General features: G+C 49.1%; 4 protein-coding genes across 13 annotated transcripts; all 4 read right to left on the reverse strand.

The window, feature by feature from the left end:
* Nucleotides 1-2,406: 2,406 nt before the first annotated feature.
* On the reverse strand, nucleotides 2,407-11,922 carry RRAGC (Ras related GTP binding C). The gene is made up of 7 exons (XM_084816267.1): nucleotides 11,321-11,922; nucleotides 10,776-10,979; nucleotides 10,012-10,211; nucleotides 7,688-7,802; nucleotides 6,134-6,276; nucleotides 4,908-5,056; nucleotides 2,407-3,732 (listed from the first exon to the last, which is right to left on the reverse strand). Exons 1-7 carry the CDS (start codon nucleotides 11,618-11,620, stop codon nucleotides 3,581-3,583), a joined length of 1,263 nt encoding a protein of 420 aa, XP_084672393.1. The 5' UTR covers nucleotides 11,621-11,922; the 3' UTR covers nucleotides 2,407-3,580.
* Nucleotides 11,923-23,996: 12,074 nt separating this feature from the next.
* MYCBP (MYC binding protein) lies at nucleotides 23,997-30,373 on the reverse strand. Of its 2 annotated transcripts, XM_084816269.1 has the most exons (5): nucleotides 30,293-30,373; nucleotides 30,125-30,197; nucleotides 29,958-30,006; nucleotides 29,440-29,569; nucleotides 23,997-24,082 (listed from the first exon to the last, which is right to left on the reverse strand). In XM_084816269.1, exons 1-5 carry the CDS (start codon nucleotides 30,371-30,373, stop codon nucleotides 24,038-24,040), a joined length of 378 nt encoding a protein of 125 aa, XP_084672395.1. In that variant the 3' UTR covers nucleotides 23,997-24,037. The 2 variants fall into 2 exon arrangements, with proteins under 2 accessions (XP_084672395.1, XP_084672394.1); XM_084816268.1 differs by lacking the exons at nucleotides 23,997-24,082; nucleotides 29,440-29,569 and having other exon boundaries at nucleotides 29,708-30,197.
* A 26,067-nt stretch (nucleotides 30,374-56,440) lies between these two features.
* RHBDL2 (rhomboid like 2) lies at nucleotides 56,441-88,302 on the reverse strand. Of its 9 annotated transcripts, none has more exons than XM_084816273.1 (8): nucleotides 88,073-88,302; nucleotides 86,081-86,305; nucleotides 81,677-81,825; nucleotides 71,244-71,356; nucleotides 70,818-70,918; nucleotides 65,826-65,886; nucleotides 60,090-60,151; nucleotides 56,441-58,793 (listed from the first exon to the last, which is right to left on the reverse strand). In XM_084816273.1, the coding sequence occupies exons 2-8, from the start codon at nucleotides 86,285-86,287 to the stop codon at nucleotides 58,611-58,613; spliced, it is 876 nt and encodes a 291-aa protein (XP_084672399.1). In that variant the 5' UTR covers nucleotides 86,288-86,305; nucleotides 88,073-88,302; the 3' UTR covers nucleotides 56,441-58,610. The 9 variants fall into 9 exon arrangements, with proteins under 9 accessions (XP_084672399.1, XP_084672398.1, XP_084672400.1 ...); XM_084816272.1 differs by having other exon boundaries at nucleotides 88,041-88,302; XM_084816274.1 differs by having other exon boundaries at nucleotides 56,447-58,793; nucleotides 88,184-88,302.
* A 34,738-nt stretch (nucleotides 88,303-123,040) lies between these two features.
* Nucleotides 123,041-128,710, reverse strand: LOC146338272 (uncharacterized). The gene is made up of 2 exons (XM_084814432.1): nucleotides 128,594-128,710; nucleotides 123,041-126,058 (listed from the first exon to the last, which is right to left on the reverse strand). Exon 2 carries the CDS (start codon nucleotides 126,054-126,056, stop codon nucleotides 125,652-125,654), a length of 405 nt encoding a protein of 134 aa, XP_084670558.1. The 5' UTR covers nucleotides 126,057-126,058; nucleotides 128,594-128,710; the 3' UTR covers nucleotides 123,041-125,651.
* Nucleotides 128,711-141,542: the final 12,832 nt, after the last annotated feature.

Below are 141,542 nucleotides of genomic sequence, written 5' to 3' on the forward strand. Positions count from 1 at the left end.
TAATAAATTTCTGACTGTTTGACCTAACCTGCCTCGGATATTTCCTTAACAATTTGATGCCGTGACTTGGATCCCAAACACTGAGAACCGAACCAATTTGGACTGCCACTCACTGAACATCCCAGAAACGTACACCAAGGTAGGAGACCGTTTGAAATCTCTAAGTCTGGGGCTGCCCGTGGGACAATTCTGCCTTGGCTGATGAGATACCACCTTCAAAGAGAGTTTAAGCACTCGGTAAGGGGTTGTTGGTTTTGCTTTTGTTTTTTTTTGGTCTTTGGGGGGTTACAGAGGTCCATGGGATATGGCATCAGGTGAATGAGAGTTGCCTTGTGTGAACTGAGGAAAAGAACAGAAAGGGAGTTGCCTGGTATGAACTGAGGTAAAAAAAGAGGAGGGCAAATTATTGTTGCTGGAACCTTGTGGGAGTGGGTTTTCCTCCCTCCCTAAATGGTATGAGCTGGCTGTCAAGGCACTGGATCTCCTGAATAAGGCTTTCCTGAATGGAGATCGCAGTGAGTGAACCGACCTTTTCTTCACTCCCTGCCATGGTATGAGCTCTCTAGACCGCGAGGGACTGATTGTGCCTCCAATTCAGTGGGAGTTAGTCTCTGACCGTACCTTGGAATTTAGCAGTGCGGCTGCCTTTCGTTTCTCGCAACCTGTGGAGACCTCCTGATTGTTTTCCTGTGTGAATTGAGGATGGGGTTGGATTCTTCCAAAGAAATTCCGCAGCCCCCAAAGGGCTGTGGAATGCACATGTACAGAAATTACAAACGTTAAGACTTGCAAGTTTTGGACAAATGGAACTTGATTCATCCAATTTCCCTTGATTGGGACCTTTGATTTGGGCAGAATTGTGAATTTAAAGGGAGCCTTGGAATCCCAAGCTCCAAGGTGGCACAGGGTCAATGGGAATGCATTCTTGGATTGGTATGTTAAGTATCGGGAAACGGGTTAGGTCCCAAGAAAAACTGAAAGACCAGGTCAAATTTTGAAACCTCAGAGAAAAGCCACAGAAATTTAGAGAAGAATTGCTAGCCCAATTAGGATTTTAACAAGTGATCACTGTTTGCATGAACCAACTCATGCAGGTTATTTTGCCCCAAGAAGTGCACACTAGATTAAAAGAACAAGCAAATTGGCCAAATCATCAATTGTAAACAATAGTGAGACTACAGCAGAATATATGGCTCATCTAAAGCCATTTTTTGAAAAACATTCTAGTATTGCTGCCACTTTTTGTAGCCAAGTGTCCCCACCGGCCTGGACAGCCCATGGAAACACTTCACACATCTGAGCCACTTCCCCCTCCTCTTCAGAACTTCTAAGACAGCCAAGAGGTTTGTAACTTCATCAACGCCCGTTTCTATTGACCAGAGGAGACCTTTTGTGTAAACTTGGTTGCACTATCTTTGCTCCCTGACAGTATATTCAGATATTCCTGAGCCACTTCCCTGGGCTTCTGAAGCTGAATCTGCTTCCGCTGCTCCAAAACAAGCAGTTCTAAAACAACTTGGGCTTCCTGATTATTCCTTTCACTCCCTTCTGTTATGAAAGAAAATAAATTCTTGTGCTCTCAGCATGCATGGAAATGTCCTATAAGCCAGTTTCTAAGGTAAGTCTGCCTAGCCAGGAGGTCTTGATGTGTTGCTAGATTATCCTGCTCATTCATCCCATTCACCATTAGTACTGAAGCTGCCATGGAGAAGCTCTCATTAGGAATTGGAGGAAGAGCCTTCACATGAAACGTTAGTTACCTTCCGTTTCCAATGTGTCGGCTTTCCTCCCCACTGAGAGACATGCTGGCACCTCAGGAACTGGGCAGTTGCTGCCTAGAAGAACCACCCTGGGAGGCATGGAGGCAGTGATTTTTATGAGCACCATTCCCTCTGCTGGCCACAGTGGATGGAAGCGGGAAAGACGCTGCTGCCAGACAGGTATGCTGACTCTCCTCTTCCAGTCCGACTTTGGCTGCCAGTGACAGAGGGAGCTGCACACTGTTTGGATCTCCCTCGCCTGCCTCTTTGCTTGTTGCTGTTTTCAAAGTGGGCAAGGGTCTAGAACCCCCCACAGGCCAGAAATGAGAGGCTGCTGTCACTGTTGTTCCCTCTTCACTACCTGCTACATTCCTCCGCTGCACTGCACTTCCAGTGTGCAAAATGGTCAGAGCTTGACTAAAGTGATATACAGGGAAGTTAATGGGCATATGATCAATCACCACCAGTTTTGAATTCTTGCAGGCTGGATGCCAATGCTGGAAAGGATACTCATTACTGCCGAGCACAAACTGCAGCTGCAGCCACTAGATTAATCTACCTCAGATAGTGTCTGAACCTGTGACTCCGCCCTCTGAGGGCACCAAACCCACAGCTAACACATGCACTTAATCCAAGAGAGAAACACTTGCTGAGATATCCATTTTATTAATGTAGTTTAGTGAGAAGCGAAATCCATGAAAGCCCCTTCCCCCTCTGAACAAGACACTCTTTAAGAACAGTCAGCTGTAGACAGCAATAGCAAACTGGTTAAACCTTCAGCACATTCTCATCGACATCTTAACAGGTAAGAGGGCCTGAGGCTTTGGAACACAGGAGTTTTGTCTCCCCACTGCAAGGACTAACAACTCTACAAACCAATGAACACGAGGCCACAAAGGAAGGTTCACACAAGAGATCCAAGCTCTCATCCCATGGAAAATGTGCCAGTACAGGGCAGGCTTTGCACCTTGCTAACCTTGAGGTAAAGGAGCTTCCCTGCCTAGCAGCGAGCTACTGCAAATTCTAGCAATGGAAGTTCAGGCCACTCTGTATTGCCAAAGTCACACACATTTCACAAAAAATACCTCTTTATGCAGTCTCGTGGCTTCAAAAATGAAACATGCAAAAAAAATAAAACAAAACCCGTCCACCAAGGCATTAGTCAGGACTGGGCAAAATTTGAATCATTTACTGCAAAAAGCAGCTTCAAGGACAAGTACAGGAAGTGTTGCCAACTTGTTAATCGGCTTGTCAACAAGCTTGAGAATCCAGGACAAACATGTGCTCAACCAGTCCTCAGCAACAAAGTTGAAGTTACCAATTCTTGAATGCTTAAGATTCAAAAATAAAGGAAAGAAGGACTTGATGGATCTGCTGGGGGGATGGTACAGAACATGGAATTATTTTTCAGGTGTTACCACAAAAGGACTACATGGAATGTTTGAGATTGTGCTAAACTAAGCTACAAGCTATAATATTTCAATTTCTGAACCTCTGCAGAAAGTCTCCCTCCCTGAAACTGGTGAGGTTTGAAAACGTAATGCTGAGCAAGTGTCAATTCAGCTAACTGCTGAATAATCCAGGCCCTGCTTCACACGAAGGGAGACGTCCGAGCAGTGAGCAGCCGCACTCCGAACAAGAAGACCAAAGCAGCTGCTCTCAGTCCTCACGCTCGTAACAGCCATTTCGCTTGTTCCACACCAGCTATGATTCGCCTCCACAAGGCAAAGTCTCTCCTCTTTCAGGATGCATGTGTGCTACCCATCCCCAATACAGAGTCAGGGGGCAGGCAAGCAGTTGGTCATCCAGATCTGGTCCCCCTAGACTGCATTTCTAGGTGTGCCATTATGAGTCACTGCTTTTAGACCAGAGATGTTTGCTTGATGGCTGCAGGATCGGTGAGAGGAAACGCCCACTTCAAAGACCTCATGGATGGCCTTGCGGAAGCAGTGGAAATTGTAATCTATTAAACCTGTGAGGAGCAAATGGAACAGTCACCGATTAAAGGGGAGACGTAAAGCACAGCCCACCTGGGAGCCTAACTTACTTACATTTGCTTTAGCTGAAAACCTTTTAGCCAGAAGTGTGTTCTATGCAGCAACAGGCTCATGCCCCAAAGCTGCATCATGGATTCTGTCTAAGCTATGATGAAAAGTTAACTAAACAAACATGTACACTCGTGTTAGCAAGCATGGGCATGTCCTATGAAGCAGGCTAGTCAGTTAGAAAGCAGCCTCGCTCTTCCTGTGGCTCAGGCTGGCTATCCAGTTTAATCACGAACTGCCTACAGCATCACAAACAAATGTGTGCTCAACAGCCCAGGAGGATAAGGCACAAAACCTTCAATGCTGCAATCGGACATGCTTTCTGTTTCAAAATTCAGAACAAGCAAATATCTCATGACAAGTCAAGATCCAGTTAGGTTTATGCCTAAAATTGGGCTTCTCTAGCAAGAGCAACTGAAACAGGGTCAGGTTAGCAACTGGCACTCTATCTGCAATACTGCTTTAGATGGTGAAGGCACCTAGAGTGATTCTGAAGTGCTGAGTTAGTCCTATGAATCCTCCAGTACATATCCTGGAAAAGCTTCTATAAGTGGGCTGAGCTAAGGCAATATATGAATCAGGAGACAGCCTAGAGTGATCACAAAACACAGTAACACAAAACAGCAAAAAACTCATAATCATTCTCTTAAGAGATTATCTTACCCAATGAACACAAAAGGACCAACCACCTGTGATTAAGTGTCATACACAACAAACTTTTCTGGAACGTTTCAAAAATATGTTTCTCAGCACTTTTTTCGGGTTTGCTGTACTGTGCTTGGATTACTGAAGCCCTTCTCTTCTTTTCCTTTCTTCCCCGGTGAACAGGTTTATACCACAAGTCTAGGTACATTGTACAGCTCCCACACGAGGCAGGCACGTAAAAAAGGTTACAGAAGACTATTAAGAAAAAAGCATTTGGATGAGGAAATTGACTTTCATGCACAGATGTTTGATTATTCTGTTCTTCCAAAAGAGTGATGGGTTAGCTCGGACAGGTAACTCAGATTGCGATTATCAGACTTCTTCAGCCCTATGGAAGCTGAGGCACACTTACTTGGAAAGACCCTTGAATTAAGGGAGACACAATCCTTTTCCTCACCTTTGCGTTCAAAACTTTCTTCTCTAAGGATACACACCAAGGCTAGAAACTTTGTAACTTCTTTTAAATACAGAACAGTTGTGTTATTGAGTTTGATAATTGCCATTGACTCCTTATCATAAGCACTTCCACTCCCATCTTCCTTTAGCCTACAATAGTTTGAGAGAGAAAGGACTGATCAGTGCTCATCTGGGATTTTGAGACAGCGTTCTAGTAGGAATGGAAATCTGGATTGAGTATTAAGACAGAATTAATCTCTTCATGGGTCAAAGGATTGCCAGTTAACTGAGCTAAAGAACAAGTTTTGGGGAAAGCAGCTTAGCTAGTTAAACTACTACTATGCAGGCAACTGAATAGTAGTTGTGTTTTGATAGAAAAGCAGTATTATGAGCACAAAGCTTTGCTAAACCGTGGTAATAAGATTCCTACCCAACTAGACAATTTCAAAGGGATATATTTGCCAACAAGAACCGTTACAGCAGGAATAAGAACATACATGGAAAGAAACAAGAAATAATTAAGACAAAGTTATAAACCCCTTATAAATGAACTCATTTATTACAATTGAAATTCAGCTCCTGAAACAGGTGAACTATTTTTATAAGCCTCTTGACTACATCAGGCAATTTCCATCATTGACTGAGGATAGTCTTGACCAAAGGATGGCAGCCTTACCTTCCAAATCCAATTATGGAAATTTCCGCTTCCCCTCCCTGGTCAGTATTGTTAGTAGCACTGGGACCAAGAGTTGAGCATGTTACTTAGAACAGGTGTTGTCCATCCACCTTGAGAACACAATGATGCTACTGCAAGATGAAACCTGCATTCAGCCTCATTTCTGGCTGCCACTCAGCAACTTCCCCACTCTGCTAACATGATCTGGAATGTGCTCACAGTTCTGTGGTTTTCACTTGCCTTTCTGTTACCTGAGCCCTTCAGGGGCAGCAAGCCTCATCTGACAAGAAGAGATGCTTGGTTTGCATTAAGCAACTTGTCTAGGAGGCACAACTTGCCAGCTTCTGGCCCACACTGCACCAAAGTTACAGGACTCATTAAAGTAAGCAACTCACACGTCACCATCCCAACTCTTTAGCTCAAGGATCCACAAGCTCAAGCAGATTCTGCAATTCCCAGTGATATTCCAGAACAAAGGCTTTTCCTTTGTACCTCAAAGCATTCCTAAACGTCTCTCTTAAATGGTTCTAGAAGCATGACATGGCACTTACCCATATATACAAGAAACATCAATGACTACATCGATCATGTCGCAACATAGCTCATAGGACTGCATGTCAACAGGGGAACTATCTGTTGCAATATAGATCTTGCTGACGACATCGAAGAGAAAAGCTTTCTCAATCCCTGAATTCTTAAAAAAACCCGAAAACACAGATACAGAAATGTAAACTGTCAGATCTCACACAGACGAAACTGTTCCACACCTTGATATCAATGAAATTAAAAGCAGTAAAAAGGACAAAAGTGGAGTTCATTTAACTCTTTTGCAGAAGAAATAGGGGCAAGAAGGAGGTGGCATTCTACCACCACCCTGAAGAGGATGGGCCCATATCAAAGCAGCCAACCCTGCTCAAAGGGGACAGTGCTTCTGCCACTAGAAGGGCTTCAGAAAGTGCCACTTGCACATGAGACACACTATGCCAGCTGCCAAATTCTCAGCTATGTTCCCAGTTTGATTTTGGCACATGGGGGGGGGGGGGGCTGGTCTCTGGCACTTGATTTGTAAGTTAAGTTACTTCAAACCATGTTACAGTAGTTGGATTCCAAACAACGACATGAAGTTTTATGGAGTGACGAGAAGCCAGGCTCTCAGCAGTGGCTCTTGTTTTGGATGCCTTGCCAGAGGAGCCCCCTGAGCCCCACTGCTCGTATGAAATGTCAGCCATCCATCTGAGAAGAAGCTAACTGTGCCAGGCTAGTGTTTGCTTTTATATATTTCATTATGTTTTACTATATAACTTGCAGATCACCTAGTCAAGTATAAAGGCTCTATTTATTGTACAATATTCTTTCAGTAGTTCTACCAGAAAATTAGATAGGTGCTTTTGTTTTTAAAAGATCTGAAGTATAAATGTGAAGCTTGATTTAAATCTTTTTTTATTGTTCAGTTAAAAAGCCTAGATAGAACTCCACCTAGCCTATCTGTAAACCACCACAAGATTCCTTTTGTAGACCAGATCAGCAGGATGTCTACAGCAACCTCCTCCAACCTGGTGCCCTTCCAGATGTTTTGGACTTCAGCTCCCATCAGCCCCAGCCAGCATGGCCAATGCTCAGGAATCCTGCAAGTTGTAGTCCAAACCTCTGGAAGAAACCAGGTTGGGGAAGGCCATCCTCACATTCTCCCCTTGGTGCAGGGTGCCTCATCGCGCTCATATTTCAGGACCTTCTAGCTGAAAGGTATGAAATGGAGACTGAAGGCACTCTGGGAAAAAATGCAGTTTCAGTGCTGGATAGCAGTGCATACAAAGACAGGCTCTTGCCATACGAGAGCCCTTTCTGGTTCTTGGGAGGAGTCACAGTATTTTCCAAGCGCTTGCAGCCCACACAGGTTCATGCATTTGTTTTTGAAGCAAAGCTTTGGAGTTACAAATTCTAAGCAAGTATGCCAGTTACTCAGTGTTCTTACCACGACATCTTCCAAAGGAATTATACCAAACAATTAAAGCTGCACCATCTTCAAAACCAAGACCTTATGCTTACTGACCTTACACAGCATTACTGCAAGATTTAAAATGGACAAAGAATGAATTACTACTCACCGATATAAAGATATTTAGCAGGTTTTCCAACGTTGGCAACTGTGGGATGAGCTTCTGCACCACCTTACTGAAGGCTTCAAATATTGAATGATCATAGATGCTGGTCAAATAAAAACTAAAAAGCAGAACCCAGTGATTAATTGCCTGAGTGGTTCCAACCTTTACTTGCTGCTTTGGCCAAAACTGGAAGCACCACCACTAGAATTACCAGTGACGAGGCCCCCATTGAGCCCCTTGGAATGTATCTATTCAGTTTAAGATGCGTTTACATCTTCACAAAGCCAATCCAGAGGACAAAAAGACCAGAAGTAAAGACAGCGAAAGAATTCTCAAGATAACAATTGGTCTGCTGTGTAGCCAGAGCTGTGCAGCAAATGCAGTTTTTCTTTATGGGGCTATCACTAATTAGTTTGCACAGTTGAGACTTCATGCATACTATGGTTAAACTAATCTGGAAATGTAGGAAATGCACACAAACCTATGCCACATCCCCACTACTCCAAACTTCAAGAACTGTTCAAACTGAACCTCAGAAACAGAATTTGAGTTTTTGCCACACAAAGCAGACAAATATGAATTCTTATCACCAAAACCTGAAGGAACTATATGGAAAACTATGGCATCAGACCAATAAATAGAGACTGCCAAGACATAACAAATCACTCATTAGGTTTGGTAAGTCTTTGCTGTTCCAAGGGAGACTGAGAAAGATGGTTGGCTGGGGCATTCCACTGGCTCTGCTGAGACCGCAGATGAATTGGGATCCTCCCTCCCTCCACCATCACCTAGTCACAGACATTCAACTGCGCTAGAGCGGAGGGAGAGATTGGATGGAAGGGCCACTCCACTGGTTCTGCTGAGACCAACTCTATTTGGCTCCTTCTCTCCCTCAAAATTTGCATGTTTCTATTCAAGCTCATTGTTAATATGGTTCCTTATTACACTACATGCTTTGATCAGCTTATCCAATACCAGAATGTTTGTGTTATCAGCAACAGCTGCTGTGTGAATAGCCACTGTTAATAATGTAATTGTCACTCTCTGTACTTTCCCTCTCACCCCGGTGGAGCTCAAAGAAATACTGCATCCATCTGATACAGTGACTCTAGCCCACAAAAATATATGCCATAAACGTGTTAGTCTTTAAGGTGCCACAAGACTGTTGTTTTTGCTGCAACTGACTAGCATGGCCTCCCCTCTAAAAATGGTTAGGACCTCTGTAACTAAGTATTGCTTGTTTTCTTCTTCCTGCTGCATTCAATTTTTTAATTTCGTGTGGTATTTTTTAGACTGTAAGCCTAAGGACAGGGACTGTCTGGAATTGATCTGGAGTGGATAAGCCACTCTTGCAGCCTTTTTGGATAAAAACAGAATAAAAATGCTTGAAGTAAATATTAACTATAGCCGCAACCCTTTTGTTGATTAATTGATTAGGCCAGGGGTGGGGGACCACCACAGTACAATCCAGCCCACAGCCCCTCGTTGTCCCTCCCTCCACTTCCCCTACCCAGCAGCTTCCCTTGGGAACGTTCATCTCCACCTTGGAACGGCAGCTCCCAATAAAGCACACTTCCCCCACTCTTTTTTTTTTTTTAATTTAAAACATCTCTTGGCCACCTTTTAGGGCGGAAGCCCTCCCAATACCCCTCCCAAGGCAGCTTACAGCAATAAAACACATAAAAACAGTTAAAACGTTTTCACCATTGTGTTGGGAAAGGAGAAGGGCAAAGGAATAGGTGGCTCCTGAAGCTTCCCTCCCCAGACAGGAGACACAACGGGGAGAGGGAATGGCGGGGGCAGGGAGGACAGAGGCACACAGAAACTCTCAAGAGTCTTTGACAGAGTGTGGGCTAACTGGCCCCACACACTGTCAGCATGTTGCCCCCAACACACTGCCCTCTAAGGGAATGCGGGCCTAGGCAGAAACAAAAGTTCCCTCCACCCCTGGGTTGAACTGAACAAGAAGTTTTTAAAAGGTGCCAACTTAATCAGCTACGAATTGTTAATCATTTTTAAATACTCACGAAACTCACAGGTGGTCAGCACCATCTCAGAAGAGGCATCCCCCCTTTATGCTAACAAGAAGGAATGCCTTTAAAAGTACGCATGGCTGTGTTGTAGCAGGCCATCTAAGTTTTTCCTCCCAGATCCACTGCTTTATTGATCTGGAGTTCTGAAGCTTACGATCAAACCCCTTTTCAAAACAATCACATGACAGTCCTGGTATTGAGAATCCTGACTGCTCAGCTTCTCTGGCCTCAAAGAGCAGTCTGAAAAGCAACAGCCACATTAAAGCAAATCACGGCCAAAGGAATGTCGCTTACCTAAGATGAAGTTTTTCTAGGCCAGCATCACCAAGATCATCATTGGCTCGTTGATGAATATCTCTTTGAGTTTCTATTTTATGGTCATCTGACAAGCCATCAACTTTATGAATAAAAACCTCAAAGTTCATTTCTGGATTGATTTTGTAAGCTTTAGAAACTGTAATGTGAAGCCTGGTTAAAGCTTCCATGTAGTCATCCTGTAAAACATATTAATATGCACTCTTCTTAATCATGCATCATTAAGAACACATACAAATAACAGACAGTGTTGCTATGATTCATAGCTACTATTACATAAACAGACATAAGAAATCCAAAGTTAAGAGATCCTATGAACCATACAGAACTATTTTTTGTATTCCAGACAGACCAGACCCCACCTAAAAAGCTCAACCAGAAGTGAGGGCCTACAAGTCCCAGCCTGACCACTCTGGCTGGGACTGATCGGAGTTTTAATCAAAAACATCTGAAGGGTGCTAAATTGGGGAAGGCTGCCCAAAATACCAGGGAAATTGTAATCCAACCTCAGTAAATAATAACCAATCTGATATGGTTACCCCTACACACAATGGCCTTCCAGTCATTAGCTGTATTTCAAAGGCTGCACTGAAAACACAAGCTACCACAACACTCTATTTTGAAGGTAAGTTTGCTGTTTTGATGAGAGAGGGGCGGTCACCAGTCAGTAGGGTCCCTGATACCCCTCTCCAACATTCACAGAAAAACACATCCTCCTCTCCAACTTTATATTTCATAATGACCTGTGCATCAATAACATAGATGAGGGCTCCAGTGCCTCTAAAGATCATCTCATAATCAAACGTGGGATCAAAGAAGTCCATTTGTCCAGGAAAATCCCATATTTGGAAGTTCACAAAGGAGCTGTTAGAAATGTCATCTTTATAGATTTTGTTGGTACTCTCCAAAAACAAGGTTTCATTAGGAGACATTTTGTGGAACACCACCTGTGCGCGACAAGGGAAAAAGAGGCGGGCGTTGCGCGCGCGGCTCACCGCGCCCCCCGCAGCGCCCCCGCCCGCCCCCCGCCGGAGGCCCGGGCGCCCCGGGAGCGCCGCCGGAGGGCAGCCGAGGCCGCGCCCTGCTCCGCCGCGCGCGCCAGAGCGGCCGCCCGGCCGAGCCTCGCTGTCCCGCGGCGGCCGCCCCGGCCGCCGCGCTCCGCGGGGCAGCGCAACGGCTGCTCGGAGGCGAGTTCCGCCGAGCCCGGCCGCAAGGCCCTCGCGGGGCTGCCGGCGCCGCCCCGCAGGGCCCGCCCGAGCGCGGCAGGGCGCGGCGCGGGGGTCCGCACCTTCTGGATGGAGGACTTCCCGCTGCGCCGCAGCCCCATCAGCAGGATGCGCGGCTGCTTGGAGGAGTCGCCGCCGCCCGGGCCGCCGCCGCCCGGGCCCAGCCCGCCGCCCGGGCCGCCGCCGGAGCCCAGCTCGGCCCCGCCGCCGCCGCCCTCCTCCTCCTCGGCCCCGTAGCCGAAGTCCTTGGGGAACGCGTCCGCCGCCCCGAGGCTGCCCCCGCCGGGCCCGGCCCCCGCCGCGGGCCCGGCCCCCGCCGCCTCCTCAGCGGCGCCCCCGGCCCCGAACGGCAGCGCGGCCATGGCGAGCGGCCGCGCGCCCCGGCGGGAGGGGCGGCCGCGGACCGCTTCCGGGCGGCCGCCTCGCTCGCCTCGCCTGGCCCGGGCGGGCGGGCGGGCGGGCGGCCTCCGCTGGGCGTCCGCGGCGGGGCGCCTCCGGGGGTCCGCGCGGCCGCCGGCGAGGTTCCGCGGCCCGTGCTGCCCGCGCGCGGCGCGTGCCCGGGCGGTGGCGCTGCCGTTCAAAACGCCGGGGGGCGGGCACGGCTGTGCGACCGCCCCGCCGCCGACGCGCGAGGCGGCCTCCGCCGGGGGCTGGCCGCGGGAGGGCGCCGCGCCGGAAGGGGCGGGGCGGGGCGGGGCGGCTGCGGTGTCGCGCTTGAGGGCTGCGCGTCTCTTCAACTTTTGTTTATGTTACTGTTGTTATTTATTACATTTCTCTATCGCCCCAGAGTCGAGCTCTCAGGCGGTTTACAGCAGTTAAAACATTAAAATACAATATACAGCGTTTAAAACATTTACATTAAAAATATGGACAATATATTTTTATATTTAGTTATAACATATAACTAAAAGCAACCTTGAACTAAAAACATTTAAAAAATCCAACCATAAAACACAGCTTAAAACAGCACTGCTTAAAAATAGTATACAAAAGTCAGCACAAGGAACAACAGTTCTAAAACGGGAAGGCCTGCTGGAACAATGGAGGCGTTAATGCCTGCTGTAAAATCTTCGACGACGTCAGCAGGGCAGGCGCATTTCAACCAGCAGGTCATCCACAACTGAGGGGCTGCAAAGGAGAAGGCCCTCTTGTGCATGGAATCATAGAACAGTAGGGTTGGAATGGGCTTACAAGACCATCTAGTCCATCCCCCTGCTCAATACAGGAATCCAAGTCAGAGCATCCCTGACAGATGGCTGTCCAGCCTCATCTTGAATGCCTCCAGTGTGGGAGGGCCCACTGCCTCCCTAGGGAATCGGTGCCATTGTCGTGTTGCTCTGACAGTCAGGAAGTATTTTCTGATATTCAGCCGGAAACTGGCTTCCTGTCACTTGAGCCCATTATTCCGTGTCCTGCACTCTGGGATGATCGAGAAGAGATCCTGGCCTTCTTCTCTGTGACAACCTTTCAAGTACTTGAAGAGCGCTACCTTATTTCCCCTCAGTCTTCTCTTCTCAAGGCTAAACATGCCCAGTTCTTTCAGTCTCTCCTCATAGGGCTTTGTTTCCAGTCTCCTGAGCCTCTGTTGCCCTCCTCTGAACCCTCTCCAGCTTATCTGCATCCTCCTTAAAGTGTGGTGCCCAGAACTGGACATAGTACTCCAGGTGAGACCTAACAGTGCTGAATAGAGGGGAACTAGTATTTCATGTGATTTGGAAGCTATACTTCTATGAATGCAGCCCAAAATTGCATTTGCCTCTTTTGCAGCCACATCACATTGTTGACTCATATTCAGCTTGTGATGAATATGATCTTGATCTTGGCAACAATGCCAAGATCCTTTTTCCTTGTAGTACTGTTGAGCCAAGTATCGCCCGTCTTGTAACTGTGCATTTGGTTTCTTTTTCCTAGGTGCAGAACTTGGCATTTATCCCTGTTAAATTTCATTCTGTTGTTTTCTGCCCAGCGCTCCAGGCTATCAAGATCACTTTGAATTTTGTTTGTCCAATTCTGTAGCCAACGGTGGATCCACTGTTTCATCTAGCCCACTTTGAGCTCGTTTGCTCATCAGGATATCATGGGGCATTTTGTCGAAAGCTTTCAAGGTGCTTCCAGATGGATTCCTTTATCATCTGCTCCAGAATTTTCCCAGGGATTGATGTCAGACTGACTGGTCTGTAGTTCCCATGTTCCTCCTTTTTACCCTTTTTGAAGATAGGGACAACATTAGCCCTGCTCCAGTCATCTGCCACTTCACCTGTCTTCCATGATTTCTCAAAGAGAATAGACTGCGGTTCGGAGAGTTCTTCTGCCAGTTCCTTTATTATTTTAGGATGCAGTTCATCTGGCCCCGGGGATTTGAACTCATTCAAAGTAATGAGGTGTTCCTTGACCATATGCCTATTGATCTCAAGCTGCAATCCTGCCTCTTCAGGATACTTTGGCTTTGCCAGGGGGCTCATAGACCCTCTTTTGGGAGAAGACTGAGCCAAAGTAGGAATTGAGCACCTCTGCCTTTTCTTTGTCATCTGTTATCATTTTGCCATCCTTATTTAATAGCTGAACTACCATTTCTTTCCTCTGCCTTTTACTATGCACGTATCTGAAGGAAGCCTTTTTGTTGTTTTTAGCGTCCCTCGCTAACCTCAGCTCGTTCTCAGCTTCAGCCTTCCTGGTGCCATCCTTGAAATTCTGTGCTACCTGCCTGTACTCTTCCTTTGTAGCTTGGCCTTCCTTCCTATGTGTGTGCTTTTTTGTCTTCAGGCCATGTCTAAGCTTTTTGTGAAGCCACATTGGCTTCTTCTGTTGTCTTCTGCCTTTCCATCTTGTTGGAATTGTTTGTAACTGTGCTTTTAGAATTTCCTTTTTAAAGAACTTCCACCCATCCTGGACTCCTTTTCTCGTTAGAGTCACTTGCCATGGGACCTTACTGATCATTGCCATAGCAGAGAGCCCTCAGAGGACCTTAGGTGGCAGACTGGGACATAGGGGAGAAGGCACTCCCTAAGATACCTTGGACCTAGACCATGTAAGGCTTTAAAGGTAAGAACCAGCACTTTATATTTTACCCAGAAACAAATTGGCAGCCAGTGAAAAGATTTTAAAACTGGTGTAGTATGTCCCAGGGACCAACCTGGCTGCCATATTTTGTACCAGTTGGAGTTTCTGAATTAAATATACCGGCAGCACCAAGTGCAGCACATTGCAGAAATCAAGCCTAGCCGTCACCAGCGCATGCACCAGTTACCAGGTCCACATGTTCCAGGAATGGGTGTAGCTGACGTATCGTCCAAAGGTGATAACGGGGACTTCTCACCATCGCTTCCATCTGGGATGCCAAGAGCAGGGTTGGGACAAGAAGCACCCCCAAGCTATGAACTTGCTCCTTCTGGGGGAATGCAACCCCATCCAGAACTGGTTGACATACCTCAATACCTGAATTAGGACGCTTCACGATGAGCACCTCTGTCTTGCCTGGAGTCAGCTTCAGCTTGTTCTCCCTCATCCAGCCCGTTACTGACTTCAGGCAGTCATTCAGAGGAGTCATACCTTCCTCAGATGAAGATGTTAAGGAGAAATAGATTTGGGTGTCATCAGCATACTGATAACACTCTGCCCCAAACCGCCTGACGATCTCTCCCACTGGTTTCATGTAGATATTAAACAGCATCGGGGATAGAATGGAGCTTTGAGGGACTCCACATGATAATAATAATAATTTATTTGATTTATTAGCCACCCATCTGGCCAGCTACCTGGCCACTCTAGGCGGCATACAATACTAATAACAAATTTACATAATCAACTGAACAAAATAATAATAGTTCCTTTTTTGAGGAACAACTATCCCCGAGTGACACCATCTGGAACCGTCCTGAAAGGAATGGAACCACCGCAGAGCAGTGCCCCCAACCCTCAACTCCCTCAGGTGATCCAGAAGGATACCATGGTCGATGGCATTGAATGCCACTGAGAGATCCAAAAGAAACAACAGGGATGCACCCCCCCTATCGATTCCCAAGTGAAGATCATCCACCAAGGTGACCATGCTAGTGTCAACTCCGTATCCCGCTCTGAAGCTGGTTTGAAATGGGTCCAGATAATCGGTTTCATCCAAGACTGCCTTCTCAATTACCTTGCCCCCAAATGGTAAATTGCTTACTGGCCTATAATTACTGAAGTCTAGGGCCTCAAGGGAAGGCTTCTTCAGAAGTGGTCAAACAATTGCTTCTTTTAGACATGATGGAAAATTACCTTCCCTTAGGGAGGCATTAATAATATTCACAAAAGTTGCTTTACCATCTCCCCTCCCTGGACTACAAGCCAGGATGGGCAGGGAGCGAGAGGGCAAGTTGTCTTTTTGACCAAACCAAGCAGCTTGTCCACATCATCAGGAGTCACAAGCTGAAAATGATCCAGTTTAATCGTGCAAGCAGAGTTGCTTGACACCCTACTGTTGATTTCTGTCCCCACGACAGCCAGCGTCCAAGTCACCTCGTATCTGAGAGATTTTATCAGCAAAAAACTCATTAAAGGCGTCACAGCAAACTGCCAAAGGCTCCAAGATCAGATCTAGTGTGTGTGTGAGGGGGAGGGCGGGGTGGGCTGACCCAGCTTCCTGACCACTCTGAACAGCTCAGATGGGCACGGGTTTGCGGACACGATACATGGAAAGCTCTCCTTGCTGCATGTATCACCACCTCATAGATCTTCAAATGATCCCTATGATGTGTCTTGTCAGATTTAAGTTGAGTTTTCAACCATCGGCACTCTAGTGTCCTTGCAGCTTCAGCTCCCTCAATTCTTCTGTAAACCATGGACCTTATTTGGAAGCAGGTAGAAGAGGACATCTAGGAGTGACTGTGTCAATAACCCTGGTCAGATCTTCATTCCACACAGAGACCAGGGATTCGACAGGGTTGGCGGCAGCACCAGCCAAGAAACCCCCCAAGGCATTTTGGAATCACATCAGCCTTTGGGGGCGGGCCATCTTAATTGGTCCCCCAACTCTGCGGAGGCAGGCAGTCATAGAATCAGAGAATAGTAGGGTTGGAAGGGGCCTACAAGGCCATCGAGTCCAACCCCCTGCTCAATGCAGGAATCCAAGTCAGAGCATCCGGGAAAGATGGCCGTCCAGCCTTGTCTTGAACGTCTCCAGTGTGGGAGAGCCCACCACCGCCCTGGGTAATTGGTTCCATTGTTGTAATACTCTAACAGTCAGGAAGTTTTTCCTGATGTTCAGCCGGAATCTGGCTTCCTGTCACTTGAGCCCATGATTCCGTGTCCTGCACTCTGGGATGATCGAGAAGAGATCCTGGCCTTCCTCTCTGTGACAACCTTTCAAGGACTTGAAGAGCGCTATCCTATCTCCCCTCAGTCTTCTCTTCTCAAGGCTAAACATGCCCAGTTCTTTCAGTCTCTCCTCAGAGGGCTTTTTTCCAGTCCCCTGATCATCTTTGTTGCCCTCCTGTGAACCCTCTCCAGTTTGTCAGCATCCTTCTTAAAGTGTGGTACCCAGAACTAGACACAGTACTCCAGATGAGGCCTAACCAGTGCTGAGTAGAGGGGAACTAGTACTTCCCGGGATTTGGAAGCGATGCTTCTATTAATGTAGCCCAAAATAGCATTTGCCTTTTTTGCAGCCACATCACATTGTTCATATTCCGCTTGTGATCGACAACAATTCCAAGATCCTTCTCTCTTGTAGTGTTGTTGAGCCACGTATCCCCCATCTTGTCACTGTGCATTTGGTTTCTTTTTCCTAGGTGCAGAGCTTGGCATTTATCCCTATTAAATGTCATTCTGTTGTTTTCTGCCCAGCGCTCCAGTCTATCCAGATCACTTTGAATTTTGTTTCTGTCTTCCAAAGTATTAGCTATCCCGCCCAATTTTGTGTCATCTGCGATTTGGATCAGCATTCCCTGCACCTCCTCCTCCAAGTCATTAATAAAAATGTGGAAGAGGACTGGGCCCAGGACTGAGCCCTGCGTTACCTCACTCGTTACCTCTCCCCAGCTTGAGAAGGTCCCATTGAGAAGCACTCTTTGAGTCCGATTCTGTAGCCAACTGTGGATCCACCGGATCGTTGTTTCATCTAGCCCACTTTGAGCTAGTTTGCTCATCAGGATATCATGGGGCACTATGTCGAAAGCTTCGCTGAAGTCGAGGTAGATTATGTCTACAGCATTCCCACGGTCTACAAAGGAGGTTACTTGATCAAAAAAATGAGATCAGATTCGTCTGGCAGGATTTGTTCTTGACAAATCCATGTTGGCTTTGAGTAATCACGGCATTGTTTTCAAGGTGCTTGCAGATGGATTGCTTTATCATCTGCTCCAGAATTTTCCCAGGGATTGATGTCAGACTGACTGGTCTGTAGTTCCCAGGTTCCTCCTTTTTACCCTTTTTGAAGATAGGGACAACATTAGCCCTCCTCCAGTCATCTGGCACTTCCCCCGTCCTCCATGATTTCTCAAAGAGAATAGACAGCGGTTCTGAGAGTTCTTCTGCCAGTTCCTTTATCACTCTAGGATGCAGTTCATCTGGCCCTGAAGGTTTGAACTCATTGTCATTAGGTGTTCCTTGACCATATGCCTATCGATCTCAAGCTGCAATCCTGCCCCTTCAGCCTGTACTTCGCCTTTGCTAGCGGGGTCATAGACCCTCTTTCGGGAGAAGACTGAGCCAAAGTAGGAATTGAGCACCTCTGCCTTTTCTTTGTCATCTGTTATTTTGCCATCCTTATTTAATAGCTGAACCACCATTTTTTTCCTCTGCCTTTTACTTTGCACCTAGCTGAAGTAAGCCTTTTTGTTGCTTTAGCATCCCTCGCTAGCCTCAGCTCGTTCTCAGCTTTAGCCTTCCTGACACCATCCCTGCAATTCTGTGGTACCTGCCTGTACTCTTCCTTTGTTACTTGGCCTTCTTTCCACTTCCTATATGTGTCCTTTTTTGTTTTCAGGTCATCTCTAAGCTTTTTGTGAAACCACATTGGCTTCTTCTGTTGTCTTCCGCCTTTTCTTCTTGTTGGAATTGTTTGTGATTGTGCCTTGAGAATTTCCTTTTTTAAAAGCTCCCACCCATCTTGGACTCCTTTTCTCGTTAGCGTCACTTGCCATGGGACCTTCCTGATCATTGTTCTGTGTTTAATAAGATCAACTTTCCTAAAATCCAGGGTACGTGTTTGACTACACTCGGCTTTTGCTTCCCTTAGAACAAAGGTCTCAAGTTCTAGAGAAAAATAAAAGGAGACCTGAAAGGTGAAAATCATGTCATTCCTCCCACCCCACCTAAATCATTTTTTTTAAACAAACCTATCTCTTAAAATAGTTGAACTTGATCATTTTCTGATGCACTCTTTCCACATACCAGACTCTGGAGACCATTTCAGGATTCAATCAAAGAGTACCTCTCGTCTTGTCCAATTAATATCAGCTGTTTCAAGATTATTTGAAGTAAAGATTACTTTTTAAAGGATTTTGTTACTAATAATTTCTACTGCTAACAGTTGTAACGTAAACTGTTAAATGTGCTATACACTGTGTGTGTGTAGATGTAAAGATAGTTTCTTTGGTTGCCTGCTTAATGTTACCTACAGTCTTCTCACTTAAATTTAGTCAAGTGCTCAGTTCTAACCCATTTATATTAAGGGCACAATCCTATGCATGTTTAGACAGAGAAAAGGCTTGCAAACCCCAGCATGCCTCAGCCAGCCTTGCTGGCTGGGGCATGCTGGGAGCTGTAGGCCTTTTCTCTGTCTAAACATGCATAGGATTGCACCCTGAAAAATCTGTAAGCCTCAAATCTGCTCCAGTGCAAGTAGCGGTCACCCCAGAGGGGGTTGCACCTACCTGCACTGCTTCCACTTGCGAATATCTGCTTCCATATGCTGACCTCCCTTGCAAAGTTGGGGACATTGAAATGGATTAGCTTTAAAGAGCTAATTAGCGTTATTTAAAATACAATGGACAACTAAAGCCACGTTTATACATTCCAGATAATCAAGAGGTAAAAATTATTCTGGATTGTATAATTTTACACAGATGGGCGCACCTCTGAATGCTCCCCAGTTGGGGGGAAAATTCCATGTAGAGAATTAGGAGCAGCCCAGCCTTGCTTCTTTTTTTTTTACATTTTTGTTTTAACCTTTTCAACATACATAACAATCAAGCCTTACTTCTTGAAAAAATTAAAAGTAGTAATTCCACCATAGGAAGCTGCCTTATCCCAAGTCAGACCATTATTTCATTTGGCTCAGTATAATCTACATACTGGCTAAAACTCTTCAAGGTTTCAGACAAAAGTATTTTCTGTAGATGTTGGATTGAACCTGGAGCCTTTTGCATGCACAGCACATGTTCTACCACTGACCCACAGCCCTACCCCTTTTCAGTGATGTGAAGGTAGGCCTGGCAAGTAGCTTGGTTCAAGCAAGGTGCCTGATAGGATTGAGAGAATGTGTAGGTACCTGACCATGAGAAGGTAAATTTATTTATTTATTTCTATACAGCCCAGTAGCTGAAGCTCTCTGGGCAGTTCACAAAATTAAACCCCAAAAGCACAAAATTAAACAATATAAAATATAAAAGCAGTAAAGCCACAATATAACAATACAACCAGAGTAAAACCTAGCAGCGATGCAGAGATTAAAAATACAGATTTAAAACACCAAAGCTAAAAGACTAGGAAGCTAAACTGCCTGGGAGAATAAAAAGGTCTTCACCTGGCATGGAAAGGAATACAATGTAGGTAACTTGCTCATTATAAGCAGGAAATTCCTACCCACCAAAGGAGCTCATCCCTGAAGATAAGCAGGCAGCTGAGCTAAATTAGCTCGGCCATGTCTAGTGTTTTTTCCAATTCACAGTCTGTATAAACGCATCCTGGTTTTTGTATTTGGGGAGACTCCATTTTGAGAGTCCTTCCACAGCTGTGTCTGTGCTTTTATACATTCCTCGCTGCCCAACTTAACCTGCTTTGGATACTTCCTTAACAGGGTGTACTCATACTTTCAGGACCCTAGCTGCAGCCTGAAGTGGTACAATACCGCCAGTTGAGTCTGTGGACTTTATAAACTGAGCTACGCTTATTAAATGTAATCCTTTCGTGTGTCACCAGGATTGCCAAACCAAGTTTGCAATTGTAAGCATACTTGCTTGGAGTAATTTAACCCACAGTGAAGCTGTAGCGTCTGTTGTCACCATTTTGCATATCCAGCCCCTGCCTAGGAGTTTTCATGTCATGTGAGCATGGGTTATTTATTTATTTAATTAATTAATTTATTAATCGCCCATCTGACCGGTCACCCAGCCACTCTGGGCGATGTACAAAGTATATAACAGTATAAAACAATAAAATTCTACAATAAAAACATATTTCTAAAAAATACTCTTTGTTATTGTTCAGTCGTTAAGTTGCGTCCGACTCTTCGTGACCCCATGCCTGCCTCAACAACCGCGTTTTTAATGCACAGCAGAAGCTCATTAAAGAGGGGGCATGGCAGAGTTCCCTAGTTCCACAGAATGGGGGCCACCACAGAAAAGGCCGTCTCCCCACCAGTCTAGCTGCCCTGGCTGATGGGACAGAGAGGCCATCCGAGGCTGATCTTGTTAAGCGGCCTGTCTGGTGTTGCTGGAGGTGCTCCTTAAGATAGGCTGCGCCAGAACCATATAGGTTTTTAAAGGTCAAAAGCAACACCTTGAATTTGGCCCAGAAAACACTGGTAACCAGTGCAACTCTTTCAGCACTGGAGGGATGTGATCTTGCCTGCGGCTGCCTTTAATCAGGCAAGCTGCCGCATTCTCTACCAGCCGCATTCTCTACCAGCTGCAGCTTCCGAACCGTCTTCAAGGGTAACCCCACGTAGAGCGCATTACAGTAGTCTAGACGAGAGGCGACCAGGGCATGTACTATGGGAACATAGGGGCGCAGCCGCCGTATCAGATGGAGTTGGTACAGCACTATCTGGCTCACAGCTGACACCCGAGCCTCCATGGACAGCTGGGAGTCCAAAATGACCCCCAGGCTGCGGACCTGGTCTTTCAAGGGTAGCCGTACCCCATTCAACACCAGGTCAACATCCCCCAGCCTCCTCTTGTCTCCTACCAAAAGTACCTTGGTCTTGTCAGGGTTCAGCTTCAGCTTATTCCTCCCCATTCAGCCACTCACTGTCTCCAGACATTTGGACAGGGATTCTACTGCCAACCTTGGAGAAGACTTGAATGAGAGGTAGCGCTGCGTGTCATCTGCATATTGATGACACCACACCCTGAACCTCCTGATGATGGCCCCCAGCGGCTTCACATAGATGTTAAATAGCATCGGGGAGAGGATGGAACCCTGTGGCACCCCACAACTGAGTGGCCATGGGTCTGAAACCTCCTCTCCCAGTGCTACCCTCTGGTACCTGCCAGAGAGGAAGGACTGGAACCACCGCAATACGGTGTCTCCAATGCCCAACCCCTCCAGGCAGTCCAGGAGGATACCGTGGTCAATGGTATCAGAAGTCGCTGAGAGGTCGAGGAGAACAAGGAAGGAGCATTCACCCCTATCCAGAGCCCTCCTCATATCATCCACCAAGGCCGTTAAACAACCCTTGCATAACCCTAGAACAGACTATGGGTTATGTTTAACTTGCTTAGCCCATGCTCGCCAGGTTCTCACAATACAACCCAGATATGCAAAATGGTGGCTGCACATGCTGTGCCCTCACTGTGCCCACAAGCCATGCTGCACGAACCAGGTCAATAAGTAATTGGCTTCCCCCTGCAAGAACGCGAATAGCTGAATCAACATGCGGTGTTCAAGTAATTATCACCACACCAACACCTGTACAGCTTCTCAAATGCACCCTATAAGGTGAAGTGTAAATTACGCAGCTTTTCATTAAAAATGTTTTAGGCCTCCAGGTCCTATGTTCCACTGAAAGTAGAGATGAACAAGTTGCCTTCCCCTATATATCTGCTTTTAGTGTTTTTCTTCTCAACAGGCTATTTTTTTAAGACAAGGATTTCTTGACTTAAATTCATAGGATTGTTAACCTGACTTTGCCACACTGTTTGTTAAAGATCCGTAACTCTTGATACAAGGATAAATTCCATATTCCTAGCAAATAGAATTTATTCTTATATCAAGAGTTATGGATCCTGGGAGCATGGGACATAGCCAAGAGAATTATTATATAGCACTGGAGGGATAAATCCATTCTTGATTTGCAACAGTGGATAGCTGATGTGTGTCAAAGAACGCACAATATTTGAACTGGTTATTTTTCAACAGCAGTAAAAAAAGAGGACTTTCAAGGAATTTTGTCTAGTTTCATTCACCTTCTGAGAATATATTCCTAGAAGTCTCTGTTCCTTAATATGCACCGTGTATCATTATTAGGTTCATCAATTCAATTCTATTGTCACTCATAGAATAGGGTTGGAAGGGTCCTATAAGACCATCCAGTCCAACCCGCTGTTCAATGCAGGAATCCAAGTCAAGGCATTCCTGACAGATGGCTGTCCAGCCTCATCTTGAGTGCCTCCAGTGTGGGAGAGCCCACTATTTGTAATATATTGAATGTATTTGTTTTTTGTTTACAAGTTTAATTAGAAACTAATGAGGGCCATTCACAACACAGTGGTGATAATACAGTAAGCCTTGCACTGGTGAACTGATTAACACATATAGCATTCTTAAAAAACACCCTTTGTCCTTGTTAAAAGCCACAGCAATCAAACCCTCTTGATGAATTGCAGTCCAGCTATTTCATGTTGATATCTTTTTTGGAAGTTCTTTTGTTCAAGAATAGTTACCTCAAGGTCAGTGGTTGAGTGCCCTAGGAGGCTGAAGTGTTCCCCTACTGTGTTTTTAAAAAATATTGTCAGTGTTGGGTTCACTGGAAAACTGGTGTCAATTGAGTAGAAAACAAAAAAAAGTATTAAATTCCTTTCATTTATCAAGCTCCCTAGCCCTTGCACCCATTCTTCTGAAATTGTGCAGGTTTTGTGCCTAAGGAGAATACTATGACATATGTTATTTTCATACAAATTGTCAAAAAAAAACCATGGAGGGAAAAGCTTAACCTCCCCCACATAAAACACACACACAATTTGAACACTCCCCTTCTACACTCCTCCCCCCGTATCTATCCTTCTCAAATTGTGCAAGTTTTTTTTTAAAAGGGCCACCTCTATGCTGAATGTTATTTTCATGACAATTACCCAAAACATAGAGGGATAAGTGCATCTTTTTGGAACTCCCCTACCTGTAAAGGCTGCTCTTGCACAAAACTCCCTGCACTTACTCGTCTGAAACTTGGAGGCATAATCCCCTCAAAAGGGACTATTATGCTTGCAAATTTCATCCAGTTCTGGCAAACAGAAAAAAGTTATAGCCATTTCCAACAATAGTTAATAAGCATGATTTGGATTTCCAACGTGAGATTTGGATCCAAGTCAAATTGGGCAACCTCTTAATCAAGCTGTTTTCCAAATAGTCAAACTGGGGTCTGAATCTAATCTTGTGTTGGTGCTACTAATATTGTCTATACTTTCTGCATTTTGTTTCCCCTGACCTCACTGTTTACAATCCCTACCCCAGCCCATCTCTCTGTGTGTGTGTGTGTGTGTGTGTATGTGTGTGTATATATATATATATATATATATATATATGCTTTGTTGTTTTTGAAAGATAATGGCCACCACATTAACCAAAAAAATAACAGTTTACAAATGTCAGTAACACTAGATGTGTGCTTCAAAGTCTTTTATTCCAGTATTATGAAAAGAAACTTATTCTCCTCGCTTCTCTTCCTGAGGTGGTTCATACAGAGCAAGCTGCAAAGAGAAAAATCCTTGTTAAGTCTCAGGTAACTTAAGAAGTGGACTACTACATTTTTGTCAAATATGTCTGTTGTGCCATGGTAAGTATGCTACAGATTATGAACTGTAATTTATACGTGTTAACACATTAGCAGGCTTCCACCACTGCACTACAGCTCTTCTATCTCCCTGTAGAAACAAGATTAAGCTACTTTTGTAATGCAAACTGCATTTAAAAAGTATAGATCTGAATGGCTTTTGTCTCATTTACTATACTACTGGTGCTATCTGAACAGCATACATTTGTAAATTAACATAAGAAGAGGCCTACTGGCACTCTAGTCAGGCATTCTGGTTTTTCCCGCCTCCCAGCTGAGCAGAGCAGAGCAAGCTGCTCCAGCTGGTCCAGGGACTACAGAAGCAGGCAAGCTCCCAGAGAGCGAGCGAACAGAGCGAGCGAACAGGGGGAGCAAACAGGGGGAGCAAACAGGAGTTGGCCAGGGGAGTTGCAGTGGTTGAAGAGACAAAGGAGACAAAGGAGACAGAGGCTAAGAGGTAAGTGGGTTGCAGGAAGCCCAGGGCGCTGCCCTTTATCCTTCTGACTGGCTGTGAGCTCACCAGGAGCTTCTGAGAGCTCCAACTGAATTGGAGGGGTGTGGCCTGAGTACTCCCAGCAGCTGACTGGGCGGGAAGCTTCAGTCTGTTTCCCGCCTCCCAGCTGAGCAGAGCAGAGCAGAGCAAGCTGCTCCAGCTGGTCCAGGGACTACAGAAGCAGGCAAGCTCCCAGAGAGCGAGCGAACGGGGGGAGCAAACAGGAGTTGGCCAGGGGAGTTCGGCAGGGGAGGTCAAGGGGGAGGCCCCTAACATTTTTTTTTATTTTTTTTTACTAACTTTTTTTCATTTATTTGTCTTGTAACACACACTTCCACACCAGTGGGACTCTGCTTTTAACCTCTACTGAGTAGAGGAGCAGGCACAGGCTAGTCTAGAACAATCACAAAGCTAGACACAAAAAGGGAAAAGAGGCAATGGAAGGACAAGACTCTCCAGTGGTGGTGACCTGCAAGGTGTGTGCAATGTTTGTTTTCTTGCCTGAGAACAACATGGCCTACACCTGCAACAAGTGCAAGTTGATCACGCTGCTGGAGGAAAACGTAAGTGGACTGGAGCGGCGACTGTCAACCCTCCGGGGAATAAGAGAACACGAAGAGTTCTTGGACAGAATGGGGGAACTACAGCAGCAAAGGGCAGACCAGAAGCTTGAAGAGCAACAGCAAGATGAGGCAGTGGGAAATGCTGAGGTGAAAAAAAATGGAGTAGAGGATACTCCTTGGAAAACGGTGACAGTTAGGAGAAGAAGAACTAGACGCCACTCTGCACCAGTGGAAGCGGTGGAGCTGTGGAACCGATTCCAGGTACTTGCGGATGAGACTGGAGGACAGCCTGCAGAGGAAGAATCACAGGGGAACCTGCATGAGAGTGAGCGAGAGGCTAAAGGTCAGTCAAACAGAGGCGATGAAACCCAGGCCTACAAGAAGAAGAAGAGAAGAGTGGTAGTAGTGGGAGACTCCTTGCTGCGTGGGATCGAGACCCAAGTATGTCGCGAAGACCCGTGGACTCGCCAGGTATGTTGTCTCCCGGGAGGACGGATTAGAGACGTGACTGAAAGGTTGCCTGCACTCATAAAGCCCACTGACAGGTATCCCTTTCTTCTCATCCATGTGGGAACAAATGATACCGCCAAGCGGAGCTACGAAGAGATCACGTCAGACTTTGAAGCTTTGGGAAGGAAACTCAAGAACTTTGGGGCCCAGATAGTTTTCTCATCCATCCTTCCAGTAGTTAGAAGAGGGATAGAAAGGGAACGAAAAATACTCCGGGTGAATGACTGGCTACGAAGGTGGTGCCGACGAGAGAGATTTGGATTCTGGGACCACGGGCTATACTTCCTGGAAGATGGGCTGTTGGCTAGGGATGGGTTGCACCTCACAAAGGCTGGGAAGAATGTGTTTGGCCACAGCATGAAGAACTTCATCAGGAGGGCTTTAAACTGAATCCTACGGGGAAGGGAGATGTAATGTTGGGGGTAACAATGGACGTAGGCGCATGCACTGCAATGGAGAGAACAGCTCTGATAGCGCCCAATAATAGTCTTCAGACACAGGTAGGAAGAAAGCCAGACTATGAAGCACATGGTCTTCGATGTCTATATACTAATGCCCAGAGTATGGGAAACAAACAGAACGAACTTGAACTCTTAATACAGGAGGGAAATTATGACTTGATAGGTATAACTGAGACTTGGTGGGATGACTCTCATGACTGGAATACAGCAGTTGAAGGATATAACTTGTTCAAAAAGAACAGGAGGAACAGAAAGGGAGGCGGGGTTGCACTGTATGTGAAAAATACATATCTCTGCACAGAAATACAGGAGGAGGAGCTTGGTAGCCCCATCGAGAGCATCTGGGTTGAAATAAATGGAGCAAAGAATAAAAGGAACCTGGTGGTCGGAGTCTACTACCGGCCACCCAATCAAGGAGAAGCCAAGGATGAAACTTTTGAAAAGCAAATAGCCAATGTTTTAAGGAAGCATGATGTAGTAGTAATGGGGGACTTCAATTTCCCCGATATTTGTTGGGAGACAAATTCTGCAAAACATGGCCCCTCCAGGAAATTCCTGACTTGTGTGGCGGATAACTTCCTCCTACAGAAAGTAGAGGAAGGAACTAGAGGATCGGCTATCCTTGACTTGATCCTAACCAACAGAGATGACTTAGTGGATAAAGTAGCAGTTACAGGAACTCTGGGGGAAAGCGACCATGTTGTACTTGAGTTCTTGGTTCTAAGGGAAGCAAAAGCCGAGTGTACTCAAACGCATACCCTGGATTTTAGGAAAGCTGATTTTAATAAACTCAGAACAATGATCAGTAAGGTCCCATGGCAAGCAATGCTAGCGAGAAAAGGAGTCCAAGATGGGTGGGAACTTTTAAAAAAGGAAATTCTCAAGGCACAATCACAAACAATTCCAACAAGAAGAAAAGGTGGAAGACAACAGAAAAAGCCAATGTGGCTTCACAAAAAGCTTAGGGATGACCTGAAAACAAAAAAGGACACATATAGGAAGTGGAAAGAAGGCCAAGTAACAAAGGAAGAGTACAGGCAGGTAGCACAGAATTGCAGGGATGGCGTCAGGAAGGCTAAAGCGGAGAACGAGGTGAGGTTAGCGAGGGATGCTAAAAACAACAAAAAGGCTTTCTTCAGCTACGTGCATAGTAAAAGGCAGAGGAAAGAAATGGTTGTTCAGCTATTAAATAAGGATGGCAAAATGATAACAGAGGACAAAGAAAAGGCAGAGGTGCTCAATTCCTACTTTGGCTCAGTCTTCTCCCAAAAGAGGGTCTATGACCCCCCTGGCAAAGGCGAAGTACAGGCTGAAGGGGCAGGATTGCAGCTTGAGATCGACAGGCATATGGTCAAGGAACACCTCATTACTTTGAATGAGTTCAAATCTCCAGGGCCAGATGAACTGCATCCTAGAGTCATAAAGGAACTGGCAGAAGAACTCTCAGAACCGCTGTCTATTCTCTTTGAGAAATCATGGAGGACCGGGGAAGTGCCAGATGACTGGAGGAGGGCTAACGTTGTCCCTATCTTCAAAAAGGGTAAAAAGGAGGAACCTGGGAACTACAGACCAGTCAGTCTGACATCAATCCCTGGGAAAATTCTGGAGCAGATCATAAAGCAATCCATCTGGAAGCACCTTGACAACAATGCCGTGATTACTCGAAGCCAACATGGATTTGTCAAAAACAAGTCCTGCCAGACAAATCTGATCTCATTTTTTGATCAAGTCACCTCCCTTGTAGACCGTGGGAATGCTGTAGACATCATATACCTCGACTTCAGCAAAGCTTTTGACAAAGTGCCCCATGATATCCTGATGAGCAAACTAGCTCGAAGTGGGCTAGATGAAACAACGATCCGGTGGATCCACAGTTGGCTACAGAATCGGACTCAAAGAGTGCTTATCAATGGGACCTTCTCAAGCTGGGGAGAGGTAACGAGTGGGGTACCGCAGGGCTCAGTCCTGGGCCCAGTGCTCTTCAATATTTTTATTAATGACTTGGAGGAGGAGGTGCAGGGAATGCTGATCAAATTTGCAGATGACACAAAATTGGGAGGGATAGCTAATACTTTGGAAGACAGAAACAAAATTCAAAGTGATCTGGATAGACTGGAGTGCTGGGCAGAAAACAACAGAATGGCATTTAATAGGGACAAATGCCAAGTTCTGCACCTAGGAAAAAGAAACCAAATGCACAGTTACAAGATGGGGGATACGTGGCTCAACCACACTACGAGCGAGAAGGATCTTGGAATTGTCGTCGATCACAAGCTGAATATGAGCCAACAATGTGATGTGGCTGCAAAAAAGGCAAATGCTATTTTGGGCTGCATTCATAGAAGCATCGCTTCCAAATCCCGGGAAGTACTAGTTCCCCTCTACTCAGCACTGGTTAGGCCTCATCTGGAGTACTGTGTCCAGTTCTGGGCACCACACTTTAAGAAGGATGCAGACAAACTGGAGAGGGTTCAAAGGAGGACAACAAAGATGATCAGGGGACTGGAAACAAAGCCCTATGAAGAGAGACTGAAAGAACTGGGCATGTTTAGCCTTGAGAAGAGAAGACTGAGGGGAGACAGGATAGCACTCTTCAAGTACTTGAAAGGTTGTCACAGGGAGGAAGGCCAGGATGTCTTCTCGATCATCCCAGACTGCAGGACACGGAATCATGGGCTCAAGTTACAGGAAGCCAGATTCCGGCTGAACATCAGGAAAAACTTCCTGACTATTAGAGCAATACAGCAATGGAACCAATTCCCTAGGGAGGTGGTGGGCTCTCCCACACTGGAGGCCTTCAAGACGAGGCTGGACAGCCATTTGTCAGGGATGCTCTGACTTGGATTCCTGCATTGAGCAGGGGGTTGGACTCGATGGCCTTGTAGGCCCCTTCCAACCCTACTACTACTATTCTATGATTCTATGATTCTGTTCACACAGAGGTCAACCGGCTGCCTATGGGAAGCCCAAAGTAGGAACATGAGTGCAAATACACCCTCATGATTGTGTTCCCCAGGAAGTTATACACAGAGGCAAACTGCCTTTGAACTGGAGACAACATATGACCATCATAAGCAGAAACTACTGATGGCCTTATCCTCCATGATGTTAGACACTGCATGCAGATTTTAAGAGATTTTTATAGGAGGCCATACAAATGCCTCCATACCCATTTGGTCAGGAGCTGGACAGATGGGTTTCCCACCTACTTACCCTCTACAAAACACCAAATGCTTTCAGTCTTTACCTTTGCTTTTAGTTTTTTGTTTTCTTCCAGCACAGCTTCATACTTCTCTTTTATTTCTGCAACTTCCAAGCGAAGGGACTCCACTTCTGGGTTTTCTGGAGCAGCAGCTCCCAAGTGATGTTTCAGAAAGCTTGTAACCAGAAGTTAAGATTTTTGTTTGTTTGGGACACACCTCAGGGGATATTTTCCCCATTCCACGTGCACTCCGAGATTGGGATTAAGGCCTACTAAGTCAGTAAACACCAGACGGGGCTAACTAGTCCCACATCAGCCAATGGGCCAGTTCAGTAGGCCTTGGTGCAGTGGGCCTCGGATTGGGGCCATCGCGTTTTGTCCCAAGGGAGAATCGGGAGCTACAACCGGGGGGGCCGGGACGCGGCCAGGGGGCTCGCCTGGCCGGTCCTACGCGCGGCTACTTGGGGGGAAGTCCCGCCGAGCTCCCCGGGGCTTCCTCGCCGAATGGGCTTCCCAGGAGGAGGTGGCGGCGCTGCGGCTCCGGGCTGGCGAGCGAAGGATACTCCAAGGCACAGTTGGGCTTCTCGGGCTCCTCGTACAACGCCACCAAAACTGCAGGGGAGACAGGGAGGGGAAGCAGCGGAGGGGGGCTGCGCCTGGCCGGCCGCGCGCGTCCCACAGCAGAGCGCCCGGCCCGCCCGGCGGCCGAGGCCCGCCCGGCCCAGCTTACCTTTGGTGAGCGTGTCCATCACGCCGGACTTCTCCAGGTAGCGGCGGAACTGCTCCCGCTTGGAGTCGGCGGCCTGCAGAGGACAGGGAGGGAGAAGGCGCCGTCGGTGAGGGGGCGCCGCGCGGCCTGCCGGGCCCGCGCCCGCCCCCGCGCCGGCCGCCGCCGCACCTTGTAGCTCGCCATGGGGGCTGCAGCCTGCGCCGGAAGGCCCGCGCCGCGGCATTTGTCCGCGCCGCGCCGCGTCGCCATGGAGACGGCGGGCGGGGCGTCGCTCGGCGCCGCGCAGCCGCGCCTCTGCAGGCCGCGCTCGCTTCGCGCCGCGGCGCCTCCCGCCGGCTTCGCCGCGGCTGCGTGATGGGGCACGCGCCCTGCCTGGCCTCTTCGGGCGCGATGGCCACTCCAGCACGCTCAGGCCCGGTGAAGGGCTGCCGCGGCCGCCGGAAAGCCAGGGGCGCCGGCTGGCCAGTTGCCCTTGACGCAAAGCAGCCGGCTGTTTGGACAAGGGTCTCTTTGGCGACTGTGAAGTGGATCTGCTTGAAAGCCCGCCGAAGATACGGGCCAATCATAAGCCCAGTTTCCAGGGCAGCTCTAGTAAAAAAGTGGGTCACGGAGGCGCAGAGCAGCGAGCCCCCCGGGGGGGCTCTGTGCAGCTTTCGTTGCTCCGGGTGCAGGAGCCCCGCCTCCCGCCTCCCGCCTCCCGCCGTGTTCGGTCAGTTCAAACTCTGCCGCCTGAAGTTCAACTCTCGCCCGCATCTTTTTCCTTCGCTGCTCTGTTTCCCATGTTTTTAATCTGTGCAAAGCATGTAGACCAAGGAAGGTGATGTACAAAGATCACCTGCAACACCCAGTACCTGATGAGAGAAACAGGGAAGGCCTGATCATAGCAGACGCTTCCGCAACTGGGTTGCTCTGGTTGTAGATAAATTCAGCCTGCTCATTGTTCCAGACATCTTAATCAGCCACACCGAGAACAAGCATCCAGAAGATGAAGAGGACGGTGAGCCAGATCTCACCAACCATTGTGGAGTAGATGTGAACTTCCTCCAAAATTCCACCCAGGAAATTCCAATCTCCCACTGCTGTTCTACAAATTATGAAAGAAAAATAGGAAATGGGTTTGCACATAACACAGAATAAAAGTTGCAGGCTGACTCGGAATGATGCTGTACATTCCATGCTGCATGCCTGATACTTCAAACCCAAAGCAAACTTTAAACAGATTTTAAGAGACTGCAGAGAGGATTGTCCCCAGTCTTGACACCTTGCCTCTCTGTCTGTAGCTCTTCACCTTGCCTCTGTCTGCTTGGGAGCAGTGTGGGTTGGAAGAGGCATGGAGAAGTACTGCTGTGGGGTCAGGGAGGAAAGGGCCTCTTCCCAGAGCAGTGAACTGCAGGCTCCTCATGCTGGCAGAGCATGCCCTTCCTGACCCAGCCTCTAATTTTCCCACCTTGTACAGTGAATGGGGCAAATTCACTCATATGCTGAAAGTAAACCTCCACATTTAGGGATACCATTTTCATCAAGGAAAAGGTAAGACCTGCATTAGAAATGGAAATCTGCAGTGTTGCGGAAGTGTTCCCACTGGAATGGCAGCTGTGAAATCAATGGCTCGCTTTTTCCTCATTCACATATATGAGGGAAAACCAAGCACTGCTGTCAGCGATGCCACTGAGACTGGGCAAGGTAGACCTAGGCGTGGCGGAGAATTCCGCCACCGACTCCATTGAGGCCGGATTCTAAAGAATCCGCCCCCGACGGACCATTCCCCCCTGCCACCCCATGAACTTTGTCCCGGACGGACCACACCTGGCACCAGCTGGGTCTGTTCGCTGAGTCCTTGCGTCTGCTGCCGGTGTAAAATGGTGTAAAAATATATATTTACACCAAAAATGGTGTAAATATGTATGTCTCACTACAAGGCTATATTGCTGTAAATATTTGCAATGCCTATGTCCAGAGTCCAGTTCCAGCACTCTCCGGCGGTACACTGCCAGTGGGTGATTAATCTGTCAAAATTAATCTGACAAAATTTGTCAGGGCGCACAGTGCACCCAGCTTGCGTCCATGTAGCTTTTTCTGCATCCGGTGCCGGAGTTTGCAGAGCAGCTACTTCGGCCAGCGAAGGAGGGTTGGACTCAGCTGGTGGGTGGGACACAAATACAGCAGTGGCCCTGGGCATGGAAAGGGTCACAGCTGTGGCAGCAGAGTCTGACAAAGCATTTCCACGAGTAACTTCTTCATGGTAGGTAGTCTGGTGTGCAGCACATTTTACAACAGCCATAGAAGAAGGTAAGAGGGCATCTATCAGGGCAGTAAAATGGGGGCCATTCTTAATAGGGGAGCCAGAAGAGGTCAGGAAACCCTGGTGTTTCCACAGTTGCCCATAGTTGTGAACAACACCAAAAGCATGCCTTGAATCAGTGTAGATAGTAACAAATTTAGCAGTGGCAAGAATACAGGCACATGTTATGGCAAAAAGCTCAGCAACTTGAGCAGACCAACAATTAGGAATTGGGTTGCTTTCTAAAATTGCTTCAGAGGAACAGACAGCATAGGCAGAAACAAGTTGGCCTAGGTTGTCTCGTTGACAAGAGCCATCCACAAACAAAACCATATCGGGATTTCGCAAAGGTACATCAAAAAGGTCCAAGCGAGGCTTGGTGACAGTTGAGGTCACAAACAAACAGTCATGAGGTTCACCATCAGTGGGAGAGTGTAGAAGAGAAGCAGGGTTTAGGGTGGGGCATCGGGAGAGGGTAATGTGAAGGGCAGATAGGAGGAGACGTTCATGCTTGGTGAGTCTGGCATTAGAGTGGTGCTGAGTTTTAGATTTCAAAAGCAGATCAGCAACTAAGTGAGGAACTGAGACAGTGAGTGGAGAGCTAAGAATAAGATTTTCTGCAGTTTCAACTGAAAGAGCAGCGTCTGCTATAGCCTGAAAGCACGGAGGAAGGGTGGATGCCACTGCATCCAAGGCGGAGGACTACTACTCCAGAGGCCAGTGCTTGTCACCATGCATGTGAGTGAGAACTCCAAGTGCAAGCCATCTCTCTCATGGCCGAAGACTGAAGGGTTTAGAATAGGCCAAGAGCGGGAGCTGAGGAAAGGCCTTGCTTAAGAGTGGTAAATGCAGCTTCAGCTTCAGGACTCCGGGGAGGGGCTCTGGAGTATCAAGTTTAGTGAGGTCTTGCAGAGGCTTGACAATTGCAGCATAGCCCAGTATCCACTGGCGGCAGTAGCCAGCCGTGCCGAGAAAGGTCCTCATCTGTGAAATGCAGACAGGTCGAGGGACTTTGAGGATGGCTTCCACCTGGGACGTAGACAGATGCCTTTGTCCCGCCGAAATGTCATGACCCAAGTATCACACTTGTGGCTGACAGAGCTGGAGTTTCTCTTTTGAGGCTTTATGGCCTTTCTCGGCACGTGCCTTAAGAAGAGTCAGAGAATCATGTTTGCGGGCTGCAAGGTTAGGTGACGCAAGCAAAAAGTTGTCTAAATACTGTATGATGGTGGAGCCATGAGAAAAGACTACAGAATCTTTTTCTTTTTTTTTCAGGATTTGGGAAAAGAGGGAGGGGCTCTCTGTATAACCCATTGGTAAAGAGGTGTAGGTCAGCTGACTTCCTTGGTATGAAACGGTGAAAAGGAATTGAGAGTCAGGATGTATAGGTATGTAAAAAAAGGTAGAACAGAGATCTACAACCATAAAGTAAGCAGCAGAAGGTGGAATGCAAGAAAGAGTGGTGGCTGGGTTTGGAACAAGAGGAAAAGCCAGAATAAAAACTGAATTGATGGTCTTGCACAAAATGCCAACGTGTTTTTTTCCTGGTTTTTGAATGGGTAAAATAGGGGTGTTGCATGGGCTACAGGTAGGGATGAGGACTCCTTGCTGGAGAAGAGAAGAAATGACAGGATGGATGCCTTCTTCCACTTCAGGACTGAGAGGGTATTGAGGTATACGTGGGAGAAGTTTCTCTTTGTTGATTTTTATTTTTACTGGCTCTGCTGGATGCGTCCCACTTCACTGGCATGAACTGACCAAAGGTGAGGAGGCACTTGATGCAGAGTTTCTTGTTGTATTTGAGAAACTGGGACCAAATTAGTTTCTTTGGCTTGAGGCTCTTCACTAAGAAGGGCGAAGACTTCATTTGTATTTCAACTGGAACATCGAGGTACACTCCATCAGCTGAACAGTAGATGGCGCAATTGAGCTTACACAAAAGGTCTTTCCCTTATTCCCAAGCGATCAGCGGGGGGGGGGGGGGGGACGACAAAAAGGCATGTTAGTCAGAAATAGGGCCCAGAGAAATTGACAGCGGTAGAGACACAGGGTGAGGCACAGATTGATTAGCCATTCCTGCAACTTCAGTAGAAAGAGGAACAGAAGGAAAATCACTGGCACGAAGAGTAGAGCGATGCGTTCCCATATCTGCTAAGCACTTTGTAGTCGTACCATCAGTTAAGCAGTTTACAGGGGGACCAGACTGTTCAACAGAAACAGAGGGAGCAATGAAGTCACCATTCCCAGGGCTGTCCTAGCCTTGATAGTTCTCAGGAGTGGAACAGGGCGGACTCTGGACGTGGGGAGGCATGGGAGGAGGGTTGTAAGAGCCAGGCAGATAGGCTGCTGTCGCCAGCTGGCCATGTCGGGAGGGACACTCATTTTTCCAGTGACCAAGCTGGCTGCAAAAATGACAGCAACCTGGCTTTGCCTGACCGGCATATGCCCCTTGTCCCCTGCCTCTCCTACCCCCATCCCCACCTCTGTTTCCACTCTGGCCACAGCCTCTCCCTCGTCCCCTCTGAGGGTTAAAATGCTGGAGTTGAAGGGCCATCAATTTAGTCTTGTCTTGCTCGCTTTTCGACATGGCAGGCAGCACAGCGGTTAGCAACACTAACCACTTCATTAGGTCTCTTAGTTTGCCAGTCAATACAAATTGTGAAGATGATCTTGTATTTTAGGTTGCAGCCCTTGAACAAAAGCAGCCACCACAGCTTCTGGGGCATTATTAAAGGCATCTTGTATTCCAGAACAGTTTTCAAAAACTTCTCTCAGTTTATCCATATAATTGGCTGGAGCCTCCCCTTTATTTTGTTTGCAGCTGTTAATCTTGCTCCAGTCTGCTTGCTTTGGACAAACCTCGTTTATGGCATCTAAAATCCCCCGGCAGGCTCCCTTGAGGTCAGGCGCTTGCGGGGGTTGGGCTGGCCAACTGGCTTTTGCAAGCAGTCTGGTGTGCATCTCATTTGGCACAATTACACGGAGCAGTTGATTAATGTCAGCCCAGTTGGGGTTGTAACAGGTTATAACAGTCTGCAGTTCTTCACGGAGTTTGTTTCTTCCCTAATGCTAGGAAAGTTCTTAGCTAAATTACAGAGGTCAGTAGGAGTCCAAGGGGCATAGACCTCCACAAGACCTTGAGGTCCAGGTACTCATCTCAGAGCTGCAAGATTACTGGCATCAGGAGAATTAATAGGAGTCTTCGGACTTGTGCCAGACCCAATGCCCATTAAGGCTGAGGTGGCTTGGGCCAAAGCCTTCGTCGTGGCGGTAGCTGGAAAGAACCATGGCAAGGGCAGGTGGGGCGGAAGCATGAGCAGGAGGGTGCTAAAGGGATAGTCAAGACGCTCTAAGACACCTTCTTGTGGTGGGTCTGTTTCAGTAGAAACAATTGGGGGTAAAGAGGAGCTGTTGGATTTTAAAGTGGCCAATTGCACTTTCGATTTTTTCTGTGAGTCTTTAAGACTTCATTCCTGGGGCTCATAAATCCTTTTAGAAGCTTCTGCATACCAGTCAAAAAATGCATCCCATTGATCCTGTGCCACCTTGTCTTCCTCAGATCCCAAGGCTTCCCTTAAATGCACAATTTTGTCCATAGGGAAATTGTTTGAACAAGTCATCCCTAGTGAAAAAAATCAATTTATCCAAAACTTGCAAGTCCTAGGTCCGAAATTGTTCCACATGTATGCTTCAGGCGTACCTTTTGGGGCAGCAGAGCCTCTTTCAAAGTTCCCAACCCCATCCTGAATTCACACTGGAAAACAATCAGGAGGTCTCCACAGGGTGTGAGAAACAAAAGGCACTGCCAAATTATTCCAAGGTACAGTTAGAGACCCACTGTCACTGAATTGGAGGCTCGGTCACTCACGGTCGAGGGAGCTCATACCATGGCAGGGAGTGAAGGGAAGGTCAGGTCACTCACTACAGTCTCCGTTTATTCAGGAAAGGCTTATTCAGGAGGTCCAGTGCCTTGACAGCCAGCTCATACCATGGAGGGAGGGAGGGAGGAAAACCCACTCCCACAAGGTTCCAGCAACTATTCTTCCACTGTGCACCCCTGCTCTCGAACTTCATGACAAGCAGAGGCCCAGAGTGGTGGCACAGAGTGTCAGAATTTGCCCTGGTCCTTTTTCCTCAGTTCACACAAGGCAACTCTCATTCACCTGATGCCATATCCCCATGGACTTCTGTGACCAAAATCAAAACAAACCTTACCAAGTGCTTAAATTACTGACTGTCTCTTTAAAGGTGGTATCCCATCAGCCAAGGCAGAATCGTCCCATGGGCAGCCCCACACCGAGTCCCAGACTTAGAGATTTCAGTAGGTCTCTTACCTTGGTATGCACTTCTGGGATGTTCAGTGAGTGGTGGTCCAAATTGGTTTGATTCTCCTCAGCGTTTGGGATCCGAGTCACAGCATGAAATTGTTAAGGAAATATCCAAGACAGGTTAGGTTAAACAGTCAGAAATTTATTAAAGCACCACACAGTTGTGGGAGTCAGCCAAGAGCAGAGTCTGCTCAAAAAAGAAATGGTATCTTTATACATACTGAAACGTGGAGAACAAAGAAAACACTACGCACACTCAGAAACCAATTAGTACTCAGTAACGGTCTTATTAGTACAGCTACATTATCGTCTCTTACTTTTAAGGTCCTAAGCTACTCCTTAAAAAGGAATTTCCTGCCTATAATGTGCAAGTTACAATTACCTTCTCATGGTTAGACACATATATGTTCTTCCAATTCCATCAGGCACCTTGGTTGGTTGCTTGAACCAAACTACTTAAGAGGCCTAGTCAGGCCTACCTTCACAGTACTTTTGCTCAAGTGGCAGAACTTTTTGCCCTTGCTCGGGCCACTGCCGTATTCCTTTCAGCAATAAGCCAGTCTCCCATGACAACTTTTGAAGATGTTGCACAACTCCAAAATCAGTCCCAAATGTTGAAAAAGAAAAGTGAAGACTGGTTGGTTGTTCTCAAGACACTGACCATTTGTGGTGCGCCCTGGATGGCCACCTGGTAGCGCCCCTGGTCCTTCTTCCCCACCTTGTAGTAGCAGATAAGAAGGGTAGAATTGATGGAGTCAATCCCCCAAGGGGTGAAGGTGCCACAATGATTTAGATCAAGCAAGTTGCATAAATGTGAATAATGTGTTTAATGTACTCAGTAACTTCATTTCTGCTGAGAAAATGTCTTGTTACCTGTATTCGTGGCTATTGTTCCTGCCATGTAAGAGTGTGAGCTTTTTACTCCTCTTAGTCATCAAATGCCTGTCCTGTGTGTCTGCTAGACAGATTGTCCTATATGCCATCCGAAAGCTACAACAGCAGCAGCTTCTGCCATGTAAAAATCAAGATACAATGACTGTGTGTGACTGCAAGAGTGAGTGCTGGCTGAGGATCGTCTGTCTGGTCATGTATTCACTACTGTGGTTGAACATGTATTGTAGCTCAAGCTCTACCTTCTGTGTGTACCAGTAAGCGTTACTTCACAAAGAAGAAAATGCAAGCAAAACTGAATGTTTTTTTAGAGAAGCCACATGTGCTAAAATGATGCCGTCAAGATGAGGAATGAGATTTTAAAGTGGTCTAAGCAAGTGTAAATTTGTATTGAAAGTCACTGGTGAGATGTATTTGTACACTGAGGTAACAGTAGATTTGAAATCCTATTGGTTATTGTTATTTTCTTGTGTTATCTTTTAGCATTTTATGAGTGAATTAGCCTGTTATCTGTTCTCGTCTGAGAGAAAGAAGGTGCAGCATTGGCTCAGATAACCAGCCCCGGAGTATGGCGCTCTGTCACTCCCCTGGAATGGAAACCAGAGTGACTGAACCGAGAGTTAAGAGATGTGTAAGCTTTCTTTTAACATACAAATAGATTTCATTCAGATGAAGAAATGTTGTTCTTTTAAATATGCATTTGTAGTGTGTGTACAAAGCTCAGGAAGTTCAACTGCATTTCTAGTGCCCCTACCATCCCCAGACAGCAGGGCTGGTAGACAAAAGAAAAGGAAAAAAAAAAACACGGAATTTTAAATAACAAATTAGCCAAAATCTGTGCTGAAACTGGACTTAAATGACCTGATGCTCTACTGTGGCCCTGCTGAGCATGCGTGCCGCTTCACACGGACAGACTAGACTCAGTCTCCATGACATCCTTAGGGGAAGACCCATGAGACTCTAATCTTCAGCACCTATTAAAGAACATCTTACTAACTTGCATTTAAGTGATGACACTGTGTTGAACTATTGCCAAGTATTAATGAAGGGTGGGAAGGCTTTCCATTCACCAGTTAAAAAGCGCTTCCAGACATGACACTGTATCGCAAGAACAACATGTAGCCTAGAGACTGAGTCTACATCAAAGTCCATCAGAAGAAGTCTTCCCTTGAGCCTCATTGGAAAAGACCCCATCAGGTGCTGTTGACCACCCGCACCACGTGAAGCTGCAAAGACAGCGTACCTGGATCCCCGCATCCCACTGCAATAAAGTGTTGCCCCTTGAAGACAATGTGCACCAGAACCAGACAGTGCTGGATGTGCCCCAACACAGAGTTTATCAGCTCTTTGAGTCATTTTGGACCTGAAAGGGAAGAGCATCTCTGGTTGCCGTCGTGGTACTGGCTTGTCGCCCTTTTTCCTGCTATTGTGTGAAATCTTCTTAGGTTTTTGGCACTTTGGCCTCCTCTGGATTACAAAATCGCTACGTCTAAAAAACCAGTAGCGAGCTAAACACTTGCTGGCAAGGTGAGCAAATGCCTAGCAGCGAGGCTAGCACCTGTTAGTGAAGAAAGGGTTGTTTCGGTATCCACCAGAGGCACATTCTCATGATGTGGCCCACCTGCATCCAGCTCCTGTTTGACATATTTTCTTGCATGAAAGCAAAGAACACTTTCCTGAAAGTAATGAACCAGATTCAAGTGGACTTAAATGTATCCAGCTGCTAGATCTGCAGCCATGTGCCAGTCCATGCCCATAGAAACACAGAATCATAGAATAGCAGGGCTGGAAGGGGCCTACAAGGCCGTCGAGTCCAAGCCCCTGCTCAATGCAGGAATCCAAGTCAGAGCATCCCTGACAGGTGGCTGTCCAGCCTCGTCTTGAATGCCTCCAGGGTGGGAGAGCCCACCACCTCCAGAGGGAATCGGTTCCATTGTCCTATTGCTCTAACAGTCAGGAAGTTTTTCCTGATGTTCAGCCGGAATCTGGCTTCCTGACACTTGAGCCCATTATTCCGTGTTCTGCACTCTGGGATGATCGAGAAGAGATCCTGGCCTTCTTCTCTGTGACAACCTTTCAAGTACTTGAAGAGTGCTATCCTATCTCCCACAAGGCTTCTCTTCTCAAGGCTCAACATGCCCAGTTCTTTCAGTCTCTCCTCATAGGGCTTTGTTTCCAGTCCCCTGATCATCTTTGTTGCCCTCCTCTGAACCCTCTCCAGTTTGTCTGCATCCTTCTTAAAGTGTGGTGCCCACAACTGGACACAGTACTCCAGAGGAGGCCTAACCAGTGCTGAGTAGAGGGGAACTAGTACTTCCCGGGATTTGGAAGCGACGCTTCTATGAATGCAGCCCAAAAGAGCATTGGCCTTTTTTGCAGCCACATCATATTGTTGGCTCATATTCAGCTTGTGATCTACTATGCATGTCTACTCAGGATTAGCGCAGATAGAGAAGTACCGCACATGCATTTCTACTCAGAAGCAATCTGTCTTAAGAGACACTATATTCTTCATTTATACTCAGAAGTCAGCCACGCTAAGAAGCCCAATACTGTGCATGTTTACTCAGAAGTAAGACATTTCTACTCAGAGCCACAAGCCTTTGAGCACAGCTTTTCAGAAGGAAGCCTTGGCAGCAGCTTAAAAAACCACCTCTTTTCAGTCTCAGAGAGCATTCTAGTCCCCCGCTTTCCAATTCTACTCACAAGAAGAACTTGAGAAAACAGCACTGTCAGGGACCAAAGCAGCAAGGAAGCCTGTGCATATTTTCTCAGAAGCCAGCCAGCACTACTTATTTCAGCCGTGACAGCAGCTGAAAAATCTACCCCCATTCAGTCATAGTGAGCATCCCAACCACCACCACCCCTTATCTTTTGTGAGCTGTTTAGCCCTGCGAGAGGCCCAGAGGGGAGAGCCGTTTGGCACACAGGCATTTGACTGCCTCCTGAGGGGAGGATGGGTTACCTTGAAGGAATGGCTCCGCTGTCTCCAGCCTCAAGGTCATAAGATGTCTAGCTCTGTGTGAGAAAGTAGAGTGCTTTCAGCTGGGCCTGTGTGAAAACTGTCACTTCTCCCTTCGACCTTTCATTCTGGACAGGAGGGAGAGCATCAAGGACTGGCACAGTTAGGGCAGATACAGGGGGCTGGCCACTGTGCCCAGTGCCTTTTATTCTCGTCTTGCCTCAGGAGAATGAGGTGTCACATCTGGCAAAGCTTATGAGAATCTTGTATGAAGGTGGCTCTTGTCAAGTGTTAACTTAGAGAAGAACTGCTCCCAGCAGTAGGTTGTTCCAAACAGATATGCTATTCCAATAGTGGAGTGCTGGAAATTCTTTATCATGTACACATAGCTTGTAGAACTCCAGAAGAGTCAAGAGAAAGGTATGTATAGGCACTGGGCAGCCACATCACATTGTTGGCTCATATTCCACTTGTGATCGACAACAAGTCTCCCCCATCTTATACTGTAACTGTGCATCTGGTTTCTTTTTCCTAGGTGCAGAACTTGGCATTTCTCCCTGTTAAATTTCTTTCTGTTGTTTTCAGCTTTCCTAAAATCCAGGGTATGCGTTTCACTACACTCAGCTTTTGCTTCCCTTAGAACCATGAACTCAAGTACAACATGGTCACTTTCCCCCAGAGTTCCTGTAACTGCTGCTTTATCCACTAAGTCATCTCTGTTGGTTAGGATCAAGTCAAGGATAGCCGATCCTCTAGTTCCTTCCTCCACTTTCTGTAGGAAATGTGGTGTCCAGAACTGGGCACAGTACTCCAGGTGAGGCCTAATCAGTGCTGAATAGAGGGGAACTAGTACCTCACGGAATTTGGAAGCTATCCTTCTTTTAATGCAGCCCCAAAGAGCATTTGCCCTATGTATAGGCAGAGTCAGAGTAGACTTTTATTCTTTTAGTTTGTATTTCATAGAATCATAGAACAGTAGGTTTGGAAGGGGGCTGTAAGACCATCAAGTCCAACCCCCTGTTCAATCCAGGAATCCAAGTCAAAGCATCCCTGACACATGGCGGTCCAGCCTCAGCTTGAATGCCTCCAGCGTGGGAGAGCCCACTACCTCCCTAGGCAATGGGTTCCATTGTCGTATTGCTCTAATGGTCAGGAGGTTTTTCCTGATGTTCAGCCGGAATCTGGCTTCCTGTCACTTGAGCCCATTCTTCTGTATCCTGCACTCTGGGATGGTCGAGAAGAGATGCTGGCCTTCCTCTCTATCAACCTTTGAAGTACTCAAAGAGCGCTATCCTATCTCCCCTCAGTCTTCTCAAGGCTAAACATGCCCAGTTCTCTCAGTCTCTCTTCATAGGGCTTTGTTTCCTGTCCCCCGATCATCTTCATTACCCTCCTCTCTGCATCCTTCTTAAATTGTGGTGCCCTCCTTGTCATCGGAGTTGGCTGAGGCGGTGAAGGTGCTGGACCAGTGCCTGGAGGCTATAATGGGCTGGATGAGGACCAATAAATTGAAGCTGAATCCTGACAAGATGGAAGCTCTGTGTATTGGCGATTCCCAAGTCCAGGAATTGGGTAAGCAACCTGTCCTGGTTGCACTCCCCCTGAAGAGCAGGTGCATAGCTTGGGAGTACTCCTAGATCCATCCCTGTCACTGGAGCCCCAGGTGGACTCCATGGCCCAGAGCCAGCTGCGGCCTTTCCTGGACAGGGATAACCTAGCCACAGTAGTACATACGCTGGTAACTTCCTGATTAAACTACTGCAATGTACTTTACATGGGGCTGCCCTTGAAGACGACTCAGAAGTTGCAGCTAGTCCAAAATGCAGCAGCTAGACCTGACCGGGACATCTCATAAAGATCACATAACACCAGTTTTAAAGGAATTACACTGGCTGCCAATATGCTTCTGGTTGGAATTCAAGGTTTTGGTGATGACGTTTAAAGCCCTAAGCAGCTTGGGAACTCGATATTTGAGGGACCGCCTCTCCCTATATATGCCTGCCTGAGAACTGAGATCTGTTGGAGGGGCTCTCCCATGTGTCCCACCAGTATGAGACATACTCTATGGTGGGACATGGGAGTGGGCCTTCTCTGCTGTGGCACCCTGATTGTGGAATGCTCTCCCCTTGGAGGCCCGACTGGCGCAGACATTGGTCTCGTTTTGGCGCCAAGTAAAAACATGCCTTTTTACCAAAGCCTTTGAGGGCTAAATGCATTTCCTAGCACATTGTTTTAACTGTTTTATTGTTTTAGTTTGTAACTGGTATTAGCTTGTTTAATAGTTTAATACATTTTAGGTGTTTAAATTATTTAATGTTTTATACTGTTTAAATTGATTTAGCTGTATGGTGCCCTGAGATCTTAGTGATAGGGGGTGGGATAGAAATGTTTTAATAAATAAAAATAAATATCTGTGTATCTGTATAAATGTTTACATGCAAATGGTTGTGAAGGTAGGCCTAACTAGGCCTTGTAAGTAGTTTTGTTCAGGTGAGGTGCCTGATGGGATTGAGAGAATGTGTGTGTGTCTGACCATGAGAAGGTAATTGTAACTTACTCATTATAAGCAAGAAATTCCTATCTATCAAAGTCAATCATCCCTGAAGATAAGCAGGCAGCTGTGCTGATAAGACTGTTGCTGAGCTAAATTAGCTCTTGAGCATGGATAGTGTATTTTCTTCGTTCTCCAACTTTCAGTCTGTGTAAAAGCATCCTCTTGCTTTCTTTCTTTTTTGGTGAGACACAGTTTTGTCTGTCTCTCCCATGGCTGTGATGTGATTTAATAAATTTCTGACTGTTCTGCCTAACCTGCCTTAGCTATTTCCTTAACATGGTTTTTATGCTACGCATAACGTACCACCCAGAGAGCTTCAGCTATTGGGTGGTACAGAAATGTAATAAATAAAATGAAGAAAAATCTAGGACCTGATTAAAACCCCACTATATGCTGCCAAATGCCTGAGAGACGAGGAAGGTCTTAACCTGGGACTGAAAAGAGAACAAAGTTGGTGTCAAGCGGGCATCACTGGGGAGTTCATTCCATAATTGGGGGACGGGGACGGAGAAGGCCCTCTCCCTTGTTGCCACCTTCTGAGCCACCCTCAAAGGAGGGCCTTAGATGATGAGCATAGTATGGGTAGGTTCATGCCAGGAGAGGTGCTCAGTGAGGTATCGTGGTCCCGAGCCACGCAAGGTTTTATAGGTTAAGAACCAGCACTTTCAATCAGGCTCGGAAACATACAGGCAGCCAGAGCAAGCAGGCCAGAATTGCTGATGTATGATCAGACCTTCTTGTTCCTGTTATCGATCTGGTCGCTGCATTTTGCATGACCTACAACTTCTGAACTGTCTTTAAAGGCAGCCCCACATAGAGTGCATTGCAGTAATCTAACATGGAAGTTACCAAATTTGGAGGTCACCATCGATGACGGAAGCCAGTTTATCCCTGTCCAGATAGCAGCATAGTACAAAGCTAGTGGAAGGCAGTCTGTGCCACTGAGGCCACTTGAGCCTGACGTAACAAAGACAACTCCAGGAGAACCCCCAAGCTGTGCACCTGCTCCTTGAGGGAGTGCAACCCCATCCAGAACAGGTTGAGCACCCTCCATCCGGTCAGAAGAACCACCCACTACCAGCATCTTGGTCTTGTCTAGAGTTTATTTGCTCTCATCCATCCATTGTCACAGCCAGGCACCAATCTAGCATATCCACAGCCTCACCTGAGGAAGATGAAAAGAAGTAGAGTTGCATGACATCAGCACACTGATGACAACACACTCCAAGACTTTGGATGATCCGAATCAATCGTTTCATGTAGGAGTTGAATAGCATGGGAGACAAAACCAACAGGAGGTTCATCCTGAATGGTGGCAGCCTATCAGAAATTATTTTCCTGGGGATCTCGCATAAAGAAAAGTTATCCACCCTCCTGGTCTCCTAACACCTGGGTCCATGGGATTTGACCTTTATGGGTGGACCTCAGCGCCCACATATAAAACAGGGACATTAACAGACTGTTCCATAGAGTTAATTAGAGGTTAAAAGAGGTTTCAAAAAGAAAATGTGCACACTACAAACAGAACATGGAGGTTAATAATGATCACTGCTGAATTGGAAGCTTTGATGCAGACAGCCCAATCAACAAAGGATAGCTTGCTACAACTTGGGAAGCAAGACCCGTCGCCCAGAGCAATCCTACTTGGAGGTAAACCTTCACTGAGTTCAGTTGGGCTTACTTCCACACAGGGGCATTGCTAGGTTCTTAAAAGATCCAGGGCACAGGCCCATAACACAAATTTGTGTGTGTGTATATATCTCCGAGTCTAAGCACACATCTAATATGTGTGTGTGTGTATGTGTGTGGTGTGTGAATGCAGTGTGTTTGCATGTGTGTTCATAGATTACATACATACATACATACATAAGAATTGTGCACTGACCCCCCCCCCTTCAACTCAGACCCCAGTTCAGCATTTTGGAAAACACCCCACTTCTGCTCTGGCCAATTTGTAGTTGGACCATCTCAGCTCAGCACCAAACCTGAGTCAATGTTTGAAAAAATGAGTCTTTATGCTTCCTGTTGACTACCATGGGAAATTCGGGGAAAAAAAACACACCTGTAACTTTTTTCTCTTGGTCAGAACTGGATGATAATTTCAGGCACAGAACCCCCATAGAAGAGGATACACCTGCCCAATGTCAGAAAAATAGGTGCAGGGTTTATATTTTGATTTTCTTTTAAAGGGAACTGCCAATAACATTTTTATTCCTTGGAAGAATTGGATAAAAATTTCAGGATTAATTGCCCCATCAGAGGATATCATGTCTGCCAAATTTCAGAATGATAGCCACAAGGGTTTTTGTGCAAGGGTGGCCTTGACATTTTGAGGTCTCCAAAAGAGGACATCCTGATCTCCCTATTTTCCTTGTGGGCCATTATTCTGAAAATTACAGACAGCCTACAGTTGTCCCTAGGTAAGAAGCCAGCAAAGTTTCAGAAGGACAGGTGCAGCAGTTCACGTGGAAGGGGAGTTCTCCAATTTGGGGGAGGGAATGGTTTGCGTTCCCTTCCATTCACTCTTTCCACAATAGTTTTTGGGTAAATTTGTATGAAAATGCACAGGTCATTAGAGGTGTCCCCCAGGCAAGAAACCTGCAAAGTTTCTGAAGGATATACATGCATGCACATTTAGGATTACTAGAATGTATTTACATTTCACTGGTGAATAATAGGGCTAAGTTATGGAGAAACTCTGAGCATGTACTAAGTGCCTTTCCCTCACCAATGAAGCTAGACTTCATGCAAAAAAAACCCAAACCCCCAAATGACAAAACATGCATAGGACTGAGCTGAAAGGGTAGTCAATTCATTAGACGGCATTGGGTAGGCACTGTATTAAGCCTGCAGTACCATGCTCACAACTCAGGACTTATTACTGAGTAAACTTGCAGAACATCAAGGTGCAAACCTTCCTGCAAAAGTAACTTGTGCTGGAATCCTATGCACACTTTCCTGAGAGTAAGCCTCATTAAACTTAACGGGACTTCTCAGTAGGCATACATAGGGTTGCATAAATTAGCAATATTTATCCTCCCTCCACCTAAAAAACAAGGAAAAAACTCATTTTTTAAATTAAAGCTTTCTGTTCATAGGAACACAGGAAGCTGCCTTATGCTGAGTCAGACCCGAGTCCATCTAGCCCGGAATTGTTGACACTGACTGGCAGCAGCGGCTCTCCAGGGTGTCCGGCACGGTTCTTTCCAGCCCTACCTGGAGATGCTGGGATCGAACCTGGGACCTCCTGCAGGCCAAGCAGGAGCTCCGCCGCTGAGCTGCAGCCCTTCCTATTGCTGGGTAATGGCAAATGAAAAACAAAACCACCCCAGATTTGTTTCTCTTGGAGAAAACTATGGCTGAATCGAGAATACGAAAAGGGCTCGCTTCAACACCTCCCACAACTCCTGTGTCAAAGGTGCCGAAAACAGGAGATTTAACAGAATTATTTACAATGTTAAAGACCCTATCTTCGCAATTTTCAGAACTAGTTCAAAGGCTGGACTTAATTCAAAATTCTATCACTGGCATGCAGAGAACGGTGGATTTAATTAATGCGTCACAGAAAAAAATGGAGTCCACAATTAATGAGCTTGAAGATCGAGTGGCAAGAAATAAAACTTGGACACAGATTGTTTGTAAAAATATATCTGACAGAATTTCTCAATTGGAGGCTTATACGAAAAGGGCCAACGTACGTATAGTGGGGATCAAAAGCTTGTCTAATGTGTGAAACTGTCTACTTTTGTGGATAAACTTTTGCATGAGATACTTTGTATATCCTCTGATTATTCTCTTGATATTGAGCAGGCATTTCGTGTGCCAAACCCTAAAGGGAATGATTACACAATGTTGTTCAATTTGCAGGAGTCTCCACAAAGTGTTATATCCTGAATTTGGCAAAACAAGCTGGAAGCCTTTTTTGGAATCAGGATAAAGTTATGCTGTTTCCAGATTACATCAAAGAGGTGGCGAATAAAAGAAGGCAATTTATCAAAGCAAAGAATCTGGCAAAACAAATGAACTTACAGTATTACTTAAAATATCCTGCTACACCTTGTATTGTGTCTGAAGATCAGATGAAGAAGTTTTGTTGTTGTTGTTGTTCAGTCGGTCAGTCGTGTCCGACTCTTCGTGACCCCATGGACCAGAGCACGCCAGGCCTTCCTGTCCTGCGCTCTCTCCCGGAGCGTGCTCAAGTTCATATTCATTGCATCCGTGATGCTATCTAGCCATCTCATCCTCTGCCGTCCCCTTCTCCTTTGGCCTTCAGTCTTTCCCAGCATCAGGGTCTTTTCCAGGGAGTTTTCTCTTCGCATTAGGTGGCCAAAATATTGGAGCTTCAGCTTCAGTATCTGTCCTTCCAATGAGCACTCAGGGTTGATTTCCTTTAGGATGGACTGATTTGACCTCCTTGCAGTCCAGGGGACTCGTAAGAGTCTTCTCCAGCACCACAGTTCGAAAGCATCAATTCTTCGGCGCTCAGCCTTCCTTATAGTCCAGCTCTCACAGCCATACATTACTACTGGGAAAACCATAGCTTTGATTAGACGGACCTTTGTCGGCAAGGTGATGTCTCTGCTTCTTACTATGCTGTCTAGGTTGGCCATAGCTTTCCTCCCAAGGAGCAAGCGTCTTTTAATTTCATGGCTACAGTCACCGTCTGCGGTGATCTTGGAGCCCAAGAAAGTAAAATCTGTCACTGCTTCCATTTCTTCCCCTTCCATATGCCAGGAAGTGATGGGGCCAGATGCCATGATCTTCGTTTTTTTAATGTTGAGTTTCAAACCAGCTTTTGCACTCTCCTCTTTCACCCTCAACAAGAGGCTCTTGAGATCCTCTTCGCTTTCTGCCATTAGGGTGGTATCGTCTGCATATCGGAGGTTATTGATAATTCTCCCAGCAATCTTAATTCCGACCTCTGATTCATCCAACCCGGCATTTCTCATGATGTACTCTGCATATAAGTTAAATAAGCAGGGTGACAATATGCAGCCTTGTCGTACTCCTTTCCCAATTTTGAACCAATCGGTTGTTCCATGTCTGGTTCTGACTGTTGCTTCTTGACCCTCGTACAGGTTTCTCAGGAGACAGGTAAGGTGGTCTGGTAGTCCCATCACTTTAAGAATTTGCCAGAGTTTGTTGTGATCCACACAATCAAAGGCTTTAGCGTAGTCAATGAAGCAGAAATAGACGTTTTTCTGGAATTCTCTTGCTTTCTCCATGATGCAGCGAATGTTGGCGATTTGATCTCTAGTTCCTCTGCCTCTTTGAAACCCAGCTTGTACTTCCGGTAGTTCTCGGTTCGCATACTGCTGAAGCCTAGCTTGTAGGATTTTGAGCATCACCTTGCTGGCATGTGAAATGAGCGCAATTGTGCGGTAGTTTGAACACTCTTTGGCGTTGCCCTTCTTTGGAATTGGAATGTAAACTGACCTTTTCCAGTCTTGTGGCCACTGTTGAGTGTTCCAGATTTGTTGGCATATTGAATGCAGCACTTTAACAGCATCATCTTTTAGGATTTTAAATAGCTCGGCTGGAATACTGTCATCTCCGCTAGCTTTGTTGTTAGTAATGCTTCCTAAGGCCCACTTGACTTCACTCTCTAGGATGTCCGGCTCAAGTTCAGTGACCGCACTATCATGGCTATCAGGGACATTCAGATCTTTCCTGTATAGTTCTTCTGTGTATTCTTGCCACCTCTTCTTAATCTCATCTGCTTCTGTGAGGTCCCTGCCTTCTTTGTCCTTTATCATGCCCGTCTTTGCACAAAACGTTCCCTTGAGATCTCCAATTTTCTTGAAGAGATCTCTAGTCTTTCCCATTCTGTTGTTTTCCTCGATTTCTTTGCATTGTTCATTTAAGAAGGCCTTCTTGTCTCTCCTTGCTATTCTCTGGAACTCTGCATTCAGTTGGGTATATCTTCCCCTTTCTCCCTTGCTTTTCGCTTCCCTTCTTTCCTCAGCTACTTGTAAAGCCTCCTCAGACAGCCACTTTGCTTTCTTGCATTTCTTTTTCTTTGGGATGGATTGAGTTGCTGCCTCCTGAACAATGTTACGGACCTCCGTCCATAGTTCCTCAGGCACTCTGTCTATCACGTCTAATCCCTGAAATCTATTCCTCACCTCCACTGTATATTCATCAGGGATATGATTTAGGTCATACCTGAACGGTTTAGTGGTTTTCCTGACGTTCTTCAATTTAAGCCGAAATTTTGCAAGAAGCAGCTCATGATCTGAGCCACAGTCAGCTCCAGGTCTTGTTTGGACTGACTGTATGGAGCTTCTCCATCTTTGGCTGCAAAGGACATAATCAATCTGATTTCGATATTGACCATCTGGTGACGTCCATGTGTAGAGTCGCCTCTTGTGCTGTTGGAAAAGAGTGTTTGCTATGATCAGCATGTTCTCTTGGCAAAACTCTATTAGCTTTTGTCCTGCTTCATTTTGTACACCAAGGCCATGCCTGCCTGTTATCCCGGTGATTTCTTGACTTCCTACTTTAGCATTCCAATCCCCTATGATGAAGAGGACATCTTTTTTTGGTGTTAGTTCTAGAAGGTGTTGTAGGTCTTCATAGAACCGATCAACCTCAGCTTCTTCAGCCTCAGTGGTTGGGGCATAGACTTGAATTACTGTGATGTTGAATGGATTGCCTTGGATTCGTACTGAGATCATTCTATCATTTTTAAGATTGTACCCCAGTACTGCTTTTCCCACCCTTTTGTTGACTATGAGTGCTACTCCATTTCTTCTAAGGGATTCTTGCCCACAATAGTAGATATGATGGTCACCTGAATTAAATTCGCCCATGCCTGTCCATTTGAGTTCGCTGATTCCCAAGATGTCGATGTTCAATCTTGCCATCTCATGTTTGACCACCTCCAGCTTACCTTGATTCATTGATCTGACATTCCAGGTTCCTAAACAATATTGTTCTTTACAGCATCGGATTTTCTTTTCACCACCAGACACATCCACAGCTGAGTGTCCTTTCGGCTTTGGCCCAGCCGCTTCACTCTTTCTGGCGCTACTTGGAAATTCCCTCTGCTCTTCCCCAGTAGCATATTGGACACCTTCCGACCTGAGGGGCTCATCTTCCGGCGTCATCTCTTTTAGCCTTGTGATACGTTCCATGGGGTTTTCTTGGCAAGAATACTGGAGTGGGTTGCCATTTCCTTCTCCAGTGGACCACATTTTGTCAGAACTCTCTGCCATGACCTGTCCGTCTTGGGTGGCCCTGCACGGCATAGCTTATGGCTTCACTGAGTTACGCAAGCCCCTTCGCCACAACAAGGCAGTGATCCATGAAGGGGAAGAAGTTTACAAATCATGAAAATGGCGGAGGCTTGGTTGAATCTTAAAATGTCTGAGAACACTGTCACAACTCCATGAATTGGAATTTCTAAACAAGTACTGTTAACTGTGTGTGTGTAGCTTTCATGATCTAGGCTAACTCAGAAGAAATTACTTTATATATATTTGTTTACTTTTATGCATTTTTATTTTATTTTTTCTCTCCCTTTTTATGTCTCTCCTTCTATTTTATATTTTAAAATAGACAAAATATCCAGTATAAAAAATATTGACGGTTGAAAATTTATCTCAAGTTTTATTATCAAACAATACTATAATCTCTCTCATTATTATTATTATTAATATTCAGGCTTTTGGGAATGAAGTGTGGAACTGTGGCGTTGATATAAAAGATCGTATTACTAAACTGTAAGATTGTATAATAGATATGGTTGTTTTTTTTAAAAAAAATAGAATATCATTGGAGGCTGGGAGATGTTGGAGTTTAAATTTATTAAGGGGTGGAGTTAGGGAGGGGGGAAGGGGAAAGAACCTGCTTCTTTTTTCTTGGCCTCCTTTCTTCCTCTCCTTTATTTTTTTTTCCTTTCTTTCTTCTCTGTTATTATGATATCCTCACTAAAATATTGTGTGTAGGAGAACTGAGGTATTGAGTAGGTTGCTGGTAATTCTGGTAGTCTTTATAAAGATAAAATAAACAAAAATATATTTTTTAGAAAAGAATTCCCCAAGATATGCTCTGTGTGGAATAAAGAAGAGAAAGGAAGGCAGGAAGGCTAGGGGAGGGAAGAAGAAAAGAAGAATGGGTACTGGAAATGTGCGCGGGGGCGGGGGTAGAGAGAATTCCCTAAGCCAAGTGGCTCCTTTCAGAGAGGCAGTAGTTCAGAGGAATTTAGGAGGCTGTGGAGGGTTTGTAAGGATTGCACATGCTTAAATGAACTTTATGAGGTGAGGTGAGGTGAGGTGGCTGAGCGCTTTTTCTAGCTTTTTAAAACCTATTTAAAAGCCCCAGTAGTTTCTCAATCATGACTCCACATAGTCCTAACCCTTCCTTTGGAATTATTTGAGTCCTACAGCTATTTAGGAGAAATTAAAGTGGAGGGGGAGAAAAAAGTCTGTGGAGGCTGATTGGATCCCTTGCTGTACTGAAGCTACTAAACTTCTGTAGAAGCCAAAGATTCCACTTTGGGGCTGTAAAATCAGGTCGTGTGTGTGAACCAGTACTTCACATGGAGCTCTTTCTTCCCTTCCTTCTCCCTCTTCAAAATTTCATTGCAAGCAAGCTCCCAACAGTGGGCATGTAAGAGCAGCAGAAAAGTAGGGGGAGGCAGGTTTTTTGCACCTCAGAACAACCCTACACCAGAGATTAGGGATAGTGACCTCCTAATGGTCACCTTAAACACCTTCTGATTAGGACCCCTAATCCCCTGGGTGGCTTGACAATTTCTACTTTTTGTTTTAGACTTTGAGAAAAGGAAACTTTACGCACGGCTAGTGCAAAAGCCACTGGACCTAAATGTCTGATATTTGGTAGGTTCAGTCAGCTCTGTCGGGCCTGCCAGGTCTCCAAATTCCAGGAATTTATGTGGAAGCACAAAAACATTATAGCTCTTTGACATATTTTCTTGGAATAAGCAAATTTTACCTGCGACTAGCACAAAAGCCACTCGACCTAACTGCCTTAAATTGGGCATGCTCAATCAGCTCCATGGGGGCTCCCAAGTCTCCAGATTTCATGTATTTATCACACAAACTAAAAAAGTTATGGCCGTTTCTGTTTTCCCATGCAAGTCAATGGGAAAATGTAAAAACATGGCAATTAGGGCAGCGGAAAAGATCCCGGGCACAGCTGGGAAGACCCGCGCCGGCGCCCAGGCGGGCAGCGCGCTCCCGCCCAGCTCTCGGGCTCCGCCGCCGCCTCCCCGCGCCGCTCCTCGGGCCGGCCCCGCCGCGCCTCCCTTGACGCCCGCCCTCCGCCACGGCCGCGAGAGCGGCGCTGCCCGCCCCGGGCGAGCCCACCCCCAGCCGCCTCTGAACTCGGAGCCTGGCCGGAGGAGGCAGGGCCGGCCCGGCTGCCCGCCTCGCCCGAACCCGGAGAAGAGAAGTGGGCGAGGCGAGGCGAGGCGCGCCGCGCGCTCCCCGCCTCCTGCGGCCGTGCCCGCGGACAAGGCTGCCGCGCGGCGGGGAGGGCGGCGGAGCGGCGCCCGGCGTCCCTCGGGGGCGGACTGGCAGCGGGCCGCCCGCGCGGGGCGGCTCGGCGGAGCTTCCGGACCATCCCTCGCCTGTCGCTGCGGCGCCGGCGTCCGCGCCGCGGTAGCCTCTCCAGCGGCCGTTCGTCCTGCCCCTCGCTGACCCCGGAGGGCGCGCCGCGCCGCGGGAGCAAGGCGGGGAGCCCGAGAAGGCCCGGGAGCCTCGGGCGGCCTGGTGGGCAGCCGCGGAGAGGCTGGCTGCGTCCGGTGCGGTCGTCCGCCTCGGCGTAGGCGCGCCGAAATGGGGGGCTCGAGTCACGCGAACATCGGACACCCGCCGCCGATGACGCCTCGGCGCGCCGCGGGCGCCCCTCGGCACCTGCCGCTCCGGGCCCGCTGAGCCCCGCGGCCAAGCGGGCGGGCTGCTGGCCTCGCTCCTGGCCGCCGCCTCTGCCGGGAAGGGGCGGCGCGGGCGAAGCGGCCGCGCCCGCCTGCCGAGGAGGCGCTCCCGGGGTTGGAGCGCGCTGGCCCTGCGCCCGTGCAGCGCGAGGGCCGAGGGGCCGACAACAATTCCAAGATCTTTCTCGCTTGTAGTTGTTGAGCCACGTATCCGCCATCTTGTCACTGTGCATTTGGTTTCTTTTTCCTAGGTGCAAAACTTGGCATTTGTCCCTATTAAATGTCATTCTGTTGTTTTCTGCCCAGCGCTCCAGTCTATCCAGATCACTTTGAATTTTGTTTCTGTCTTCCAAGGTATTAGCTATCCCACCCAATTTGGTGTCATCTGCAAATCTGATCAGCATTCCCTGCACCCCCTCCTCCAAGGCATTAATACAAATGTTGAAGAGCACTGGGCCCAGGACTGAGCCCACTCGTTACCTCTCCCCAGTTTGAGAAGGTCCCATTGATAAGCACTCTTTGAGTCCGATTCTGTAGCCAACTGTGGATCCACCGGATCGTTGTTTCCTCTAGCCCACTTTGAGCTAGTTTGCTCATCAGGATATCATGGGGCACTTTGTCGAAAGCTTTGCTGAAATCGAGGTATACTAGGGATGTATGAAAGTCACTTACCTTGAACAAAATTTGATTCACGGTGGAGGGGAGGCGCTCTGTCCGTCCCCCCGAAATTCTGGCGGGGGGGAGGCACTCCGTCCCTCCCCCCTGAAATTCTGGCCTGGGGGGGAGGCGCTTCGTCCCTCCACCCCCGAATCCTGGCCAGCCGGGCCGCAAATGGCGGCGGCTGTAGCCGCCGCCGCCGTTTGCGTTCCTGCAGTCAGCCGTGATGTTTACGTAGCCTATGGCTGAGTAAAAAAATCATGGCTGAGTAAAAAAAACAACAACAACAACCGCGCGTATGCAAATGGCAGCGCCCACGGGCCTTATTTTGGCACGTCTAGTCTGCGTAAACATTTACGTAGACTACGGCGAAAATAAGGGGAACGCAAATAGCGTAGATTTACGTAGCCTATCATGGCTGGGTAAAAAACACACCGCGTACGCATTTGCGGTCCTTATTTTTGGCCGTCCTAATCTACAGAAATATTTACATAGGCTAAAACGGTGAATCAAAAAGGGACGCAAATAGCGGCCGCTACACTATTTGCGTTCCCCTTTATTTTCGCCGTCATAGTCTACATAAATATTTACGTACACTAAGACAGCCAAAAATAAGGAACGCAAATGGCAGCGGCCGTAGCCGCTGCCATTTGCATACGCGGTTTTTGTTTTTAATTTCCTGGAGGGGCCATGTTTTGCAGCATTTGTCTCTCAACAAATATCGGGGAAATTGAAGTCCCCCATTACTACTACATCATGCTTCCTTGAAACATTGGCTCTTTGCTTCTCAAAAGTTTCATCCTCATCTTCTCCTTGATTGGGTGGCCGGTAGTAGACTCTGACCACCAGGTTCCTTTTATTCTTTGCTGCATTTATTTTAACCCAGATGTTCTCAATGGGGCTACCAAGCTCATCCTCCTGTGCAGAGAGATGTATTTTTCACATACAGTGCAACCCCACCTCCCTTTCTGTTCCTCCTGTTCTTTTTGAACAAATTATATCCTTCAATTGCGGTATTCCAGTCATGAGAGTCATCCCACCAAATCTCAGTTATACCTATCAAGTCATAATTTCCCTCCTGTATTAAGAGTTCAAGTTCGTTCTGTTTGTTTCCCATACTCTGGGCATTAGTATATAGACATCGAAGACCACGTGCTTCATAGTCTGGCTTTCTTCCTACATGTGTCTGAAGACTATTATTGGGCGCTATCAGAGCTGTTCTCTCCGTTGCAGTGCATGCGCCTACGTCCATTGTTACCCCCAACATTACATCTCCCTTCCCCGTAGGATTCAGTTTAAAGCCCTCCTGATGAAGTTCTTCATGCTGTGGCCAAACACATTCTTCCCATCCTTTGTGAGGTGCAACCCATCCCTTGCCAACAGCCCATCTTCCAGGAAGTATAGCCCGTGGTCCCAGAATCCAAATCTCTCTCGTCGGCACCACCTTCGTAGCCAGTCATTCACCCGGAGTATTTTTCGTTCCCTTTCTATCCCTCTTCTAACTACTGGAAGGATGGATGAGAAAACTATCTGGGCCCCAAAGTTCTTGAGTTTCCTTCCCAAAGCTTCAAAGTCTGACGTGATCTCTTCGTAGCTCTGCTTGGCGGTATCATTTGTTCCCACATGGATGAGAAGAAAGGGATACCTGTCAGTGGGCTTTATGAGTGCAGGCAACCTTTCAGTCACGTCTCTAATCTGTCCTCCCAGGAGACAACATACCTGGTGAGTCCACAGGTCTTCGCAACATACTTGGGTCTCAATCCCATGCAGCAAGGAGTCTCCCACTACTACCACTCTTCTCTTCTTCTTCTTGTAGGCCTGGCTTTCATCGCCTCTGTTTGACTGACCTTCAGCCTCTTGCTCACTCTCATGTAGGTTCCCCTGTGATTCTTCCTCTGCAGGCTGTCCTCCAGTCTCATCCGCAAGTACCTGGAATCGGTTCCATGGCTCCACTGGCGCAGAGTGGCATCTAGTTCTTCTCCTAACTGTCACCCTTTTCCAAGGAGTGTCCTCTACTCCATTTTTCTTCACCTCAGCATTTCCCACTGCCTCATCTTGCTGTTGCTCTTCAAGCTTCTGGTCTTCCCTTTGCTGCTGTAGTTCCCCCATTCTGTCCAAGAACTCTTTGTGTTCTCTTATTCCCCGGAGGGTCGACAGTCGCCGCTCCAGTCCACTTCCTTTTTCTTCCAGCAGCGTCATCAACTTGCCCTTGTTCCAGGTGTAGGACATGTTGTTCTCAGGCAAGAAAACAAACATGGCACAGGCCTTGCAGGTCACCACCACTGGAGAGTCTTGTCCTTCCATAGCCTCTTTTCCCTTTTTGTGTCTAGCTTTGTGATTGTTCTAGACTAGCCTGTGCCTGCTCCTCCACTCAGTAGAGGTTAAAAGCAGAGTCCCGCTGGTGTGGAAGTGTGCGTTACAAGACAAATAAATGGAAAAAAGTTAATGAAAAAAAAAGTTAGGGGCCTCCCCTTGACCTCCCCTGCCAAACTCCCTTGGCCAACTCCTGTTTGCTCCCCCTGTTCGCTCGCTCTCTGGGAGCTTGCTTGCTTCTGTAGTCGCTGGACCAGCGGGGGCAGCTTGCTCTGCTCTGCTGGGAGGTGGGAAACAGACTCAATAGAGGCACACCAGTGATCCCAATGCCACAAAATGAGACTGAAATGACTAAACCTAGATCTACCAGAAACAGCCACCTTGCATGATGTGCAATGTAATAAGCATAATTGTTTGTATTGTTTTGTTCCATGTGATCATTGCTTTAATTAATGTTGCATCAAATTCCTTACCAAAACTATACATAAAGCTGAACTGCACCAGATGGTCAGTAGAATGCAGAGAAATGTGCAGAGAAAGAGAAAGAGACTGACAACAATACAAGTACAGATGGTGAGCCTCATAGTCTCAAAGGGGGATTGTGAAGGCAGGCTTGACTAGCCCTTGTAAGTAGTTTGGCTCTGGCAAGGTGCCTGATGGGATTTAGAGAACGTGTATGCGTCTGACCATGAGAAGGTAATTGTAACTTGCTCATAACTCCTATCCACCAAAGTAACGGATCCCTAAATATAAGAAAGCTGCTGTGCTGATAAGACTGTTGCTGAATACGAATTGGTTTCTGAGCTTGTGTAGTGTGTTTTCTTTGTTCTCTAACTTTCAGCCTGTATGCATCCTGCTTTCTTTGGGGAGGGCGGGGAAGACACAATTTCATCTGTCTCTCCCACGGCCTTGATGTGCTTTAATAAATTTCTGACTGTTCAACCTAACCTGCCTTGGATATTTCCTTAACAGCGGTAAGGGCCCATCTTTGTCTAAGTCAAAGACCTGCTCCCTTGCTAGCTCAGATTGGCTGATTAGTGCACCATCACAAGTTTTTTTCTTCTCCCATCCCACCAATCCAACATTCCTACCTATTTCGGTGTTCCCTGGAGAACTATTAATGGACACCCAGGGCTATATTATCCGCACCAATTTATAAGATGTAGAGTGTGTGATGACACTGCAGGCCAACTTCCATGGAGGTTTTGAAATCACTACACCACTCTCTTGCATTCACTCTCACACAGCCATAGCAAACAAAAGGTCTGGCATACAGGTTAAGAACTCAAAAAATCAGATGTGACATACTGCCCCATAGAAGCCTGCAGGGGCATTTTTTGTACTTGCTGCAATCTTATTGATTAGCCTTTCCCCATGCTCAAAACGTGATGAACAGGTACAGAGTTGCCTTAAAGGGAGAGAGGAAATATCAGTCATTTCAAGAGCAGAAAAGGCAACTTCCTCTTTGGATCAGTTGAAGCAGTCAGGGATAGCATTAATTAAATCCACAGCTCCCTGCATATCAGTGATGGAATTTTGAATTGAGTCCAGCCTTTGAACTAGTCCCCAAAATTGCGAAGATGGGGTTTTCATCATCGTAAATAATTCTGCTGAATCTTCTGTTTTTGGCACCTTTGACACAGGAGTTGTGGGAGGTGTTGAAGCGAGCCCTTTTCGTCTCCTTGGTTCAGCCATATTTTTCTCCAATAAATCTTACAGGTCCTCAGATGTTCTCAAATATTGTTCAAAGTTCTTAAATTGTCTCTCATAGGTTGCTGATTTTTCTTGCAAGATATATTGTTATGGAACACGCCAGCCCTGTTTTCTCCTATAAAATAGGAGTCTCATTACAGCTTTTCGCAGTGGTACAGCCCTGGGGGATAACCCTGGCATCCAGCTCCTCCACTATCGCGTGGGGTTTACCTTACTCCAGGCAAAAATCCAGAGCTATTTGCCTTGCCCACCCTTTCAATTCTAGGGGGAAGATGAAAAGGTTTTTCAACCTTTTAAAAAGCTATTTGAGAAAGCTCCCACGGAGAGTCCGTGGAAGCTGCCAGGGCTACGTCGGTCCCAAACCAGAGTGCCGCTGCGTTTTTTGGTTTGGTCCCAAACTGGCCCCTTCTTAAGTGCACATATTTTGTATGTGCATATTTTGCATGCCTCCACCCATCACAGGAGCTGAGTGTTTTGGGGTACAATTCTGCCTGCTGACTCAGACCCCTTCCCATTTGTATTTCACAAGGCATCTGAACACCAGAACCAGGCAAGAATGATCTCTTTGATCTCAAGGAGGGAGAACAGGTCATATACACAGAGGGGCACCTTTGTCCAGTGTAGCTTGAATATGAATGAAATATCAAACTACGGCAGCACTGCAAATAATTCCCAACATGTAGCAATTAAAAAGCCCTGCTGTTTATTATTAAAGTACAAAAGGAATATATTCAGAGCATTCTAATACAACATTTGACTTCAGAACAGGAACAAGGGTTATAATGGTCTACAAGTATTAAAGCCAAACATCACATAGAATTATTTATTTGTTTATTTTACTATTTGTATCATCCTTTAATGTGTATTGATCATATGGCAATGAGTTCTACTGGTTTGCTGGTGAGAAAAACACATTGAAAAATATAGCAAACCCCACAAAGATTAAGTAAGTAGTAATGCAGACCCAGAATCTAGGATCTTTAATGAAGTTTTTATCAAAACAGCTGAATATTACGTAACCTACTGACATCCCAGCAAGACCGCCTGCAATGTGGGCCACAAAGGAAACCTTAAGAAAAAAAACAAACACATCCCCTTAATGGTATTCTGTTTCAGGATGGTGAATCAAATAGTGGCGCAAAATAACTCAAGTACTTTACACAAAGACCCAGTCTGCCCATAATGCAAATTCCCGACACTTCCACTTTTAACCCAGCAACAAACCATGGGCAATTTATTGGGTTAACTGGGTTGTTTAACCCATAAACCCAGAGTTTCCAGGTTTGGATGTCACTGGGCATTCCTAAATTGTTGATTCAAAGCAGAAGCACTCTGCTTGTCTTATCCAATCCTTGGATTAAACAACCTTGGAATTGCCAGCATTACATGTGAACTGGGTCAAAGACTGTTGTCGCACTAGTGAAATCTAGAGCAGAAATGACAGGATTCCAGTGCAGTCCATATAGTAGAAGGCAGTAGCTGTAGGTAGGAACAACAGTGATCCCGAAAGGCTTGGCAGAAGAGCTCTCAAGTGCAAACAGAAGAAAAAGGAGCTCCATGAGAAATCAGCCTGAGGCTGGGGTACAGCAGAAGTTCCCTACAATAAACCCAGAATGGGCCCACACCACCTAATAGCAGAAACTGCCGTGAGTTCTAGGTGAGCCTTGACAATGCTTCTGGAAGCCAAGGCCTTAGTGAGCTAATTCCTTCTTAGTAAAATGGGTCAGGATGACTCAGCTGTAGACCTCGCCCAAAAGATGTCCATTTCTCACAAACCAGGGGCTCCCTGCTTGTGGTGTCAAGAGGAGACACTGGACCCATTTCTACATACTGCAATTTATACTGGAAAGCGCAAATGCACTTTCTCCGCAGGGGGCCAAGCAGTGCGCAGAACGCTCACCTAGCACTCACCCAGATGCACAGAACGCTCACCCAGAGCTCCACTCATTGCCACTTGCAACCAAGAGCAATGGTGCAAGTCCTCTCATTATTCACCCTCTTTACCATGTAAAATATCCCCTGGCTCTCCTTTCAACATTTGGAGCTTGTCAGATTGGCTAAAGTAGTGTTTTTAGCATTGAACTGGCCTCCAGCATAGTTCAACTTCATAGTTCATAGTTCAACTCCAGCAACTTGCTTAATTCTCACCCTGCTTAATGTGCCAGAGGGAAAAAGAAAACAGCATGAGTCAGTTGCAGGCAAAAGGAATATTTCTAAAATATGACAAGAGAGCAGCACTCAGATATTGTAAGGAAGAGTATCTGCTGAAAGTCTGGATGGGAAGGAAATAAGAAAAGGCCAGATTATTTGTCAGAACAGAATGAACCAGCAAGCTGGAATTCTGACACAGGAAACGTGCCCTTACCTGAAGCCCAGTCACAGGAGAGAGAAATCTTCTGTACAAAGCAAATCCTACATCTGTTACAACTAGGAAATCAATACAAACAGAGGCCAGTTAGGTAAGTCCCCAAACATTTCACAGACCCCCCACCTTGGCAGGCAGTTCCGTGGGGACCACTTGCGGGGTGTGTACAGCTACAGTTGGGAAGCAGGCACTAGCGCAGGAGTGCAGAACCTCAGGCCCAAGGGTCAAATCTGGGACTCCCCAGATGGCCATGCCTCCTTCCCTACCCCCTTTCCCACAACTGACGTGTGGTTTCAACCTTTTAGAATGTGGAAAAAACTGCACAAAAGCCTAAGGCTTAATTACTTGCAGCAAGTAATTAAGCTGGTGTGATGGGTATTTTGGCCTCACCCCTTTTGCCTTAGCCCAACCCACGACTGGAATGCAGCTCCTCAGAGTCTTTCCCATATGGAATTTGGCCCTCAGGCTGAAAAAGGTTCTGCACCTGGCACTAGACTCTTACACCCTTAGTCTTGATTGCTGCATAAGACTGAATTAAACTAAATAAAACCAAATTAAACTTTTTCTTTCTTCAAAGAAACTAAAACAGTCTAACAGACTTCTTCATGTATATCACTCACTGACCCTGTTCAGACGTAACTCGGGGAAGGGTGGTTAGGCTAACCACAGTGCATGGTGGTTGCCACCAACCACACTGCATGCTCCTGCCACACATGCATGGAACCACGGCCCGCAGTGTGGTAAGCCTAGCCACCTCCATCCCGTAAAACCTGTTGTCCTCCAGCTGGGCCGCCATGCATCCGAGCAGCCTCAGCAGAGCAACCAGCCATCTTGTGACCACCATGGGTGGCCATCTTGGGGCAAGTGCTGCAGCTGCCGCCTCCCCACTGGGTCGCAGCACATAGGGCCTGGGCACATACTGGGGCTTGGCCTTACTGGCAAAGTGGGCTGAGGGGCTGCTGCTTTGGGGGGGAGCGTGGCTTGAGGCAGGGATGCTGCTGCTTGGCCATCAGCTGGATGGGCGGGGATGTTTTCACATTCTGCAGCAGCCACAGGTATTTCATTGAATCATAGAACAGTAGGGTTGGAAGGGGCCTACAAGGCCATCGAGTCCAACCCCTGGCTCAATGAAGGAATCCAAGTCACAGCATCCCTGACAGATGGCTGTCCAGCCTCGTCTCGAATGCCTCCAGTGTGGGAGAGCCCACCACCTCCCTAGGGAATGGGTTGCATCATTGTACTGCTCCAACAGTCAGGGAGTTTTTCCTGATGTTCAGCCGGAATCTGGCTTCCTGTAACTCGAGCCCATGATTCCATGTCCTGCACTCTGGGATGATCGAAAAGAGATCCTGGCCTTCCTCTCTGGGACAACCGTTCAAGGACTTGAAGAGTGTTATCCTATCTCCCCTCAGTCTTCTCTTCCCAAGGCTAAACATGCCCAGTTCGTTCAGTCTCTTTGTTTCCAGTCCCCTGATCATCTTTGTTGCCCTCCTCTGAACCCTCTCCAATTTGTCTGCATCCTTCTTAAAGTGCGGTGCCCAGAACTGGACACAGTACTCCAGATGAGGCCCAACCAGTGTTGAGTAGAGGGGAACTAGTACTTCCCGGGATTTGGAAGCTATGCTTCTATTAATGCAGCCCCAACTAGCATTTGCCTTTTTTGCAGCCACATCACACTGTTGGCTCATACTCAGTTTGTGATCTACCACAATTCCAAAATCCTTCTCGCTTGTAGTGTTGTTGAGCCACGTATCCCCCATGGGGATACGTCTGGCCTGGGAGTGCAGAGCACTCAAGGTCACTGTGCTGATAACAGCAGCGTGGGATCGAAAACGTATTTGTTTCCCACACACTTCTCCAATTTTGTACTGTGGGTGGGGACAGAGAGTGAGGAGGCTGGCTCTCGGCTGCCGTGTCACCTGTTGCTAGGCAGTTTTCGACCCATGGAGATGTTGTGTGCTGGCAGGAGTGGCAGGGCCTTTTTAGGCCGCTCTTGCTGCGGAGCTCTATGGTAGCATTCAGTTAGACACGGGAGCCTGACAGACAACACGCCACAATAGGGGCCACTAACCCTACTGCAGCACATGGTTAGTGAGCGTGGTTACACCGTGGTTATGTAGCCACCATGGTTAGGAAAAACGCCCAACAGACAACACGTTAAGCCATCATAGATAGCTCAAAATGCTTAACCATCATGGCTTAGTGTTATGTCTGAACAGGGCCTCTCTGTCTTTCTCTCTCTCTCTCTCTCTCTCACACACACACACACACACACACTGCATTGTATAGAGCACAAACAAACACAATGCATACTCTCCCAGGAAGATCTGCCAGGCATCTTCACTGTATCCATTTAGACACCTTCCTCTTCCAGCAGGCATTTAATCTTTAATCTATTGCCCTGGTTATTAATTTTACTGCTGGCTCTTTAATGTTTTTAATGTTTAATGTTGTATTATTTCAGTATTTTTGTAGTTGTATTTTGATATTTTATTTTTTTATGATTGTAAACCATCTTGAGGGCATTTGCTGGTTAGGTGGTAAAAAAAACTAAATAAAACTTATCAGTCAATCCTAAAGGAAATCAACCCTGAGTGCTCATTGGAAGGACAGATACTGAAGCTGAAGCTCAAATATTTTGGCCACCTAATGCAAAGAGAAAACTCACTGGAAAAGACCCTGGGAAAGATTGAAGGCAAAAGGAGAAGGGGACGGCAGAGGATGAGATGGCTAGTTAGCATCACCGATGCAATGAATATGAACTTGAGCACACTCTGGGAGAGAGCGGAGGACAGGAAGGCCTGCCGTGCTATGGGCCATGGGGTCACGAAGAGTCGGACACGACTGAACAACAACAACTATGTTAAATAAATGAATCCCCACCATTATCTCTGATCTGAGATTGGATAGAACAGTGAGGATGCAAGCACTAAGGGGCTGCCACTGGGCAGAGTGGCAGCCCTGGCCACACTCCCATGGGGACGCCGCACATCGAGCAAACCCAGGGACTCAGCTGGTGCTGGGAGGAGCAGCTGCTCTGGCATTCCGGGCCTCTCTCAGCATAAAGAAGAGCCCAAAGGCAGGGCAACGACGCCAGCAGGTGCAGTCATGCCCGCTGACATCACCCGCCTCTCTGGAGGCCCACTGGGAGGCAATTCAGCCCCCACCTCCATCATAATGGGACTTTCGCTCTTGGAGTATTAGAGATGTCAGTTTTAGTGTTTAAGGGCTGCTTTGCATACTGCAGAGTGGTAGTAGTAACATATACTGCAGTACTCGTCTGTGGTTCGCGCACCTGCAATTGATGGATTACAGATGAAGCGAGGAAACGTGGGATGCAAATCATTTGCTGGTTTTTTTGCAATATGGGAAGCAGCCCTCTTTATCCACATGAAAGCTGGGACAATATTTTTCCTTAGCTCTCAGAAGAACCCTGTGTCAAAGCACGGAACAGATATTTTACCGTTCATCTTACAGAATTTATTATATTTGTTAAACACTTCATAAGATAGATGTATCTAGACATTGTACAGTTCAATTTAAAACATAATAAAAATACAACAAAATCACAATAGAATCCAAAACAGCATAAAAGTAACAGATCTTTAGAGCACAATCCTATGCAGGTTTAGACAGAAAAAAGTCCTACAACTTCCAGCATGCCCCGGTCAGACTTTTTTCTGTCTAAACCTGCATAGGATTGAGCCCTCAGTGACACAGTATTATTTATTTTATTTATTATTTTATTTATTGCATTTATATCCCGCCTTTTTTCCTCCAAGGTATTCAAGGCAGCGTACATGATCCTCCTCCTTCCTCCATTTTATCCTCACAACAACAGCCCTGGGAGGTGGGTTGGGCTGAGAGTCTGTGACTGGCCCAAAGTCACCCAGGGAGCTTCCATGGCCGAGTGGGGACTAGAACCCGCATCTCCCGGCTCCCAGTCCAGCACTCTCGCCACTAAAACTACCACCCCCAAATTTCAAGCCACGCTGCAGAAACTAAAATAATAGTTCAAATATACTAAAATACTTAAAATGCCCAAGGGAACAGAAAAGTCTCAGGATGGCACCAAAAAGAGCAATGGCCAGCCTCCCTACGGAGAACATTTCAGCGCTAAGGGCCACCGCTGAAAAGCTCTCTCCCCCCGAGCCTCAGAGTGAGGGAATATGAAGAAGGGCTTCGACGGAAGCCCTGAAGACCCAGGTAGGTCCAGACTGAGGGAGGCATTTTGCCAGTTGCCGTGCAGAGCAGAGGAGGGCCAGCACATCAGAGGCTGCGTGCCGCCAGCTGGCGGGGCCCCCCGGTGTGCCGAAGCCCCCACTCGCACGCACCACTGTGAGCAGGCGCTCTGAAAGCCCTGCTGCAGCAGGGGGCGATTCCTCGAGGGGGCGTGCGCCGTGGCGGCGAATGCCATCAACTTGGACAGCTTTAAAGGGGAGCAGACAAATCCACAGGGGGGAGGCTATCAATGGCTCGAGACTTCAGCCGTGGTTGTTTTACAAGGGGATTTTATTATTAATCCCCGGCTTTAAAAACATTCAGGTATATCTTTATGCATTTTATCCTTTCTGCTGGTTGTATTTTACATCACCACAACCACTCATTGAGCAAGTGGGACACCCAAAAATATTCTATGTAGATGATAATAATGAACAGGTTATCGCCTCTAGCATCGGAGGCCACATGCTTCCCCATGCCAGTTGCTGGGGAGCATTAGTGGGAGGGTGGCACTGTGCGGACGCCCTGCTTGTGGGTTCCCTGTGCAACCACAGCATTTGTTTGGCCACTGTGGGGACGGAACGCTGAACTAGACAGGGCTTGGGTCTGATCCAGCAGGTCTCTTCTCACTGTCTTATATAGGCTTATGTCAAGCAGTCCATTTTGTTTCTGAGATCTAGCTGTCTGTAAGAAACTCCATTTTGTGAAGCTGAGTCTGCGTGCAGTTGTTAAACCACGTGTTAGCTCACGTTGATCTCATCTCCAGGCCTCCAAGGTCAGAGCTGAACTCTTGCCAAATTAGATGGAGTGATTTCAGCTGGGCTGCTGTGAGAGTTTTCAACCCCCCCCCCCAAAAAAAAAAAAAAAAAGCCTGAAGAAATTATTCAGCCGGCTAGGGATTCACTAAGGAGGCTCACCTCACATCTATCAAGGGCCTGGGTGTATAAAGCTAGCTAATGCTGGTCTTTGCCTTTGGTTCCATCTTTGTCTTCATTCAGGTCTCCATGCTTTCAGGCCTGATATTCTCTGGATCCCAGATTGAGCCCTGTCCTACTGGAAGACCCATGCTTTGGTAACGTAGAGGACAGGGTTAGGTATTGCTTTGTTATTTTTGCCTGGAGCGTAGTTCCAAAGATTTCTCTGAGTTTGGTATAACTTTTTATCCTTTCCCTTTCCCCCTGTCTAAATAAACTTAAGCTCTACCGCTTGAGCTGTGTGTGCTTACTCCCAAGTAAATCTCAATACTAATTCCAGAGCTTTCTGTTTGGTTACTTGCTACAGTTTGAAGCTTTAGGCCTAGAACTTAAAACAGAGGGTGCTGGCTCCTTATTTCTGATGCTCTAGGAAGGTCCTGTGAAGTCTGACAGTCCCCTGGCTCAGGCTGATGTGGATTTAAGGGGTGGTGGCAGCTCACTTGAGTAACAGTTTGCCTGTGCCTATACTGCAGGGAGTTTGGGTATCCCCCTCTTCCTTTACTGCTTACATAAGATCAGGATGGGCATATGAAAAAGTTACCTATTGAGAAGATGAGTAGCAATCTGGCAACTCCAAACAGCGGAATCATTTCTCTGAAGTTCTGTAAAAAATGGAAGCATGAACAAACTCTAAGGTAATTCCATACCAAATGGCTGAACCAACACATATCAAGCTCAGTTGTATCACCTGTAGCTTGAATAAGGTTATGGGTTATCACCTCACTACAAGTGTTAATTAACTTATGTCAGGAAGTTTATCAATACTAGTTTGTGAATGATCACTGCAATTATTTTACATACATCTAAGCTTTAATATGATTATCACTGTCTGTGTTTCTTGCATTTCGTTCCTCTCTGACCTAACGGTTAACTTTTTTTTTTTCTTCTCCACACACCCATGTGTCTGTCTATCTGCCAACTTGGAGGATTACATTCCATGCATCTGATGAAGTCGCCTGTGGTCCATGAAAGGTTTTGTCACAGTACATTTGTATGTCTTAAGTGCAAGAATTGCGCTGATTGCGCTGCTGATACCTGGGGTTGACCGTGGTCGGGTGTGGTACAAGCCTGGCTTTGGGGGGCAGAAGAGGAGAGGACTTGACACAAGAACTGGATTTCTGTGGCAGGCAGATTTCTGAAAGAAATGGCTCTTGTATATCCTGGGAGGAAATAAGGATTGCTTATGGAACCAAAGGCTGGAGGGAAATGGGGAAATCCCTAAACTGTTTTAAGGACCTGAACTCTTGAAAAGTGCTAATTTTATTCTCAAGTTTCCTTCTTGGCATACAGTCTTCGGTGTTACTGTGGATTTCTAGAAATTAATGTACTTAAGGCGGGGCTGCCAGAGGCTGCTTGGGAAGGAGCCTGGGGAAGGAGGACCAGCCAGCAGCTGCACCGGGTGATCCTGAGCCTGCTTCTGCCCCCGCCCACAGGTACTTAAGGCAGGGCTGCCAGAGGCAGCGCCTCGGCATCGCGAACCACTCTAAGTGCGTACTTAGCGTCGCACTTGGAGTCGCAAGATCTACCCACCTGCCTCTCCAGAGACACCAGCAGCCACAACACCAGCAGCAAATAGCAGCAGCAGCAGAGGGCAGCAGCTTTAAAGACCAGGGGAAGGGGCAAACGTGGACTATCTGCTCCTTCTTCGCTGCTGTTCTCTTTTATCTCTTTTATATTCTTTTAAACTGTTGTATATTTTATATCTTAATATTTTAATATGTGCCTGGGAGGACTATTGGACAACTCAGGGGGTGGGGGAGGTGCCACCATAACTGTGGTCACGGGCAGGGGGAGGTATGGCGTTGGGGGATTAACAGGTCAGCTGAGGAGAAGAGGGGCTAGACACCTTACAGCTGTCCCCTCTTCTGGTTCTTCCCCCAACCTGATGGTTCCTGGCAGCCTTACCAGTCTGCCCTCGGGTCTGGTGGTGCTGCTGCTGAATGCCAGGTCGGCCCAAAATAAGACCTCCCTCATCCATGATTTGATTGTGGATGAGGGGGCTGACCTGGCATGTATTACTGAGACCTGGGTGGGGGAACTGGGAGGGGCCACTCTCTCCCAGCTGTGCCCTCCTGGGTACTTGGTGCAGCACCAACACCGACTTGAGGGTCGGGGAGGGGGGGTTGCCGTGGTCTATAGGAATTCAATCTCCCTCTCCAGGCTTCCTGCTCATTTGAGTGCAGATCTTGAGTGTCTGTACCTTGTGTTGGGTACCCGGGACAGATTAGGGATTCTGTTGGTGTACCGCCCACCCCGCTGCCCATCGGACTCCCTGCCTGAGCTGACGGAGGTGGTCTCGGACTTGGTGTTGAGGACCCCCAGGATGATGGTCCTGGGGGATCTCAACTTCCATGCCGAGGCCGCTGTATCCGGGGCGGCTCAGGACTTCATGGCCGCCATGACAACCATGGGGCTGTCCCAACATGTCATCGGCCCAACGCATATAAAAGGACACACGCTTGATCTGGTTTTCTCGACTGGGCAGGTGGATGGTGATCTGAAAGTGGAGGAATTAACATCTGTCCCTTTGTCATGGTCAGATCACTTCCTGCTGAGGTTTAGACTTCTGGCGGCCTTTCCCCTCTGCAAGGGTGGGGGACCTATTAAAATGGTCCGCCCCCGGAGATTAATGGATTCCGATGGATTCCAGAGGGCTCTGGGGGATTTTCCTGCTGGTATGGCTGGTGCTCCTGTCGAAGCCCAGGTTGCTCGGTGGAATGCAGAGATGACTCGGGCGGTTGACACGATCGCGCCCAAGCGCCCTCTCCCTCTGAGCAGAGCCCGGCCAGCTCCTTGGTATACACCTGAGCTGAGGGCAATGAAGCAAGAGGGGAGATGGCTAGAACGCAGGTGGAGGAGAACTCGTGCTGAGTCTGACCGAACACAGGTAAGAGCCCACTATCGAGCCTACTCTGTGGCGGTGAGGGTGGCAAAGAGGCAGTTCTTTTCCACCAGCATTGCATCTTCTCAGTGTCGTCCGGCGGAGCTTTTCCGAGTGGTTCGCGGCCTCTTACATTCTGGGCCAGGGAGAGAGATGGTGGAACCCTCGGTAGCACGCTGTGACGAGTTTGCGTGGCACTTTGAGGATAAAGTCGCTCAGATTCGTCATGAATTGGACACCACCATTAATGCAGTCCCATTGGTAGAGGCGTTCAGAGCACCGTCTGGTCCAGTTTTATTGGATGAGTTTCAGTTACTGAGGCCTGAGGATGCGGACAAGGTGCTTGGCCAAGTCCGATCGACCACGTGTGTGCTTGACCCTTGCCCTTCATGGCTTATTAAATCAAACAAGGAGGGGTTGTCCGGCTGGGTCCAGGAGGTTGTAAATTCCTCCTTGGGAGAGGGAGTGGTGCCTGCTGCTTTAAAAGAGGCAGTAATCAGACCACTCCTGAAAAAGCCTAACCTGGACCCAGAGAATGTTAACAATTATAGGCCAGTGGCCAACGTCCTCTTCCTGGGCAAGGTGCTTGAGCGGGTGGTTGTAGGACAGCTCCAGGCACTCTTGAATGAAACGGATTATCTAGATCCATTTCAATCGGGCTTCGGGCCTGGTTTTGGAACGGAAACTGCCTTGGTCGCCCTGTGGGATGACCTCTGCCGGGAGAGGGACAGGGGGAGCGCGACCCTGTTGATTCTCCTGGACCTCTCAGCGGCTTTCGATACCATCGACCATGGTATCCTTCCGGATAGGTTGTCTGGGTTGGGAGTTGGAGGCACTGCACTACAGTGGTTCCGCTCTTACTTGGATGGCCGATTCCAGAAGGTGGTGCTGGGGGATTACTGCTCTGTGCCATGGGGTTCCACAGGGCTCTATTCTATCCCCCATGCTGTTTAACATCTACATGAAACCGCTGGGGGAGGTTATCCGGAGGTGTGGGCTGAGGTGCCATCAATATGCGGATGACACCCAGCTCTACCTCTCTTTCTCATCAAAACCAGGTGAGGCAGTGGCTGTTCTGAACCAGTGCCTGGGCACGGTAATGGACTGGATGAGGGCTAATAAACTGAAACTCAATCCAGACAAGACGGAGGTACTGTTAGTGGGTGGTTCGTCTGCCCGGCTAGGTGATATTCAACCTGTTCTGGAGGGGGTTGCACTCCCCCTAAAGGATCAGGTTCGTAGTTTGGGGGTGCTCTTGGATCCAGAACTGTCACTTGAGGCACAGGTGAACTCAGTGGCACGGAGCACTTTTTATCAGCTTAGGCTGGTATACCAACTACGCCCTTATCTGGACAGAGATAGCCTAGCTACAGTTATCCATGCTCTGATAACTTCTCGTCTGGATTAGTGCAATGCGTTATACGTGGGGCTGCCTTTGAAAACGGTCCGGAAACTTCAGCTGGTCCAAAATAGGGCAGCAAGATTGTTAACAGGGACTGGCCTGCGAGCTCATATTACGCCAGTACTTTTCCAGCTGCACTGGCTGCCAGTCCATTTCCGGGCCCGATTCAAAGTGCTGGTGTTACCATTCAAAGCCCTTAACGGCTTGGGGCCAGGTTACCTGAAGGATCGCCTCCTCCCATATGTGCCTGCCCGGACCTTAAGATCATCATCAGCGGCCCTTCTCCATGAGCCCCTGCCAAAGGAAGTGAGGCGGGTGGCTACTAGGAGGAGGGCTTTTTCTGTTGTGGCACCCCGGCTCTGGAATGAGCTCCCTAGTGAGGTTCGCCTGGCGCCTACATTGTACTCCTTTCAGCGCCAGGTGAAGACCTTTTTATTTTCCCAGGCATTTTAGCATTTTAGCTTTCTAAATTTTTAGCTTTGCTGTTTTAAATCTGTATTTTAAACTCCTGTACTGCTGCTAGGTTTTATTGTGGTTGTATTGTTATATTGTGGTTTTAATGTTCTATATATTTTAAATTGTTTTATTGTGTGTTGTTTTGTTTTAGTTTTTGTGAACCGCCCAGAGAGCTTCGGCTATTGGGCGGTATAGAAATGAAATAAATAAATAAATAAATAAATAAGAAGACTTCTTGTTGTTTTCTCTCAGGGCTGCTTCAGATGCTACCTCATCGCCAAACATATCTCATGTAGGAGAGGAAGAAAAAAAGATAAAGGATTCAGGCATCTCTGAAACTTCTAGGCTGCAATGTGCAAGACCTGGCAGGCCAGCGTTTGGTTTGTGGAACTCAGGGTGCAGCCCTATACTTGTTTAGACAGAAAAAAGCCTACAACTCCCAGCATGCCCCTATGCTGGCTGGGGCATGCTGGGAGTTGTAGGCTTTTTTCTGTCTAAACTTGCCTGGGATTGCACCCTAAATGACTAACAGTACAAGCCTATACATGTCTACTCAGAAGTAAGTCCCATTCAGTTCAATGGAACTCACTCCACTGAGTGAGCAAGTATAGGATTGCAGCCTAAATGAACTTTGTTCTCACATAGCAGGCAGAGTTAGCATTACATTTTGTATCCAAACTAGTACAGTTATGTTCTGTCCTGATTTGTGATATTTTTCTCAATGCCACCCCTCTGCAAATAAGGGGAAAATCTCAAGTCCCACAAAGTGGGAGTGTGTCGAGCAACTTCCTTACCACTAGAATATTCATGAAGTGTCCTCCAATCAGAGCATAAACTCCTCCTGAAGCTCCTACTAGATCATGGAGGGGATCACATATTGAGCTTGCCAAGGAACCTGGGGAGGGGAGAAGGAGGTTGTAGCCAATTAACAAAAATAACACTGCCCTGGAGCACTTGGCATGAGCCAACACTATGGCACGACTAAGCAGAAATAAAAGTTCAAGACATGGATCTTAAAGTTATATTGCAAGTGGCCATCTCCTGCAATCTTAAGAGACAGAAACTCCTAGATTTACTTACAAGTGTAAACACTCAGACTGTGTTTCAACTGGCTGTTTCTTTCTCTCTCTCTCAATCTCTCTCTCTCTCACACACACACACTCCGTTTCCTGTATAAAGTGGCTCAGTTATGTGCCAGTCATTTTCCTCTATCCACTCACCTCCAATCACTCCTGCAATGTATACCAGTCCAACCCTATGTCCTTTGTGAACCAGTTCTAGGGGAATCCCCAACAGAAGCTGCAGGACAAGATTTCCCAAAATATGTTCAATGCTGTAAAAGGGAAGAATATAAAAAGGTGAATTGGCAATTATGTTTCCCTTCATTGGGACAAAAATCGTTTTCAATAGAATGTTTGTTACTTTTACACTTCAGTAACGGAGAACAAATAATTAAATAAAAGCACCTCATCGACTGTTCTATCTGCACTCTTAGCATAGGGCCTTTTAAAAAATATACTTTTTATTCTATTTTTAATCTTTATAAATGTAATGAACAATAACAACAACCCAGTCATTATCTACAGTTTCCAGCAATACAGTACTCTTAAGAGGACACAGCAACAACAAGGGAAAAAAAAGGGGGGAGGAAAAAGAAAAGAAAGAGGGAAAATAAAAAAAAATAAAAAAAGAAAGACATGGGGGAGGAAAGCAAACAGGGAAAAAAATATAAAAAAGTTACTTCCAGGGATTAAATTTAGATTGGATGACAAACAGACTTCAAGTATCATTCTATTTAAAAAATTATGCCTATATCATTGCCATTATTACATTTCAGTACAGCATAGGTAATCAACCTTAAATTTCAGTATCATGTCATAACACAGAAGGAAGCATACAATTCATTTCCACTAAGCATATATTGCCCTTCAGCTAATGTATAATACTAGGGCTTAAAAATTTAGCCAACTACAAATATTACTAATCAAAGTCCCATAATAAAGGTAATATTAATAGTAAGAAAAAGAAAAGAAAAAAAATAATTACAAATCACTAATATATTTTATACTATCTATATTTTAAATAATATCATTTCTAGATATATATATATATATATGAATGTGTAAATATCTGTACACACTCAAAAGTTTTATATAAAGTATATCATTTCTAATATAAAAAAGGAGAAGAAAATAGGAATATATATAAACAATCCTCACTGACGTACTGCCCAGCCCTTGAAGCCTAAACAAATCCAAAGAGCAATCTCGATTGAAGAATTCTCAGCTCATGGAAGATGTCTCCTGTATTTTACTTTGTATGCCAGCTAACCAAGCCTCCGCCAATTCATAATTTAATTTTTTTTTCATCTGGCCTTCAAAAAGAATACAAAATGTAGCAGGATATTTGTATGATATTGTGAATTCATTTGTCTTGCCTGATTTCTTGCTTTAGTAAATTGTCTTCTTTTGTCAGCAATTTCTTTGGTATAATCTGGAAATAACATAATTTTATCTTAATTTGGCCCTGAAAAAAGTTCTTTCATTTCTCTAGCCAAACGCAGGATATGATTTTTTGTAGACACTCTTGCAAATTGGACTATTACAGTTGCAGTCCCACTGGTGCCACGAGCTGCACCTGGAACACGGTATGCATGCTCGATGTCAAGTAAATAATCAGCTGGCAGAACAAGTAGCTCATGCAGAAATTTATCCAGAAATTTAGGCAGACTTATCCCATCAGGAAAATTTTTGATACCCAGGATGTGGTTTGCTCTGCATGAAAATGCTTCCTGTTGAGAAATTCTAGCAGACATGACATTAAGACCGGCTTGCATTGTAATTTATTGCACAGAAATCTGTTCTTGGAGGGCATTGACCTTCAGTTCCAATGTTTGTCAGGAGCTATTAATTAAATCCACAGCCCCTTGAAGGATAGTAATGGAATCTTGGATTGTATCCAATCTCTTAGCCTGCTCAGCTAGTTGAAAAGACAAAGTTTTTATCAAAGCCAGTATCTCCCCTAGATCTGCAGAAGCCTTCGGCAAACGGGGAGTTGCGGGGGTTGGTGGTGGTCCAACAGTTTTCTTCCTTCCCTTTGATGCTGCCATCCCCCTCTTCCAAAGATAAGACGTAGGAATAATTAGAAACAAACAGTCACATAAACAGTCACATAAACAGATTTTGCAGGTCCTCAGATGTTGTTGTTTTCAATTCAAAGTTACTAACTAAAATTGGCGCTTGTCAGCTCTGAAGTCTCCTACGTAGGAGTTTCGAAAACAGCTTTGAGTAGCTGACACTCAGGAAAAAACTGACCTTCAGAGCCCAGCCCTTCTGCCGTTCTGCAAAAGGAGTTGTTCTTCTAAGATCTTATCCAGATGGCACTCAGGCTTTCCGTTTTAATTCCAGGGAAAGATGAAAAGGTTTTTCAACCTTTTAAAAGCTGTTTGAGGGGGTGACCTGCGGAGCCTCCGCAGAACGCTTGACAGAGCCACCTGGCGCCAACCGGATGTCTCTCAGCACAGGGCCTTAAGACAGCTTTTATCTAGATGGAAACTACGCGAAGGTCTCCAGCAAAGCAGAGGGTTTGGGGACAAAGTCACCCGTCCTGGCAGTCCCATTCTCAGCCCACTGAGCAAAAGACTAACCCCCGCTGCTCTTGGATGGTGCACTGAACTCTGGTGAGCTGAAGTGGCAAAGCCACAAGAAACGAAGGCCCTGGAATGAGGGAGCACACAACAGGGGTGTGACTACAGAATCATAGAATAGTAGGGTTGGAAGGGGCCTACAAGGCCATCGAGTCCAAGTCAGAGCATCCCTGACAAGTGGGTGTCCAGCCTCATCTTGAACGCCTCCAGTGTGGGAGAGCCCCCCACCTCCCGGGGGAATCGGTTCCATTGCTGTATTGCTCCAACAGTCAGGAAGTTTCTCCTGATGTTCAGCCGGAATCTGGCTTCCTGTCACTTGAGCCCATGATTCTGTGTCCTGCACTCTGGGATGATGGAGAAGAGATCCTGGCCTTCCTCTCTGGGACAACCTTTCAAGGACTTGAAGAGTGCTATCCTATCTCCCCTCAGTCTTCTCTTCTCAAGGCTAAACATGCCCAGTTCTTTCAGTCTCTCCTCACAGGGCTTTGTTCCCAGTCCCCTGATCATCTTCGTTGCCCTCCTCTGAACCCTCTCCAGCTTGTCTGCATCCTTCTTAAAGTGCCCAGAACTGGACACAGTACTCCAGATGAGGCCTAACCAGTGCTGAGTAGAGGGGAACTAGTATTTCCCGGGATTTGGAAGCTATGCTTCTATGAATGCAGCCCAAAAGAGCATTTCCCTTTTTTGCAGCCACATCCCATTGTTGGCTCATATTCAGCTTGTGATCGACAATTCCAAGATCCTTCTCGCTTGTCATGTTGTTGAGCCACGTATCCGCCATCTTGTCACTGTGCACTTGGTTTCTTTTTCCTAGGTTCAGAACAGTGTTTCTGAAGACGAGATGAGGGGTACCCAAACCACAACAATACAGACGATCCTGGCTATCGCTGGAGTAGAACAATCCATGAATCAATCCAATCTCATTCTGGAGAAAATTGTCAGGGTGGACACTGAGCCCATAGAATCCCAGAGTAGTTCTGATCCTGACGAAGAGCAGCTGCTCCTGGGAGAGGAGCGCGTTCATCCTTCCCAGGGCCAACAGCTGGCAGAGATTCCTCCCACCGGCATTCCTAGCATAGATAGCAGTCCCGGGAGTGAGTGTGTGCAGGAAGCAGACTTGCTGGATGAGCGACACCAACGCAGGGAGCAACGCCAAATCGAGGGCGCAGAAAGGTGTAGTGCCCAGTTGGCGCGCAAACAACGGTTGCGCCCAGAGGATCCAAGGGAAAAGGGGAGAGACTCTCCCTAGCCCATAAGTTCAGGGTCTGCCAGTGATTCCCTTTCAAACGGGGACCAACTGTTCCAACTTAGGGCATAGGTACTCTGCTGCTCATATCTAGTTGCTAACACTAGAGTTGTTAAGTGGTAAAAGAGGAATAAAGCTTTGAAAAGAATCCCTTTGTCTGTGTCTGGACTTGACTACTGGATTAGACTGAGAGAGGCCTCCAAGGAGCCCTTGACAGCTTGGTCCCCGTTCGGCTTTTTCTTCCTCTCTCTCTCTCTTCTCCTATTGCCGTATGGAGGGTGCCGGGGACCCGGCGGTGCAAGCTCTGGCACAAAGGAACCAGATCCTCCGTGATCAAGTGGCTCAACTGACAGCTGCTGTGCAGAATCTACAAGCAGACATGAGAAGTAGAATCTACAAGCAGACCCCTCCACCTCCAATTCCCCCCCCGCCGCAAGTGCCCGGTGGCTTTGCCAGAGAAGTTTTCCGAGGAGAAAGGACTTTTTCAGATTTTCAGGGCCCAGTCGGAGCTGTACATGCACCTTCGACCTGAGTATTTCCAGATGGAACAGGTTCATGTGGGTTTCATCATTAACCTACTTTCAGGCGTGGCAGCTAAATAGGCTTTGGGACTTTTCGCTAATGACTCCCCACTTGGGGACTATCAAGGTTTCATGACAGCGATGGCCCATTTTTTCGGTGACCCCCTGCGCACGCAGACGGCTTCTTGGGAGATTTGCCACCTCCGGCAGGGCAAGGACTCAGTTTCCAGCTACACTACAACCTTTCGCTTCCTGATGCAGGATTTACAGTGGAATGATGCCGCGCTAGTGGCTCAGTTTTTGGATGGTTTGAACGACAAGATCTTAGATGAGTTGGCGCACAAGCTCAGCCCGCCTACTTTGGAGGACCTCACCCAGACCTGCCTTCAGCTAGTCAGCTGGAGGGGCGTCGGCAGACCCACCGGGGCGCCAGGATTTCCCTCCTCCCATTCCTCCACGTTTCCTGCCCCCTCCCCAGCTTGAGTGCCAGCGAGCTGAGCGCCGATGTTTTCGATGTGGAAAGCTGGGGCATTTCGCCAAGACCTGCCAAGTTAGATCCGCAGCCTCCCCCTCCTCTCCTTCCTCCCCCTCCTCAGGCCTGACTAGACTGCCCCCCCAAGCTTGTTGGGGGCCTCCAGTGTGGGGGTCAGTTCCCCATCGGGTGGGTGCCTTCCCCAACCCCATCTGCTGTTGCATGTTCACCTCCGCTCCTCCCAGTGGGGTGGGGTGGAGGCCCTGGCTTTAGTGGACTCAGGGGCTACGACCAGTTTCATGGATGAGCCCTTCGCCCTCTTCCACAAGATTCCTACCCTGCCCCTTCCTGCCCCCTTGGCAGTGGAGACCATAGATGGGCGTCCTCTCTCTTCGGGCGCGGTGACCCGTATTTGAGCAGATTCAATTTCACTTGGCCAAGGTTCCCAATACCCAATCATGCTGGGTGTTTCCTGGCTCTCTAAGCACAACCCTCAGATTTCTTGGGGGCTTCAGCAAGTGGAGTTTGCGTCTCCCTACTGCCGGACCAGGGCTCCAGTCCCAGCCCAGGCCTTAACCCTTTCCGCCCCCTCCTCATCTGCTTCTGGCAGTCCTTCAGCTACCATGATCCTCCGAGAGAAGTATGCGACTTTTCCGGATGTGTTTGACAAGGAGGCTGACCGGCTTCCCCCCCCCCCACCCTTTTGACTGTGCCATTAACCTCATTCCAGGGGCGACCATCCCCGCTGGCCGGCTGTATTCAATGTCGGAGCCGGAACTTCGAGCTCTGTTGGAGTTTTTGGACAAGAATCTCAAATGTGGGTTCATTCGCCCGTCTTCCTCCCCCACCTGCGCTCCTACCTTCTTTGTGGCCAAGCGATCTGGAGAGCTCCGCCCAGTGCACCATTTCAGAAATCTAAATTCGGTCTCTATCCCTGACAAGTACCCTCTCCCCCTCATACCCAAGTCACATCCAGGAGGGGGATGAGTGGAAGACGTTTTGGCACCCGGTACGGAGCGTATGAATACCTAGTGATGCTGTTTGGGCTCACCTGCGCCCCCCCCCCCCACGTTTTCACGTTTTATGAATGCCATCTTCCAGGACTATTTGGACACTTTCCTCATTGTGTATGTCGATGATTTACTTATATTTTCTGAGGACCCCCACGCCCATCAGCGTCATGTCTCCGCCGTCCTCCAGCGCCTCCGCGAGAACCATCTTTATGCCAAGCTGGAGAAATGTGCGTTTGATCTAGGGGTGTACAAAACCCCGCTTACCTGGCTCTGCTGGGTTCCGCTGGGGGGCTGATGTGCTCCGTCCCTCCCCCCGGAATCCTCGACAGCCAGCTGTGCTCCACAGCGGCTCCGCGGAGCAGCTGGCCAGGCCCAGGCCAGGGCTGTCCGCAGCCGGATTTCCAGCTGCGGAGGGCTCTGGGTAAGGGAGAAAAAAAATGTGTACGCAAATGGCGGCTATGGCCACCGCCATTTGCGTAGTTTTTTATTTTTTTTTACCCAGATGTTTTAGGCTACGTAAAAAATTACGTAGCCTATCACATCTGGGTAAAAAAAATGCGTACGCAAATGGCGGCGGCTATGGCCACTAGGGATGCCAGAGAACTTCGCCACGAATCTCGGGGAGGCTGAATGCCAGCGCATTCGGCCCCCCGAAATCGGTGGTGAAACGGTCTGCCCCCCGCCCCCCCCCCCCCCGGGACGGGACTTACCTTGGGCAAATCTCCCTGGCGGCAGCGGCTCCGGCGGCTGCTGGTCTTCCGACCGGCTGCCGCCACCGCCGCTTCCAGTTTAAAAAAAAAAGAAAAAACGTGATAGGCTACATAAAGATTTAAGTAGCCTATCACAGCTGAGTTAAAAAAACAAACAAACAAACCGCGCGTACGCAAATGGCGGCGCCCATGGGCGCCGCCATTTGCTTTCCTTATTTTGGCACGTGTAGTCTACGTAAATGTTCACGTAGACTACACGTGCCAAAATAAGGAATGCAAATGGCGGCGCCCATGGGCGCCGCCATTTGCGTATGCGCAGTTTGTTTGTTTTTAACTCAGCTGTGATAGGCTACGTAAATCTTTACGTAGCCTATCACAGCTGACTGCAGGGACGCAAACGGCAGCGGCTATGGCCGCCGTCATTTGCAGACCCGGCCGGCAGGATTCGCGGCGGGAGGGATGGGGCACCTCCCCCCCGGCCAGAATTTCGGGGGGGAGGGACAGGGCGCCTTCCCCCCGGCCAGAATTTCGGGGGGGAGGGACGGGACGCCTCCTCCCGGCCAGAATTTCGGGGGGGAGGGACGGAGCGCCTCCCCACACCGCGAATCAAATTTCGTAAAGGTAAAATGACTTTCGTACATCCCTAACTGGGCCGCCGCCATTTGTGTTCCTTATTTTTCTTCGTCTTTTTTTTTTTTTACAGATGTGATAGGCTATGTAAAAACATACGTAGCCTATCATGTCTCTGTAAAAAAACAAAACAAAAAGACAAGATTGCAAATGGTGGCGGTGGCAGCCGGTCGGAAGACCAGCCGCTGCCACCACCGCCCGGAACATCCTCCCCAGGTAAGTCTCGTCCCGAGGGGGATCTGCGGAGGGGCGGGCCGTTCCGCCACCGAGTTCGGGGGGCCGAATGCACTGGCATTCAGCCTCACCGAGATCCCTGGCGGAATTCTCTGACAACCCTAGTTTGATCTAACCTCTCTGGACTTTCTTGGCTACATTATCTCGCCTGACGGTATCAGGATGGATCCTGCAAAGGTCCAGGCTGTTCTCTCCTGGCAGGCTCCATCCACCAAGAAGGACTTGCAAAGTTTTCTGGGCTTTGCTAATTTTTACAGAAAGTTCCTGCCCAGTTTTGCTCGGCTGACTTCTCCTCTCACGGACCTCCTTAAGGGCAAGAAATCTCCTTTTCATTGGACGGCATCAGCCCAACAGGCTCTCGAGGAACTTAAGAGGCTTTTCAGTTCTGAGCCGATCCTGTTACATCCCGACCCAAGGAAGCCTTTTGTAGTGCAGACCGATGCCTCTGACTCTGCAGTCGGGGCGGTGCTCTTTCAGCCAGATCGGGAGGGCAGCGGGCTGCAACCGTGCGCCTACCACTCCAGGAAGCTGACCATGTCTGAGAGGAATTATACCATCTGGGAGAAGGAACTGTTGGCCATCAAGTCTGCTTTGGAGACCTGGCGTCATCTCCTGGAGGGGGCACAGCACCCAGTCGAAGTTAGAACCGACCATCGCAACCTCGAACATCTTCAGACAGCCCGTGCCTTAAACCAGAGGCAGATTAGGTGGTCGCTTTTTTTTTTCTCGGTTCCACCTTAAGATTTGCCACGTGAAGGCCTCCGACAACCTACAAATGGATGCTCTTTCTCGTAAGCCTGACCTCCAGCCAGGGAGTCAGGAAAATCCCCCCCCTCTCTGATTCTTCCCCCCCAAGGCCTGGCAGGAGCTGCGGTGCCTCATTCTTGGGAGGAGCTCCTTCTCTCTGCACAGGCTCAGGATGCTTTTGTTTGCACAAAGGTGGAGGACTTGGGGCTAGCCTCTGCCCCCCCTTCTCTTTGCGAGGTGGCCTGCTTTACCATTCCGGCCAGGTCTATGAGCCTTCTAGACCCCTCCGCGAGAAGGTCCTCCATCAGTGCCACGACTCCCCCACAGCTGGGCATTTTGGCATCGCCAAGACCCTGCATGGAGTGATTTTTGGTGGCCTCGTGTGTGTCAGGACGTCAAGACCTATGTCACCTCCTGCCCAACCTGCCAGCGGGCGAAGGCCCCCTCTGGCAGGCCCACAGGCTTGCTTCACCCCCTGCCTACCCCTTCAGGACCTTGGAAACTGCTCTCCCTTGACTTCATCACTCACTTGCCTCGCTCACACGGTAAGACCACCATTCTGGTGGTGATGGATTTGTTTTCTAAGATGGCCCATTTCATTCCCTGCTCTGGGTTGCCCACAGCCAGGGAGACGGCAGAGCTGTTCTTGGCGCATGTTTTCCGCCTTCACGGATGGCCCGAGGGTCTCATTTTGGATAGGGGCCCCCAATTCACTGCCCATTTCTGAAGGGAGCTACTTGCGTTGCTCCATGTGACGCTCCATCTTTCCTCCGCCCACCATCCAGACGGACAGTCAGACCGAGCGCACCAATGCGACTCTGCAGCAATATTTGCGCTGTTATGTCAATTACCAGCAGGATGACTGGTTTTCCTTGCTGCCTCTCGCAGAATTTGCTTATAACAATGCCTGCCATGCTTTCACCCGCCAAAGTCCATTTTTTGCCAATTTTGGTTACCACCCCAGGGCTTTCCTGTCCACCCTAGCTCCCTCTTCAGTGCCAGCGGCCCACGACTTTTTAGAGGAGTTGAGAGCGGTACACCACCTCTTATGGGACTCCCTCGAGCAAGCCAAGACAGCTTACAAGGCCTCGGCCGACCAGCAGCACCAGCCGGGTTTGTCTCTGCAACTGGGGGACTGGGTTTGGTTGTCCACCCAATACCTCCCCTCTCACTCACCCGCAAGGAAGCTCGCGCCTCGCCGCACGGGGCCTTTCCAGGTTACGGCCCAGATTAACCCTGTGGCTTTTCGCCTGGCTCCCCCCCCCCCATGAAGATCCATCCTGTTTTTCATCGGTCCTTGCTGTTCCCCCCGGTTTCTGACAACCCTCATCGCTCGGCCGGCTCCCCCCCCCCCCCCCGCTGCCAGTGCTGGTGGAGGTGGAGGAGGAGTTTGAGGTCACGGAGATTCTGGACTCCCGCCTTTCTCGCGGCCGCTTGCAATATCTGGTGGACTGGAAGGGTTACGGGCCTGATAAGCCGCGGAAAATGTGCATGCTCCGTTGCTGCTGAGGCACTTCCATCAGCTGTACCTCCACAAACCCGGGGCCCCAGGGGAAGACACTGAGCCCATAGAATCCCAGAGTAGTTCTGATTCTGAGGAAGAGCAGCTGCTCCTGGGAAAGGAGCGCGTTCATCCTTCCCAGGGCCAACAGCTGGCAGAGATTCCTCCCACCGGCATTCCTAGCATAGATAGCAGTCCCGGGAGTGAGAGAGCGCGGGAAGCAGACTTGCTTGACGTGCGATGCCGACACAGGGAGCGGCGCCAAATGGAGGGCGCGGCGCCAAATGGAGGGCGCGGAAAGGAGGCGTAGTGCCCGGATGGCGCGCAAACAACGGTTGTGCCCAGAGGATCCAAGGGAAAAGGGGAGGGACTCTCCCTAGCCCATAAGTTCAGGGTCTGTCAGTGATTCCCTTTCCAACAGGGACCAACTGTTCCAACTTAGGGCATAAGTACTCTGCTGCTCATATCTAGTTGCTAACATTAGAGTTGCTAAGTGGTAAAAGAGGAATAAAGCTTTGAAAAGAATCCCTTTGTCTGTGTCTGGACTTGGCTACTGGAGTAGACTGAGAGAGGCCTCCAAGGAGCCCTTGACAAAAATGCCCACTCACGGAACTTAACACATGCATACATAGAAGCATAGAATAGTAAGGTTGGAAGGGGCCTATAAGACCATCGAGTCCAACCCCCTGCTCAATGAAGGAATCCAAGACAGAGCATCCCTGACAGCATCGCAAACCAAAGTCACAGAGTTTTGCCTTCAAGATGGAAATTGTTTCTTCACTAAAAAAAAAAAAAAGCCTTGCCTGTTTCTTCTGTTGGATTCCACTCCATTTTCAAAAGCGAAAACAGCAATTGATTACATAGACCAGGGCTTTTACAAGATGCCCCAAAGCCCTGCCAGACACTTCTTAGTCAGGGTAACTGATTCCTTACCCAGCATGCACAAGCATGTACGACAAAAATCTCCAGGCTTCGTTCCTCTTGTCAGGCATGTAGATGAGAGGACTCTCCCAGACGCTGGTGTCCAAAGTGATCCACTGTTTCTGGGGCTTCTGAACAGCATAATAAATGAACACAGCCAGCTAGGAACAAACGTTGAGAACACTTCAGTCCAACACTGAGTTCAGAGAAGCGTGGCGGTCCCAGGGCACAGCACTTGATGCCCATCTATCCCAAATCCTAGCGTGGCCAGAACTGGGTGTTTCAGAATATTTATGTTCAAGTGAGAGGTGAGGACTTATTTCCCGCCCAAACGTTAGGAACACTCTGAGTACAGGTTTCTGAGTAATCTTGTCAAGCAGCATTTGACATTTAAGTTTTCAAAGCATTCAACACTTTCTATGGACCAGGCAAACACTGGCAGCAAAGATTTTTGAGTGCTTTTTCTGGCACAGACTTGAAAAAGACTTCCAGTCCCTAAGCAGCATTGGAATTTTTCATGGGCAGGTTAAAGGCAGAGAGGAACCTCTAATTTCCAGAGGAACCTCTTTGGATCATTTTCAGTTTGAGCGATGAACAGACACTTAGGATACAATCCCATCCAGATGCCCATCAGCCTCCGAGTTCAGAGAAATATAGAAGCATATGGAAAAAGTGTTTTGAACATTTCACTAGGACAGTGTTTCTCAGCTGTGGGCTGGGGACCACAAGTGGCTTCAGCAATGTAGCCCACCCAGCATCTCCTTGCTTGCCACCCTGCACGGTCTTTTGGCTGGACAGCAGCAGCTCCTTGCAGGCGCAGCACCTGGAAGCAGGAGCTGGTTGGAGAGCAAAGGCGCAGCATGCAAAGTTGGAGGCGGGAGGGGGAAAGAGGAGAAACAACAGGAGAAGGGAGATGAAAAGGACAGTGTCAGGGTGGACACCGAGCCCATAGAATCCCAGAGTAGTTCTGATTCTGAGGAAGAGCAGTCGCTCCTGGGAGGGGAGCGCGCGCCTCTTTCCCAGGGCCAACAGCTGACGGAGATTCCTTCCACCGGCATTCCTAGCTTAGACAGCAGTCCAGGGAGTAACAGAGCGCGGATAGCAGACTTGGTGGACGCGCGACGCAGACGCAGAGAGCGGCGCCAGATGGAGGGCGCGGAGAGGAGGCGTAGTGCCCGGTTGGCGTAGCAAACAGCGGCTGCGCCCAGAGGATCCAAGGGAAAAGGGGAGGGACTCTCCCTAGTCCTTAAGTTCAGGGTCTGCCAGTGATTCCCTTTCAAACGGGGACCAACTGTTCCAACTTAGGGCATAGGTACTCTGCTGCTCAGATCTAGTTGCAAATGGTACAGTTGTTAAGTTGTAAAAGAAGAATAAAGCTTTGAAAAGAATCCCTTTGTCTGTGTCTGGACTTGGCTACTGGATTAGACTGAGAGAGGCCTCCAAGGAGCCCTTGACAGCCAGACAGACTGAGGGAGAGGTAAAGGGAAAACACCCAGGGCTGTGGTTGCTGCTCCACTGACAACAACCACCTCCTCTACCTCAGAAGAACAACCTAGATAGTGGCACTGGGAACTGGAGATGTGTGTATGTCTGTGCAGTGAACGGGGGAAGATGGTGGAACTGAGTAAGGCGGCTGGGAGACGGAGAAGTTCAGGGGCAGGAAGGGAAGAACTCCTTCCTCTGTGGGAAAGTGGCCAGAAGGGGATTTGAAGGAAATTAAGAGGAAAGAGGAAACTTTAATGATGATGATGATGATAAGAACTTGGAAGAGAGAGGAAGGGCTTCTCTGCACAGAGGCTTTTTATCCCACAACTTTACCAGGGCTTCTGCTTCCAGATTCTTTGTGGGATTAAGAATGGCCCTTTACATGCACTTCTGCATTGTTTTCCCCTGGGGAATTCCTTTATCTACAAATTCTGTTTGTTTCATTATACAGCCACTAGATCACGGTGTGGTATAGCTGCTTTTATAGCACGACTTCCTCTTTTCACAGAGAAATTCAATTCATGATATTTAAGTAGCTCATTATCGCTGATCTTAAAAAACCAAGATAAAGGTCACAAAGCATGGGTGAGGCTCTGGAGGAGAGGCTCAAAACCTAGCATAGGAGGAAATGAATATAAAAGCAGCCGAGGGAAGGGTGAAAAAAAGTGGCTGTTTCAGGGGTAGAAGTTAAGTGTGAAAGGAGAAGGAGAGAACAAATGACAGGAGATACACTGGGAGGCATGTCAGGGGAGAAGAAAAAACATAACATAAAAAGTCTTCTCCACTTAGAGCAGGGATCCCCAAACTTTTTGGGTCAGTGGGCACATTTGGAATTTTGAGTGTATTGTGAGTGCTCTTACCATGGGGGCAGGGCTTGCCCATTCATAAAATGGCTGCCATGGTTGCCACTGTCGGTCATAAACCACTAATTTCTCAGAAGGCAAACTGGTGAAATGAAAAGTACCTAGGAGCCAAGAACCTGGGTACAAGGCAGGGATGAGGTCGGAGCTCCAAAAGACATAATCACACTTTTGAACCCAAGTAAGGACAGCACTGCAGGACAGCACATTGCTTTGCAGCATGCCAGAGTCCGAGTTAGAAAAAAGTGTGAAAGATCCTGAGAAATAAAACAAAAATCAGGAGGGAAGGGAGCCAGGTGGGTCAAGAGCGGAGTCTGCCAGTCCACTGGTACCCGAGGCACCACACTGGAGACCCCAGACTTGGAGCTTCTGCATCAGAAAATTCCGCCTAAAACGAGTCATGATACCTCCTGTGACCAAGAATTCAGCAGTTTCCAAAGAAGGAACCGATATGTACAGAAAATGATATCCGTAATTGCCAGCTGATTAGTCATGAGAAAAAAAATGTGAACCATAATGCTAATTAGGGAAATTCCATAGTTTTACCATGACAGCCTTTGTGAATCAAAACCAGACCTTTTCTAAATATCCAATAGGGTTTATATTAACCAATTCTTTGTCTTGTGATATACTACGATGTATAAATTAGGCAAACAATGAGTACTTAAGAGGCAGGGTATGTGCAAAAGAAAGTGAATCCCTGGTTGTATCAGCTCAATTAAAGGGAATAATTAGGATCAGGTGTTGGTTACAAAACCATTTCTAAGGATTTGGGGCTCCACCAATGCACTGTCAGACAGATAATATACAAATGGAGAAGGTTCAAGACCACTCTATCAAGGAGCAGTCGTCCTACCAAAATCTCTGCAAGAACAAACTGGTATACCATCCAGGAAGTCAAAAAGAACCCCATGATAACATCCAAGGATCTGCAGGCCACTCTTGCCTTTGGCTAATGTGAGTGTTCATGACTCAACGATCAGCAAAAGACTGAAAAAGAATGGTGTTCATGGGAGGATAGCCTGGAGGAAACCACTGCTCTCTAAAAAGAACATTGCTTCTGGTCTGAAGTTCGCTAAAGGTCACACAGATGATCCCCAAGACTTTTGGAACAATGTTCTCTGGACTGATGAGTCAAAGGTAGAACTCTTTGGCTTCAGTGAGAAATGTTACGTTTGGTGAAAAACGAATACAGAGTTCGAACAGAAGAACCTCATTCCAGCCATCAAGTGTGGTGGTGGGAACAAGATGGTTTGGGCCTGCTTTGCTTCCTCAGGACCCAGACGGCTTGCTATCCTTGACACAACCATGAATCCTGCAGTGTATCAGAAGATCCTAGAGGAGAACGTCAGGCCATCCGTCCGTGAGCTGAAGCTACACTGAAATTGGGCCATACAACAAGACAATTATCCTAAACATACAAGTAGATCTACAAAAGAATGGCTGTGGAAGAAGAAATTTCATGTTTTAGAATGGCCTAGGCAAAGTCCAGACCTAAGCCCCATCGAAATGTTGTTCGAAGTGAGCTGAAGCGAGTGAAACACCTGAAGCGAGCTGTTCATGCAAGGAAGCCCTCAAACGTCACTGAGCTGAAGCAGTTCTATTAGGAGGAATGGGCTGAAATTCCTCAAAACCAATGTGAGACACTACCAGACAGTTACAGAACACGCTTACTTGAAGTCACTGCTGCGGGGGGGGGGGGGGGGCACCAGGCATGGAATCTAAAGGTTCACACACTTTTCCACAGATGTATATTGAATGTTGAATCAGTAGTGGATAAATAAATGTTGAAAAAGCTTCATGTTTGTGTGGCATCTGTTTAATCAGGTTATCTATTGTTCTTTATCTAGGATTATGGGGTTAGATTAAAGTCTAATAACATTTTAAGTTGGAAATATGTGACCATCCTAAGGGGTTCACAAACTTTTTCTCACTGCTATATGTTAAAGGCAGCCTCCATCTCCATTTTTTTTTTACTGCCCTGCACTGCTGTTTTGTTGCTGGTAGGCCTTAGTAATTTTCAGTTATTTCAAGTGGGGCCCCTGCAGGTAGGACGTTTGAGAACCCTTACCTCAGCTACACTGATGGCAAGAATGAAGATAGGTGGCGGGACGCAGTTGGCTCTTTCGAGATAGGTTGCTCTGGCATCTTCTGGAAGCATCCATTTAGAAACAGTGTCATGGAAGTTGTTGCAGTTAATACAGCTTCTGTCCTCATCTTTCTCCTCTTCTGCCTGGGCCTCAGGAGGCCCCTCCAAGTTCAGTCTCTCAAGCTCCATATTATATGCAGTCAACTACTGCATTAAGGGAAGATAATAAACAACATTCTTAATTTGGTGCTGACCTATAGACCACCACTTCACCCTCCTGTCCAAAAATGAAAACATTCTCTAGGACTGTGAAAATCCTGCTCTGGTGTTAGTCTTCTACCAGAGGCAGAACACAGGCCTCGCATTAGGAGCTCGTATTCAGTGAGCTAGATTAGCGATTTCAGTGGTTTAGCATTTTGTATCTCTTTGGAGAGTTACCTGTCTGAAGGTATAGGTATACCATAAAACAAACATTTTGCAGGGCTGGGAAGGCTTAAAGGGATCTACTTTGCTTATTACGACTTTGTCTGCCCCCCCCCCCCACGCCACCATCTTCCTTGGTGGGCGCAATCCTATTGGGATAGGCGGCCGCCTCCAAGCTCAGAGGCGACCACCTATCCAATGCAGGGCAGAAGCGCAGAGGGGATCGTCCCCTCTGCACTTCAGCCACCCTGCACTTATGGCTAGAGAGCCGATTTTGGCTGTCCAGCCATGGGACCTCAGGAAGCAGCAGCCGGACATGTTGGATGCGTGGTACTGGCATTTCTGATTTCCCTGCCCCAACACGGCCCCAGGAATGCCCGTCTTTGCCTAGGAGGCAGCGAGGGGAGGTGGAGGCCGGTTCTCAGGGAGCTGACCTCGGGGTGAGGGCTCTGCGGTCAGTTCCCGGGAACCGACCTATCCTGTGGCCATCTAGCCACCACCCAGCGGCCATAGGAGTGCGCCCTTAGCGGCTTAATTTGGGGGGAAGCAGAGAAGAGGGCCGACCTTTCCGTTGTTGCTACTGTTAACAGGTTCAGCTTCAGAATCCCGGGCGTACCTACCACCACTCGCCCAGAAATGAGGGTATCCGAGTCTGCCGCCTCCCCCCCCCCCCGTTTTCAAGGGGCATTTGGACTGCGTCCTACTCCCAGCAGCCGAATGGCGCGGGGGGCCTGCTGTTCCCCGGGGCGCAGCACCCGCGGAGGGGCATCGCACTAGCGATCCAGCAGGCCGCCAGTCGACGACATAGCCGGGGAGCCGGCAGGGCCCCGCCGCGCTTGCGACGCCGCTGCAGAGCCTCTCGCCGCCCCAGGCCAAGAGACCCGCGGAAGCGCGGCCACCGCGCCCCGCCCCTTCTGCTCGCCGCAGCCTCTTCCTCCCCGCCGCCCTCCGGCAAAGACACGCCCGGGTCGCGCAGGGCTGCCCGCGCCGCTGCCCCGCCCGCGAGCGCGGCGCCACAGCTGGAGCCGGGCGGCGCGGCGCCTCCTCCGCTCCGCCCGGACGCGTCTGGGCGAATGCCGCGGGCGGCCCCCGGCAGGAGCGCGCCGGCCGCAGCCCGGCCGGGTTCGCGGCGCTCGCCGAGGGAGGCCGCCCGCGCCGCCTGGGGAAGCGCGTCCGCCTGACGGGACGCGCCGCCGCGGCCCCTCCGCCCGCCGCCCCGAGCTCGGCCCCTCGGCCCTCGCGCTGCACGGGCGCAGGGCCAGCGCGCTCCAACCCCGGGAGCGCCTCCTCGGCAGGCGGGCGCGGCCGCTTCGCCCGCGCCGCCCCTTCCCGGCAGAGGCGGCGGCCAGGAGCGAGGCCAGCAGCCCGCCCGCTTGGCCGCGGGGCTCAGCGGGCCCGGAGCGGCAGGTGCCGAGGGGCGCCCGCGGCGCGCCGAGGCGTCATCGGCGGCGGGTGTCCGATGTTCGCGTGACTCGAGCCCCCCATTTCGGCGCGCCTACGCCGAGGCGGACGACCGCACCGGACGCAGCCAGCCTCTCCGCGGCTGCCCACCAGGCCGCCCGAGGCTCCCGGGCCTTCTCGGGCTCCCCGCCTTGCTCCCGCGGCGCGGCGCGCCCTCCGGGGTCAGCGAGGGGCAGGACGAACGGCCGCTGGAGAGGCTACCGCGGCGCGGACGCCGGCGCCGCAGCGACAGGCGAGGGATGGTCCGGAAGCTCCGCCGAGCCGCCCCGCGCGGGCGGCCCGCTGCCAGTCCGCCCCCGAGGGACGCCGGGCGCCGCTCCGCCGCCCTCCCCGCCGCGCGGCAGCCTTGTCCGCGGGCACGGCCGCAGGAGGCGGGGAGCGCGCGGCGCGCCTCGCCTCGCCTCGCCCACTTCTCTTCTCCGGGTTCGGGCGAGGCGGGCAGCCGGGCCGGCCCTGCCTCCTCCGGCCAGGCTCCGAGTTCAGAGGCGGCTGGGGGTGGGCTCGCCCGGGGCGGGCAGCGCCGCTCTCGCGGCCGTGGCGGAGGGCGGGCGTCAAGGGAGGCGCGGCGGGGCCGGCCCGAGGAGCGGCGCGGGGAGGCGGCGGCGGAGCCCGAGAGCTGGGCGGGAGCGCGCTGCCCGCCTGGGCGCCGGCGCGGGTCTTCCCAGCTGTGCCCGGGATCTTTTCCGCTGCCCTAATTGCCATGTTTTTACATTTTCCCATTGACTTGCATGGGAAAACAGAAACGGCCATAACTTTTTTAGTTTGTGTGATAAATACATGAAATCTGGAGACTTGGGAGCCCCCATGGAGCTGATTGAGCATGCCCAATTTAAGGCAGTTAGGTCGAGTGGCTTTTGTGCTAGTCGCAGGTAAAATTTGCTTATTCCAAGAAAATATGTCAAAGAGCTATAATGTTTTTGTGCTTCCACATAAATTCCTGGAATTTGGAGACCTGGCAGGCCCGACAGAGCTGACTGAACCTACCAAATATCAGACATTTAGGTCCAGTGGCTTTTGCACTAGCCGTGCGTAAAGTTTCCTTTTCTCAAAGTCTAAAACAAAAAGTAGAAATTGTCAAGCCACCCAGGGGATTAGGGGTCCTAATCAGAAGGTGTTTAAGGTGACCATTAGGAGGTCACTATCCCTAATCTCTGGTGTAGGGTTGTTCTGAGGTGCAAAAAACCTGCCTCCCCCTACTTTTCTGCTGCTCTTACATGCCCACTGTTGGGAGCTTGCTTGCAATGAAATTTTGAAGAGGGAGAAGGAAGGGAAGAAAGAGCTCCATGTGAAGTACTGGTTCACACACACGACCTGATTTTACAGCCCCAAAGTGGAATCTTTGGCTTCTACAGAAGTTTAGTAGCTTCAGTACAGCAAGGGATCCAATCAGCCTCCACAGACTTTTTTCTCCCCCTCCACTTTAATTTCTCCTAAATAGCTGTAGGACTCAAATAATTCCAAAGGAAGGGTTAGGACTATGTGGAGTCATGATTGAGAAACTACTGGGGCTTTTAAATAGGTTTTAAAAAGCTAGAAAAAGCGCTCAGCCACCTCACCTCACCTCACCTCATAAAGTTCATTTAAGCATGTGCAATCCTTACAAACCCTCCACAGCCTCCTAAATTCCTCTGAACTACTGCCTCTCTGAAAGGAGCCACTTGGCTTAGGGAATTCTCTCTACCCCCGCCCCCGCGCACATTTCCAGTACCCATTCTTCTTTTCTTCTTCCCTCCCCTAGCCTTCCTGCCTTCCTTTCTCTTCTTTATTCCACACAGAGCATATCTTGGGGAATTCTTTTCTAAAAAATATATTTTTGTTTATTTTATCTTTATAAAGACTACCAGAATTACCAGCAACCTACTCAATACCTCAGTTCTCCTACACACAATATTTTAGTGAGGATATCATAATAACAGAGAAGAAAGAAAGGAAAAAAAAATAAAGGAGAGGAAGAAAGGAGGCCAAGAAAAAAGAAGCAGGTTCTTTCCCCTTCCCCCCTCCCTAACTCCACCCCTTAATAAATTTAAACTCCAACATCTCCCAGCCTCCAATGATATTCTATTTTTTTTAAAAAAAACAACCATATCTATTATACAATCTTACAGTTTAGTAATACGATCTTTTATATCAACGCCACAGTTCCACACTTCATTCCCAAAAGCCTGAATATTAATAATAATAATAATGAGAGAGATTATAGTATTGTTTGATAATAAAACTTGAGATAAATTTTCAACCGTCAATATTTTTTATACTGGATATTTTGTCTATTTTAAAATATAAAATAGAAGGAGAGACATAAAAAGGGAGAGAAAAAATAAAATAAAAATGCATAAAAGTAAACAAATATATATAAAGTAATTTCTTCTGAGTTAGCCTAGATCATGAAAGCTACACACACACAGTTAACAGTACTTGTTTAGAAATTCCAATTCATGGAGTTGTGACAGTGTTCTCAGACATTTTAAGATTCAACCAAGCCTCCGCCATTTTCATGATTTGTAAACTTCTTCCCCTTCATGGATCACTGCCTTGTTGTGGCGAAGGGGCTTGCGTAACTCAGTGAAGCCATAAGCTATGCCGTGCAGGGCCACCCAAGACGGACAGGTCATGGCAGAGAGTTCTGACAAAATGTGGTCCACTGGAGAAGGAAATGGCAACCCACTCCAGTATTCTTGCCAAGAAAACCCCATGGAACGTATCACAAGGCTAAAAGAGATGACGCCGGAAGATGAGCCCCTCAGGTCGGAAGGTGTCCAATATGCTACTGGGGAAGAGCAGAGGGAATTTCCAAGTAGCGCCAGAAAGAGTGAAGCGGCTGGGCCAAAGCCGAAAGGACACTCAGCTGTGGATGTGTCTGGTGGTGAAAAGAAAATCCGATGCTGTAAAGAACAATATTGTTTAGGAACCTGGAATGTCAGATCAATGAATCAAGGTAAGCTGGAGGTGGTCAAACATGAGATGGCAAGATTGAACATCGACATCTTGGGAATCAGCGAACTCAAATGGACAGGCATGGGCGAATTTAATTCAGGTGACCATCATATCTACTATTGTGGGCAAGAATCCCTTAGAAGAAATGGAGTAGCACTCATAGTCAACAAAAGGGTGGGAAAAGCAGTACTGGGGTACAATCTTAAAAATGATAGAATGATCTCAGTACGAATCCAAGGCAATCCATTCAACATCACAGTAATTCAAGTCTATGCCCCAACCACTGAGGCTGAAGAAGCTGAGGTTGATCGGTTCTATGAAGACCTACAACACCTTCTAGAACTAACACCAAAAAAAGATGTCCTCTTCATCATAGGGGATTGGAATGCTAAAGTAGGAAGTCAAGAAATCACCGGGATAACAGGCAGGCATGGCCTTGGTGTACAAAATGAAGCAGGACAAAAGCTAATAGAGTTTTGCCAAGAGAACATGCTGATCATAGCAAACACTCTTTTCCAACAGCACAAGAGGCGACTCTACACATGGACGTCACCAGATGGTCAATATCGAAATCAGATTGATTATGTCCTTTGCAGCCAAAGATGGAGAAGCTCCATACAGTCAGTCCAAACAAGACCTGGAGCTGACTGTGGCTCAGATCATGAGCTGCTTCTTGCAAAATTTCGGCTTAAATTGAAGAACGTCAGGAAAACCACTAAACCGTTCAGGTATGACCTAAATCATATCCCTGATGAATATACAGTGGAGGTGAGGAATAGATTTCATGGATTAGACGTGATAGACAGAGTGCCTGAGGAACTATGGACGGAGGTCCGTAACATTGTTCAGGAGGCAGCAACTCAATCCATCCCAAAGAAAAAGAAATGCAAGAAAGCAAAGTGGCTGTCTGAGGAGGCTTTACAAGTAGCTGAGGAAAGAAGGGAAGCGAAAAGCAAGGGAGAAAGGGGAAGATATACCCAACTGAATGCAGAGTTCCAGAGAATAGCAAGGAGAGACAAGAAGGCCTTCTTAAATGAACAATGCAAAGAAATCGAGGAAAACAACAGAATGGGAAAGACTAGAGATCTCTTCAAGAAAATTGGAGATCTCAAGGGTACGTTTTGTGCAAAGACGGGCATGATAAAGGACAAAGAAGGCAGGGACCTCACAGAAGCAGATGAGATTAAGAAGAGGTGGCAAGAATACACAGAAGAACTATACAGGAAAGATCTGAATGTCCCTGATAGCCATGATAGTGCGGTCACTGAACTTGAGCCGGACATCCTAGAGAGTGAAGTCAAGTGGGCCTTAGGAAGCATTACTAACAACAAAGCTAGCGGAGATGACAGTATTCCAGCCGAGCTATTTAAAATCCTAAAAGATGATGCTGTTAAAGTGCTGCATTCAATATGCCAACAAATCTGGAACACTCAACAGTGGCCACAAGACTGGAAAAGGTCAGTTTACATTCCAATTCCAAAGAAGGGCAACGCCAAAGAGTGTTCAAACTACCGCACAATTGCGCTCATTTCACATGCCAGCAAGGTGATGCTCAAAATCCTACAAGCTAGGCTTCAGCAGTATGCGAACCGAGAACTACCGGAAGTACAAGCTGGGTTTCAAAGAGGCAGAGGAACTAGAGATCAAATCGCCAACATTCGCTGCATCATGGAGAAAGCAAGAGAATTCCAGAAAAACGTCTATTTCTGCTTCATTGACTACGCTAAAGCCTTTGATTGTGTGGATCACAACAAACTCTGGCAAATTCTTAAAGTGATGGGACTACCAGACCACCTTACCTGTCTCCTGAGAAACCTGTACGAGGGTCAAGAAGCAACAGTCAGAACCAGACATGGAACAACCGATTGGTTCAAAATTGGGAAAGGAGTACGACAAGGCTGCATATTGTCACCCTGCTTATTTAACTTATATGCAGAGTACATCATGAGAAATGCCGGGTTGGATGAATCAGAGGTCGGAATTAAGATTGCTGGGAGAATTATCAATAACCTCCGATATGCAGACGATACCACCCTAATGGCAGAAAGCGAAGAGGATCTCAAGAGCCTCTTGTTGAGGGTGAAAGAGGAGAGTGCAAAAGCTGGTTTGAAACTCAACATTAAAAAAACGAAGATCATGGCATCTGGCCCCATCACTTCCTGGCATATGGAAGGGGAAGAAATGGAAGCAGTGACAGATTTTACTTTCTTGGGCTCCAAGATCACCGCAGACGGTGACTGTAGCCATGAAATTAAAAGACGCTTGCTCCTTGGGAGGAAAGCTATGGCCAACCTAGACAGCATAGTAAGAAGCAGAGACATCACCTTGCCGACAAAGGTCCGTCTAATCAAAGCTATGGTTTTCCCAGTAGTAATGTATGGCTGTGAGAGCTGGACTATAAGGAAGGCTGAGCGCCGAAGAATTGATGCTTTCGAACTGTGGTGCTGGAGAAGACTCTTACGAGTCCCCTGGACTGCAAGGAGGTCAAATCAGTCCATCCTAAAGGAAATCAACCCTGAGTGCTCATTGGAAGGACAGATACTGAAGCTGAAGCTCCAATATTTTGGCCACCTAATGCGAAGAGAAAACTCCCTGGAAAAGACCCTGATGCTGGGAAAGACTGAAGGCCAAAGGAGAAGGGGACGGCAGAGGATGAGATGGCTAGATAGCATCACGGATGCAATGAATATGAACTTGAGCACGCTCCGGGAGAGAGCGCAGGACAGGAAGGCCTGGCGTGCTCTGGTCCATGGGGTCACGAAGAGTCGGACACGACTGACCGACTGAACAACAACAACAACAAAACTTCTTCATCTGATCTTCAGACACAATACAAGGTGTAGCAGGATATTTTAAGTAATACTGTAAGTTCATTTGTTTTGCCAGATTCTTTGCTTTGATAAATTGCCTTCTTTTATTCGCCACCTCTTTGATGTAATCTGGAAACAGCATAACTTTATCCTGATTCCAAAAAAGGCTTCCAGCTTGTTTTGCCAAATTCAGGATATAACACTTTGTGGAGACTCCTGCAAATTGAACAACATTGTGTAATCATTCCCTTTAGGGTTTGGCACACGAAATGCCTGCTCAATATCAAGAGAATAATCAGAGGATATACAAAGTATCTCATGCAAAAGTTTATCCACAAAAGTAGACAGTTTCACACATTAGACAAGCTTTTGATCCCCACTATACGTACGTTGGCCCTTTTCGTATAAGCCTCCAATTGAGAAATTCTGTCAGATATATTTTTACAAACAATCTGTGTCCAAGTTTTATTTCTTGCCACTCGATCTTCAAGCTCATTAATTGTGGACTCCATTTTTTTCTGTGACGCATTAATTAAATCCACCGTTCTCTGCATGCCAGTGATAGAATTTTGAATTAAGTCCAGCCTTTGAACTAGTTCTGAAAATTGCGAAGATAGGGTCTTTAACATTGTAAATAATTCTGTTAAATCTCCTGTTTTCGGCACCTTTGACACAGGAGTTGTGGGAGGTGTTGAAGCGAGCCCTTTTCGTATTCTCGATTCAGCCATAGTTTTCTCCAAGAGAAACAAATCTGGGGTGGTTTTGTTTTTCATTTGCCATTACCCAGCAATAGGAAGGGCTGCAGCTCAGCGGCGGAGCTCCTGCTTGGCCTGCAGGAGGTCCCAGGTTCGATCCCAGCATCTCCAGGTAGGGCTGGAAAGAACCGTGCCGGACACCCTGGAGAGCCGCTGCTGCCAGTCAGTGTCAACAATTCCGGGCTAGATGGACTCGGGTCTGACTCAGCATAAGGCAGCTTCCTGTGTTCCTATGAACAGAAAGCTTTAATTTAAAAAATGAGTTTTTTCCTTGTTTTTTAGGTGGAGGGAGGATAAATATTGCTAATTTATGCAACCCTATGTATGCCTACTGAGAAGTCCCGTTAAGTTTAATGAGGCTTACTCTCAGGAAAGTGTGCATAGGATTCCAGCACAAGTTACTTTTGCAGGAAGGTTTGCACCTTGATGTTCTGCAAGTTTACTCAGTAATAAGTCCTGAGTTGTGAGCATGGTACTGCAGGCTTAATACAGTGCCTACCCAATGCCGTCTAATGAATTGACTACCCTTTCAGCTCAGTCCTATGCATGTTTTGTCATTTGGGGGTTTGGGTTTTTTTTGCATGAAGTCTAGCTTCATTGGTGAGGGAAAGGCACTTAGTACATGCTCAGAGTTTCTCCATAACTTAGCCCTATTATTCACCAGTGAAATGTAAATACATTCTAGTAATCCTAAATGTGCATGCATGTATATCCTTCAGAAACTTTGCAGGTTTCTTGCCTGGGGGACACCTCTAATGACCTGTGCATTTTCATACAAATTTACCCAAAAACTATTGTGGAAAGAGTGAATGGAAGGGAACGCAAACCATTCCCTCCCCCAAATTGGAGAACTCCCCTTCCACGTGAACTGCTGCACCTGTCCTTCTGAAACTTTGCTGGCTTCTTACCTAGGGACAACTGTAGGCTGTCTGTAATTTTCAGAATAATGGCCCACAAGGAAAATAGGGAGATCAGGATGTCCTCTTTTGGAGACCTCAAAATGTCAAGGCCACCCTTGCACAAAAACCCTTGTGGCTATCATTCTGAAATTTGGCAGACATGATATCCTCTGATGGGGCAATTAATCCTGAAATTTTTATCCAATTCTTCCAAGGAATAAAAATGTTATTGGCAGTTCCCTTTAAAAGAAAATCAAAATATAAACCCTGCACCTATTTTTCTGACATTGGGCAGGTGTATCCTCTTCTATGGGGGTTCTGTGCCTGAAATTATCATCCAGTTCTGACCAAGAGAAAAAAGTTACAGGTGTGTTTTTTTTCCCCGAATTTCCCATGGTAGTCAACAGGAAGCATAAAGACTCATTTTTTCAAACATTGACTCAGGTTTGGTGCTGAGCTGAGATGGTCCAACTACAAATTGGCCAGAGCAGAAGTGGGGTGTTTTCCAAAATGCTGAACTGGGGTCTGAGTTGAAGGGGGGGGGGGTCAGTGCACAATTCTTATGTATGTATGTATGTAATCTATAAACACACATGCAAACACACTGCATTCACACACCACACACATACACACACACACATATTAGATGTGTGCTTAGACTCGGAGATATATACACACACACAAATTTGTGTTATGGGCCTGTGCCCTGGATCTTTTAAGAACCTAGCAATGCCCCTGTGTGGAAGTAAGCCCAACTGAACTCAGTGAAGGTTTACCTCCAAGTAGGATTGCTCTGGGCGACGGGTCTTGCTTCCCAAGTTGTAGCAAGCTATCCTTTGTTGATTGGGCTGTCTGCATCAAAGCTTCCAATTCAGCAGTGATCATTATTAACCTCCATGTTCTGTTTGTAGTGTGCACATTTTCTTTTTGAAACCTCTTTTAACCTCTAATTAACTCTATGGAACAGTCTGTTAATATCCCTGTTTTATATGTGGGCGCTGAGGTCCACCCATAAAGGTCAAATCCCATGGACCCAGGTGTTAGGAGACCAGGAGGGTGGATAACTTTTCTTTATGCGAGATCCCCAGGAAAATAATTTCTGATAGGCTGCCACCATTCAGGATGAACCTCCTGTTGGTTTTGTCTCCCATGCTATTCAACTCCTACATGAAACGATTGATTCGGATCATCCAAAGTCTTGGAGTGTGTTGTCATCAGTGTGCTGATGTCATGCAACTCTACTTCTTTTCATCTTCCTCAGGTGAGGCTGTGGATATGCTAGATTGGTGCCTGGCTGTGACAATGGATGGATGAGAGCAAATAAACTCTAGACAAGACCAAGATGCTGGTAGTGGGTGGTTCTTCTGACCGGATGGAGGGTGCTCAACCTGTTCTGGATGGGGTTGCACTCCCTCAAGGAGCAGGTGCACAGCTTGGGGGTTCTCCTGGAGTTGTCTTTGTTACGTCAGGCTCAAGTGGCCTCAGTGGCACAGACTGCCTTCCACTAGCTTTGTACTATGCTGCTATCTGGACAGGGATAAACTGGCTTCCGTCATCGATGGTGACCTCCAAATTTGGTAACTTCCATGTTAGATTACTGCAATGCACTCTATGTGGGGCTGCCTTTAAAGACAGTTCAGAAGTTGTAGGTCATGCAAAATGCAGCGACCAGATCGATAACAGGAACAAGAAGGTCTGATCATACATCAGCAATTCTGGCCTGCTTGCTCTGGCTGCCTGTATGTTTCCGAGCCTGATTGAAAGTGCTGGTTCTTAACCTATAAAACCTTGCGTGGCTCGGGACCACGATACCTCACTGAGCACCTCTCCTGGCATGAACCTACCCATACTATGCTCATCATCTAAGGCCCTCCTTTGAGGGTGGCTCAGAAGGTGGCAACAAGGGAGAGGGCCTTCTCCGTCCCCGTCCCCCAATTATGGAATGAACTCCCCAGTGATGCCCGCTTGACACCAACTTTGTTCTCTTTTCAGTCCCAGGTTAAGACCTTCCTCGTCTCTCAGGCATTTGGCAGCATATAGTGGGGTTTTAATCAGGTCCTAGATTTTTCTTCATTTTATTTATTACATTTCTGTACCACCCAATAGCTGAAGCTCTCTGGGTGGTACGTTATGCGTAGCATAAAAACCATGTTAAGGAAATAGCTAAGGCAGGTTAGGCAGAACAGTCAGAAATTTATTAAATCACATCACAGCCATGGGAGAGACAGACAAAACTGTGTCTCACCAAAAAAGAAAGAAAGCAAGAGGATGCTTTTACACAGACTGAAAGTTGGAGAACGAAGAAAATACACTATCCATGCTCAAGAGCTAATTTAGCTCAGCAACAGTCTTATCAGCACAGCTGCCTGCTTATCTTCAGGGATGATTGACTTTGATAGATAGGAATTTCTTGCTTATAATGAGTAAGTTACAATTACCTTCTCATGGTCAGACACACACACATTCTCTCAATCCCATCAGGCACCTCACCTGAACAAAACTACTTACAAGGCCTAGTTAGGCCTACCTTCACAACCATTTGCATGTAAACATTTATACAGATACACAGATATTTATTTTTATTTATTAAAACATTTCTATCCCACCCCCTATCACTAAGATCTCAGGGCACCATACAGCTAAATCAATTTAAACAGTATAAAACATTAAATAATTTAAACACCTAAAATGTATTAAACTATTAAACAAGCTAATACCAGTTACAAACTAAAACAATAAAACAGTTAAAACAATGTGCTAGGAAATGCATTTAGCCCTCAAAGGCTTTGGTAAAAAGGCATGTTTTTACTTGGCGCCAAAACGAGACCAATGTCTGCGCCAGTTGGGCCTCCAAGGGGAGAGCATTCCACAATCAGGGTGCCACAGCAGAGAAGGCCCACTCCCATGTCCCACCATAGAGTATGTCTCATACTGGTGGGACACATGGGAGAGCCCCTCCAACAGATCTCAGTTCTCAGGCAGGCATATATAGGGAGAGGCGGTCCCTCAAATATCGAGTTCCCAAGCTGCTTAGGGCTTTAAACGTCATCACCAAAACCTTGAATTCCAACCAGAAGCATATTGGCAGCCAGTGTAATTCCTTTAAAACTGGTGTTATGTGATCTTTATGAGATGTCCCGGTCAGGTCTAGCTGCTGCATTTTGGACTAGCTGCAACTTCTGAGTCGTCTTCAAGGGCAGCCCCATGTAAAGTACATTGCAGTAGTTTAATCAGGAAGTTACCAGCGTATGTACTACTGTGGCTAGGTTATCCCTGTCCAGGAAAGGCCGCAGCTGGCTCTGGGCCATGGAGTCCACCTGGGGCTCCAGTGACAGGGATGGATCTAGGAGTACTCCCAAGCTATGCACCTGCTCTTCAGGGGGAGTGCAACCAGGACAGGTTGCTTACCCAATTCCTGGACTTGGGAATCGCCAATACACAGAGCTTCCATCTTGTCAGGATTCAGCTTCAATTTATTGGTCCTCATCCAGCCCATTATAGCCTCCAGGCACTGGTCCAGCACCTTCACCGCCTCAGCCAACTCCGATGACAAGGAGGGCACCACAATTTAAGAAGGATGCAGAGAGGAGGGTAATGAAGATGATCGGGGGACAGGAAACAAAGCCCTATGAAGAGAGACTGAGAGAACTGGGCATGTTTAGCCTTGAGAAGACTGAGGGGAGATAGGATAGCGCTCTTTGAGTACTTCAAAGGTTGATAGAGAGGAAGGCCAGCATCTCTTCTCGACCATCCCAGAGTGCAGGATACAGAAGAATGGGCTCAAGTGACAGGAAGCCAGATTCCGGCTGAACATCAGGAAAAACCTCCTGACCATTAGAGCAATACGACAATGGAACCCATTGCCTAGGGAGGTAGTGGGCTCTCCCACGCTGGAGGCATTCAAGCTGAGGCTGGACCGCCATGTGTCAGGGATGCTTTGACTTGGATTCCTGGATTGAACAGGGGGTTGGACTTGATGGTCTTACAGCCCCCTTCCAAACCTACTGTTCTATGATTCTATGAAATACAAACTAAAAGAATAAAAGTCTACTCTGACTCTGCCTATACATAGGGCAAATGCTCTTTGGGGCTGCATTAAAAGAAGGATAGCTTCCAAATTCCGTGAGGTACTAGTTCCCCTCTATTCAGCACTGATTAGGCCTCACCTGGAGTACTGTGCCCAGTTCTGGACACCACATTTCCTACAGAAAGTGGAGGAAGGAACTAGAGGATCGGCTATCCTTGACTTGATCCTAACCAACAGAGATGACTTAGTGGATAAAGCAGCAGTTACAGGAACTCTGGGGGAAAGTGACCATGTTGTACTTGAGTTCATGGTTCTAAGGGAAGCAAAAGCTGAGTGTAGTGAAACGCATACCCTGGATTTTAGGAAAGCTGAAAACAACAGAAAGAAATTTAACAGGGAGAAATGCCAAGTTCTGCACCTAGGAAAAAGAAACCAGATGCACAGTTACAGTATAAGATGGGGGAGACTTGTTGTCGATCACAAGTGGAATATGAGCCAACAATGTGATGTGGCTGCCCAGTGCCTATACATACCTTTCTCTTGACTCTTCTGGAGTTCTACAAGCTATGTGTACATGATAAAGAATTTCCAGCACTCCACTATTGGAATAGCATATCTGTTTGGAACAACCTACTGCTGGGAGCAGTTCTTCTCTAAGTTAACACTTGACAAGAGCCACCTTCATACAAGATTCTCATAAGCTTTGCCAGATGTGACACCTCATTCTCCTGAGGCAAGACGAGAATAAAAGGCACTGGGCACAGTGGCCAGCCCCCTGTATCTGCCCTAACTGTGCCAGTCCTTGATGCTCTCCCTCCTGTCCAGAATGAAAGGTCGAAGGGAGAAGTGACAGTTTTCACACAGGCCCAGCTGAAAGCACTCTACTTTCTCACACAGAGCTAGACATCTTATGACCTTGAGGCTGGAGACAGCGGAGCCATTCCTTCAAGGTAACCCATCCTCCCCTCAGGAGGCAGTCAAATGCCTGTGTGCCAAACGGCTCTCCCCTCTGGGCCTCTCGCAGGGCTAAACAGCTCACAAAAGATAAGGGGTGGTGGTGGTTGGGATGCTCACTATGACTGAATGGGGGTAGATTTTTCAGCTGCTGTCACGGCTGAAATAAGTAGTGCTGGCTGGCTTCTGAGAAAATATGCACAGGCTTCCTTGCTGCTTTGGTCCCTGACAGTGCTGTTTTCTCAAGTTCTTCTTGTGAGTAGAATTGGAAAGCGGGGGACTAGAATGCTCTCTGAGACTGAAAAGAGGTGGTTTTTTAAGCTGCTGCCAAGGCTTCCTTCTGAAAAGCTGTGCTCAAAGGCTTGTGGCTCTGAGTAGAAATGTCTTACTTCTGAGTAAACATGCACAGTATTGGGCTTCTTAGCGTGGCTGACTTCTGAGTATAAATGAAGAATATAGTGTCTCTTAAGACAGATTGCTTCTGAGTAGAAATGCATGTGCGGTACTTCTCTATCTGCGCTAATCCTGAGTAGACATGCATAGTAGATCACAAGCTGAATATGAGCCAACAATATGATGTGGCTGCAAAAAAGGCCAATGCTCTTTTGGGCTGCATTCATAGAAGCGTCGCTTCCAAATCCCGGGAAGTACTAGTTCCCCTCTACTCAGCACTGGTTAGGCCTCCTCTGGAGTACTGTGTCCAGTTGTGGGCACCACACTTTAAGAAGGATGCAGACAAACTGGAGAGGGTTCAGAGGAGGGCAACAAAGATGATCAGGGGACTGGAAACAAAGCCCTATGAGGAGAGACTGAAAGAACTGGGCATGTTGAGTCTTGAGAAGAGAAGACTGAGGGGAGATAGGATAGCGCTTGAGTTACTTTCAAGCAAGTACTTGAAAGGCTGTCACAGAGAGGAAGGCCAGGATCTCTTCTCGATCATCCCAGAGTGCAGGACACGGAATAATGGGCTCAAGTTCCAGGAAGCCAGATTCCAGCTGAACATCAGGAAAAATTTCCTGACTGTTGGAGCAATACGACAATGGAACCAATTCCCTAGGGAGGTGGTGGGCTCTCCCACACTGGAGGCGTTCAAGATGAGGCTGGACAGCCATCTGTCAGGGATGCTGTGACTTGGATTCCTGCACTGAGCAGGGGGTTGGACTCGATGCCCTTGTAGGCCCCTTCCAGCCCTACTATTCTATTGTTCTATGATTCTTGTATTGTGCCTCTTCTTGTTGCTTTTGGATGTAAAGGCTGCCTGCTGTCCTTGATTTGTGGCTGCTGCTTGTCTGGGATCTGACCTTGAGGTGCAATGATGCAGCTGAGCAGCCCTATCATTTGCTTTCCTCTCTAGAACAATGGTGACATCCAAGAAAAGTAAAGTGGATGCAGAGGGGTGTAAAGAGGAATGGACAGCTCAGTTGTTCCCTGGAGGTGAAGGACAGACCTGTTTGCCTCATTTGTGGGAATTTGTTGCTGTGTGATGGAAGAGAGAAAACATGCAAGGACACTGCAGTCCTGGAGAACAACACTGCACATTTCCCAGTCCTTCGAGAACAGAAACCAAAGGCGGCAGTGGAGCATGCAATGGAGTATGCAAACCTCCTTAAGAGATGCATTGACCTAGCAGTGCAGGAAAAGGAATTCGACCACACTTTCAGTGTTGAAGCAGGTGATGCACCAGCAAAACTTCAACATGAACTCCTACACCTCCAAACAAGAATGAAGGTAGACTGAAGCAGCATGACTCTTCTGGAGTTCTACAAGTAATGTGTACATGATAAAGAATTTCCAGCACTCCACTATTGGAATAGCATATCTGTTTGGAACAACCTACTGCTGGGAGCAGTTCTTCTCTAAGTTAACACTTGACAAGAGCCACCTTCATACAAGATTAACTGATGATAACTTCTAAAGACAATCGTGAGTGGTGGCATAAGAACATAAGACGAGCCCTGTCAAGAACTCAATTTTCTTTGTCTCAGTAATCTGCAAGTTTCTATTTTGCCAGACTAAAATGGCACATAATGATGCACCATCTGCATGTGAGTTATCTGGAAAGGTCTTAAGGTTGAAGGTTGCACCAAGACCCAGTTAACTGGACTGAGTGATCTCAGCTGCATTCCTGTAGGAACAATCTCACGCACACTTGGACCTTGGAAAAACTGTCTTAGCCAGCCTGTGATTAGCTGACAGGGATCTCTTTCGAGTTGCTAGTGGTGTGAACATAAAATCAGGGGGTGTCTTCATTTTTGGCCTTCTATCTTTGCTTTGGACTCCATGTAAGTTTGTCCAGTCCTGATCTATGGAAAAACCCATGCATAGGTGCATATCATATAGAAAGGTTTAGGTAGTTTTTGTTATTGTTTGATTGCAGTATTGTTTCCAAACATACCCTGGTTGTTGGGTGCCTTTTCTTCTTTTCTTCTTCTGTGCATAGTAAAAGACAGAAGAAAGAAATGGTGGTTCAGCTATTAAATAAGGATGGCAAAATGATAACAGATGACAAAGAAAAGGCAGAGGTGCTCAATTTCTGCTTTGGCTCAGTCTTCTCCCAAAAGAGGGTCTATGACCCCCCTGGCAAATGCGAAGTACAGGCTGAAAGGGCAGGATTGCAGCTTGAGATCGATAGGCATATGGTCAAGGAACACCTAATGACTTTGAATGAGTTCAAACCTCCAGGGCCAGATGAGCTGCATCCTAGAGGAATAAAGAAATTGGCAGAAGAATTCTCAGAACCGCTGTCTATTCTCTTTGAGAAATCACGGGGGACGGGGGAAGCGCCAGATGACTGGAGAAGGGCTAATGTCCCTATCTTCAAAAAGGGTAAAAAGGAGGAACCTGGGAACTACAGACCAGTCAGTCTGACATCAATCCCTGGGAAAATTCTGGAGCAGATGATAAAGCAATCCATCTGGAAGCACCTTGAAAACAATGCTGTGATTACTCTGAGCCAACATGGATTTGTCAAGAACAAATCCTGCCAGACGAATCTGACCTCATTTCTTGATCAGGTAACTTCCCTTGTGGACTGTGGGAATGCTGTGGACATCATATACCTCAACTTCAGCAGAGCTTTCAACAAAGTGCCCCATTATATCCTGATGAGCAAATGAGCTCAAAGTCGGCTAGATGAAACAACGATCATGTGGATCCACAGTTGGCTACAGAATCGGACTCAAAGAGTGCTTCTCAATGGGACCTTCTCAAACTGGGGAGAGGTAACGAGTGGGGTACCGGCTGCAGGGCTCAGTCCTGGGCCCAGTGCTCTTCAACATTTGTATTAATGACTTGGAGGAGGAGGTGCAGGGAATGCTGATCCAATTTGCAGATGACACCAAATTGGGCGGGATAGCTAATACTTTGGAAGACAGAAACAAAATTCAGAGTGACCTTGATAGACTGGAGCACTGGGCAGAAAACAACAGAATGACATTGAATTGGGATAAATGGCAAGTTCTGCACCTAGGAAAAAGAAACCAAATGCACAGTTACAAGATGGGGGATACGTGACTCAACCACACTGCAAGCGAGAAAGATCTTGGCATTGTTGTCGATCACAAGCTGAATATCAGCCAACAATGTGATGTGGCTGCAAAAAAGGCCAGTGCTCTTTTGGGCTGCATTCATAGAATCATAGCTTCCAAATCTTGGGAAGTACTAGTTCCCCTCTACTCAGCACTGGTTAGGCCTCATCTGGAGTACTGTGTCCAGTTCTGGGCACCACACTTGAAGAAGGATGCAGACAAAGTGGAGAGGGTTCCGAGGAGGGCAACGAAGATGATCAGGGGACTGGAAACAAAGCCCTATGGAGAGAAGCGGGGCTCGTGGGTCTCCCTGGTGCTCTCTCCCTCATATACGAGCGAATTGTTCCTCCTGCTTCTTGGCGTTGAGACGTTCCGGGGCCCGGACCCGCCTCCGCTGCTGCCTCCACCCGGCTTTCCATGCCCTTCCCATCCTTTCCCGCTTGTCGCTTCTTTCTCGCCGCTGCCGCTGCCACTCCTCCCTCGCCTGGGCCCCGCTGCCGCCTCTGCCTCCCCCTGCCCCACTCTTGCTCTCTCTCCCCGTTCCTGGGATGTGGCGGCGGCGGCGGTGGCAGCAGAGGAGAAGGCAGAAGACGACGACCAGGAGGAGCAGCGGTGGCGGAGGATCCCTGCCCGCTTCGAGCGAGACTCCTCCTGGCCCGCCGGGGCCTTGCTGGTTGTTGGCTGACAGCTGAGCAGAGCAGAGCAGAGCAAGCTGCTCCAGCTGGTCCAGGGACTACAGAAGCAGGCAAGCTCCCAGAGAGCGAGTGAACAGAGCGAGCAAACGGGGAGCAAACAGGTGTTGGCCAGGGGAGTTGCAGTGGTTGAAGAGACAAAGGAGACAAAGGAGACAGAGGCTAAGAGTGGGACTCTGCTTTTAACCTCTACTGAGTAGAGGAGCAGGCACAGGCTAGTCTAGAACAATCACAAACCCAGACACAAAAAGGGAAAAGAGGCTATGGAAGGACAAGACTCTCCAGTGGCGGTGACCTGTGAGGTGTGTGCAATGTTTGTTTTCTTGCCTGAGAACAACATGGCCTACACCTGCAACAAGGGCAAGTTGATCACGGTGCTGGAAGAAAAAGTAAGTGGACTGGAGCGGCGACTGTCGACCCTCCGGGGAATAAGAGAACACAAAGAGTTCTTGGACAGACTGGTGGAACTACAGCAGCAAAGGGAAGACCAGAAGCTTGAAGAGCAACAGCAAGATGAGGCAGTGGGAAATGCTGAGGTGAAGAAAAATGGAGTAGAGGACACTCCTTGGAAAAGGGTGACAGTTAGGAGAAGAACTAGACGCCACTCTGCGCCAGTGGAGCCATGGAACCAATTCCAGGTACTTGCGGATGAGGTTGGAGGACAGCCTGCAGAGGAAGAATCACAGGGGAACCTGCATGAGAGTGAGCAAGAGGCTGAAGGTCAGTCAAACAGAGGCGATGAAAGCCAGGCCTACAAGAAGAAGAAGAGAAGAGTGGTAGTAGTGGGAGACTCCTTGCTGCGTGGGATCGAGACCCAAGTATGTTGCGAAGACCTGTGGACTCACCAGGTATGTTGTCTCCTGGGAGGACAGATTAGAGACGTGACTGAAAGGTTGCCTGCACTCATAAAGCCCACTGACAGGTATCCCTTTCTTCTCATCCATGTGGGAACAAATGATACCGCCAAGCAGAGCTACGAAGAGATCACGTCAGACTTTGAAGCTTTGGGAAGGAAACTCAAGAACTTTGGGGCCCAGATAGTTTTCTCATCCATCCTTCCCGTAGTTAGAAGAGGGATAGAAAGGGAACGAAAAATACTCCGGGTGAATGACTGGCTACGAAGGTGGTGCCAACGAGAGAGATTTGTATTCTGGGACCACGGGCTATACTTCCTTGAAGATGGGCTGTTGGCTAGGGATGGGTTGCACCTCACAAAGGCTGGGAAGAATGTGTTTGGCCACAGCATGAAGAACTTCATCAGGAGGGCTTTAAACTAAATCCTGTGGGGAAGGGAGATGTAATGTTGGGGGTAACAATGGACGTAGGTGCATGCACTGCAACTGAGAGAACAGCTCTGATAGCGCCCAATAATAGTCTTCAGACACATGTAGGAAGAAAACCAGACTATGAAGCACATGGTCTTCGATGTCTATATACTAATGCCCAGAGTATGGGAAACAAACAGAACAAACTTGAACTCTTAATACAAGAGGGAAATTATGACCTGATAGGTATAACTGAGACTTGGTGGGATGACTGTCATGACTGGAATACTGCAATTGAAGGATATAACTTGTTCAAAAAGAACAGGAGGAACAGAAAGGGAGGTGGGGTTGCACTGTATGTGAAAAATACATATCTCTGCACAGAAATACAAGAGGAGGAGCTTGGTAGCCCCATCGAGAGCATCTGGGTTGAAATAAATGGAGCAAAGAATAAAAGGAACCTGGTGGTCAGAGTCTACTACCGGCCACCCAATCAAGGAGAAGACAAGGATGAAACTTTTGAAAAGCAAAGAGCCAATGTTTCAAGGAAGCATGATGTAGTAGTAATGGGGGACTTCAATTTCCCCGATATTTGTTGGGAGACAAATTCTGCAAAACATGGCCCCTCCAGGAAATGCCTGACTTGTGTGTCAGATAACTTCCTCCTGGAGAAAGTAGAGGAAGGAACTAGAGGATCAGCTATCCTTGACTTGATCCTAACCAACAGAGATGACTTAGTGGATAAAGTAGCAGTTACAGGAACTCTGGGGGAAAGCAACCATGTTGTACTTGAGTTCTTGGTTCTAAGGGAAGCAAAAGCTGAGTGTAGTCAAACTGAGTGTAGTCAATCCAAGCCTGGATGCCACAACCCCCAACACCAGACACCCTACCCCTGCCCCTGGACACCCAACACCTTCCTGGACCCACCACACGCCAACCCCAGAACAACTAATCCCCAAACCCTGGACCCCCACCCAACCCTCAGACTCCCAAGCCCCAAGCCCAGACACAGGACCCCTATACCCAACCCCAGACAGCCCAACCCCCAACACTGGACACACCCACCCCACAACCACCAGACTCCCCATCCTCAGACTGCCCACCCCCAAAACCCTGCCCCCCAACCCCACACTCACCACCTGCAAACCCCAGAAACCCAACCCCCAATGCCAGCCCCCAATCCCACAACACTGGACCCCCACACACCAACCACAGATCCCAAGCCCCCAACCCCAGATGCCACAACACCCAACACCAGACCCCCACCAACACCCCTGGGCCACCAACCCCCAATCCAGGATGCACTACACAGCAACCCTGGAACACCCAGACCCACACCCTGACCCTCGCACCCCAAACCCCCAACACCAGACATACCACCTGCCAATCCTGGAATACCCAACCCCCAATGCCCAACCCAGGAGACCTCACACGCCAAACCCAGACTGTGAAGCCCCAACTGTGGACCCCCAACTGCCAATCATATACCCACAAAACCCCAACCTGGGCTCCCCAACCCCAAAACCTGGAACACCTGACCACCACCAGCCCCAGAAAACCCAGCCCCTACCCCGGACCCAGGACAACCACCCTGAAAGCCAGACCACAAAAACCCCATTCCCGGACCCCCAACCTCAAGCCCAGTCCCACCATCTGGCAATGCAGGAACCCCCAATGCCAACCCCGACCCCCAATCCCCCAACCATGGACCCCACACACCCGAACCCTGGACCCCCAACCCTGAACACCAGACCCAACACCCTCCAACCAAGGAGCCCCCAACCCACACCCCCCACCCCAATGCCAGACCCCTAAACTGCAAACCCCAGACCCCCAAAATCCCATATGCCTGACCAACCACCACCAAACCTGGAATCCCCAACGCCCAACCCCAGACCACCCATCCCCCAACACCAGAACCGCAACCCAGAAACCCAGACCCAGGAACCCCCAACCCTGGACCCTACACACATCATCAATGGACACCCAACCCAAACCCATGACCCATGACCCACCAACCCTGGAACGTACAACAACAACCCCAGACCTCCAACCCCAGTCCTCCAACCCCCAAAACCCAGACCACAGAACCACCAACACTGGAACCTCAAATGGCCACCCCAGACCCCCAACCACCAATGCTGGACCCCAACCCCCCCTACTCCAGATCCCACCCCCAAAACAAGGATCCTCCAAACCCAAAATCTAGAACACCCAAACACCAACCCCGGACACCCAACCCCCCCAGCCCCACACACCCAAATCCCAAGACCAGACCAGACACCTCCCAGCACTGGACCCCCAACCCCCTAACCCCAGACTGCACATTGCCTAACCCCAGGCCCCAACCCCCAAACACGGAACCCCACCTGCAACCCTGGATCACCCAAACATCAACCCCTGCCCAAAACTCACCACCGCAAACCCTGGACCTCTGGCACCCAAATCCAGAGCCCTCCACCCCCAAACCCAGACCACCAATCCCTGAACCCTGGATACCCAAATCCCATCCCCGGACCCACCACCCACAAGAACTGGTACCCCAACCAGCCAACCCCCGATCCCCTAGCCCTCCACCCTGGACCCCAGAACCCCCACCGCAGAACATCCAAACCCACCCCAAGATGCACAACACCTAACCCTAGACCTGCCAAACAACAACCCATGACCCACTACCCCCACCATGGAACCCCCGAACCCCCAAACCAAGACAATCCATCCCAAAACACTGGAACACCTACCCTCAAACCCGGACCGGGACCAATCACCCACCAACCCCAGAACCTGCAACCACAACCCTGGGCCCCCAATGCCCAACCCTGGACCCCACCACCCAACCCCAAAACCAAAACTACCCAAGCTGGGACCCCACCCCCTAAACCAAGACCCCCCACACATGAACCCTGGATCCCCACTCCCCACCTCCAGATACCCACCCGCAACCCCAGACCCCCAATCCCCCATCCCTGGATCCCCAAAAGACAAACCCGGACACACCACTTACCAAAACTGGACCCCCATTCCCCAACATTGTTCCCCCCAACACTCAACCTTGGACTGAAGACCCCCCTCCCACCAATGCCCAACCCCCATCCCCAACAGCAGAGTCCCCAACCACCCCCAACCCAGGAAAACACAACCCCCATCCCCGGAGCCCCCAAACCCAAACTGGGACAACACAACCCCCAACCCCAGAGTGCCAACCCTCTATGCCAGACTCAGGAGCCCCCAACAGCGACCATGGAACCACCAAACCCGAAATTTGGAAACCCCAACCCCAGGAGCCCCCAACACAGAACCGCCAAACCTCAACCTTGGAACACCCACCCCACGACCCCAGACCACACAACCCCTACCCTGAACCTGTACTCCACAAACCCGGACCCCAAAACACCAACCCCCAATTTCAGACACTCCAGCCCCCAAACACAGACCAAAACCCCCAACCCCAGACCCCCAACCCTCAGCCTCAGCCCCATAACTGCCCACCACCTACCCTGGACCACTGGCACCCCAAAGATGGAGCCCCCAACACCCAACAAAGGACACTCATCCCCCACTCCCAGACCACACCATCCCCAGAAAACCAACCATCCCTGGATCCCCAAACCACAGACACAAAACCCGCGAAAACTGCCCCCCCATCCCCCAAGCCAAGACCCCCGACTGTGAACCCTCAAACCAGAACCCCCTGCCTGCCAATCCCCAACCCCCAACCCTAGAGCCCCCAACACCCAACTCATCACCCCCACTACCCAACACAAGACCCCCAAACACCTGCCCCTACCCCAAATCCCCCAACATCAGACACCCCACCTGAACTCCAAGAAATCCTAGCCCCCCACCACAGATGCCACAACTGCCCATCCCAGGCCCCACCCACAAACCCTGAACACCCCAACCCCCAAACCCAGAATCCCCAACACTCAAACCTAGATGCAGAACACTCCACACCAAAACCTGGACCCCCACCCCTAAGCCCCAGACTCCCCACCCAGCAACCTTGGAACACTCTTCCTCCAACCCCAGACCCACCAACCTCAAAGGCTGGACCAACACCCCACAGCCCCAGAACCCAATCCTCCAACACCAGACCCCCAATCCCCCAATGCCAGACACCCCAAACGCAAACCCTGGAACCGCCAAGCCCAACCTCAGAACCCTCACCCGGCCACCATGGAACCCCAGACCTCAACCCTGGACACCACAACCTGCAACTGCAGATCCCCCACCCCCGGATCCACAACCCCCAGCCACTGACCCACCACCAGCCAACACCAGAGCCACCAACTACCAGACCGAGACCACCCATCCCCAAATCTTGGAGCCCCCAACCACAAACCCCATACCCACAAACCCCCAACTGTGGAACCCTGCAGGCACTAACCCCAGACCCCCAAGCCCCCAACCGCCAATGCCCAACCCCTGACCCCCAATGCCCAACCCCAAACCTGCAAACCCTGGACACCCAACCACAACCCCCCAGACCCCACCTTGCCACCCCCCACCCCCCCGCTGAACTCTGGAATCCCACCCCCCACCGCCAGACAATACTCTCCAATTCCAGATCCCCAACCCCCCAAACCCTGACCAACCACCCCCAAACACCAGAACACCCATTCCCCAATCCCAGACCCCCAAATCCCCAACTCAGAACACCCCAAATGCAAACCTGAGAACCCCCAGCCCTCCACCCTGGATGCCACAACTCCCCAACCCGGACACTCCACTGCAAATCCCGGACCACCCAACACTCAAACCAAGACCCAGGACCCCCCACACAAAAACGTTGACCCACCAGCCCCTACCCATGGACCCCCAACCCCGGATCCCCCCTAAATGCTGACCTGGGACAACCCAACTCTCAACACACCCTCAACAATAGACCCTCGAAGCCCCAAACCCAAACACCCCGTCCCCCCACACCTGACCCTTCAACAAAAATCCTGACCCAGTACCCCCCCACAGCCAATCTCGAATCCCCGACATCCCAACCCCAGAGCCATGATCCCCCCATCCCCTAAACACAGAACCCAAACCCTGGACCAACACCGCCCACCCCAGAACCGAATGCCCCAACCCTGGACCAACACCCCCCAACCCCAGAGCCCAATCCCCCATACCTAGACGCTGTAGTCTATGTAAATCTTTACGTAGACTACCCGGACCAAATAAGGAATGCAAATGGCGGTGCCCATAGGGCGCCACCATTTGCGTACGCGCTTTTTTTTTTTCAAAGTCACCCGTGATAGGCTACATCATAGAATAGTGAATCATTAGGGTTAGGGTTGGGGTTGGGGTTGGGGTTGGGGTTAGAGTTCGTGTTAGGGTTAGGGTTGGGTTAAGTTTAGGGTTAGGGTTAGAGTTAGGGTTAGGGTTGGGGTAGGGGTTAGGGTTAGGGTTGGGGTCAGGGTTAGGGTTAGGGTCAGTGTTAGGTTTAGGGTTGGGGTTAGGGTTAGGGTTGGGGTTAGGGTTAGGTTTAGTGTTGGGGTTGGGGTTAGGGTTAGGGTTAGGGAGATTACATAATGATTTACGTAGCCTATCACGGCTGACTTTGGAAATCTAGCTGTGATAGGCTACGTTAATCATTACATAGCCTATCACGGAGGTTTTTATTTTTTTTTACACTTTACTTTGTAATGGCGGCGGTGGCAGCCGGTCGGAAGACCGGCTGCCGCCCATCACCCCCGATGAAAGGCCGATGAACCACCGCTGGGACCCGCCGCCGGGAGGGACATTTGCCAAAGGTAAGTCCCATCCCGGGGGGGTGGCGGGGGGGTGGCGGAGAATTTTACCGCCGATTTCAGGGGGCCGAATGCGTTGGCACTTGGCCCCCTGAAGTTTCGGGGAGAAATTCTTGGCCATCCCTACCCTGAACCCCAACCCCCAACACTGGATTCTCCACACACAACCCTGGACACACAACCCCACCAACCCTAGAACCCCATCCCCAATCTGGACCACACAACCCACAACCTCAGATTAGAGACCCCCAACCCCTGGACCTCCAACTCACAACCCAACCCCCCCAATCTCCCAACCCTATTTGGGGGAAAGCGACCATGTTGTACTTGAGTTCTTGGTTCTAAGGGAAGCAAAAGCTGAGTGTAGTCAAACGCGTACCCTGGATTTTAGGAAAGCCAATTTTAATAAACTCAGAACAATGATCAGTAAGGTCCCATGGCAAGCGACGCTAACAAGAAAAGGAGTCCAAGATGGGTTGGAGCTTTTAAAAAAGGAAATTCTCACAGCACAATTACAAACAATTCCAACAAGAAGAAAAGGTGGAAGACAACAGAATAAGCCAATGTGGCTTCACAAAAAGCTTAGAGATGTCCTGAAAACAAAAAAGGACACATATAGGAAGTGGAAAGAAGGCCAAGCAACAAAGGAAGAGTACAGGCAGGTAGCACAGAATTGGGGGGATGGTGTCAGGAAGGCTAAAGCTGAGAACGAGCTGAGGCTAGCGAGGGATGCTAAAGCAACAAAAAGGCTTACTTCAGCTAGGTGCAAAGTAAAAGGCAGAGGAAAAAAATGGTGGTTCAGCTATTAAATAAGGATGGCAAAATAACAGATGACAAAGAAAAGGCAGAGGTGCTCAATTCCTACTTTGGCTCTGTCTTCTCCCAAAAGAGGGTCTATGAGCCCCCTGGCAAAGGTGAAGTACAGGCTGAAGGGGCAGGATTGCAGCTTGAGAACGATAGGCATATGGTCAAGGAACACCTAATGACTTTGAATGAGTTCAAATCTCCAGGGCCAGATGCACTGCATCCTAGACTAATAAAGGAACTGGCAGATGAACTCTCAGAACCGCTGTCCATTCTCTTTGAGAAATCATGGAGGACGGGGAAGTGCCAGATGACTGGAGGAGGGCTAATGTTGTCCCTATCTTCAAAGAGGGTAAAAAGGAGGAACCTGGGATCTACAGACCAGTCAGTCTGACATCAATCCCTGCGAAAATTCTGGAGCAGATCATAAAGCAATCCATCTGGAAGCACCTTGAAAACAAGGCCGTGATTACTCGAAGCCAACATGGATTTGTCAAAAACAAGTCCTGTCAGACGAACCTGATCTCATTTTTTGATCAAGTAACCTCCCTTGTAGACCGTGGGAATGCATCATATACCTCGACTTCAGCAGAGCTTTCGACAAAGTGCCCCATGATCTCCTGATGAGCAAACTAGCTCAAAGTGAGCTAGATGAAACAATGATCCGGTGGATCCACAGTTGGCTACGGAATCGGACTCAAAGACTGCTTATCAATCTGACTTTCTCAAACAGGGGAGAGGTAACGAGTGGGATACTGCAGGGCTCAGTCCTGGGCGCTCTTCAACATTGTTATTAATGACTTGGAGGAGGGGGTGCAGGGAATGCTGATCAAATTTGCAGATGACACAAAATTGGGTGGGATAGCTAATACCTTGGAAGACAGAAACAAAATTCAAAGTGATCTGGATAGACTGGAGCGCTGGGCAGAAAACAACAATGACATTTAATAGGGATAAATGCCAAGTTCTGCACTAGGAAAAAGAAACCAAATGCACAGTTACAAGATGGGGGATACGTGGCTCAACCACACTACAAGCAAGAAGGATCTTGGAATTGTTGTCGATCACAAGCTGAATATGAGCCAACAATGTGATGTGGCTGCAAAAAAGGCAAATGCTCTTTTGGGCTGCATTAATAGAAGCATAGCTTCCAAATCCTGGGAAGTACTAGTTCCCCTCTACTCAGCACTGGTTAGGCCTCATCTGGAGTACTGTATCCAGTTCTGGGAACCACACCTTAAGGGGGATGCAGACAAGCTGGAGAGGATTCAGAGGTGGGCAACAAAGATGATCAGGGGACTGGAAACAAAGCCCTCTGAAGAGAGACTGAAAGAACTGGGCATGTTTAGCCTTGAGAAGAAGACTGAGGGGAGATATGAAAGGTTGTCACAGAGAGGAAGGCCAGGATCCCTTCTTGATCACCCCAGACTGCAGGACACGGAATAATGGGCTGAAGTGACAGGAAGCCAGATTCTGGCTGAACATCAGGAGAAACGTCCTGACTGTTGGAGCAATAACACAATGGAACCCATTCCCTAGGGAGGTGGTGGGCTCTCCCACAGTGGAAGCGTTCAAGAGGAGGCCGGGCAGCCATCTGTCAGGGATGCTCTGACTTGGATTCCTGCACTGGGCAGGGGGTTGGACTCAATGGCCTTGTAGGCCCCTTCCAACCCTACTATTCTATGAGTCTATGAACCCCAGTCCCTGAATCTCCCAACCCCAGAACACCTACCCTGAACCCCCAACATTCAAAGCCAGACCCAGAACCACCCACAACACCGCCTGGACCCACAACCCCTTACCCCTGGACCCCAAACCCTGGAACACCCACCCGCCAACACTGACCCCCCTATCCCCCAACCCCAGACCCCCCACCTGCTGACTCTTGACCACTCAACCCCCAGCACCGAATCCTCCACCCCCAAACCCTAGACCCTGAAACACCCACCCCAGACCGCCGGGAAGGTTTAGGGTGTACAGTCCCGACCCCAAACCCAGGACTCCCACCCCCAATACTAGATCCCCCAACCCCCAAACACCCATCCCCCAATACTGGACAACTCAAACCCCAACCCTGGAAACCAGACTCATCAAACCCTCAAGCCCGGAGCCAGGAGCCCCCCCCACCAATTCCAGGCCCTTGGGAGCCCAAGGCCAACCACCCCAACCACCAAACAAGGACCCCACATCCCTCAATCCCAGACCCCCCAAAACCATACCCTGGAACCACAAACTCCCATCTCCGTACCCCCACAGGGCGCCACACTTCCAAATACCACATGCCCCAACCCTGGACCACCACTTGCCAACCCCAGACCCCACTACCCAACTCAGTCACCCCAAACCCCAACCCTGGATCCCTGTCCCTCAAACCCAGACCCACCACCTACCAAAACTGGATGACCAATCCCCCAACCCTGGACCCCCCCAACCCTGAATGCTGACCCAGAACCTCCCAACCACGAATCCCCAACCCCAGAGCCCCCAAACCTGGAGACACCAACTCTTGCGCTGTCTCGACCCCAGACAACCTAACACCGAGGACTGGATTCCCCCACCCCAACACTAGAGCCCAAATCCCCAACCCATGACCCCAAATGACACCAAACCCAGTACCCCCCACCACAAACCCCGGACCCCCAACACCCCAACCAATGAGCCCCCAGCCCCTCACAATGGACAATACATCCCCCAAACCCAGACCCCTCCCCCTCCCCAACCTCAGATCCAAATCTCCTAGCCCTGGATGCCCCAACAGCCAAATCTGGAACACCCAGCTCCCCACCCTGCACCCCACAACCCTGCACCCCATGACCCCCACCCACAAACTCTGGTCCCCAACCCACATTCCCAAAACCCCTAACACTCAACCCCGGACACAACCCCCCCACACCACCACCTGTCCCTGTAACACCTATGCCTGGAACCCCACCCTCATTCCCAGAACTCCCACCCCCCCAACCCCCAACTCAGGACCTCCCCACCCTTTGACATTGGACAACCCAACCCCCAACCCTGGATCCCCAACCTGAAAACCAGACATCCAACCCCGCAACCCCAGACCCCCAATCTCTCAACCCTAGACCTGCCACCCTCAACCCCAGACCCAGTACTCACCACCACCAAACCTGGACCCCTGGCACCCAAACACTGCAGCCCCAACCAAGGACTTCCCACCCCCCCCATCCCCAGACCTACCACCCCCAACCTGAGACCTAGCATCCACTAAACCCAGACCCACTACCCACCAAACATCCCGCAACCCCAGAGCCCCAAACCCAGAACCAACCCCCACCAACCCCAACCCCCCACTTGAAGATTGGAACCCAAACCCACCACACCCAGACACCCACTCCCCAATTCCGGATCCCCAATGCCCAAACCTGGAACCCAAATCCCCATACAATGGGACCCCCACACCCAATCCCGGACACCCAACCCCCAAGCTCAGACTTGCCATCCCCAGAGATCGGACCTCCCAGCCCCCAAGGTTGGACCGCTCACCTGCCAACCTTGGAATCCCCAACCCCCAACCCTGGAACCTACTCCCCTAACACCGGACCCACCACCCTCCAACCCCAGAACACCAAATCCCCAAACCCCAGACCATCACCACCATGCTCGGACGCCCAAACCCAGACATACCACCGGCCAACCCTGCAACCCCCGAACAACAACCAAGGGCCCCCCAACCCCAGAACCTACACACCCCATCCCCGGACCCCCAACCCTAGACCCACCACTACCTACCAACCCAGGAAAACCCAATCCCAACCCCACACCCCAAATACTGCAAACTCAGACCCACCACCCCCAAACACCAGACCACCCATCCCCAAATGCCAGATCCCCCAGCATCAGAACCCAGAACACCCACCTCCAAGACCTGGACACCCAGACCCAACCCCAGACCCCCAATCTGCAAACCCTGTTCCCCAAAACACAACCCCGTACCCACCACCCGCCAAATCTAGACCCCCCACCTAGGGATGTCAGAGAATGCCAACGCATTCAGCCCCCCGAAATTGGTGGAGAAATGGTCCGCCACCCCCCCGCCACCCCTGGGATGGGACTTACCTTGTGCAAATGTCCCTGGCAGTTTGGCGGCGGTTTGGCGGCGGCGGCAGCTGCGGCGGCCGGTCTTCCGACCAGCTGCTGCCACTGCCATTTCCAAGTAAAAACAACAACAACAACAACAAACTTGATAGGCTACGTAAAGATTTACATAGCCTATCACGGCTAGATTTTCAAAAAAATGTTTACGTAGCCTATCACAGCTGACTGCAGGGATGCAAACGGCAGCGGCTACGGCCGCCGCCATTTGCGTCCTGGCAGGAGACGAGGTTTCGCAGCCAGAGGGATGGGGCGCCTCCCCCCCGGCCAGAATTTCAGCTGGAGGGATGGGGCGCCTCCCCATCGGCCAGAATTTTTTGGGGGAGGGATGGAGCGCCTCCCCCCCACCGTGAAGCAAGCTGCAGGATCAGGTAAGGGACTTTCGTCCATCCCTACCCCCACCCCCAAAGCCCAGACCCCCCTACCCTGACAACAAAACCCAGAAACCCCTGGCAGCCAATCCGCAAGCCCCTGACCCCCAACCTTGGAGCCCCCAACCCCCAACAAAGGACCCACCATCCTCCAACCCCGGATCCCCCAACCCCATACCCTGGACCCCCCCACAACCATACCACCCATCCCCCAACCTCAGAAACCCAATCTCCCAACCTGAGACATCCCAACTGCAAATCCCAGACCCCCCAGCCCTCCACCCCGGATGCCACAACTCCCCAAACCAGAAACACCACCAGAAACCTCAGACCCCCCAACACTCAAACCCAGCCAGGACCCCCCGACAAAAACCCAGGCCCACCAGCTCCTGCCACTGGATCCCCAGCTCCCAACCACGGATGCCCAACCCCAAACTCACGGCACACCAATGCAGGAGCCTCCAACCCCCAACAAAGGACCCCATCTCCCAAACCAAGACCCCCAAACCCCAGACCCCCCATCCCCAAACCCCCACCCCCTACACCAGACACAACAACTGCCAACACCGGACGCCCCAACCTGCAACCCCAGACCCACTCCCCCAATGCCACATCCTACAAATCCCAACCTTGGACCCCCAAACCCAGTCCCCCCACCCCTGAACCACAGATCCCCCACCCCCCAAGGCCGGACACCCAATCCCCAAACTTCAACCCCAGACACGCTACCTGCCAAAACTGGACCCCCATTCCCCAACCCTGTTCCCCCAAAACTTCAACCCTGGACCGAGGAACCCCCACCCACCAACGCCAACCCCCCCAACCCCCAACCTGGGCCCCCTAACCCCCACCCAGCTACCCCCATCCTCCAACCCTGGACCACCAGTCCCCAAAACCCATCCCCCCATCCCCTAATGCTGGACCCCCACCAACCAACCTGGAAAAACACAACCCCCAACCCTGTACCCCCCACCTCCAACAACAGACGTCCCACCACAGACCCTGTACAACCAAACTCCCAACACTGGATCCCTCACCCTGGATCCCGGATCCCAACACTAGACCCCCCCATCCCCAACTGGGACCTATAACCCACAACCCCAGACCCAGTGGCCCACAATCCCCTAACCCAATACTCCCAAACCCAAGCCCCAGACCGCCAACTCACAAACACAGCCCCACTAGCCCCCAACCCCAGATCCTGATATTCCCAACCCCAGACAACCCACCCACAAATCCCAGAACCCAACTAACCCAACCCTAGAACCCACCAACACTCAAATCCGGACCTGGAATCACCCACACCACATCCCAGACCCACAACACCTTACCCCTGGGCCCCAAACCCTGGAACCACCACCCACCAACCCTGACCCCCCTCCCCCAACCTCAGAACCCTCAAACCACATCTGTGGATCCAGTATGACCACCACCACCCCAGAAAACTGACATCCCAACTCCAGAGCACCCATCCGGGGTTGGGTCCAACAAAAAAACCTCCAAACCTCAATCCCAGACCCACAACGTGCAAAAACTGGACCCCCATTCCCCCAACAAGGAATGCCCCAACCCCCAACATCATAGCTCTCAACCCAAAACTGAGACCCCCACTCTCTATCCTGTACCCCCACCTGCAAACCCATACTTCCCACCTGCCAACACTGGACATCCACCCTCCAAACCAGGACCCCCAACAACCAGCCCCATAACCAACCCCAGATGCCCCAGGCCCCAAGCCCCAGACTCTGAAGCCCCCACCTGCAAACCGTGGACACCACAGCCCCCAAACCCAGACCCCCAACCACCAACCATAGAACCATGAAACCCCAAGACCCGCCCCAGATACCACAGCCCCCCACCAGGGAACCCCAACCCACAAACCCCAGGTGCCCATCCCCCAACACCAGAATCCCCAAACCACAAAGCCAGACCCAGAATCCCCCACACCAAACACAGACCCACCAACCCCTACCACTAGACCCCAACACCTGGACCCCCCAAACCCCAACCTCATAGCCCCAACCCAAGACCCCCATCCCCCAATAAGGGACCCCCCAATCCCCAAACCCAAGACCCGCAACCTCATACCCCGGAACCCCACCTATCAACCCCAACACCGGATGCCCAAATCCCCAATCCCAGACCGTACAATCCCAAGACCGGGACCCTCAACCCCTACCCCTTGACTTCAACCCCGAAACCCCAGATACCCCACCACTCTACCCTGGATCCCCTCACCCCCAAAAACCAACTCCCCAAACCCCTACCCAGGACCAACCACCCACCAAAATGGGAACCACCTTCCTCCAACCCCAACCCCACAACCCTCAACCCTGGAACCATAACCACCCTCCTGTGAAGCCTGAACAACCCACCCCCAACCCAGGACCCCCGACCCCAACCCTGGAGCCACACCATGAACCCCCAATCCCCCATCCACCAAGCCTGGACCCATAATCCGCCAACCACGGATCCCCAAACCCTAACCCCAGACCAAAATCCCCCACCCACCAATGCCCAACCCCCAACAACAGACCCCACATCCCACAAACTCCAGAACCCCAAGCCACCATTCTTGGACCCCATGACCCCAAAACCCAGACCCTCACCCCTCTCCCCAAACCCCCATACCCGTACCCACAACTCACTAACCCCAGAAACCCCAACACACAAGTCCGGACACAGGAACCCCCCACAACCCCGTGCACCCCAACCCTCAACCCCGGAGCAGTAACCCCAACCTGAACCCCAGAGCCCCCAACTCGAAACCCCAGACTAGGGATATATGAATTGTGCTCATACCATTCCGCTTGACTTCCGCAGTTGGCGTCCTCTGTCCCGTTCCGCTGTCTGCAAACCCCCGAAATACTCTGTCTTTTCCTGCCTCAAAAGTTACGTAAATAAATTCGCAGCAAACGTCGAAAAATTCTCCGTGCCCAACAGCTGCCCATCCCATTCCGCCATTCTGCGAAATACTATTCGTCGCAAATATTTACGTAGTTTCCGTTGGCCGGAATTGACCCTATGTAACTTCCTCCGCACTCTCCCTTGTTGTGATTGCTTACGTATTTCCTCCCTAGGGGGGAATCCCCCCATAACTTCCGCCGCACTTGCCATTGTTTGTTGTCATTGCTGATGTATTTGTATTTTCTCCCTTGGGGGGAATCCCCCCGTAACTTCCACCACACTCTCGCCATTGTTGGGATTGCCTTGGCCAGAACTTTCCCACTATTTTCGTAATTATTTATGTATTTTTTTAGTTGCTGTCCGAAATGTTTCCCGCCCTCTGTGCGCTCCCCCACTGTCTTGTTTTCTCGGACAGGGACAGGGACTGTGATTTTATTAATTTCTGTGTATTTGTGCTTGATGATCCTTGTGTTTACTGGTCTTGTTAACTAACCGCCTCACAAATAAAAAAAACGGGGCTGCAGCTCCGCTTCCGCAAAATCGGTCGTCAACTTCCTGCTAACTTCCTGAATGTCGTCTGCATCTGCGTTTGCATCTGCGTGGGGATTTGTGGGTGGAGTTCTGTTGTGTGGTGGTGGTGGTGTATTAGTGGTGGTGCTTAGTGGATTTCCTGTTGTTTGTTCATTGTTGTGGTTTTGTCTGGTCTGTGTGTGTGTGTGTGTGTGTGTGTAGTTGTGCATTGTGGTGTTTTTGTCCGGTTTGGTCTGTGTGTGTGTAGTTAAGTGGTGGTTGTGCGTGGCTTTCTTGGTGTGTGTGTGTTTGTGTGCAGTAGTGGTGTGGCTACTCTAAAATGGCTGCACCAGTGCGTGGCAGGAGGTGAGACCATGAGGAGACCAAGGCCCTCCTCATCAACATTAAGAGCAGTGAGGCGATGGCAGTGCTGTTTGGCAGCTCCTCCTGCCGCAATGAACTTTATTGGGCCCGGATAAAGAGGAGGATGGAGCGAGCGGGCCACCATCGCACGACGGGATGATTGCAGTCCAAATGGAAGGCACCAAAGCAGTCCTTCATCAGAGAGGGGATTGCTGCTGCCGAGAGGAGGGCACCGCTGTCCAACCCCTCCGCCTACTACTGGCGCATCCACAGAGTGTGGGTCAAAGCAGGCCAGCCCCCATTTTCGCAGAGGTATATGCCTGGTTGCAATGAATATGAACTTGAGCACACTCCGGGAGAGAGCACAGGACAGGAAGGCCTGGTGTGCTATGGTCCATGGGGTCACGAAGAGTCGGACACGACTGAACGACTGAACAACAACAACAACAAATATGCCTGGTAAGTTATAGTTATCCCATCCCATCATCAAGTTTAACTAAATATGAAGACAAGGATGTGTACCGAAAATGAAGCTATCTCTTTGTGGTCTCATGCGGAAACAAACAAATCCTGACATTTAGCCTGCAATCCTATGCTTGTTGAACTTGGACAGAAAAAGGTCCCATCATCTTCTGGCCACTTTGGCGGGTTGAAGGGATGCTGGGAACTGCTGCATTGCTTTTTCCTGTACAACTACATGCATAGGATTATGCGGGCCTGGCTACAACTCATATTACACACTGACACGCTGTCCATTTCCAGGGAAATGCTGCTGCTGCCGGTCTCTGCAGTGCACACAGGGGGACTGGCACCAGCCCAGCAGCAACAGGACCAGCCTCTCGGTGTCGTCTTCCTTCTTCATGTAGTGATTGCTGAATTTTTGCACCCCACCCACCCCACTTTCTACCAAGACATTGGCACTCCAGTCAACTCATGAGCAAATGTTCATCTGAGAGCTTGGAGATCGGGGTATAGTCCACTCAGCCATGGAAGCTCGCTGGGTGACTTTGGCCCAGTCAGAAAGCCCCAGCCTACCTCAGTGTTGTTGTTGTGAGCATTAAATGGAGAGGAGGAGGCTAATGTGAGCCGCCTTGGGTTCCTTGCGCTAGGAAAAAAGGTGGCATTTATGCAATGCATCAATAGAATAAACAGATACCATGGCATTGCAAATGTAGAAATGGGGTGACTAGAAGTGCAATCCTGTGCATGTTTACAGAAGTCCAACAGTCCCCATCACACCAAAACTGTCAGTACTGTATAATCTGCCTCCCTAATTATCCCCTCATCATTAGACCTTGTGGTGGGAGGACAGAATCAGTGGTCCTTATGGTAGTGGGGATGGTGATAGGCAGATCAATCAATGACTGTGGTTTTGTTCACTCACCACATATATAAATGCATTCATTCTGTTACTGTGACATCCCACAGCTGCGCATCGTGCCTTGCTGGCGGAGGAGGCACTGAGGGCTGCAGAGAGGGAGAGGAGAGAGGAAGAGGAGGAGGAGGAAGAGGAAGTAGAGAAGGAGGAAGAGGAGGAGGAGGAGATCGAAGAGCCAGCAGCAAGAGGAGCAGCATCTGTGGAGGAAGGCCACCCTTCTTCCACAGATGAAGCCCCTCCTCTTGTGCTCCTGATGCGTCTGATGAGAGACATCCAGAGGCTCAGCAGGACCTGTAAGTAGTACTACAGAATGGCACCTGACCTGAGCTAACAACTCTGCCTGCAAGATGCATATTACCATTGTGCTTTATTCTTCTCTTTCTACACACAGGTGATGACCTTCAAAGAAGGGTGGAGGCCATAGAGCGGGAACTGCATCCTCCTACGAACTGAGGCCTGCGGTCAGCCAGTGCCCAGCCCAACGTTACAATTGTTTCTGTGTTTTGTTTTGATCTGTTCTGTTTGTATATAAAGTTCTTTCTTAAAAAAGGGTAACAATTCCTTGGTTCAAGTCCACAGACATAATTTTTTAAATCTAGATCATTGTACACAATGATCTCTGTGTTTGCTTACTGTTAACCACAACAAGAATGCTTTCCCAGCCAAACAAGCCCAGCTGCTGTAAGCTTCCCTCATAGGGAGATGGTCAGTCAGCATCCCTGCTGTTATGAATGAAATGAATGCATTCAAGACGAGGCTGGACAGCCACGTGTCAGGGATGCTCTGACTTGGATTCCTTCACTGAGCAGGGGGTGGGACTCGATGGCCTTGTAGGCCCCTTCCAACCCTATGATTCTATGAAGTATGCTTTATTTTACGTGGAGGTGCATATCACATACATGTAAACTGGACGCATACCAGAGGGATCTTTTCACATAGAACTCTCGGTGCTTAGGAAAACCCAAAAGCTGAGGGAGTCCTGAGAGAGACCACAACAAGGTCTTTGAAAGCAATTCCTTGATTTATGAAATAATTTAAAATGAATTAAAAGCACACATCAAGAGAATTAGAACTATACATATATTTGGGGAATCAGAATCATACTAACATTCAGAGGGGTAAAGATACACATATACAGTCGATAGCGAAGTACACTGGGATGCATAGAAAACTCTGTGTGTGTGTAGTAGGGATGTACACTGTCACATAGTCCTCCACACACAGCCGGGCAGCGCAACTGGACTCTGCATGTGAGGTATTATAAAGCTCCGCCACATATTGCCAGTGCTTTGGGCTCTGCCCAGGCCAGACAGGGACTGCTTGTTTGGACAAAGTTCTGAGGGACACCTCAGTGTGACCACACTCACAATTATATCATTCTGCCTCCCTCAGAACTCTGGCTCACATTAGCAGCAGCAGCAGCATCCCAGGGGTCCTCCTCGTCACTTGATGTCTGCTCTACTCTGCTGACAGCTGGTGGTGGTGGAGGGAGGTGCTGCTCGGGAATCCATCCCCTGTTGGAGCGTATGAAGGCAAGGGTGGAGACATGTTCTGGTGTGAGTCTGCTTCGGCGGGTGGTGACAATGTTGCCTGTGGTGGAGAAAAGCCTTTCAGAGACCACACTCGAGGGAGGGCAAGATAGATGCCAAATGGCGACTTTGCTCAGATTTGGCCAAACGCCACGTTTTGTCTCCCAGTATAGGAGAGGATCACTCTCTGGGCTGCTCTGCGTTCCCGAGAAACTCTCTCTGGCATAAGCTTCCAGTTCCTGGATAGCCACATCATAAGCTGATCCTTTCCTGGCTGCTTTGGCACATTCCCCCTGCCTGCTCCCACTTACACTGAGCTCCACAGCCATTGAGGAGTACAAGTAGAACTTTCGACAGGATGCCCCTGTGTCTGTATGTCGTGTTGGTGGTGCAGCTGCTGTGGCGTCATCATCGCCCCTCCTGCTGGTGATGGTGATGGTGCTACCGCTGCAGATATTATCTTCAGGGGAGGTAGTAGTCCTACTAGCCTCACTCTTCCCCAGCTCCTTCTCATCCAGCACATCTCTCTGGCAGCACTCCATGACTTTCTCTGTCAAATAGGTTTTTACACTTTGGAAGTCAGGCTTCTGGTTTGGCAGCACCGCCCTTGTTGAGCTATCCCGGAACCGTGGAATGCAGCAGCAACGTATTTCATGTCCCCCCTCATCGAAGTGATGTGTTTGTTGGTGCCCAGCTCCTGCAGAAGGAATTCAGCAAGCCTAACTGCAGGATTGGGGACTTGACTGCCTACAGCACTGGTGCGCTCACAAAGCTCAGCATGGCGTTTTCTCAGCACCCCCTCTATAATCTTCAGCACAGGTAGAACTTGGCCCAGTGTGGCATAGTCTGCACTCAGTAGCATTGTGCATTCATCGAATATATTTAAAATGTCCACCAGGTCTTGCATCCAGAGCCACTGATGTGGTGTGACAAAAAATTTGGAGTGGTGTTGTTTCTCAGTAATGTAGTCGTTTATAGCTGATCTCTGCTCACAGAGTCTCTGAAGCATATGCAATGTGCTGTTCCAGTGTGTGCACACATCCAAAATGAATTTGTGTTCTGGAAGGCCACGGCTACGTTGGATGGCGCCGATTGCCTCCATTGCTGAGCAGGACTGCCTGAAGTGGGTGCAAATGGATCGGGCCACCTTAAGTAGCTTGCCTATTTTAGGAGATGCGTTGCTCAATCCGGAACGCACCACAAGGTTCAAACAGTGCGCAACGCACTGAACGTGGTTTAGCCGTGCGATGCGGGCTGCTTTTAGGTAGTTGGAGGCATTGTCTGTTGCTACACAGCCCACTGTTAGATTTAAGGGGCCCAACCAGGACTGAACAACGCCACTGATGCTACTGCTGATGTTTTCTGCTGTGTGTGTCCCTGAGAGCATTGTGAGGGCCAATGTCGCTGTTCTATGAGTCAGTCGGCTGCTCGCACTGATGGATACCCATTGCGCGGTGACACACAGATAAGACTTTGTTTGGTTACTTGTCCATGTGTCACTCGTTAAATGTACACTTCCTCCAAAATGCACATTTCAAATCCTGTTGGAGTACCCTTCTGATTTCAGAAGCCAGGGCTGGAATGGCAACGCCACAAATGTAGTGACAAGAGGGGACATCCCACCGAGGGCACAATCTCTTCATGAAGCACACAAAGACATCATCTTCCACCAGGGAGAAGGGAAGCATACGTTTTGCAATGAGCTCTGTCAGGTCCTGATTCAACCTTCGTGCCTGGACGCTGTCAGAGGGGAATTTCTGTGTCAGCGTGAGGCATTTCTCCAGTGACGCCTGCCTCTTAGCGAAGCTGCCTTCTGTGCCCTTCTCACCCAGACCACTTTGCGTGAGGTCTTTGGAAGATGAGGCAAAGAAGGCGGTACTGTTCTTTTTGGATGGTTGTGGCTTCCCGTTGCTGTCTTTGGGCACAAGAAGCACATGATGCACCTCCATGTGTCGCCTCATGGCAGACGTGCCCACTCGTCCACAGCCCCCTTCTTTTCCTAAGCCGCACACGGCTTCTACAAATATCGCAAAGCACGACATAGCGGTCATTCTCTGCATATTTGAAGAAGCACCACACATAGGAGCTCACCCTGCCACCACCATTTCTTCTTTGGGGAATGGGGGTATCAGTTCCAGATGAGGTGGCATCGGGAGCTGCATGTTTCCGCTCATCTGTGGATGGTGTTGTTGGTGTTGTTGATGGCGCTGACCATCAGGGGATGTTTGTTCCTGAGGTTTGGGATTGCTCTCAAAGAACCCAGAAGGCTGGAAGTGGAAAACAGAGTCAAACCCAGTCTCAGCAGGGACATTGATATAGAAGGGCTCCTCATCATCTTCGCTGTCCGGATCACTGATGACACTAAGTCCTCCGGCCTTTTTTTCAAAATCACATGAGCCGCCGCCCACAAGGTGATTATCAGCAGGCAGCTGTGGACCTGGTTCACCTGTCCCACTTCCGCTGTCTGATGCAGGGAGGACGGTTGAGGGCATCTCTGTAAAGATTCAAAATAGATAGAAGCAGAGTTTCATGAGAAATGCAACTTTTACACATGAGTAACAGCCAAGAGAATAAAACTGTGTAGTTGTAGACATCTATGAAACATAGCTTGGAATTGCGATCAATCAACATGACACAAGGTGCAGATGTAAGCTACTACTGCACTAGCTAGCGCTGAGAAAACACATGACACAAGGTGCAAAAAAAAAAATGTACTGTACAGACTTCGAAACTCCACAAGAGTTATCTAAATGTGTCCTCACTGGTGAAAGTCTGAAAAGCATGGGGGAGGAGATATCTGGCTCCCTTGCAAGGTCCACTCCTTTGCATCAGCTCTATTATACCACTGTGTGGGACTCAGCACCTACAGGGCTGGCCCAAAGCGTTTTGCTTCCTGAGGCAAAGGGTAAAATGGCACATCCTCCATCCTGTGCCTGTGCCACTTTCTGTAGTGGAAATTGCTTATGGGTGCGGGGTGGACTGGGACTGGGGCTGCTGTCGCTGCTGGTCACACCTTGGGCTTCCTCCTCTTCCAGCTCATTCTTAAAATACCGCTGAAATGCAACCTCAGTGGTGTATGTTCTCGCCGGGCGTCCACGCCTCTTTTGAGTGCTGGATTGACCACGGGTTCCTCTTTTCTCCATGTTCATGTCTCTGGGCAGAAGGAGACATAAATCATAGAATCATAGAATAGTAGGGTTGGAAGGGGCCTACAAGGCCATCGAGTCCAACCCCCTGCTCAGTGCAGGAATCCAAGTCAGAGCATCCCTGACAGATGGCTGTCCAGCCTCGTCTTGAAGGCCTCCAGTGTGGGAGAGCCCACCACCTCCCCAGGTAATTGGTTCCATTGTCGTATTGCTCTAACAGTCGGGAATTATTTCCTGATGTTCAGCCGGAATCTGGCTTCCTGTCACTTGAGCCCATTCTTCCGTGTCCTGCACTCTGGGATGATCAAGAAGAGATCCTGGCCTTCTTCTCTGTGACAACCTTTCAAGTACTTGAAGAGTGCTATCATGTCTCCCCTCAATCTTCTCTTCTCAAGGCTAAACATGCCCAGTTCTTTCAGTCTCTCTTCAGAGGGCTTTGTTTCCAGTCTCCTGATTATCTTTGTTGCCCTCCTCTGAACCCTCTCCAGTTTGTCTGCATCCTTCTTCAAGTGTGGTGCCCAGAGCTGGACACAGTACTCCAGATGAGGCCTAACCAGTGCTGAGTAGAGGGGAACTAGTACTTCCCAAGATTTGGAAGCTATGCTTCTATGAATGCAGCCCAAAAGAGCTTTTGCCTTTTTTGCAGCCACATCACATTGTTGGCTCATATTCAGCTTGTGATCGACAACAATGCCAAGATCCTTCTCGCTTGTAGTGTTGTTGAGCCACGTATCCCCCATCTTGTAATGGTGCATTTGGTTTCTTTTTCCTAGGTGCAGAACTTGGCATTTATCCCTATTAAATGTCATTCTGTTGTTTTCTGCCCAGCGCTCCAGTCTATCCAGATCACTCTGAATTTTGTTTCTGTCTTCCAAAGTATTAGCTATCCCACCCAATTTGGTGTCATCTGCAAATTGGATCAGCATTCCCTGCACCTCCTCCTCCAAGTCATTAATAAAAATGTGGAAGAGCACTGGGCCCAGGACTGAGCCCTGCGGTACCCCACTCGTTACCTCTCCCCAGTTTGAGAAGGTCCCATTGAGAAGCACTCTTTGAGTCCGATTCTGTAGCCAACTACATGTGGCAAATGCATGTGGCAAAGCTGAAATCATGTGAACAGCCTACAATCGCAGATATAGTGCAGTGTAGAAGTAGGTACTCACCAATCCAGCCACCCAAAGCTAATTAAATAGGAGCATATTGTACAGCAGATTAGGCTGAAAAGCCCAGGATGGAGGATGTAGTCCATCCATGTGGCCTGAAAAACACAAGCCTACAGTACACACAGGATGCTGGAGGATGGAGTCCTTCCCAGCAGGCCTAACAAAGGCTGCTGGAGGAAGCCTTCCCAGTTCCCCTCACCCCAACCCACTCAGAAACACTAAGTACATAGGGGCACATGGAGTTGAAAAGCACGTGGATTAAACCTGGAAAGCCCAGGAGGATGGAGTCCTTCCCGGCAGGCCTAACAAAGGCTGCTGGAGGATGCCTTCCCAGTTCCCCCTGCCCCAACCCACTCAGAAACGCTAAGTACATAGTGGCACATGGAGTTGAAAAGCACGTGGATTAATCCTGGAAAGCCCAGGAGGATGGAGGATGGAGTCCTTCCCGGCAGGCCTAACAAAGGCTGCTGGAGGATGCCTTCCCAGTTCCCCCCACCCCAACCCACTCAGAAACGCTAAGTACATAGTGGCACATGGAGTTGAAAAGCACGTGGATTAATCCTGGAAAGCCCAGGAGGATGGAGGATGGAGTCCTTCCCAGCAGGCCTAACAAAGGCTGCTGGAGGATGCCTTCCCAGTTCCCCCTGCTCCTCCAACCCACCCCAAAATCACTAAGCATAGGGGCACATTCAGGTAAAGTAAAAATATGAAAGAACATACCTTCACTGTAATAAAGGTTGAACTGCAGTGCTGTAGAACGTGGGGACACAGAAACACAGTCCTTGCAGCTGCTGTGGAGATGGACACTCTGTCTGCAGCAGTGGCGCCTCTGATCTCTAGTCTGGAGTCTGGACTGGAGGAACTGAGGCTGCTGGACACACCGCCGTCCTATGAGTTCCCTCCCCTCAATGACGTTATCTTCCTGGTGGGGTGGGGGAGTGGCCTGGAGGGATCTCGCTCACATGACCTCACCTGGCCTGAACCTGACCTCACCTCCACACACAGACAATAAAAAAAAAGATGAGGCTACGTGAAGTTCGTGACTCAGCCTCAGGCAGGTTACGTGCACTTCATGAGCCCGTCCCTCCCAGCGAAAGAAAGCCGGGTCGTAGCAGGAAACTGCATATTTATTAAATAGTTTTGTAAAATCCCTTTTGCCATCTCTAGTCTGGATTTGTGAAGTTTCCTTCGTAAATACCTTCATAAAATTTTTAGCAGAGAAAAAAAAAAAAGTAGCACGTGAGCTCCGGTTCGAGTATACCGGGGTGGCCCGTCATTTATTTGTCTGAATTCGGTACCATTTGAATTTCGAACAGATTTCTCTGACATCCCTAGTTAGGGTGAGGTTTATAGTGAGGGTTAGGAGAGGGTTAGTGTTAGGGTTAGGGTTAGGTTAAGGTTAGGGTTAGGGTTGGGTTTGGGGTGGGGTTGGGGAAGGGTTGGGGTGGGGTTGGGGTTGGTGTTAGGGTTGGGGTTAGGGTTGGGGTTGGGGTTGGGTTAGAGTTAGGGTTAGGGTTAGGGTTAGGGTAAGGGCAGCGTTAGGGTAAGGGTTGGGGTAGGGTTAGGGTTAGGGTTGGGTTAGGGTTAGGGTTAGGGGGTTAGGTGGTTAGGGGGTCAGAGGGTTAGGGTTGGGTTGGGGTTTGGGTTAGGGTTGGGGTTGGGGTGGGATGGGGTGGAGTTGGGTTGGAGGTGGGGTTGGGGTTAGGGTTAGGGTTGGGGTTGGTGTTAGGGTTGTGGTAGTGTTGGGTTAGGTTCGGGTTAGGTTCGGGCTGGGGTTGGGGTTAGGGGGTTATGGTTAGGGGGTTAGGGTTAAGGGTTTAGGGGCTAAGTGTTAGGGGGTTAGGGTTGGGTTAGGGTTGGGTTAGGGTTGGGGTTAGGGTTGGGGTTAGGGTTGGGGTTAGACGTTGGGTTAGGGGAAGGGTTAGGGTAGGGTTGGGGGTAGGGTTGAGGGGAAAGTGGGGGATAGGGTTAGGGTCAGGGTCAAGGTTAGGGTTAGGGTTTGGTTAGGGTTGGGGTTGGGGTTAGCAGTAGGGTTTGGGTTAGGGGTAGGGTTGGGGTTAGGGGTAGGATAAGGGTTAGGGTTCTGGTCAGGGTCAGGGTTAAGGTTAGGGTTAGGGTTGGGTTAGGGTTAGGGTTGGGCTAGGGTTAGGGTTAAGGATAGGGTTAGGGTTAGGGTATAGGTGGTTAGGGGGTTAGGGGTATGGTTAGGGTTAGGGTTATGGTTGGGATGGGTTTGGGTTAGGGTTAAGGTTGGGGTGGGGGTTGGGGTTGGAGGTAGGGGTAGGGGTAACGGTAGCGGTAGCGGTAGGGTTGGAGTTGGGGTTAGGGCTAGGGCTAGGGCTATGTCTAGGACTAGGGATAGGGTTAGCGTTAGGGTTAGGGTTAGGGTCAGGGCTAGGGTAACGGCTAGGGTTAGGGTTGGGTTAGGGTAAGTGTTGGGTTAGGGTAAAATTTAAGGTCAGGGTAAGGTCAGGGTCAGTGTCGGGGTCTGGGTCAGTGTCGGGGTCGGCATCAGCGTCAGGGTTGGGGTTGGGGTTAGGGTTGGGTTAGGGTTAGGGTTAGAGTTAGGGTTAGGGTTGGGTTAGGGTTAAAGTTGGGTTAGGGTTAAAGTTGGGTTAGGGTTGGGTTAGGTTTAGGGTTTGGTTAGGGTTAGGGATAGAGTTGGGTTGAGGTTTGGGTTAGGGTTGAGTTAGTGTTGGGGTTGGGGTTGGGGTGGGAGGGGTGGGGTTAGGGATGGGGTTAGGGTTGGGGTTAGGGTTAGGGTTGTGGTAGTGTTGTGGTAGGGTTGGGTTCGGGTTTGGGTTAGGTTCAGGTTGGGGTTGGGGCTAGGGGGTTAGGGTTAGGGTTAAGGGATTAGGGGGATAGTGTTAGGGGGTTAGGGTTGGGTTAGGGTAGGGTTAGGGTTGGGGGTAGGGTTGGGGGTAGGGTCGGGGTTGGCGGTGGGCTTGGGGTTAGGGGTAGGTTTGGGTTTAGGGGTATGGTTGGGGTTAGGGGTAGGGTTGGGGTTAGGGTTCTGGTCAGGGTCAGGGTTAAGGTTAGGGTTAGGGTTAGGGTTGGGTTAGTGTTAGGGTTGGACTAGGGTTTAGGTGGTTAGGGTTTGGGTGTGGGTGTGGGTTTGGGCTTGGGTTAGGGTGACGGTTGGGGTGGGGGTTGGGGGTAGGGGTAGGGGAAGCGGTAGGGTTGGAGTTGGGGTTAGGGCTAGCTCTGGGGCTAGGGTTATGTCTAGGACTAGGGTTAGGGTCAGGGCTAGAGCTAGGGTAAGGGTGACCCTAGGATAGGGTAATGGCTAGGGTTAGGGTTAGGTTCGGGTAAAATTTAAGGTCAGGGGAAGATCAGGGTCAGGGTCAGTGTCGGGGCCTGGGTCATTGTCGGGGTCAGCGTCAGCGTCAGGGTTGGGGTTGGGGTTAGGGTTGGGTTAGGGTTAGGGTTAGAGTTAGGGTTGGGTTAGGGTTAGGGTTAAAGTTGGGTTAGGGTTGGGTTAGGTTTAGGGTTTGGTTAGGGTTAGGGATAGGGTTGGGTTGAGGTTTGGGTTAGGGTTGAGTTAGTGTTGGGGTTGGGGTGGGGGTGGGAGGGGTGGGGTTGGGGTTAGAGTTAGGATTGGGGTTAGGGATGGGGTTAGGGTTGGGGTTAGGGTTGGGGTTAGGGTTGGGGTTAGGGTTAGGGTTGTGGTAGTGTTGTGGTTGGGTTGGGTTCAGGTTCGGGTTAGGTTCGGGTTAGGTTTGGGTTGGGCTTGGGGTTAGGGGGTTAGGGTTAGGGGGTTAGGGTTGGGTTAGGGTTGGGGTTGGGGTTAGGGTTGTGGTAGTGTTGTGGTAGGGTTGGGTTCGGGTTCGGGTTAGGTTCGGGTTAGGTTCGGGTTGGGGTTGGGGCTAGGGTGTAAGGGTTAGGGTGAAGGGATTAGGGGGTTAGTGTTAGGGGGTTAGGGTTGGTTTAGGGTAGGGTTAGGGTTGGGGTTAGGGTTGGGGTTGGGGTTGGGGTTAGCGGTGGGGTTGGGGTTAGGGGTCGGGTTGGGTTTAGGGGTATGGTTGGGGTTAGGGGTAGGGTTAGGGTCAGGGTTAGGGTTGGGGTTAGGGTTCTGGTCAGGGTCAGGGTAAGAGTTAAGGTTAGGGTTAGGGTTAGGGTTGGGTTAGTGTTAGGGTTGGACTAGGGTTAGAGTTAAGGATAGGGTTAGGGTTAGGGTTTAGGTGGTTAGGGTTTGGGTGTGGGTTTGGGCTTGGGTTAGGGTGACGGTTGGGGTTGGGGTTCAAGGTAGGGGTAGGGGAAGCGGTAGGGTTGGAGTTGGGGTTAGGGCTAGCCCTAGGGCTAGGGTTATGTCTAGGACTAGGGATAGGGTTAGGGTCAGGGCTAGAGCTAGAGCTAGGGTAAGGGTGACGATTAGGGATAGGGTTAACGGCTAGGGTTAGGGTTGGGTTAGGGTTGGGTTTGGGTAAAATTTAAGGTCAGAGTAAGGTCAGGGTCAGAGTCGGGGTCGGCGTCAGCTTCAGGGTTGGGGTTGGGGTTGGGGTTAGGGTTGGGTTAGAGTTAGGTTATGGTTAGGTTAGTGTTAGTGTTAAGGTTAGGGTTAGGGTTAGAGTTAGGTTAGGGGTAGGGTTAGGGTTGGGTTAGGGTTGGGTTAGGGTTGGGTTAGGTTTAGGGTTAAGGTTAGGGTTCGGGTTCGGGTTCGGGAGAGTTAGGGTGGGGTTAGGGTTGGGGTTGGGGTTGGGGTTAGTGTTAGGGTTGGGTTAGGGTTGGGTTAGGTTAAGGTTTAGGGTTAGGGTTAGGGTTTGAGTTGGGTTAGGTTTAGGGTTAGGGTTGGTTTAGGGTTAGGGTTGGGGTAGGGTTAAAGTTAGAGTTAGGGTTAGGGTTGGGTTAGGGTTAGGGTTACAGTTAGGGTCAGGGTCAGGGTTAGGGTAGGGTTAGGGTTAGGTTAGGGTTAGTGTGAGGGTTGGGTTAGGGTTAGGGTTAGGGTTGGTTTAGGGATAGGTTTGGGTTAGGGTTAGGGTTAGGGTTGGGTTAGGGTTGGGGTTAGGGTCAGGGGTAGGGTTAGGGTTAGGGTTGGGTTAGGGTTAGGGTTAGGGCTTAGGTTGGGGTTAGTGTAAGGGTTGGGTTCGGTTGGGTTGGGGTTTGGGTTGGGGTTAAGGCTGGGGTTAAGGCTGGGGTTGGGGTGGGGTGGGGTTCGGTAAGAGTGAGGGATAGGATTAGGGTTGGGTTAGGGTTGAGTTATGGTTGGGTTAGGAATGGGGTAGGTTTGGGGTTGGGTTTAGGGTTGTGGTTAGGGTTGTGTTTAGGGTTGGGGTTGGCGTAGGGTTGGGGTACGGTTGGGGTAGGGTTAGGATTGGGGTTAGGGTTAGTTTAGGGTTAAGTTCCGCTTAGGTTCGGTTCGGGTTTGTGTTCGGGTTGGGGTTGGGGTTAGGTGGTTAGGGTTAGTGGGTCAGGGTAAGGAGTTTATGGGGTAAGGGTTGGGGTTAGCGTTAGGGTGAGGGTTAGGTTTGTGGTGGAGGTTAGGGTTAGGGTTTGGGTTAAGGTTGGGTTTGGGGTTGGGGTATGATTGGGGTTGGGGATGTTTTTCGGGTTAGGGTTAGGGTTAGTGTTCTGGTTCGGCTTCAGCTTAGGGATAGGGTTAGGGTTAGGGTTTGGGTTAGGGTGGTGGTTAGTTTTAGGGTTAGGGTTGGGGTTGGGTTTGGGTTGGGTTGGGTTGGTTTGGGTTGGGTTGGGGTTGGGGTTGGGGCTGGGTTGGGGTTGGGTTTGGGTGAGGGTTCGGTTTCAGGTTCAGGTTAGGGTTTGTGTCTTGGTCAGAGTTAGGGTTGGTGTTGGTGTCGGGGTTGGGGTTGTGGTTAGGGTTAGAGTTCGAGTTTGGGTTCGGTTCGGGTTCTGGTTCGGGTTTGGTTTAGGGTTACGGTAGGGTTTAGGGTTAGGGTTGGGGTTGGGATTATGTTGGGGTTGGGGTTAGGGTTAGGGTTGGGGTTAGGGTTAGGGTTAAGTTTAGGGTTGTGGTTAGGGTTGGGGTTGAGGTTAGGGTTGGTGTTAGGGTTAGGGTTATGGTTGGGTTTAGGGTTAGGGTTGGGGTTAGGTTTGGGGTTGGGATTATGTTGGGGTTGGGGTTGGGGTTAGGGTTGGGGTTGGGGTTAGGTGTTTAGGGTTATTGGGTTAGGGTTACGAGTTTATGGGGTTAGGGTTAGGGTGAGGGTTTGGTTTGGGGTGGAGGTAAGGGTTAGGGTTTGGGGTTGGGGTTGGGGTTGGATTGGGGTTGGGGTTGGGGTTGGGGTTAGGGGTAGGGTTAGGGTTAGAGTTTTGGTTCGGCTTCAGCTTAGGGATAGTGCTAGGGTTAGGTTTAGGGTTAGTGTTTGGGTTGGGGTGGTGGTTAGGGTTAGGGTTAGGGTTGGGGTTGGGTTGGGGTTGGGTTGGGTTGGGTTGGGGTTGGGGTTGGGGTTGGGGTTGGGATTTGGTTTGGGGTGAGGGTTCGTTTTCATTTTCGGTTTCGGGTTAGTGTCAGGGTCAGGGTTGGGGATGGGTTTGGGGTTGGGATTATGTTGGGTTTGGGGTTGGGGTTGGGGTTAGGGTTAGGGTTTGGGTTAGGGTTAGGGTTAGGGTTGTGGTTAAGGTTAGGACTGGGGTTGAGGTTAGTGTTAGTGTTAGTGTTAGGGTTGGGTTTGGGGTTGGGGATGGGTTGGGGTTGGGGTTGGGGTTAAGGTTAGAGTTGTGATTAGGGTTAGGATTGGGGTTAGTGTTAGGGTTAGGTTTAGGTGTAGTGTTGGTGTTGGGAATTGGTTTGGGGGTGGGGTGGGGTTGGGGTTAGGGTTTGGGTTGGGGTTAGGGTTAGGGTTCATGTTCGGTTTCGGGTTCGGGTTCGGGTTTGAGTTATGGTTTGTGTTGGGGTTAGGGTTAGGGTTGGGTTTGGGGTTAGGGTTAGGGTTAGTTGTAGGTTTAGGGTTCAGGTTTGGGTTCACGTTAGGGTTCGTGTAAGGGTTCGCGTTAGTTTTAAGGTCAGGGTTAGGGTTAGGGTTGGTGCTAGGGTGAGGGTTGGGGTTATGGTTAGGGTTGGGGTGGAGGTTACGATTAGGGTTAGGGTTAGTTCTAGGGGTAGCGTTAGGGTTGGTGTGGTTGTGGTTGGGGTTGGGGTTGAGGTTGGTTTAGGGTTAGGGTTGGGGTTGGGGCTTGGGTTACGGTAAGCATTCGGGTTCGGGTTGGGGTTCGGGTTTGGGTTCCAGTTCCAGTTCCGGTTTGGGTTATTGTTAGGGGTAGGGTTGGGGTTAGGGTTAAGTTTGGAGTTAGGGTTCGTGTTCTCGTTCGTGTTTCGGTTAGTGCTTGAGTGAAAGTTGGGGTGGAGGTTACGATTAGGGTTAGGGTTAGTTCTAGGGGTAGCGTTAGGGTTGGTGTTGTGGTTGTGGTTGGGGTTGGGGTTGAGGTTGGTTTAGGGTTAGGGTTGGGGCTTGGGTTAAGGTAAGCATTCGGGTTTCGGTTCGGGTTCGGGTTAGGTTTGGGGTTAGGGTTAGGGTTAGGGTTGGGATTGTGGTTGGCTTTAGGGTTAGGGCTGAGTTCGGGTTGGGGTTGGGTTTCATGTTGGTTGTGGTTGTGGTTGGGGTTAGGGTTAAGTTTCGGGTTCGGGTTCGGGTTTGGTTTCAGGTTTGGGGTCGGGTTCGGTTTACGGTTTGGGTTAGGGTTAGGGTTGGGGTTAGGGTTAGCGTTGGGTTTGAGGTTAGGGTTAGGATTAGGTTCAGAGTAAGGGTTAGGGTTAGGGTTGGACTTGGCGTTGGGGTTGGGGATGGGTTGGGTTGGGGTTGGGGTTAGGCTTAGGGTTCGGGTTCAGGATAGTGTTAGGGTTGGGGATAGGGTTGGAATTGGGTTTAGGGTTGGGGTTAGGTTAGGGTTCGTGCTCTTGTTCGGGTTCGCGTTCGGGTTAGGTTTCGGGTTAGGGTTGTGGTTGGGGTTTTGGTTAGGTTTCAGGTTCGGGTTTGGGTTTGGGTTCGGGTTCGGATTCGGTTTTGGGTTTGGGTTTGGTTTCGGGTTCAGTTTAGGGTTAGGGTTAGGGTTGGGGTTATGGTTAGCGTTGGGGTTGAGGTTAGGGTTAGGATTAGGTTTAGGATTAGGGATTAGGGTTACGGTTAGCATTGGAGATGGGGTTGGGGTTGGGGTTGGGGTTGGGGATGGGTTGGGTTGGGGTTGGGGTTGGTCTTAGGGTTCGGGTTCCGGTTCGGGTTAGGGATAGTGTTAAGGTTGGGGTTAGGTTTGGATTGGGTTTCGGGTTGGGGTTAGGTTATTGTTCGTGCTCTTTTTCGGGTTCGCGTTCAGGTTAGGTTTTGGGTTAGGGTTGGGGTTGAGGTTGGGGTTTGGATTGGGTTGGGGTTGGGGTTGAGGTTGGTTTCGCGTTAGGGTTAGCGTTCGGGTTAGGGTTGGGTTTGGGGTTGGTGTTGGTGTTGGTGTTGGTTTGTGGTTGTGGTTGGGGCTAGGGTGAGGGTTGGGTTTGGGATTGGGTTAGGGTTAGGGTTAGGGTTAGAGTTTGTGTTAGGGTTTGGGTTCGGGTTCGGGTTTGTTGTTTGGGTTCGGGTTCGTGTTCAGGTTATGGTTAGGGTTGGGGTTAGGGTTAGGGTTAGGTTTAGGTTTGGGTTTGAGGTTAGGGTTAGGCTTAGGGTTAGAGTTAGAGTTAGAGTTAGGGTTAGGGTTCCAGTTGGGGATGCGGTTCGTTTTGGTTTGGGGTTTGCGTTGGCGTTGGGGTTTGGGTTACGTTTCGGGTTTGGCTTTGGGTTCGAGTTTGAGTTTGGAATCGGGTTAGGGTTAGGTGAAGGGTTAGGGTTAGGGTTAGGGTTAGGGTTGTGGTTGTGTTTACTGTTAGGGTTAGGGTTAGGGTTGGGGTTGGCGTTGGGGTTGGTTTGGGGTTGGCGTTGGGTTAGGTTTCGGGTTTGGGTTAGGGTTCAGCGTCTGCTTCGGGTTCGGGTTCGGGTTTGGTTTCAGGTTTGGGGTCGGGTTCGGTTTACGGTTTGGGTTAGGGTTAGGGTTGGGGTTAGGGTTGGGGTTAGGGTTAGCGTTGGGTTTGAGGTTAGGGTTAGGATTAGGTTCAGAGTAAGGGTTAGGGTTAGGGTTGGACTTGGCGTTGGGGTTGGGGATGGGTTGGGTTGGGGTTGGGGTTAGGCTTAGGGTTCGGGTTCAGGATAGTGTTAGGGTTGGGGATAGGGTTGGAATTGGGTTTAGGGTTGGGGTTAGGTTAGGGTTCGTGCTCTTGTTCGGGTTCGCGTTCGGGTTAGGTTTCGGGTTAGGGTTGTGGTTGGGGTTTTGGTTAGGTTTCAGGTTCGGGTTTGGGTTTGGGTTCGGGTTCGGATTCGGTTTTGGGTTTGGGTTTGGTTTCGGGTTCAGTTTAGGGTTAGGGTTAGGGTTGGGGTTATGGTTAGCGTTGGGGTTGAGGTTAGGGTTAGGATTAGGTTTAGGATTAGGGATTAGGGTTACGGTTAGCATTGGAGATGGGGTTGGGGTTGGGGTTGGGGTTGGGGATGGGTTGGGTTGGGGTTGGGGTTGGTCTTAGGGTTCGGGTTCCGGTTCGGGTTAGGGATAGTGTTAAGGTTGGGGTTAGGTTTGGATTGGGTTTCGGGTTGGGGTTAGGTTATTGTTCGTGCTCTTTTTCGGGTTCGCGTTCAGGTTAGGTTTTGGGTTAGGGTTGGGGTTGAGGTTGGGGTTTGGATTGGGTTGGGGTTGGGGTTGAGGTTGGTTTCGCGTTAGGGTTAGCGTTCGGGTTAGGGTTGGGTTTGGGGTTGGTGTTGGTGTTGGTGTTGGTTTGTGGTTGTGGTTGGGGCTAGGGTGAGGGTTGGGTTTGGGATTGGGTTAGGGTTAGGGTTAGGGTTAGAGTTTGTGTTAGGGTTTGGGTTCGGGTTCGGGTTTGTTGTTTGGGTTCGGGTTCGTGTTCAGGTTATGGTTAGGGTTGGGGTTAGGGTTAGGGTTAGGTTTAGGTTTGGGTTTGAGGTTAGGGTTAGGCTTAGGGTTAGAGTTAGAGTTAGAGTTAGGGTTAGGGTTCCAGTTGGGGATGCGGTTCGTTTTGGTTTGGGGTTTGCGTTGGCGTTGGGGTTTGGGTTACGTTTCGGGTTTGGCTTTGGGTTCGAGTTTGAGTTTGGAATCGGGTTAGGGTTAGGTGAAGGGTTAGGGTTAGGGTTAGGGTTAGGGTTGTGGTTGTGTTTACTGTTAGGGTTAGGGTTAGGGTTGGGGTTGGCGTTGGGGTTGGTTTGGGGTTGGCGTTGGGTTAGGTTTCGGGTTTGGGTTAGGGTTCAGCGTCTGCTTCGGGTTCGAGTTTGGGTTCGGTTTAGGGTTAGGGTGAGGGTTAGGTTTAGGGTTGGGTTTAGGGTTCGGGTTCGGCATAGTGTTAGGTTTAGGTTTAGGGTTAGGGTTTGGGTTGTGGTTAGTGTTAGGGTTCGGGTTGGCGTTGGGGTTAGGGTTAGGTTTTGTGTTCAGCTTCGGGTTCTGTTTTGGGATCGGATAGGTTTAGGTTTATGGTTAGGATTAGGGTTAGGGTTAGGGTTTGGGTTGGGGTTGTGGTTAGTGTTAGGGTCAGGGTTAGGGTAGGGTTAGGGTTGGCGTTGGGGTTAGGGTTAGGTTTTGTGTTCGGCTTCGGGTTCTGTTTTGGGATCGGATAGGTTTAGGTTTATGGTTAGGATTAGGGTTAGGGTTAGGGTTTGGGTTGGGGTTGGGGTTAGTGTTAGGGTCAGGGTTAGGGTAGGGTTAGGGTTGGCGTTGGGGTTAGGGTTAGGTTTTGTGTTCGGCTTCGGGTTCTGTTTTGGGATCGGATAGGTTTAGGTTTATGGTTAGGATTAGGGTTAGGGTTAGGGTTAGGGTTAGGGTTTGGGTTGGGGTTGTGGTTAGGATTAGTGTTAGTGTTAGGGTCAGGGTTAGGCTTAGGCTTAGGCTTAGGCTTAGGGTTGGGTTTGGGTTGGGGTTGGTGTTGGTGTTGGGGTCAGGTTTCGGGATTGGGATCGGGATCGGGTTTGGGTTCGAGTTCAGGTCGGTCTTGGGTTAGGTTTAGGCTTAGGGATAGGGTTACGGTTAGGGTTGGGGTTGGGGTTGGGGTAAGGGTTAGGGTTTGGTTTAGCATTTGGGATCGGGTTCGGGTTTGGTTTCGGTTTCGTGTTCGGGTTGGGGTTGGGGTTTGGTTTGGGTTGGGGTGGGGTTTGGGTTGGGGTTGAAGTTTGGTTTAGGTTTAAGTTTAGGGTAAGGGGTTGGAATTGGGGTTAGGGTTAAGTTTCGGGCTCGGCTTCGGGTTCGGGTTCAGGTTCGGGTTCGTTTTAGGGTTAGGTTTAGTGTAAGGGTTATGGTTAGGGTTAGGGTTAGGGTCAGGGTTAGGGTTGGGGTTAGGGTTATGGTTGGGGTTGGGGTTAGCGGTGGGGTTGGGTTTAGGGGTAGGGTTGGGGTTAGGGTTCTGGTCAGGGTCAGGGTCAGGGTTAAGGTTAGGGTTGGTGTTAGGGTTGGGTTAGGGTTAGGGTTGGGCTAGGGTTAGAGTTAAGGATAGGGTAAGTGTTAGGGTTTAGGTGGTTAGGGGGTTAGGGGTATGGTTAGGTTTAGGGTTAGGGTTATGGTTGGGATGGGTTTTGGTTTGGGTTTGGGTTAGGGTGAGGGTTGGGGTAGGGGTTGGGGTTTGGGGTAGGGGTAGGGGCAGTGGTAGGGTTGGAGTTGGGGTTAGGGCTAGCTCTAGGGCTAGGGTTATGTCTAGGACTAGGGATAGGGTTAGGGTTAGGGTTAGGGCTAGGGCTAGGGTAAGGGTGAGGATTAGGGATAGGGTAACGGCTAGGGTTAGGGTTGGTTTAGGGTTAGGATTGGGTTCGGGTAAATATTAAGGTCAGGGTAAGGTCAGGGTCAGGGTCAGTGTCAGTGTCGGGGCCTGGGTCATTTTCAGGGTCGGGGTCAGCGTCAGCGTCAGGGTTGGTGTTGGGGTGAGGGTTGGGTTAGGGTTGGGTTAGTGTTAGGTTAGGGTTAGGGTTCGGTCAGGGTTAGGTTTGGGTTAGGGTTGGGTTAGGGTTGGGTTAGGGTTGGGTTAGGGTTGGGTTAGGGTTGGGTTAGGGTTGGGTTAGGGTTGGGTTAGGGTTGGGTTAGGGCTGGGTTAGGGTTAGGGTTAAGGTTAGGGTTAGGTTTCGGGTTAGGGTTAGGGTTAGAGTTAGGGTGGGGTTAGGGTTGGGGTTGGGGTTGGGGTTGTGGTTTGGGTTAGGGTTAGGTTTGGGTTAGGGTTGGGTTAGGTTAAGGTTTATTGTTAGGGTTTGAGTTGGGTTAGGTTTAGGGCTAGGGTTAGGGTTGGTTTAGGGTTAGGGTTGGGGTAGGGTTAAAGTTAGAGTTAGGGTTAGGGTTAGGGTTAGGGTTGGGTTAGGGTTTGGGTTAGGGTTAGGGTTAGGGTTAGGGTTACGGTTAGGGTCAGGGTCAGGGTCAGGGTTACGGTTAGGGTTAGGGTTATGGTTATGGTTAGGGTTAGGGTTGGGTTAGGTTTAGGGTTAGGGTTAGGGTTAGGTTAGGGTTAGTGTGAGGGTTGGGATAGGGTTAGGATAGGGTTAGGGTTGGTTTATGGATAGTTTTGGGTTAGGGTTAGGGTTAGGGTTAGGGTTGGGTTAGGGTTAGGGTTAGGGTTAGGGCAGGGGTTGGGTTAGGTTTAGGGTTAGGGTTAGGGTTAGGTTGGGGTTAGTGTAAGGGTTGGGTTAGGTTTAGGGTTAGGGTTGGGTTAGGGCTTGTGTTGGTTTAGGGTTAGGGTTGGGTTAGGGAGTTAGGGGGTCAGGGGTTTAGGAGGTTAGAGTTAGGTTTAGGCTTGGATTGGGTTGGGTGGGGTTTGGATTGGGGTTAAGCCTGGGGTTGGGGTGGGGTGGGGTTGTGTAAGAGTGAGGGATAGGATTATGGTTGGGTTAGGGTTGAGTTATGGTTTGGTTAGGGATAGGGGTAGGGTTGGGGTTGGGTTTAGGGTTGTGGTCAGGTTTTTGTTTAGGGTTGGGGTTGGCGTAGGGTTGGGATATGGTTGGGGTAGGGGTGGGGTAGTGTTGGGGTAGGGTTAGGGTTAGGATTAATTTAAGGTTAGGTTCCGCTTAGGTTCGGTTCGGGTTTATGTTCGGGTTGGGGTTGGGGTTAGGTGGTTAGGGTTAGTGGGTTAGGGTAAGGAATTTATGGGGTTAGGGTGAGGGTTAGGTTTGTGGTGGAGGTTAGGGTTGGGTTAGGGTTGGGTTTGGTGTTGGGGGCAGATTGGGGTTGGGGATGTGTTTCGGTTTAGGGTTAGGGTTAGGGTTCTGGTTCGGCTTCAGCTTAGGGATAGGGTTAGGGTTAGGTTTAGGGTTAGGGTTTGGTTTGGGGTGGTGGTTAGGTTTAGGGTTAGGGTTGGGGTTGGGTTTGGTTTGGTTTGGGTTGGGTTGGGTTGGGTTGGGTTGGGTTGGGGTTGGGGTTGGGGCTTGGTTGGGGTTGGTGTTGGGGTTTGGTTGGGGTTGGGGTTTGGATGAGGGTTCGGTTTCGGTTTCGGTTTTGGGTTCAGGTTAGGGTTAGTGTCTTGGTCAGAGTTAGGGTTGGTGTTGGTGTCAGGTTAGGGGTTTTGGTTAGGGTTAGGGTTCGAGTTTGGGTTCGGGTTCGGGTTTGGTTTTGGTTTAGGGTTAGGGTTGGGTTTAGGGTTAGGGTTGGGGTTGGGATTATGTTGGGGTTGGGGTTGGGGTTAGGGTTAGGGTTGGGGTTAGGGTTAGGGTTAGGTTTAGGGTTGTGGTTA

The sequence above is a fragment of the Heloderma suspectum genome, chromosome 10, assembly GCF_057233095.1.
Source record: "Heloderma suspectum isolate Gila_16-S chromosome 10, 16-S_ref, whole genome shotgun sequence".
Classification (NCBI taxonomy): domain Eukaryota; kingdom Metazoa; phylum Chordata; class Lepidosauria; order Squamata; family Helodermatidae; genus Heloderma; species Heloderma suspectum.

Excerpts from the sequence above, each read along its gene's own strand:
- RRAGC (XM_084816267.1), bottom strand. The coding sequence starts at position 11,620 with ATGGCCGCGCTGCCGTTCGGGGCCGGGGGCGCCGCTGAGGAGGCGGCG. Across the intron at positions 10,212-10,775 it reads TCTATGTTATTGATGCACAG|GATGACTACATGGAAGCTTT; the intron begins GTCATTATGAAA and ends TATGTTTTACAG. Across the intron at positions 3,733-4,907 it reads AGAAAGTTTTGAACGCAAAG|GTTTAATAGATTACAATTTC; the intron begins GTGAGGAAAAGG and ends TGCTCCTCACAG.
- MYCBP (XM_084816268.1), bottom strand. The coding sequence starts at position 30,373 with ATGGCGACGCGGCGCGGCGCGGACAAATGCCGCGGCGCGGGCCTTCCG. Across the intron at positions 30,198-30,292 it reads CCCCCATGGCGAGCTACAAG|GCCGCCGACTCCAAGCGGGA; the intron begins GTGCGGCGGCGG and ends TGTCCTCTGCAG.
- RHBDL2 (XM_084816273.1), bottom strand. The coding sequence starts at position 86,287 with ATGGAGCTTGAGAGACTGAACTTGGAGGGGCCTCCTGAGGCCCAGGCA. Across the intron at positions 65,887-70,817 it reads ACTTCATGAATATTCTAGTG|AACTTCAGAGAAATGATTCC; the intron begins GTAAGGAAGTTG and ends CATTTTTTACAG. Across the intron at positions 60,152-65,825 it reads GCTACTCATCTTCTCAATAG|TTGTAACAGATGTAGGATTT; the intron begins GTAACTTTTTCA and ends TTGATTTCCTAG.
- LOC146338272 (XM_084814432.1), bottom strand. The coding sequence starts at position 126,056 with ATGCCCTCAACCGTCCTCCCTGCATCAGACAGCGGAAGTGGGACAGGT.